General features: G+C 35.7%; 2 protein-coding genes across 4 annotated transcripts; both read left to right on the forward strand.

The window, feature by feature from the left end:
- Positions 1-24275: 24275 nt before the first annotated feature.
- Positions 24276-83534, forward strand: LOC115417438 (regulator of G-protein signaling 8-like). Of its 3 annotated transcripts, XM_030131360.1 has the most exons (6): positions 49072-49079; positions 60861-60866; positions 69762-69872; positions 71779-71840; positions 79875-80041; positions 82284-83534. In XM_030131360.1, the coding sequence occupies exons 3-6, from the start codon at positions 69772-69774 to the stop codon at positions 82476-82478; spliced, it is 525 nt and encodes a 174-aa protein (XP_029987220.1). In that variant the 5' UTR covers positions 49072-49079; positions 60861-60866; positions 69762-69771; the 3' UTR covers positions 82479-83534. The 3 variants fall into 3 exon arrangements, with proteins under 3 accessions (XP_029987221.1, XP_029987219.1, XP_029987220.1); XM_030131361.1 differs by lacking the exons at positions 49072-49079; positions 60861-60866 and adding an exon at positions 24276-24484 and having other exon boundaries at positions 69759-69872; XM_030131359.1 differs by lacking the exons at positions 49072-49079; positions 60861-60866 and adding an exon at positions 24277-24484.
- A 36834-nt stretch (positions 83535-120368) lies between these two features.
- rgs16 (regulator of G protein signaling 16) lies at positions 120369-121883 on the forward strand. Its single transcript, XM_030131356.1, has 5 exons — positions 120369-120509; positions 120724-120807; positions 120908-120969; positions 121076-121242; positions 121377-121883. Exons 1-5 carry the CDS (start codon positions 120466-120468, stop codon positions 121590-121592), a joined length of 573 nt encoding a protein of 190 aa, XP_029987216.1. The 5' UTR covers positions 120369-120465; the 3' UTR covers positions 121593-121883.
- The last annotated feature ends 19915 nt before the right edge of the window (positions 121884-141798 follow it).

Consider the following 141798-nt stretch of genomic DNA (forward strand, 5'->3'; position numbering starts at 1 on the left):
ATTGAATAACAGGATGAAAATGCGTACATATAGCACACCAAATGCCATAAGAACTGATGTGACATATAACACGATTTCATGAGATCAGTTTGCTTTTTATGTCATAGCCACTATGTATTAGAAAAATATGGATAAACACACTCACGCCTTCATAAATCACTATTGCCCCTTTTCAACTGCATCGTACCAGCTTGGTTCGACTCTACAGGGTTAGTAAAGTGCCATTGCTTTTCCACTGCAATTACCATCAGTTCGGTGCGAATGGGATGGGTGTGGTCAGTGGAGTCGAAACTGTCGTGACGTTGTTTTTAGGTGACATAAGTCTCACTCGGTATAGTAAACAGTAACGACAATGGATGACATCGAGGTGACGCTGTCCCTTATGAAACAAAAATATATGGCAATATACTGAAAAATATAATGCATTATATTAAAAAATACATTTCCATATATGGGAAAGTAGTGCATATATTTTCCAATATACTGCAATATATGCTTTAATCATATATTGATACATATAAAACATAGATTGCAATGAAGACAAAAACTGCCCTATATTTTTATTTATAGTTCTATTGAAACTCAATTCTTTCCATTGACACAAGTTTACATAAAGCAGATATTTATCAACACTTACATTACTTGGTATGCATAATAACATATTTCATGAAAGTATGCATCGTGATATACATGAAAAAAGTGTTAACTGATAAAAGATGCCTTCTTAGTCATTTTGACAACATAGGATGAAAAAGATGTACATACTGTACATATACATGCGTATATTTTGAAGTGTATTACTAAATATATAATTACAAATATTTAGTAATACACTAGACAATTTATATGTATATATGCATACATACATTATGAAGTGTATTACTAAATATATAATGACCTATATTTCCATATATAAGTAAATATATTGTCATATATGTTTCAATATATGGAAAGCGGCAATTCCTTATGTATTTTTCAATATATTGTAATATAATACAAAATATATTGACACAATATATTATTCTGTATATTTTAAATATAAATATATATTATACAGTAATATATTTTTCAGTCAGTAATATACTGACTGTCAGTATATAGAGAAATATATTTTCTTTGCATAAGGGGTACTTGTTGCTCGGTCTGTGGCTTTTTGTCACAGAAAAAGTGAAACGAGAGAGCCAGAAATGGATACAAGCAGCGAAAAGAAACACGCTTGAACAGGAAAGGAGAATAACGGAAGCCATACGGAAGTATGAAGCTGAAGACCAGCAGATAAGAGCTGCCAAGAGATGATGTCACAAGCAGATAGAGACAAAAAGTCACCCGCACGCTGTTTGGTTGACCGATCCATGTGACTACACGTTTCCATACCATTTATATACATGCACGTGGTACAGTTGACAGTTGACAAATGCTCCGACTAAACATAGCTTGTTGTTTGTTTGCTTGGTTACTTAATTTTCTCGACAATAAACTCAACCAGGATGAACAGGTTTTTTTTTCCAGTCTGTTTCTCATGTATAGAAGTTGTGGTTATGAGCTGATATGACTCATGGTAATCCATATGGACATGAATATTAAAACGGACATCCATGGTCAAACATACATACGTGGTATTATTGGATATCTATTATTGGACCTGCATGCACATCTATCCGATCACGCAGCTAACATACAGGTGACACAAAGTGGTAGAGAAAACTGTAGTTGTCTATTTCTATCACTCTGGTCATGTTCACACAAATGAACCGCTCTGCATAGCGATTACAACCGAGCTAAGACCACCTCTTCCAAGTGATCTCAGCTTGGATGTTTTGTACCGGAACAGAGCGTGATCACTGCTTTCACATAGGCCCAATCGAACCAAGCCAAAGACTTGTTCCGGAACAACGGCGCCAAATGATCCAGTTGTGAAAACCCCCTTAGATTTTTCTTTGGTACTTTTCTCCGATTTTGTTTGTCAAACTTCTTATTCAAAGGAAATCTATCTTGAAGCATATAGTCATGCGGATTGGTCAACCAATCAGTGTGTGGCTGATCTTCTGTCTCTATCCACTTGTGGCTACGTCTGATGGTAAGCTAATGCCTTATATACAACAGACGTCACATTGAACAGTGCGGTCTATGCGGACCAGAGAGAAGCAGGGAAAAGCGTTTTTTGTCGATATAGGCTATCTGAAGATCTTCTCTGCTATCATTCTTGTGGGTGTACGGTATTTGCATTAGACACTCACACCTTGTCGAACACTCCCTCTGACCAATCAGTGGCTGGCAGTGAAATTTCAGTGCCGATAGAACCTCGCTGGAGGTGGTACGAAAAAAAAGTACAGTTACCAGGAACAACCAAGGTTATAATAGTTCTGGATTCTTCATTATAATTTAGTTTTATTTAGTTTTGATTTTTTTTTTCTCTAATTCAGTTAGTTTTAATAAGTTTTTAGAGCAGGTTTGCTAGTTTTGATTAGTTTTCGTTATTTTCTAAACGCTTAGTTTTAGTTTAGTTTTTTTAAAATCTTTTCTCTTCTTCTCCGTCGTTCTCAAATAAATCCCAGACAGGACTTTGCTTTCTCCCAACTTTAGTCTCCATGTTTCCAGGTAGAGTGGGGACGAGAAGATGCCTAAACGACAATTGACAAGAAGTGACGGACTGTTAAATATCATACGGTGCCAGCAGCTAAAATTGCTTGAGGGAAATCAATCGATTTTATATCAATTTATTCATCAATGTTCAATCAATGTTCAATATATTCAACATTGACAAAGACGAAAACAAAGGGAATTTTATCCAGAATTTTTATATATTTTAGTTAGTTTTGTAAACACACAATACAGTTTAAGTTAGTTATCGTTTTTTTTTCTTTTAATTATAGTTTTTATTTATTTCAGTTTACGAAAATGTTTTTACAATTCTAGTTTTCGTCATTTCATTAGTTTTCGTTAACGATAATAGCCTTGGGTACAACCCCAGTGGAAAAGCGCTAAAACCGTGCAGAGTCGAGTCGAGTTGTGCTGGAACAGTTCAGTGGAAAAAGCGCATATGAGGATGTTCTCGAGAAGCAAAACCTTGCCCAGAATTTTTGTCTCTCAAGCAGAATAGCATTGAAAGATGAACAAAAAACAGAAAGAGATACACCATATAACAAGATTTGCTTTGTTTTTTCTACTACGCCACAACAGGACAGAAAACACGTTACATACTTTGCTTTCAAGAAACATGTTTCCAGGAAATATCTAGCTAGTGCCATAACTGATATTTGTGTTAAGCCTATACAGTATTTCCATGAAGGTGCATCTATACATACGCAGGTGATTCATTACCCTGACACTCCGACTCTGTAGGTGTATCACATTAGCCCAAAAAAAATTTGTATTCTCATTTCTAAACAACATACAGCCATCTCATTATGCATGCATAGTCATGTCTGACCTACATCTCCTAATTAACAGACTATACTAATTAAGTTTCATTGACAGATAACAGGAGGAGCTATTAATAAAAATGAAGTGACACTGTAAGTATGTGTTGCACATGCTAATTGATCCTATTGTGTTCATGGCATGTCCACCCCTCCTGTCTGGATGGTCATTAGAATTGTTATTCCATGTAATTGAATATATACAGGGTGGGGAAGCAAAATTTACAATGAACATTGAGTTGTTTTTTCTCAGCAGGCACTACGTCAATTGTTTCGAAACCAAACATATATTGATGTCATAATCATACTTAACACTATTATCCATACCTTTTCAGAAACTTTTGCCCATATGAGTAATCAGGAAAGCAAACGTCAAAGAGTGTGTGATTTGCTGAATGCACTCGTCACACCAAAGGAGATTTCAAAAATAGTTGGAGTGTCCATAAAGACTGTTTATAATGGAAAGAAGAGAATGACTATGAGCAAAACTATTAGGAGAAAGTCTGGAAGATACTATTAAAGAAGAATGGGAGAAGTTGTCACCTGAATATTTGAGGAACACTTGCACAAGTTTCAGGAAGCGTGTGAAGGCAGTTATTGAGAAAGAAGGAGGACACATAGAATAAAAACATTTTCTATTATGTACATTTTCTTGTGGCAAATAAATTCTCATGACTTTCAATAAACTAATTGGTCATACACTGTCTTTCAATCCCTGCCTCAAAATATTGTAAATTTTGCTTCCCCACCCTGTATGTAAAGAGGAAACATGTCTGCCTTTAAAATCTAAGGCAGGAATATTAATGCGTAATTGCAATTTTGTGTTTTCAAGCATTGATTAAAACATAAAAAATATATGAAAGGGAAAATATGTGTCCTTAACCTTAAGTAGTAACAGTCAAGTGGTTGAAGGTTAATATAGAGGGGGGAAATTATGCAACAGATACTTTCTATTGAAGTTTGTGCATTTTTGTACATTGTGCTTTTGTGTTCCTGAGGCTAAAACATGAGCAGATGGTACTATCAAATTTAAAAGTGTAAGACTCTGAAGTTAACAGTGCAGCTTTTTGTGGCGTCTGTGAGTCGGTTTTGTTGTGATTTTTTTCCCATCCTCATCTGTCTTCATTTCATCTATTTTTGCCACTTCACAACTCTACAGTTCCTGAACAGTTTGTTTTGGTGCACGTTTCACTGCACGCCTTCCACACTTTTTCCTCAACTATTTGTCTTTGTAAAACTTTAAGAAAAAAAAAGGCACACTTGATATCAAGTCATGCAAAAACTGAATTCTTCTTGACTAGTTTCTGCAAGGACAAGTGGAGAGAACGGTGGGATTTTGATGAATAGATACTCAAATATGTTTTATTGGATGAGGTTCAAGTTAATAATATTGATGCATTTTGACAATTTCTTGCTGGTGATTAGTTGATAAGGACAAGAAATGGTCCAGAAATTACAGCTATATTTCTACAATTCTGACAAAGCACAATTGTTGCTTGTAGGTGTTTCCATTAAAAAGTGTTTTTGGCTTCTGATGCGTGATTCTAGTAAAGTCCTGTCTCACAACATGTCGTAATTCTTGTAAAATACTGTATAGTTCTTGGAAAATGCTCATTTAAACCATAAAGACCCAGTGCTACTTTTTTTCTCTATTTTTAAACATTCTTAAGTGTTTTATCACCATTTACTCCAATATTATCCTCTGTATTTTGCATTTTTAAGTGGAAATCAGGTATTTTCCTATATTTAATTTGCTGATCATGTAGATGTTGATAAAAGTTCAGATTAAAGTTGAGAGTTATTATATCCAAAACAGAGAAAACTCAAGAAAAAGATCCATTTTGCTGCAAAATATAACATTTACTGGACATGCAGTAAGTGTGTCCATCCACTGTCATTGATCCAACTCCATGGGTTTTACTGGTCAATCAATGTTGTAGAAGATGATGGTGTTTCCACGGTAACTACAGAGCCTCTGAACGTCCAAATGGGTCATATCTGATGACAATGAAAAGAGAAAAGATGACAAACTGTATTTTACACCAATTATTCACATATACTGATTAGATTAATGGATCAGCGGGTATTAAATATTTTATATCAGTCAGTGATTTTGGTCGCTGGTGGATGTTTGGGTCTTTATGGGTTAAGTAAGATGGACGCACTGAGATTTATGCAAAACCCCCACGATGTTGGCACTGTAGTGCTGGTTCATCTACTGCTATTGCAGTGACTATCTTAAACAAAATAAGAAGGGAATGTATAATCGTCCCAAGGCAAAGTCCTTATTTATGGCAGTGGTCACACAGAAGGTTTATCTGGGAGAGAACTGTATATCAGGAATTCACCAACGAGTTGTGGATCCAGAATTTCCGAATGACCCGGACAATGTTTAATGAACTGTGTGATGTTATTAAACCTCTCGTGGCACCGGACTTGTCATACCCTCGGAAAGCAGTTCCTACACTAAAGCGAGTGTCTATTGTCCGATACAAACTACTGACCTGTTCTGAGTACAGGGTCATAGGTGAAACGTTTGGCTTGAGCAAAACCACCAAGCACAGATGTGTGAAAATGCGCAAAATGTGTTTCTTCTTCTATATCAAAATGTCTCAAAAATCACCTCATGAGAGTGTAAAAAATTTTTTTGTTTTGTAATCGTTTACAGTTTTTGCAACATTTCGGTGTTTCCATTACCAGTTTTCTATTGCGCAATTTACATTTTGTGCATTTCTGACAGTACTGGAAACCCAGCTACTAAGGGTTTGCACAATTTTCTTCCTCCCTGGCACAGCTGAAGCTCCTGCAAAGTGTAATTCAAGGATTCAGTGCTTATCAACGTCTTATTCAGTTTTCATATAAATCAACACCCCTGTATTTACAACTTAATTCATGGTGACAACACTTTGTCAATGAGAGCGCTCTTGTAAGATACAACAAAAAAGAGCTCAATTCAACCATTATCTTACATTCATACTGTCAGTTAAATCTAGGTTCCACAGGAGAATTTACTTTATAGTCGATGAAGTGTTGAAAAAGAAACAGTCATATTATTATCTTTTTTCCTTATATTGCTGCCCTAAAGACAAAAAATACAGTCAAATCATGAATAAGTCATGTTAAATATATAAATTAGAGTAAAAGAGTTCCTTTATCAATACCTTTTCGCTAAATTTTTGTCAGGAATATGCAAATGTTTAAACAAAAGCGATATTCTGAGGAAAAAAACAGACGGAAAATATGAAATAGAAATGTTTGCATGGCTTCAAACATTACTACGGATGCATTTGTTTTACATCTTTGTTTTGGTTTTTTTTGTTTTTATCTTGGTAAAGTTAAAACAGAAATTAATACTTTTGTAGTGTAAATGAAGCTTGATTTTAATTTTTAAAATTTCACATCTTGGTCTCAGATCACCCACCCCCCTCCTCTCCCTTCTGCACCAATCTTTTGATTGTAGCACTTTCTGTTGTACCTCCTACACAAAACAGATATTTGGCTGCTTTTTTTTTTCTTCTAAGCTGAAATGATACAATTGCAGATTTTCTGTTTTTTTCCATTCCCATTATTAGGATATGAAATAACACAAAACAAAAAGTCATTATAGTATTTGTTCAATTGAATTATATGAGTTCACCCACTTATATCCAGAGACTTCCTTTTAACCCATAAAGACCCAAACAGCCAAAACGACCAAAAATTATCTACTGAGCTAAAATGTTTAATAACTTCTGATCCACTAATCCTATCAACACATGTAAATAATTCAGGTAAAATGCAGTTATTCATCTTTTCATGGTCATCAGATATGACCCATTTGGACGTTCAGAGGCTCCGTAGTAAATGAGGAAACACCGTCATCTTCTACAACACTGATTCATCAGTAAAACCCATGGATTGTGATAAATGATAGTGGATGGAGACACTTGGTTTTACGCTCTGCTTTTTCTTGGGTTTTCTCTCAACGTTATGTCATGTAACCCTCAACTTTAATCATCTACAATAATCAGTAAATGAAACCGAGGGAAATACCTGATTTTAACTGGAAAAAAAATGCAAAATGAAGAGGATAATATTATAAGAAATGGTGATAAATCACTTCAGAAAAGTTAAATACAGAGGAAAAACTAACAATTTGAGAACTGCCACACAAGTAGTAGTGGGTCTTTATGGGTTAATGTATTTACTGTTATGGGCAGAGGTAACTCAAGGTATTTCCCATAAAACAGCTTGAGTCTTAGTCATCTCTAAGTCTACAGGTGTGTGTTTTAATTGTTTTATTGATGCCCTGTGCTGACATTATTAAGACTACATTATCTTTCAACCTAGATAGAATTTTTGTTGTGAAGAGAAATGACGACATTTCCTAGAACTCCCACTGACAAACATTTTAATTACTTATAGAAATTGTTGGTATCTTTCATTAGTGAGAGAAAAACATTTCAAAATGAGGATTTTTTTTTTTTGTCTTGTAACATGTAAAATTTCCAAAAGAATTATTGTAAAAATATATTAGTGTCTGGAAGGTGGTCATGTTTTTCTTACAGGATGACCTATATATTTAGTAGATTACTTCTATTTTTGAGGTGTCTAGTGCAGCAGCAGGAGCTTTTCCCAGAAATTTGTTGAGGCTGAAAAACACAGTAATTGGTGTCATTAAAGTTCGCTGCAGCCCGTTAAGGTGCATCAGTTATCAGTCCTTGAATTTGTGCACGATAGTTTACTAGTAGGGCCTGCAGAGTTGACTAAATGAGACAGATCCATTTTAATTATACCAGTAAAACCTCTTCTTTTCCTGCTTTTACATTGTCTAGTGTGTTTGGGGTAATTATTATCATTCCTCAGTCTTTGCCAAGTTGAACTTACTGCATCTGTGGGTGATGATAAAGTATATTTATTTATTTATTATAGTATTGTTATCTATTCTATTTTAGCTGACTTACTGTTTAGTGCTGGTCTTGTGTGCATTTTTACCTCCGCCAAGGAGGTTATGTTTTTGCCAGGGTTTGTTTGTTTGTCTGTCTGTCTGTTCGTTAGTGTGCAACATAACTCAAAAAGTTATGGACAGATTTTGATGAAATTTTCAGGGTTTGTTGGAAATGGGATAAGGAAGAAATAATTAAATTTTGGTGGTGATCAGGGGTGGGGGGGCCCACGGGGGGGCCCATTTCCAACAAACCCTGAAAATTTCATCAAAATCTGTCCATAACTTTTTGAGTTTTGTTGCACACTAACGGACAGACAAACAGACAGACAGACAAACAAACAAACCCTGGCAAAAACATAACCTCCTTGGCGTGGGGGGGCCCACGGGGGGGACCACTGATCAGCCTTGGTGGAGGTCTGCGCTCTCCGAGTGCTTCTAGTTTTAGTGTACCATGGGAATGATAATACAGTTCTGAACTTAGTTTTTTTTTGTACAACTAATATCTGGGGCAACTCATGCATTAACAGTCTATTCACAGCATGTACTCAATAACATGTTTTTTTATTTCATTTTTCTATCCATGGAGGTCTCATTGAGATGCATCTCCTCTTCCAGGGAGTTATGATCAAAATATCAATGACAGTTTTGTGTCTAAAACACACTAAGGGCCAGATCTACTAAGATCCCAATTTGCGTGTACTAATTTGCATGCACAGGTGAATTACTGAGATTGCTTGTGCAAATGACAACAGGTGCAAAGTCTTGGAGACCGTCCTACTTAAATGAGGATTTTGCATGTGCTACTGGTTGTTGTCATGTTGAGACAATATGCTGTAAAAACTGCTCTGGGATACACCAGCACTAATAACAACAGTGACTGGAATGATCCAGATGCATGGAAATGTAACATTGGAGGAGTTTTGTCATAGAAGGTATTGAATGACTCATTCATTAAATTATTTTTCATTTTAGAGGTGGGGGGCCGTGGGGGTTGTTGGATTGAATGACTGTCAGGCGCACATAATTTTGTCACACTGTAGCCAAATGTTGGTGCATATTTTTAATCACAATCATCAGATCAAGTGGAAAAGAGTTGTGTAAAGTGTGTAAGTGTGTGTGTGTGTGTGTGTGTGTGTGTGTGTGGGGGGGGGGGGGGGGCATACGTCTGAATAATTTTTTCTTCCTTCCGAAAATTTCATTCTTTCCAAAAATGTTCACACAAGGGTGAAAAATGCATTCTCTGCATCTTGTTTCATCGTTTCAGTGTCTCCTTCTTGCGACAATAACCGCAGCCATGTGTGCGTAATTTCGCATCCAAACTGTTTGCTCCTCCCTTTGAGACATGGTAAATATAGACACAGTTTCCATGAGCAAAATTGCTTTGCATGTGCTAAATTAATATACTTACATTTTCTCCTCCCAGCACACACACACAATTGCGTGTAAACACCCCATATTGCATATTCATTGCAGCAAATGTACTAACTGGGATTCAGATGTGCTATTTTGCATCTTTGAAAGATGCAACCCTTACTGCGCGCTGTTAGTAAATCAGTTTGTACATTTTTTTGTGTGTGTAGTGAGTTTGCACATGTTTTTATACACGCAAACCTTTAGTAGATCCAGCCTTAAATATATTAAAACAACATCAATAAGACACTAAAATACCTATTAAAAAGAGGTAAAGTAAGTGAGAAAGAGACCACACCAGAGACATCAGTAACTCAGAACCCTCCACAGATGCTCATGTAAATCAGCATTGTGTCTTGTTCGGAAGGGAGTGCTTCAAGATGAGTGGTGCTTTGCAATTCATTTCATGCCCATGGTGCATAAATAGAAGCGTTTTTCCAAGCTCTGAACTCACCCTGGGAACATTCAGAAGAATTCAACCAGTCAATCTGATGCTACAGATAATACGCTAGTATAAGAAACTGGAGATATAAAAAAGGTAGTTTAACTAACAGTGTTTAGGCAGTAAAAAGCAATATGCATTTTTCTCCCCTGATTCATAGACAACCGTGCTGGAGATTCATGTAAAATATTGTAGTGAGTGCGTGAAGTAGTATTAATCACAAAGCAAAGTGTAGCATGATACACAGAGTCCAGACTCTTAAGTAGGGATGAAATGAAGTGCTATGCATGTGAATCACATCATGATAATCTAATACCGATAAAAATGAACAGTGAAGTCTCAGTCTGACCTCAAAAGGAAAAAAAAAAAAAAAAGCAGTTTTCATTTCAGTCTTTTCAACAGATTCTCAGAATGTACACCTAAAGCCAGTTTCTCATCATGCCACGTCTTTGTAAGAAGCACGTCTTTATGTGTGTACCATTTCATGAAAAGCAAAGTGTGTTTTTAATTTGGATTTATTGGGTTCTGATGTCAAAGGCAGGCTCACCACTTGCAGATTACTGTTGAAAGACAAAATATGTTCCTTATTGTAGCTGTCATGCATAATATCCATCCATCTTTTCAGTTGTCGCTCCTTTGAAAGATTTATACAGTGCAACATGAGAGTCCTGGATTTCTGACTAAAACACCATTAAAACTTTGATTTATTATCTCCAGAGCAGCCTCTATTATCCTCTACAAGGAAATAGGCTGAATCAACATGCAGAAGAAACAAAGAAAAAACTGTTGCATGTCCCACCAAATTACAGAGATATGGACTAATATTATAGCAGGACCTCTGCATTTGCTGAAACAAGGTATATCATTTGCAGGACCAATGAGTAAAAAGAATCTTGCACATGCTCTATGGTTCAATTTGAGGAGATTGTGTCATACAAGTGCAAGTAAGCAACATTTATTACATTTCTTAAATCATTTTTGAAAACAAAATAGGCTGTGAAATAGATCCTTATGGGATTCCTTTATCTGATATAAATGCAGCACTGCCTAAAGCATGATTTTACACAGCATGGCAGTGATCACAAATCATTCTGACAGAACAGACGACATTTAGAGTTACGTCAAGCATATTTTGGAAATACACCATTGATCAAAAGCAAAGACCCCATTTATTAGCCATGTGTTCATATCTGTCATTGATTTTTTTTTTTTTTTTTTTTTTTTTTTTTGCGATGGCTGAAACGTAAAGTAAAAAAAAAAAGCTAAGCAGTCACATTTCCATTAACTGTAGTGGAGTAAACAGATTAGGCTGCATTGTTTTATGTGAAAATGGTGGTGGAAGCTAAGTTTCCTCATGCAACGGAGTATAAACAGATGTCCAGGTAGATTGTACCGTTCTTTTGCTGATTTTCCAATTAGAATTGCTGTTGTATTTTGTCATGAACGAGACTGAGAAACAAGCTGGTAGTCTCCTCATCACTCCACACTACCTGTTAGGACCTGTTGTCATGTTTCACATTTTATGAGAAAATCCTACAAGCCATGGAGAATTTATTCTAAAAAGTATGTTTCCTTTCGCCATTCTTCATTATCTGTCATTTTATTCCATACATATTTTTTGAAAAAGACTAACATCACTGCAAACATGTATTATGATGTTTACAAAATATGCATATAATAGACAACGACAATATCTTCAAATTAATGGTTGTGCCAGTTAGCGATGTCAGAATACAATCTAAAGATTGGTATCAGCAGCCAATCTGGCATTTTTTAGAACATTGTATTGGATCAGATTTAGTCAGGAGACCGGCCCAGTTCTGGGGGGGAGGACGAATGTCCTGCGCACTCAAATTAAAGTTTCCGAAGGTAGGGAAAAGGAAAATTAGCGGCACAACAGGAGGCTTACAGGAATTAGTAAAGAGACTTCCACTTTAAGGTCCAGTAGTGATGCACGAGTCAGGTTTTTCTCAACCCGTGGGGCATTTGTGGAATTATTTGACCCAACCCAACCCCACAAATAAACTGACATTCTTTTGACCCAACCCAACCCACGAGTACCTGCTGATCCGTGCATCACTAATGTATGGCACGGAACGCACTCCCATATAGTACATGGACGAACCTGTCCATAGATGCGCTACAGCAGGGGCAAACATGCAGCCCACAGACCAAAACTGGCCTGCCAAAGGTTCTAATTTGGCCCACTGTATGAATTTGGAAAGTGCAAAAATTATACTAAAGTTATTAAGGGTCAAAGGTGTCATACGTTCAGGTTCCATATTCAGCCCAATGATGATCTCAAATAAAATAATAGTGTAATAACATATAATTATTTCAGCTTCTCCATAGACATGGAGAAGCTGCGTTCAGCTTCTATGCTCCACACGTCTGGAACAAACTTCCAGAAAACCTCAGATCAGCTGAAACACTCAGTTTATTTAAATCCAGGTTAAAGACTCACCTGTTCTCAGCTGCATTTGAATAGAGTTTTTATTCATCAGTTTTAAGCCAAAAGTTTTTATCTGTTTAATCTGCTTGTCTCTTTTATCTGTTTATCTGTTTTCTGATTTTTGTTTGTTTGTTTTTCTCATGCCTTCTGCTGTCATGCTTTTAATGTTTTATGTAAAGCACTTTGAATTGTCTTGTACATGAAATATGCCCTATAAATAAAGCTGCCTTGCCTTGCCTTGCCTAATGACTCCAAATTAAAATCGAAATTTCATTGTAAAAAGTTGGTATGGGATCGGTATTAGATCACTATCAGCAAAACTAATCCTAAAAAAAATCAGATCGGAAGCAAATAAATCCAGATTGGGACATCACTAGTGCTAATTATGATTAACGTAGAAAAAAAACCTTGTATCAAATTTAATAAATGCATCTGGAAAATCATTGGCTGTTTTATGACATAACCATATAACACAGAATGCGCTCTAAACCTCCTGCCAAAGTCTATCTCCATCTAACTGTGATCAATCCATGTGTGGGAAAACACAGATTACTCAAACACTCACTGTATAATTTTGACACATGGGCCTTCCCTCCTCATATCATCCCACTGTGCCCTATAGACAGACAGAATACCCTTCATATGGGTCACAGGGATTCTGCCGCCTTCTGTGGGAGGCTAGACTGATGGTTATTTGTGAATGTCACATGACAGGCATGTGGGAAAGCACAAATGAATCAGTGATATTTGAGGAAAGCCAACAGAATGAAGCTGTGACACTGGTGTTTCTGCTCAACATATAACCCATTCGGTCGAGGCTTCGGTCCAAGCGAAAATCACCCTCTGGCCTCCATGTGCTCTGAACGAGGCTATGGATGGTATTTGTCCAATCTGTTTCATTATGTAAACTGTGCCTACAGCCCACACTTCCTCAAACCCTCACGCATAGATTAGTTTTGATTACGATCACGACAGATTCCAGGGGTCTCCCATCAAATCTTAGGCCCAGTTCATCACAAGCTCTAGATCCAGGTTTATCACATGCAATGACAGCAAATCACAGACCACAACATTAAACTCTGCAGCAGTGTTGTACAAGTTACTTCCACACTGTAACACGTACATTACAGATTACTTGTTACTGTTATTTAAAAGTAATTTCTTACCTTAAAATATTACTGTCTCAGAATTGTAATGCGTTACATGACTCCTGTATTACTTTTGAGTTTCATACAGACTCTAGTGAAAAATGGTGCATACCCAGTAGAACCCAATACCCCCCCAATACAAGAGAGAAGACAGCCTTGGTACGCATATGTTTATGCCACGAAGTACATGCAGACAGATAGCTTAGCATTTAATGCTACAGTCTACAACAGTGTTTTTCAGCCTTGGGGTTGGTACCCCACGTGGGGTCACCTGAAATTTCCAGTAACTGATAAAAATAAAAAACTTACTAATAAAAAATATATGGTAAGTTGACAGAGAAGATCCCAATACATAAAACACATGACAAACTCTGAAGCTAAAACTGAAGCACTGTGGTACTGTTTATCTGTCAAATGTTCATTGTGGTCCGTTTCAGATGCTGAAGCTCTTTCATAATTCATAGTTTGAGTTATTGTTTGTTCAGTATTAATTGTCAGCCTTGTAAATCCAAGCTGGACTGACTGTACATATCCTGACCAAGGAAAATAAAATTCTCACTTTCTGCAGTAATCTACACCTGGCTTTTCTGCCTCCGTCCATAATAATATACATTATATAGACTAAATGTCGTCTAAAATTCACATTTATTTGCAAAATAGTATAGCAAACTGTTACATGATCAAAAACAAACTAATTTTTAGCAAAGGATCCGTTTTGAATGTCTGGGGTCACCAGAAATTTGTGATGTTAAAATGGGGTCAGGAGCCAAAAAAGGTTGGGAACTACTGGTCTATGATGTTCGAATCACAGCTGAACACTAGCATTTATTTCAACATTTTACATCTTCAAACAGGGGGCGTAGCACCGAAGACGCCGGTAGATAAATCCACTATTGATAAAGAATTCTAATTACGTAGTCATAGAAACGTTAGCTTACCTTGTCATTGCTGATCACAGGGATGCTAACTAGCTAACATGCTAACTAGCTTCTGTAAAGCAGGGTTAGGGTTAGTAATGAACATACGTTCATGTGGCCAGTGTACTGTCTTCTGCTATATTCACCCACTGGCTGAACACCAACAGGAAATAGAACTTTACTGTTGCATTTTTGATTCCTAAAGGTCTTGCAGTTTTGAAGAGTTCTTGCAGACAAAGACAAAAAAAAAAAAAAAGCCTTTAAGTATATATGCTGTGTATGGGAAATATTTGCATAGAGTTTTAATATATTTAAATTTTACTTTCATATGTTCATATTGGCAACCTATATTTACTTTTTCAAGTTTTAAAGTATGTTTGTGTTTTTTATTGTAATAAACAGTATATATTTTTTCAGTTCAGATTTGATGATTTTTGTGTATTTTTGGGCTCAGTATGTTAATAAAGTAGGTGAAATTGAAAAAAAAAAAAAAAATCAGATCACATGGTGAATGTGTGCTGAACCCCCCCCCCCAAAAAAAAACTTGAGTTTGTAACTTTCTTTCTTTCTTTCTTTCTTTTATTAATATTTTTTTACGTGACATATAGAGGCAAAATCAAAAGTTGCACAAAATGGGCTCAGACCCTTAGCAATTTTATGAAACCCAGGTCTAAATTGGACGTCAAAGTTCATATGAAAATCCTCCTGCTCTAGTCATCTTCTCACAACAGACTTATAAAACAACTTCCCCAACATTTCTACGTGTCACACATGTGAAATTGAACATGTGAATGCATGCTCTCAGCCCGCGACATAACTCAGCCCGCCTACCTTCTCACCTCCTCCACCACCAGACCACTCATCATTTCCCTCTAAACATGCAGTTCACCATGCATCTCCATCTGTCATCATCACCTGAATAAAACCCCTGAATTCATTAACCATGTCTCTGTGCTGTGTTTAAGTTCTGTTTTACCAAAATGCAACAGTAACAGAACTTGAGTTTCCCTGAATATCTTCTATTTTATGTAGATTAAATTAAATTGCAGTTTTAAGGGTGTTGGGCTTAAGATATGATGTTGATAACATTACAGGATGCAGGACTTTTGTCATCAGGTTCCATTTTTTACACAGGTAAATTGGTTTCACATCTTATTTAACATGAGCTACAAAAAACAGTCGTGGAAAAAAATTATTAGACCATCAAAAGTCATCAAAAACAATGGTTATGCAATCAAGTACTAACTCCTGTGTGTCATGTGACTAAAACAGACAGAAAAGAGAACACAGAATGCCTAAAAGCACTGTTTTTGTCAGTACAATGCCATAGATATTGATGTAAGAACTGAAGTGATTTTGGTTATTATCAAGAAAACATGGAAAATGGCTAGATATCAGCTCTGAAATTAAACTCTAATGAGCTATTTTTGCTGTTATCATTATATTTATCCAAACAAATGTACCTTTAGTTGTACCAGGCATTAAAATGAACAAGAAATTGAGGAAAACAAGGGTGTCCTAAAAAAATTTTCTGTGACTGTATATGGAAGACGTGGATCAAGGAACTGCAGTGACACATATTGGGTCCTGAACTGCTGTTTTTAAGCCAGTAGTTTGCATGTGCATGTTGACTTATTGGGTCTAGATGTGAACATCTTTCAACAAAAAGAGGGTGGAGCTGCAGAACTGAGCTAGCACTATATGTGAGGGGTTATGGGCGAGCTAATGCTAAACGCTAGCTCACCTGAATAATCAAACAGTAAACATCATCAAGTTTAACATATAGTATAGTATGGTTAAGCAGCGTAATGAATTAACCAGAATTCAAATGGAGCTATGTGTAAGAGGGGGTGGGGGGTTAATGCATGACATGGCAGACATCTGAGTTGCCCATCCACCCGAAAATCTTATTAGTGGGGGACAGGGGTGCCGCTACCAATTGTAGACCTCATAAAAGCATAAACTTGTGGACCCTTCTTAAATTCACTATCTTCTCAATCTCTCAGACCAGGGGATGGGGGGTGGGGGTGCAGTCCGTACATAACGTCACTTATCCTAGGATGAAACGAAACTGAAACATAAGATGCTTTCAGTGTCCGACTCCTGACTTTTATGCCTCTGTTATATGATCTTACACGAAATTTTCACAACTTCTAACCTTTATCCACCAGACCCCCTACACCCCACATAGCAAAATCATTATGGCTTAAATCCGGCCCAAAACTGGCATACCATTTTGGCAAAGTTCTGGGCGGATATATGGGCCTTAAATGGCCCAAAATAGGCGAGCCACCCTGTATTCTGACTGTTGTTGAATCCTTTTGGGTGTTACAGTATTACATCCATATCCTCCTGAGACCCAGCAATGCATTTTTGTCCTCTTTAAGCTTAACCCTTTCATGCATGAATTATGAGAACGTTAATCAAGATTTTTTTTCTTGAGTGTTTTTATTCCTCTTTAGGCATAAAAAAATATGTGATTGATTTTTCTTTTCTTTTCTTTTTTTTTTTTTTACGAACCTATTTTTCATGGAGTTACAAAAATGTCCACTCAGCTGGACACCACGCGTTTAATTTTTGAAGCTCAGAAACATGCATTTACTGACATACTGTGTCAAAACTATGAAATAAAAGCATTTTTAACCTCCTGAGACCCTGCAATGCATTTTTGTCCTTTGTAGGAGACAAACGTTTGACAGTTTTACTTAAAAAAGGCTGTCCATTGTAAAGGACATTCCATTAAAAAAAAAAAAAAAAAATAATAATAATAATAACAATAATTTTAAAAAAGTGTCTCAGAAAACAAACAAACAAAAACTGTTGTATTATGTAGTTTCCAGTCAAGACAATTGTTTAATGGAAAAAAGCTAAAAATTTCACTTTCCTGGGTCTCAGGAGGTTAATGCTGCTAATCTCATGTTTTCTCACATTTGAACTTACTATAATACTAGTTATTACTCACTCAGATAATACGTAAAAAAAGAAAAAAAAATTTGTTAAAAAAACAAAAACAAAAAAAAAAAGAACTCTGTTAATTACAGTCTAATAACAATTGACAACTGATTTAGATAAAAACACCGGAAAGTTACAGTAATGGTATGAATGTCAGTGTATTGAATGATGCACAAGTGTCTAATATGTTGGCTGATATGGAACTAAAACAACAAAACACATGAATATACAAGAGAAAAGCTGTAGAATAACTGTCCACTGTAGTGACCACTATGTATGAAAGGGTTAACTTAAAAAAACAGTGGTGCCAGGCAAAACAAACCCTGTCCCTTGCACATATTTTACCCATTATAAGTAAATGGGAAAATTTATTTAAAAAATTGAATTTTCACCTACTGTTCCCAAAATGTAATGAGATGCATTTTGGGTCACTGGCAAACTATAAACCAAATTTGGTATGAATTCAACCAATAGTTTTGCTGCTACAGACAAGTGAAATTTTGCCCATTATAAGTAAATGGGGTGGTGGTGGTGGGGTTTAATAAAAATTCATTAAAAAAATGTAAACTTTGACCTACTTTTCCCAAAATATAATGAGATCTATTCTGGGTCAGGGGCAATCTCTAAACCAAATCTGGCATGAATTCAACCAGTAGTTTTGCTGCTAGAGTGTTAACAAACAAACAAACACACAGACTGAACGAAACACAATACCCCTTGCCTCCCCCTTTCCCCAGGACATTCCATAAAAAAAAAAAAAAGATGTCTGTGTGGTTTACGACTGTGTAAACACCACAGAGGAGATGCATAAGAGCGAATGAATTAAAGTAAGGGTCGGCTGTGTTTAACTCCCAAAAATCATACAAAACATGACAGTATACTCGTGTGCACAACAAAAGCGCTAGGTCAGAAAAAGTGGTGAAGTGGCTCAACACCTACAGCGGGCCCATTCTCTAGATCTGAATGAATGACTTTGAAAATGTGTGAAGTACCCAGCAGAGGTGTGAGACTGTACAGCAGACAATGTGACAGACATTAGAGGAATAAAAATTTAGCCTTCATATTTCCGATTTGTCAGAGACAAAGGCAGCGTACGACCAGGAAGTGACACATTCAGCTCTCAAACTGCCACGTCATGAAGGTCATTTATCCACGGTCCACTATGTGGCTGAATGTTTTCTATTATTCTCCCTTTATCACTGGCTTCCTCGGCATTTGACAAGAGCTTCCACACAGTCAGAGTTTCCTTGTAATGTTGTTTGCTGGATGACATCCTTAATTGACAGGGAAGAGGATTGTGTAAATGGTTAATTCTAACTCATGAGAGCGTGTTTTCTTTTTTCAACTGTACAGGTTCAACATCAAAGGTGTTTGCTTTTTTACATTAAGGCTGAGTCAGAGGTTTCATTTGTCATAATTGCCAGGTGCTACTGTAAAATCCAAAATGCTTTTCAACAGATGACATGCGTTCTTCTGTCTGTTTTCCAGGAGCATGCTGATGTGTACCCAGATGGACAAAACGGAGCAGTATCACCGGTAACAGTGGAGGCAGTGTTGAGATTTGAACAGCAGAATTTTGATAAATAGTGGCTTTCAAAGAGCGACTGTGTGAGTTAGTGAAAATCTACCAACATATTTATGACAGCTACCCTTCTCAGTATTAACATTAGTATCCAGATTAGTTAAACCTCATCTGTTGTCGCCATGTTTGTTATTATTGACTTGATTCTTCTCAAAAAACTTCATGGTATTTGGCTAGTATGGTAATTAACCCTGTAAAGCCTGAACCATTAAATCACTGACAGAAAATTCCTGTTCTTTGAAACTGGAGTCTTTAGTGGTCCTTCTGAACAGCCAAAAAAATGCTTTTCAAATCCAATTTCAATGTATAAGTTTCAAATTTGTATCATATTTGATACATCAGGTCTCAATGCTCAAATATTATTATTTTTGAACAAACAAAAACATAATATAACACAAACACGTCTAACAAATTGGTAATTCCTTTTCAAAATTGACCAAGTTCTGCCTCCTTCCTCATTAACCCTTTCATGCATTGTGGTCACTACAGTGGACAGTTATTCTACAGCTGTTCTCTTGTATATTCATAGGTTTTGTTGTTTTAGTTCCATATGAGCCAACACAGTGGACACTTATGCAGCATCGCATAATAAACTGCAATTCATACCATTACTGTAACTTTGCTGTTCTTGATAAACCTGATCTGCAGTAACATGTTTAAGTTTAAATCAGTTGTTATTTGTTAGACAAAAAGAGTTGTTTTTTGCATATTATATGAGGTAATAACTAGCATTAGAGTATGGTAAAATGTGAGAAAACATCAAATTAGCAGCCTTAAAAATGTTTTTATTTCATTGTTTTCATTTTACTTTCTGATATTGGGTTTAAAATACATATTTCTTTTCTTAAAAAATTAAATGCATGGACATTTTTGTAACTCCATGAAAAAAAAAAAAAAAAAACTCGATCGCAATTTTTTTTATGCCAAAGGAGGTATAAAAACACTCCAGAAAAAAAAAATCTTGACTAAGGTTCTCATAATTCATGCATGAAAGGGTTAATGACAGTCTTGTAGTGTCACTAGAAAGGCCTCTGGGGAACAAATTCCTCCCCCCTGGTGGATTATCTGTGTACTGCATGTATCTAATTGTAGACATCAGGTTTTTCAAGAAAAAAAATATCACACTGATCATGTAGAGGGCTTCAAAACCCATGTATCAAAAATGATACATTTGGCGTTATAGGGTAAAGTGTAACCTCACTCCACTCTGATCTTAAATCCACCCACTACAAGATTATTAAAAATGCAAAAAAAAAGTTGTCAAGAGGTTGAGAGGGGGAGGTACAAAGCATTGGGAGACATCCACTGAATGAGTCACATGATGCATGTACAGAACCATCTGATGGACTGAACAGGTTTTTATAGTGCTTTCCCATTCAACCAACGCCCTCAGACACTCCTCAAATCTGCAACAGTATCCTGACAAAAAGAACAACTCTGCATCCTGTGTTTTAGCATGATTTTATAGTTTTATTATGTCAGATTCAGACAGACAGTTCATCAATTAAAGGGGTCATATTTTGCTAAACCCACTTTTATTAGTCTTTGGGTCATTTATTTGTGTATTTGGGGACACTTATAGCTCAAAAAGCTTGAATTTGAACCCTCCAGGTGCTGCAAAGCTATCTTTATATTCATTTTGGCAAAAAATGAGTGGATTTCTACAACCCGTTTCAATTCCTTCTTAATTTGTTACATTTATAACTAGTTACATCACGACATTTGCACATATAAGGTCAAGACTTCTGATGAACATTTCTCAGAGTACGACATAATTTTTTATCAGCAGCAGTTATAGTCCATACTGAAAATATGTCCAAAGTTTGAGCTGATTGTCTAAAATGTTCAGTTGTTGGTTGTATTAACAAACACAAGTGGCTGAATGGGACAGAGCAGCAACCAGGAGGGGGTGGGGTCATGTGCATTTAAAGGGCCAGCGCTCAAAATGATCTTTCTAGTGTCATGACTCAGAAATAGGGTGGAAGATGGACCTGTGGAGTTGAATTAACTAGCAGTATTGTACCTGTGGTGCCATTGTACAATAGCAGGAGAGGCTAAGATCGCCCAGCATACCTCACAACATTTGAATATGGACATAAAATTGTGCCTAGTAGGTAGTCAGGTAATGTTTCCATTAATTTGGCGGCAATCGGGCCCGTGAAGGCTGGGGAAAACCCGTACAAACACCTTCCTGTCCTGCAACATCGATCGGACACAGAACATGCATCATATAGTAGGATGAAGAATTCAGACCCAAACATAGCATTTACAGTTTATGTAGACCACATTGAAATGTTTTAAAATGCATAATTCCATTTAAAAAAAGCAAAATATCACTCCTTTAAGACAGCTGTAGTATTATGTATCTTTGCTGCCCTTGTGCAGAGTCTGGTGGAGAATAGAACAATAAAATGCACTGCAATCACATTGGAATGTACTGTAAAATTAACACTACATTACATCTATATATTTTTTACTGTGTGTAAGTCCCTTCAGAAATGGACCAAATCTGAATCTTAGTCCAGATTTATACAGGGTGGGGAAGCAAAATTTACAATGAACATTTAGTTGTTTTTTCTCAGCAGGCACTAGGTCAATTGTTTTGAAACCAAACATATATTGATGTCATAATCATACCTAACACTATTATCCATACCTTTTCAGAAACTTTTGCCCATATGAGTAATCAGGAAAGCAAACGTCAAAGAGTGTGTGATTTGCTGAATGCACTCGTCACACCAAAGGAGATTTCCAAAAATAGTTGGAGTGTCCATAAAGACTGTTTATAATGTAAAGAAGAGAATGACTATGAGCAAAACTATTAGGAGAAAGTCTGGAAGATACTATTAAAGAAGAATGGGAGAAGTTGTCACCCGAATATTTGAGGAACACTTGCGCAAGTTTCAGGAAGCGTGTGAAGGCAGTTACTGAGAAAGAAGGAGGACACACAGAATAAAAAAAATTTCTATTATGTCAATTTTCTTGTGCCAAATAAATTCTCATGACTTTCAATAAACTAATTGGTCATACACTGTCTTTCAATCCCTGCCTCAAAATATTGTAAATTTTGCTTCCCCACCCTGTAGTTTTTGCAGAATCCTTCACCGTAAACAGTTTTGTTGTTGTGCTGTTTACAGCCATGTTGAACATTGCATCCCATCCTTCACTTTTCTGATTGTGTGTATGCATGCATGTGTGTGGGTGTATGTATGTGTGCACGTGTTGAGTGTGTGTGCATGTGTGTGTGTGTGTGTGTGTGTGAGAGAGACTGCAGGAGGAGACAGAAGGGCAGAGTCTTAGAACATGTGTGTGTAGGCAGTGCCTTTGCATGGGTTTTTTTTGTGTGTATGTGTGTGTGATTTTTTTTTTTTTTTTTTTATGTAACGGTCGGTTGTCTATTCAGTGGCAAGTATTATCTGTTCACTGCCAGGCTGCCTCCTCCACACTCTGAGCTCCTTGCAGATCAAATCTTCCTCCACAGTTTGCTGTAAGATTAATATTTTTCATTTCCTCTTTTTGTCAGAATGCTCTAATCCTTATCACAAACCGTTCTGTTGTGCACAGTGCACCTGCTACATCTGTGCATTCTGAAGTCTTTCTTAACCAAATGTTCTAATTCACTTCATGATAAATACACACTGCAGGGACGTTTAAGTGAGAAGCTTTGTTCATTTGTCCTCCATGTAAATGTTATACATGTACCTTTTGTTTCCCTTTCGGTGGTAATTTCCATGTGTATGCAGTTTGTTATGTAATATTGCCTGAAAGCAGATACACGCTTGAAACGCTAATCATGTCGGTATGCACAGGCTAATCAGAATGTCAGTTTTATATTGATTGCATGAACATTATAGAAAATGTATTTTGCATGCATGTCAACATAGATGATATTTTATTAGATTTACATTCTAATAAAGATGCCTTAAGGCTCCTGCAAATATTAACATTTTATACTGTATAACTGTAACTACTCATTCCTAAAGCCTGTACATATATGAAGTCTAATAAGTCTGAGAAAAACCAACACTATAAAAAAAAGCAAAAACCTGCAAACACTGAGATATGCAAAAAACACTTATGTAATAACTTTATAGAATGCAACAAACTTGCACAAAATCGTACGATATCATAATTTGTGATCAATTTTACAAAATAAATCTTGTAAAAATGATGATATATTGCAATAAGTAACACTACTACTACTAATAATAATAATAAAAATAATGATGAATTTAATTATTTTTGATTTCTCGTTTTTTACGCCATTATATTTAACCCTGATATTAAACCTACGCATAAAAGTACTTACAAGATCATCGTATTATCTTATTTATTTCGCAAATAAAGACAAACATAGGGACTTTATGTCAAAAGCCAAAGAGGAAAAATAATTTGCAATTTATTTTCAGTCAGCAACTGCAACGTTTTTTTTGACAGCGCTCCATGAAACTCTAGTATTTTGTAATTGCCAGCACAATATGCAATGTTTTATTGCAAACAGTGAGGAAAGGTTGCAAAAATGTCAAATTATGACAAAATACAGGTGTTATTATATAATGAAAGGACAAGTTATTACATTTTGTCAAGCTCTTGCATAATGCTGTTTTTACATAATGTATTCATTGCTGCGTTACTTGATGAATTACCCTTTTCACTTACACAAATAAACATTTAATCAATAACAAATCAAATCAGTACTTAAATAACAAGAAACACCAAGGTTTTGTGCATATTTGATACTATTGTGGTCCGAGGTTTGGGAATAAAGATTAATAAATCTTTCCACACAACTGAAATCTTAAGCCCTTGTGACTTTGTTGCTGTTGACACACAACCCACACACTCATTTACGTTTCCATCTCTCATCTCACTGTATAGCACTTCACCACTTCACAGATGTGCTCGGGTTGTCCTTGGAGATTTCCCTGTGCAAACAAAGCTCTCTTCCCCCTCCATCGCTCTCGCTGATTCCACCCCCTCTGCCTCTCCCTCTCTCCAGCTCGGCTCCTCTACACCCCCCCACCTCCATGATTTCACACCAATGAGCATACCGCGTGGAGCTCCCACTCGCTGGCATCAGAAACACTAGATATCTTCAGTCCTGAGCTACACAGATTCATACAAATATACACGAGCACTGACTAGACGGTGGCTGTGACCTGCCAAAACTCCTTTGGGAACAGGCGGTGATAGAAGAGAAGGAGTCCTGCCACTCTCACACACACCGGACTCAAGGTAAAGGATCCATATTCACTTATTGGATGACACTGTTATGTAATTCTGCTGTGGACACGCTGCTCAGGGCATTACGTGGCTCTTTGTCGTTCCTAATGGTTGACAGAGCTGATTATTATCTCCAGCTTTAAATAGAGGCTTACTGTTAAATTAGGGAAACACTGTTAATGAAGTGATGTGACGTCTTTGTGGTTGATGCTGGACGCAGTACTGAAACTATTGCAAAAGAGAAATACAATGCAAGTGTTTGTGTACACTTTTTTTGCCTGGACGTCTCAATATTTGTGTATTATGCATGCTTTTGGCACAGTTTCCTCCTGCAAAACGCTATTGAAAATTTCCCTCCTCCCCCCTGCCCTCCCTCCCACCTTGCTCCTCTTGATGCTGATAGCTGTGAGGGTTGTTCAGTCCAGTAAATGTCACTCATCATGGCTATCAAAGATGGAGTGGGGGCTTTGAAGCCCACACAAGTGTCACCTCTAGCTGAGGTTTATCCAAACCCTTTCATTAGTCACATATTTCCATATTGACCCCTACTCTTGTGCATATCCCTCCACTCTCCACTCAGTGACTATAACACACAAACAACTATTACACACATATGGTCAGTTCAGTGCATTGCACACAGCTCCTGGTTTTCATCTATACATGCCATCTTTGTGGTGTAGTCACTAAATACAACATTATCCTCAATATACATTTTTGGAACTGGACTTTTTTTTGCCAGACACCTTCAGATACCACCTCCCTTATGCAAATGTGTTTTTAATACTAAGGATTTTTGCATAATGTGAGAGAGAATGTTTTGGTTTGAGTTTTCTCAGTCATTTTTTCAAGTGCTTCAGGGTTTGCATTTATTTGTTTGAATAATAAATAAGATGATAAGCCAATTAAAAAAAAAATAGCAAAGCAACCCATATAGTTTTTTTTGCATGGCAATATTTTAGTATTGATGTCAATAATGGGCTTAGCTGAAACCTAAGAGACTGAGACTAAGAAGTGTGACCCGTCCCCGATAATATTTGGCAATATACTTCTTTACCATATTAGTTTGGTTAAGTGTTGTGGTGTTCCACTCAATTGTCACTAGATATTGTAATTATTTTTAATTTTATTTTATTTTATTTTATTTTATTTTATTCTATTCATACTTTCATTCATTTATCCATTTATGTATTTATAGAAGGGGCATTGCACATTATTGGACACAGTATAGAATATCATGTTGGTGTAAGCTAGGTTCTAATAGTTCTGGATTTTTCATTATAGTTTAGTTTTATTTAGTTTTGACTTTTTTTTTTCTCTAATTCACTTAGTTTTAATTTGTTTTTAGAGCAGGTTTGCTAGTTTTTATTAGTTTTCGTTATTTTCTAAGTGCTTAGTTTTAGTTTAGTTTTTTTTATATCTTTTCTCTTCTTCGCCGTCGTATTCAAATAAATCCCAGACAGGACTCTGCTGCTTTCTCCCAACTTTAGTCTCCATGTTTCCAGGTAGAGTGGGGACCAGAAGACGACACTAAACCACAAGTGACAAGCAGTGATGGACCATTAAATATGGTGCCGCTAGCTAAAATTGCTTGAGGGAAATAAATCGCTTTCGTATCAATCCGACATTGACAAAAACGAAGGGAATTTTATCTGAAATTTTTATACGTTTTAGTTAGTTTTGTAAACACACAATACAGATTTAGTTAGTTTTCGTTTTTTTCTTTTAATTATAGTTTCTATTTATTTCACTTAACGAAACGTTTTTTTCAATTCTAGTTTTCATCATTTTGTTAGTTTTTGTTAACGATAATAACCTTGGGCGTAAGTGATAAATTGCATCTTTAGTCCCTTGGCAGGTTACAAACAATAAAGCAATCCACTCACAATTAATATGGTATAAAATGCATGTTTTAAGGTGCAACAGCTGAACTGCTCTTATTATGTATATGTATAATATATGGAATGAGACAAAAACACAAACAGACTTATATTCAATGACAGAATGGTAAATGTTATCATTCATGTTTCTGCAAAGTACTAATATCCCTTTTACAGCTTTGGAAATAATTGGCAAAATAACAATTTTCTATAGAAATTCTGAATTTGTGTCCTTCAAATGACCTTTTAATACTTTGGTTTGAGAACATTTCTGGTACAAATGTTCTTATACCATGTCAACACTGATACGAATATTTCCCAAATAGGTATTTTCCCCCCTCCATTGAAAAAATAGGACCATGAGTCTTGCAGTCCAACAGCATATTTCAAGATATTTATTGACATTCATTTGACCTTTCAAGAATTGGTTCATTCTTTTTTCACTACTGTGTAAACTCTAAAGTGGGTAAATTCTAGATAACGACATAGCCTGTGGAATTATAAGCAAGGATTCAGATGTAGATACAAAAATCTAGGATATCCGGACTTTTAGTGGTCGAATTTTAAACTTGATTTTATGGTCATTTTAAGCTAGTAAAATGTAAATGTGGTCCCTTTTCTCAATAGCATCTTTTCTTCCTTATAGAGGAAAGGGACCACATTTTACTAGCTTAACCCTTTCATGCACGAATTATGAGAACCTTAATAAAAAAAAATTTCCTGAGTGTTTTTATTCCTCTTTAGGCATGAAAAAAAAACAACGCGACTGAAAATTCTCTTCTGAAAAATAAATAAAATTTAAAAAATAAATAAATATATATATTTTTTAATTTTAAAAAATACATTAAAAAAATAATAATAAAAAAAAAAAAATATGAACCTATTTTTCATGAAGTTGCAAAAATGTCCACTCAGCTGGACACCACACGTTTAATTTTTGATATACAGAACCATGTATTTACAGATAAATTGTGTGAAAACTATGGGGAGGGCTTGTGATTCTGGGGGTTTATGCTCAGGAGAGATCTACATAATGTTACCAGTTCATGTCAGAAAGATATGTAGTGTCATAAAACTTTAATAAAGATATGAGTAAAAAAAAAAAAAAAAACAACAGCAAAAAAAAAAAAAAAAAAAACAATGAAAAGAACAGAAAAATCCATGAATATACAAGAGAACAGCTGTAGAATAGCTGTCCACTGTAGTGACCAGTATGCATGAAAGGGTTAAAATGACAATAAAACCAAGTTTAAAATGCAACCACTAAAAGTCCGGATAGCCAAAATCTGAAGTCTGGGTTTGACCTCTCAGGGTCACTCAAGGTCAAAGGCCATGGCATCAAATGAAAGCCCATATGTGACTTCTTATTATATCAATATCTTCAACTGTTTTCAAGTTATAGCACTTTGAAATGCGTCCTATTATAAACCAATGGAGATTTTTGAAATGTTCAAAATCAATATTTCCCAGTTCTTTGAACAAACTTGGTAGGCCTTACCCCAAAGAAGTTCCACAACAGATATCGAGTCATTCCGACTGACGGTTTCAGAGAAGAAGATTCGGGAAAAATTATTTATGGACGATGGACAGATGACGGACCACAACTGATACCAATAGTCCCTTCGAGCCATTGGACTAACAAGAAAGAAAAACAAAAAAAAAATTCTGTCCACACAACATTCATTCTATAATACTTATGTACATATTAGAACACAAAAACAACTACAAACCAGAGTGTTCTCAAAGGATTTGGAAAGTATCTGGAAAGCGTTTTACTGTTTTAAAAACAATTTTACTGCAAAATATGTGCATTTGTGTGGGTGGGTGGTGGATATTTACTTGTTCATAAAATCATGTTTTTGTCTTCACTCAGGGAAATATACTTTATTTCTTTATTAAATATGTAAAAGAAATATTTCATCTGTGCGTTAGATTTTTTTTTCTACTCATGTTTGCAAACAAGAAAACGTTACAGCTTCACAAAATGTATCTATGCTTATTTCTAAAGCTGTATATACAATGTCAGCTATTGGACGATCCACTATTTTTTTTTTTTTTTACCTTTCCTTAACAGGCAGGATGTGTTTGGGGTGGATGGCGGATTTACAAAATCCAGGAGCTTGACAATGGGGACTAGAGTCTGCATCCTAGTTCCGGATTTAGGTGTAGGCATTAAAAGGTTATGCTGTGTTTCAAATATGAATACATACATTTCCATCACATTTGTGCAGACATTCACTGAATTAAACTAAGCCCCTTTATCTTTTCAAGTGCTGCTGGTTTTACATATAAGCAGAAAAAATTTGGTTATACTGTTGTGTCAACAATATAAGAGACACAGTTCTAAAACTCTACAATGTATGTGTATAGAAGTGTTGATATGACATGTGATTTTAGTTTGAGGATGTTCAGAGGGTTTGCAGAAACATACATCAGCAATAGTGTTTGTTTTGGTGAATCGACTGTAATTAACAGCTATTAGTTTTAGAAAGATCTGGTTAAAAAGTCAAATACCAATTGAAATAGTGACCTGATAAAGTCTGCACATCTTTAATACATCCCATGCTAAAGAAAACACCATGTCATATTTCATCCATTTCATTGTTTTTGTTTTTCATTTCATGTAAGTGGCTTCAATTTGTACGTAATATTTAGTATTTATTCCAGCATTCAGATTGTTTTTATTGTTGGTGTGAATATGTTGTGTTTGTTAAAGTTGACCCAGGAACCTTCAGCCTGTATCTTTTCAGTCTGACTGTATAAATTAATTACTTAATTAGTGAAGTTTATATTATAAATTGTCGTTTTGTGAGTGATTGGATTTATGGTTTGGATGGATCTGTGGACTGTGTTTGTTCTTCAGACTGAAATAAAACAATAAAAACAAACAAAAAATAATAATAATAATAATAATAATTCTATCGATCTGTGGAACATTGGAGCAAAGTTCAAAGTATCACCAAAGTTAGTGGGACGTGCAGTATCTCCTTATAAATACAACTCTTTGTACACAGTGTTGGATGACAGTGTTGTGAAATTTCACCCAATGCAGTGCTTATGAATTTTAAAAGCAAATCATTCTACTGATGATTCATCCTTTGAGTTACATAAGTTACACACAAGGTTTTAGAGCAAACATTTTAATAGGAATAAGTTAATTTGCATGAAAACTAAGACTAATTTATGGAAAAAGTGTTTATAACCAGGTCTGTGTATTATTGAAGAAAAGCAGAAGACTGGAAAAACTGCTTTGGATATTTTTATTCAAGTAAAATCTATTATTTCTTTTTACAAACAGGCAACATGGCTATTCAGGGGTTTATGCATTGAATTCTAGTTTATTTATTGTTTTTACATTTATATTTGTATTTATTTACTTAGCACAATAAAAACAGTGCAGGGAGGGAACGAAGCCCAAAGGACTTGTACAGAGTTCCACTCCCATCATCTACTATAAATAGAAAATAAAATGTACAAACATAAGAAAACAATAATTAAACAACAAATAACAGTATAGAAAACACTGAAAAAGTCAGGACAGGAGATGTTTTTTCAGTGAGTTTTTGAAAGATGTAAATGACAATATAGACTTCAGAGACATTTCTAGATTGTTCCACAATTTAGGACCTCTAAATAAAATATTAAATTGATGACCAGATGTTCGACAGAAGGGTAAATGAAGATTGTCACTATGTCTAGTTGAGTATAAATGTAAATCGGAAGAAAAACTAAAAAAATTATGAAAAGTATCCGGATGATCTTGCTTATTATTGATAAACTTGTGCACAAATAAACATGAGTGATAAACACTGAGTTCATGAACGGGTAGTATTGAATATTTCCTAAAAATTGGTGCAGATGGTTCATATATCTACTAGACAGTGAGATTGCTCTCAGGAATCTCTTCTGGATTATCAAGAGTTTGCTAAGATAAGTTGGATAAGTTCCTGACCAGACAATATTGCAGTAATTCATATATGGAAACAGAAAATTATAATACAAAGTCAAGTGAGCAGAGTGATGAATCAGGGGACAAACTTTTCTCAGTATACCAAGCATCTTCATTGATCTTTTGCATACATGATTGATATGGCTATTCCAATTAAGACCTTCATCCAGAACAACACCCAAAAATGTGGTGTGAGGTACTTGATGGATTTCAGTTCCGTTAATTAATATTTTAGCTTCTTCTTTTGTGTAAGATTTATTTTTGTTGCAGAAGATCATGAAGTTACTTTTTTTTTACATTGAGTGTTAATTTATTAATCTGGAACCAATTAGAAACAGTTTGTAATTCATTATTTACCGATGTAATAAGGGACTTAAAGTCATCATGAGCGGCTGTAAGACAAGTGTCATCAGCAAATAATGAGGGAAGAAGATTATTGCAAGACACAGGCATTTATTGCTATTTTATCTGTTGCACTTTAGTCAGGGCATCCTGAACCAAGTTTGTTGTATCTTGTAATTTGTATTTATTTATTTAGTTACAGGACAGTGTGAATTGGCATTAGTTACAAAGAATGAGATGCATGCACCAGATTTAGCAAAGAAGCTAATTTCCATCTGTTGTCCTGAATGACGAATATAACAAACATCATTGCTATTCTATTCTATTCTATTCTATTCTATTCTATTCTATTCTATTCTATATACTGCTACAATGTGCAGCACCATTGTCATTACATGTGGTGATGCACTTTAGCTGTAAAAAAAAAAATATAAGTTGCTGTGTGTTTATTGCTTGCGCCTGACACTACAGCTGCAAATCCCACTGAAGAGAAATGCTTTTAGCAGGCAGAGAGACAGGCCTAGGAGCGGAGCTGATTTCTGCAATGCAAAATAAATCCCTGGAACAAACTGATTACATAAATGGCAAAAGGCGGGATGAGCGATAAAAAGACATGCGCTCACTCTGTAGTGCTTGAGCGGTTAAACCTCTAAGTGTGTAGGTTTCCAGACCAACAGGCCCGGATTAAAAAGGAAGTATTATTCACCTGGCTCTCACGGTTTGTTAGGTAAGGTGGTGCACAAAGGCTGCCTGGTTAAAGGTTTGCATTCAGCATCAGAATGTTTGCAAACAGCTAAAAAAAAAAAAAAAAAATCATGATTGCTACTACTTTATGTAACTCAATCTTTTTAACACAAAGTCCTAAATCTGAAAGCTGATAAATCCTTACTGTTAAAGCCCTCATGTTACCCAAATATGAGGTTCAGCTAAAAAACAAAAGAAGAAAAATTAAAAAAAAAAAAAAAAGAAAAAAAGCCCACTCATTCTAGTCACATCCCATCAAATTTGCATATAGCCTTCAGATGACATGTTCTAATTTTATCTCCAAGCAAACTGCTATCCCAAAGCTAATGCAAGTGAGTGGTGTGCCCTTATCATTCTGAACACCCCTGGCACTCATGTGCTTTTAATAGTCCACGTCCTGCCAGTGACAGGCAGATTTACATGAGTGTACTCTGGCATCCGGCAGCTTTGAAGGCAAATAACTTGGCCATAGATACGAAAGCTTTCCTCATTTATAGCCAAGGCGAGACAGAGTGGCAAGAGATTTGAGTCAGCTGTAAGATTTGTCAAAGACAGATGACAGCTAATTTTATATTTAATGGAAGAGGTCTGCCATGTGGGGATGGGAGCTGTGAAGAAATGGGTTTGAAACACACTGTACCCACTGTTCTGTGCTGAACTGAAGCTTTTAATTTTTCTGTTTATGATTGATTTTAGTTGCTAAGAATGGCTATGTAATAAATGTAACAACGGCATACAGCACAGTCAGTACACAAATTATTCAGAGAATTTATGGTGGCAAAAATACTGATACCAGACTCACTACAAATAAAAAATGCTGCTTTAAATCTTCGCTTAAGAAATGCACCATCAGCAAACTGGACTGAAAATATAATCCATAAAAGTATTGTACAGTAAAATGATTGGTGTTTTACCATAATGGGATGTTTTTGGGTTCATTTTACTGTTGCAGATGTTAAAGGTTGAGCTCATTTGAAAAAGTTTATATACTGCTGGGAGTTTAACCTTCCTCTTGTGTTAGCTTTCTGTTACTATCTCTTATGTTAATGGGTCGGTTTTCACCCATGTCTTAAATCAGATGTAATATCTTCCTAGATATGTAGTTGTGCACTTGGTTTTGTATTCATTTTGTATTATCTTTGGATGTTGTTTTGTTTGGTTTGTCTGACTTTATACTGTATGACTTTATAGCTAGTTGAGTATAGCTAACCATTAACCCTTTCATGCATGAGTTATGAGAACCTTAGTTGAGGTGTTTGTTTTTGTTTGGTTTTTTTTTTTTGAGTGCTTTTATTACTCCTTAGACATGAAAAAAACAATGAGATTAAAGTTTTTTTTCATAGATTTACAAAAATGTCCACTCAGCTACACCATGAATTTTATTCTTGAAGCAAAGAAACATGTATTTAAAACCCAGTATCATAAAGCAATATGAAAACAATGAAATGAAACCATGTTTAATGCTGCTAATCTGATGTTTTCTCACATTTTAACATATTCTAATACAGTCTACTCTCGTTAAACCGCCCGCCGTTATACCGCCATTTCCGCTTATCGCCATCCGCCAGCCCAGTTCCATGCACAAACAACACTTATACCATTGATTTCCCGACCGTTATACCGCGCGCGGCGCGGCACCTCCAAGGTGCGGCTCCCAGTGTTGTCTTTTCCGTGGAAACCGGGTCGAAATGGCTCTTTGAGTGTTAAAGCTTGCCGATCCCTGCCTTACAACATAACAGAATCAAGATTTATTTAGAAACGCAATTAGAACGGGTTAACGGAGGCAGCATAGACATCATATAGTAAAGACATGCACATTATGGACGCAACCCGTTGTAACGCCATTTTCGCTATACCGCCAATTTGGCCGTGAACGGAAGTTGGCGGTATAACGAGAGTAGACTGTACTAGTTATTTCTCACTTCATGGAGATAATATGCAAAAAATAACAATTAACAATTGATTTCCACTCAAGAACCAATCAAGAACAGCAAAGTTACAGTACTGGTATGAATTGCAGTTTATAAAATGATGCATAAGCATCCACTGTGTTGGCTGATAACAAAAAAAAGCAAAAAAAAAACTCTTTTTGTCTAACAAATAACTGATTTACACTTAAACATGTTACTGCAGATCAGGTTTATCAAGAACAGCAAAGTTACAGTAATGGTATGAATTGCAGTTTATTATGCGATGCTGCATAAGTGTCCACTGTGTTGGCTCATATGGAACTAAAACAACTAAACCCATGAATATACAAGAGAACAGCTGGAGAATAACTGTCCACTGTAGTGACCACTGTGCATGAAAGGGTTAAGGCTATTATTATTTAGAAGGGGGCAGGAAATATACGATTTTCTTCATCCTGCTCCTTTTAGAGCATGGGTGTGTAAATGTTTGTTCACATGATGATTACAATGGGTTACAAAAAAATGGTTTTTGCAAGTTGTCTAGGTTTTTTCAACCGAATTCGGACCATTTTGTACCGCTAAATCCAAAAATGACATCTGTTTTTCTCAATCTGGTCAGGTTTTTTTGATTTTGAAAAATTTCATCTTCTCACAAAATTGATTACATTTTTGTGACTTTATCAGTTGATTTTTTTATATAGTTCTCACCCAAAATAGGTTTTAAGAGAAAAAAAAATCATTTTCTAACAGGATTCCTGTTAGGTATAATGGTGTATTCACCGCAGATGTAGCAGAATACGCCAGGCTTATTTTTGTAAGATCTTCTAGTCGAAGCCATTTCACTCACCTGTTATATTAAAAAAAAATAATCATAAATTGGCAAAAGTAAAATCTTCAGAACTTGTTTATTGCAAGAAATATGAAAGAATTTTGTATCATATGATGTGAAAATGTCCATAAATGTAAGCAAAAATGTTAAAAAGCCTATGTGTAGCATAGTTCAGAAAGTTGACCTGATTGAGCAAAATTAATGTGATTTTTGGATTCAGCACACCAAAATTATCCTAAATCAGCTCAAAAAACTTAAACAATAAATTTGTTGTTGACCGGTGTTATTCACCTCCTAAGAACCAGCAATGGGTTTTCTGTCCACATTTGTGGACAAGAGTTTCACAACTTAATACAAAAAAAAAAAAAAAGAAAGAAAAGAAAACTGTCCACCACAAAGGACATTCCATAAAAATTTTAAAAACTACATCTGAAAACACTGTTGCATCATGATGTTTCCAATATAGGCACTTATTTAATAAAAAACAAAAAACCTTGTACTTTGCTATCATTTCCTGGGTCTCAGGAGGTTAAATGTCTGCTGATGAAATGCACAACGAATGGAAGAAATTAAATGAAAGATACACTAAAAACAATTAGCTATCATCCAATTTGTTTCTCATCACTTAGTTACCTTGTTAAGCTTCCTTATCCATGAAAATATTGGTTTTAATTTATTTTATTTTTTTTAATTATCTTTTTATTTGAAAGGCAAATGTCCATCACATATTAATTACATAATAATTCAAAAAAAAAAAAAAAGAAAACAATAGGATGGATATGGGAAGTTTAGATCATTATATCCATATTGCCCTTCTATAATTTTTTTTTTTATGTACTCTTAATTTTAGTTGAAACATTAATACAACAAAACAGAACAGGGGAGCGCACCACCTCATACAATCATAACCTCACATAAAATAATAATAATAATAATAATAATAATAATAATAATAATAATAATGGATTGGATTTATATAGCGCCTTTCTAGACACCCAAAGCGCTTTACATTATTGACCCATAAAAGCAGGTAGATTAACACAAAGCACGAATATAATCAAATGAAATCTGATCTGGTTGGTTTTATGTACTCAGTCCCTTTAGACCAGATATTATAAAATTTTTCTTTTTCAACTCTGAGGGAAAACGATATCTTCTCCATAACATAATTCTCATAGACAGTTCCAATCCATTCATCAATGGTGGGCAGTTTCTACTTTTAACCATTTCCTCGTAACTGATTTCTTACTGGCTGCTAACAATATAGCCAATAATTTTTTGTCTTTAATGTTCCATGACTCAAACGATAAATTACCCAAATACAGGGTGACACAAAAAAAACGGGAACTTTTTAACAATCCAATAAAACCAGGAGTGATGGAAGAAAAATATTTTATTCATAGTAATTGAAACCTTAAAACATGCCATTTAAGAAACAATGATGGAATTTTCGTTCTTTAAAAATGACAGGGTGACCCAAAAAAATGGGAATTTTTGAAGTGCGTATTGGCAGACATGAGCAAGTGGCAGCACTGTGAGACAGTGACCTTGAGCAAGTAAACACACCCCCATTTTAGGAACCACTGGCGGCTGTGCGAGAATTGTTCGGTAACCGTGTGATCTCAAGATTCGGTAACATTCCCTGGCCCCGATTTGTCCGTTTGTGATTTTTTCTTGTGGGGCTATCTCAAGAGTAAAGTGTACACGACTCGACCAAGAACTCTGGAGGAGTTAAAACAGAGAATTCAGGATGAAATTCACAGTATCCCAGCTGAGATGTTGCAGCGGTCAATGAGGAATCTCAACAGCAGATTTCAAGAATGCATTCGTACAGGAGGACGCCATCTACAGGAAGTAATTTTACAAAAATGAAATTTCCATCATTGTTTCTTAAATGGCATGTTTTAAGGTTTCAATTATGAATAAAATATTTTTCTTCCATCACTCTTGGTTTTATTGGATTGTTAAAAAGTTCCCGTTTTTTTGTGTCACCCTGTACTTTTAACCATTTCCTCGTAACTGATTTCTTACGGGCTGCCAAGAATATAGCCAATAATTTTTTGTCTTTAATGTTCTATGACTCAAACGATAAATTACCCAAATACATGGTCTCACATTTAAATAAAATGTTTACATTAAATACATTTTGTATATGTTTGTGAATCTCTTCCCAGTAAGGTCTTATAACCAGACAGTCCCAAAAAGTATGGAAGTGGTTGGCTCCATTAGACCCACAAAGTCTCCAACAAGCGTCCCCGCTACCTTGGTGTCGCTTCTGAATGGGTGTGACAAAAAATCTTATGATGTTTTTCCAGCAGAACTCGCGCCATGTGTTTGACCCAGTTGAGAACCATTGTAGTTGGCATATTTTCTCCCAGTTCTCCTGTGTAATCTTTACCTTCATTTCCTTTTCCCACTTATTCTTTATGTATTCTGTATTCTCTTGTTTAGATAATTGTATGGCATTATATAATTTGGAAATAATTTTGGTGTTTGCTCCGGGTTTAGTTAATGACATAAACACCTCTATGAACCCTCTCTCACCTTTTTGTAATACCTCTTTAAAATTTGGTTTTTATGTTTTTGGTGTGAGCCTCTGGGCCTTTTTTTTGTCAGTATACCCCTCGATGTGCACCCTGTAAGTCATCAACTCTATACTGAACTGGCCTCACATGTGTGGACATGCCTGTATTTGCTTGTTTTTTTGTGCAGGTATACTGGAAAACAAGGCAAAGTGAGAATCCCCAGAAGCTCACATGATTGGGAGAGGAATAAGAGCCAAAACTGTCAGTGTGTTGGCTGACAGTGCACTTATGATTTCAGTTTTGGTTCTAATTATTGCTGTATAATCTTGTATTTATAACTGGTTCCAAAGCGACTCTAACAACACAAAGGTCCTAATTTCAACTACAGCATTTCATAATCGAGTGAATTTTTTTGATTTTAATTATTTTGTTGAAATAGAGGTTCCTAACAAAATGAAAAAGCCTTGATGCAATACAGACATTTTACGTGGTTCATTTATGTATTTAAAACCTAAAATGGGTCGGTGCTGACCCTAACACAACACGAAAGTTAATCGCCATTATCTACTGCACATCAGTACTTCTTTATGTGTGAACTACATGTTTATAAAATTAACTTTTTTTCCCTTTTTTTTTTGAGATTTTCTCTTAGAGGCTCCATTAAAATATTTCATACCCCTTGGGATCCATTTTTACGGTATTTCAATTCTTTAAATTTCCCTCGGAATATAGATGATTAAACATCATTGAGAAAGAGGGGAAAAGGAGAGGAAAAGAGGGGAATGAGAGATTATGTGTAGTCTTTTCCTTTGTTCTCTTATTTCTGTGTACTATACTAACTTTTTACTTTTACGATTTGAGTTCCTTTATCATTATTTATGGTTTCCGTTTTTGATTTTCTTTTACGTTTTTCCTTATTTTTTATTCATTGATTGATTGATTTTTTTTTTTTTTTTTGGCCTGTGGGTTGGGTGGGTGGGAAGGGATGGGTGTTGACAGTCAGATATGTCATTCTTGATTGTGCATTGACTGTTACGAATTGATATGTCTGTCGTATTCATTGAAAATGTTCAATAAATATAGTTGTAAAAAAAAAAAAAACTTTTTGTAAGATCAGAAAAAAATGTTTATAGCAATGCATTTCCTGGCAAATCCAGTTTGTAAAATTAGCCTTGGAAGACAAAGAATGAACAAAAGAGTAAAATTAACAGTATTTTTTTTTCTGTGTGATTTATTGAAGTTGAGATATATAGTTACATATTATAGAAATACTTGTGTACAAATAAAAGGTTTAAAGGTTAACCCATAGGGAAATTCAATCTCTGCATCTTATCCATGCTAATATGCACAGCACTTAGCATTAGCATTATCAATTAGCATGTTGGTAGAAGTGAGATGCTATTGAAGATGCTCAGGGACCAACTCCAAATCATCAGTAGGCCTACTGTGGTAAAGGCTACTGACAGGAGAATTAACATATGTAGACCTGGTTTTGGGGGAATACGTCACAACAGTATGTAAGTATAAAACTCTACTACAGGGGTGTCAAACTCATTGTAGTTCAGGGGCCACATTCAGGCTAATTTAACCTCAAGTGGGCCGGACCAAAAACAATAATAGCATAATAACTTATAAATAATGACAACTATTTTTTCTCTTTGTTTTAGTGCAAAAGAAACAAAAAAAAAAAATTCAAAACCATTAAATTTTGAAAATATTTACATTTACAACCTATCCAAACAAACAAGATGTGAATTGCCTGAAAAAACTGAATTTTGGTTTTTTTTTAATTTTTTTTTTTTTTTTTTTTTTTTTTTTATTTATCTTTTTATGAGCTATGTAACAGAACATACAAAGGAGCAGAATTACAATGCATTCATTATACATTGTCTTTTTATATCATTTTTCCCCATTCCCAATCCAACCCCAAGGCCCTCCGAGAAGGGGCAACAGCAGAAATAAGAACATCACAACAGTCTCTGAGCCGTAGAAAATCAAATAAGTGCAAGCAGTATCAAATCTGTGGTGTACAAGAATATTAACTGAGCTAATGGAAACAAAAGAAAATTTGAAAGAAAAAAAAAAAAAAAAAGATACCTGTGTTTACTTTTAAATATTAGACATTACCTAGATGTATCAAATGTAACAATAATTTTGTAGACAGAACAAATTACAACAAAAAACAACAATACCTAAACAATAATAAAATAGAGTAGGGTGGAGGTGTGAGAGATCAATCTGAAGGCAGTGTTTGTAAGGACTGAAAGTAATCTAAAAAAGATTGCCATTTATTAAAGAATTTAGTTGAGGAGCCTTGTAGTGAGAGTCTAATCTTTTCTAATTTAAGAAAAAACATAACATCTCTAAGCCAAAATGAAATAGACGAGGGTTTAGGAGACTTCCACAAAAATAAGATGCGTTGTCTTGCAAGGAGGGATGTAAAAGCTATTATATCAGACTATTTGGTTAAAACAGGTGTCAACAAGGAGCCCAAATATCGCTATAAAAGGGCACATATTGATATTTTTCTTAAGAATATTAGTCATGATCATAAAGTAATCACCCCAAAATTTCAGTAACTTAGGACAGGAAAAGAACATATGGGTTAAGTTGCAGGGAGAGCCCCGACACTTGTCACATTGGCCCACAATATTTGGATAGATGACAGAGAGTCAAGATTTTGATAAATGGATTCTATGCAACACTTTAAACTGAATAAATTGTAATCTAGCACACGGTGTGCTGGACCGTATACTAAGGATAGCTTTATCCCATAGCTGGTCTGTGAGATTTAAGCCTAACTCACCTTCCCAAGAAATTCGAGCTAAAACTGAAATTTCTTAAGAAAATGAAGTGTAATTTAACAATATTATGCCTCAACTTATGCATGTGCACTATGGATCAGTTCTACAAAGGCACAAAACACTTAGTAACGACCAGAATACATATATAGGTCCAGAGGATGGCTTCATCAGTTCTTAACAATGACTCCCATCCTTTTACGAGGTGAATTTCAGCTCCTTTCCTCTGGACGGAGGTTCTTAGTCCCAAGGTGCAGGACACAGCGTTATAAAAATAGCTTTGTTCCTGTCGCCGTCACTGAGCTCAATAAGAAATAGTGACATTGCACTTTACTAACTTATTTAGTTATTTATTCCATTTCTTTGCTCTATTTATTATTATTGTGACTTCAAATTTTTTAAAATTTTTTAATTGTATGTTCTTATTCTGGTTTTTATCCTGGATTGTTTTTTATGTTTTCTGATTTTTATTGTGTTTTATTGCATCTTGTTTTTATTTATTTGATCTTACCTATTTTATTTACTTCTCCATGCTGCTATAGCGATGAATGGTGGAACACTGAGCACTTTTTGTCCTGTCTTTTTGTCCTGTCTGTAAGCGTGATCAAGTGCCTGTCTTGCATGTTTAATGTACAGGGTGGGGAAGTAAAATTTACAATATTTTGAGGCAGGGATTGAAAGACAGTGTATGACCAATTAGTTTATTGAAAGTCATGAGAATTTATTTGCCACAAGAAAATTGACATAATAGAAAACGTTTTTATTCTATGTGTCCTCCTTCTTTCTCAATAACTGCCTTCACACGCTTCCTGAAACTTGCGCAAGTGTTCCTCAAATATTCGGGTGACAACTTCTCCCATTCTTCTTTAACAGTATCTTCCGGACTTTCTCGTAATAGTTTTGCTCATAGTCATTCTCTTCTTTCCATTATAAACAGTCTTTATGGACACTCCAACTATTTTTGAAATCTCCTTTGGTGTGACGAGTGCATTCAGCAAATCACACACTCTTTGACGTTTGCTTTCCTGATTACTCATATGGGCAAAAGTTTTTAAAAAGGTATGGATAATAGTGTTAGGTATGATTATGACATCAATATATGTTTGGTTTCAAAACAATTGACGTAGTGCCTGCTGAGAAAAAACAACTAAATGTTCATTGTAAATTTTGCTTCCCCACCCTGTATGTGTTGTTGTAATGCCAATGCAATCACCTAGACTGCAAAACAAATCTACCTACGGGTATAAATAAAGTAACCTTGAGCTTGAGAATATTGTTAAGATTGCATTTAATTTTCTCAAGACATTTCAGGTTATTCTCATTTTACTGTTAAGGATAATTTGTTCATGTAAATATTTTCATAATTGTTTTTTTTATGTTATTTTCTGCACTATAACAAGGAGAAAATTTTGAAGTTGTCATTATTCATCAGCATAACATGTTTTTTTTTTCCACATTAAACCAACAAAATTTGGAGTCACTATTTATAGGTGATTATGTTATTATTTTCCTTGAGATCACAATGATCTGGATGTGGAACCTGAACTAAAACTAGTTCAACACTCTTGGTTGATTATATCTTCAGTGTAATTTTTTACACTATCCAAGTTCATCCCGCGGGCCAGATCGGACCATTTGGCGGGCCGGATTTGGCCCGTGGGCCGCATGTTTGACACCCCTGCTCTACTATCTACCACTATGTACAAACCCAGTGATTTATACGGCAAGAGAGTCAGCATGGACTGGACAATGAGAACAACAGCTGAACAAAGACAGAACATAATCCAGTGGACTTTTGTTGACACAGATGGATAATTTATACTTCGAAGACAACCTGATAGGCTGTTACTGTCACCATCACATGAAGGTTAAGGACACTTACAGCCACTTCTTCACAAGAACACCTTAACATCCAAAAGAAAACATGAAGATCACATGGATGAATTCAACCATAATGAACCATTCACACTTAACCCTTTATAGGACACTCATAGTAATACTCTGAAATGAAAAACTTTTTATTGTTATGTAGAAAATCAAGGTAAATGAAGATACCATATTTGGTTCTTTAAGTGGCAATAAATAAATGAAATAAAAATACAAGACATAAATATAAAAAATACAAGAAAAACCCTTGTAAGGTGAAAGGAACATGTATTTTCGAACATTAGACCAACATAGGTGCTGATCCAGACCCCTGTCCACATTCTCCCTTTGAACATCACTCCTTACATTAGTACCATTACTTCATGGTAACTAACAAAGCAGGTCCACTCACTGTTCATGCACAGGTGGACCTTACAGACCCTGGAGACCACATTGGACCTGAGATTGTTGACTCACTTGTCCTCGCTTCAACTGTTGCTGTCACTAGTCACTTTTCCACTGGACATCTGCGCAAAACTTTACTGATATTTACTAAATGTTGAAAAAACAGAAGTGAGTAATGTCGGTTTTTCCATTAAATCACAAATGATTTGTTTATTTATTATCGCAAGATGACATGAGAAGTCATGCCACACACGGCAACGAAAGTAAATATTGTGTTGATTTGCAGATATATTAATTATTATTATTATATATTACCCAGTATCATGTACTAAATTTAAAAAATGATTTAGTAAAAATGATTTAATAGTTTAGAATTTTTCATTATAGTTTAGTTTTATGTAGTTTTGACTTTTTTTTTCTCTAATTCAGTTAGTTTTAATTAGTTTTCAGAGCAGGTTTGCTAGTTTTTATTAGTTTTCGTTATTTTCTAAATGCTTAGTTTTAGTTTAGTTTTAGTTTTTTTTAATATCTTTTATCTTCTTCACCGTCGTATTCAAATAAATCCTAGACAGGACTCTGCTGCTTTCTCCAAACTTTAGTCTCCAAGTTTCCAGGTAGAGTGGGGACGAAAAGCCGACTCTAAACGACAAGTGACGAGACCATTAAGTATCATATGGTGCCAGCAGCTAAAATTGCTTGAGGGAGATAAATCGATTTCATATCAATTCGACACTGACAAAGACGAAAACGAAGGGAATTTGATCCATAATTTTTGTACATTTTAGTTAGTTTTGTAAGCACACAATACAGTTTCAGTTAGTTATCATTTTTTTCTTTTAATTATAGTTTATTTATTTCAGTTAACGAAAATGTTTTTACAATTCCAGTTTTCGTCATTTCGTTAGTTTTCGTTAACGATAATAACCTTGGTCCACACATACCACAACATGTTTCTTTTAAAACTCTTCTTCTTCTTCGCTTGTTGTAACATCCATCAACATCCATTTTTTAATTCATGTGACTAGTTGCAGAAAAAGGTCTTTCCATTGCAGTTTTGCGTGATATACCATTTGCGCTATGCCTCAAAAAAAAAAAAAAAAAAAAAAAAAACACCTCTTACCAGCACAAAAACTTTTAATCAAAAAACGAGAGTTTTGATAAATTTTTCTGTGCAAGTTATATTCCCGCAGTTTGACAGTTAATGGAAAAGTGTGTCTTGTCATGCATGCAAAAACTACCAAAAAGAGTCACTTGCCCAATAAACAGTTAACCTCCTAAACCTGAGCTATGGGTTTTCTGTCCAGATTTGTGGACAAGAGTTTCACAACTTTATAGAAAAAAAAAAAAAAAAAAAATTAAAAAAAAAAGAAAAAGAAAAGAAAACTGTCCACCACAAAGGACATTCCATAAAAACTGTAAAAACTGCATCTGAAAAAACAGTTGCATCATGATGTTTCCAATATAAGCACTTACTTAATAAAAAACAAAAAAAGCTTGTACTTTGCTGACATTTCCTGGGTCTCAGGAGGTTAAAGCAGGCCTGAAGAAGTCCCAGAGACAAACAGAGACCACCGTTAATTGAACAGGTTACATCTTTATTATCAGCTGCCTGTGAAGAGGTCCTCATATCCACTGGTCAAACAAGGTCAATAATGACAATTTACGGATAAGGACACAATAAATATGTTAAATTCTAACAATATGAGGATGGATAAAGCACATAAGGACACAAAGGAAAAGGTGAAGACCCCACAGCAGGTATTAGAAGAATACAAAGGCTTGTCAGTGGCAGCCTAAGAAGAGGTGTCAGGCGTAAGTAAGATATGAGATGACCTGGATGCCAAGTTGATTGCAGCCACTCAAGACAATGTGTGTAATTCTATCAGACACACTGCAGTGCATTTCAGCAGCATTACAGAGATGACTATCAGTGCAGACTCCCGACTGTAACATAAATAATGAACAACTCTGCAGTCTATGGCTATGAAATAATTAAGACCGTAACATGTTTAAACCCTAAAATAGCTGGACTTCCATAACTGTGTTTGTAGGCGCTAGCATGACACAAAAAGTCACCAGTAAACACAACGAAAACCACAAAATAGTGTTGGGTTTGGTGAACAGTAAAAAAAAAAAAAAATTCAATTCAAGTACACAACCTGGTAAAATGTCCAGCATATGGGTCAATGTATAATTGAGGGATTTTTGAGTTACCGTTACAGTGTGACAGTTGACAGGTATATTTGACATTTTTGCAGTTTTCAGGCCTAAAATCAACAGAACCATAACACCACATGGGATTTTTACAGAAAGATTCTACTAAATATCATATATACAACTGAGTAAAACTGAAAGTTATTTATTACAGTTGTTCTTTTTTCTATTATTTTTTTTTATTTTTTCCTCTCAAGTTTTGTAATATGTTTGTGTCTGAAATAAACTAAGCTAAAATTAAACACTGTTGACATAAGAGTGTGATAAATACACACTTGACTCCCACACTACTTTATATTAAATAGCAAAGAAACAGGAGAAAGAGCATATCTCGGAGTCTTGCCAGTGTTTTCTTCAAGAGGAAATGACATCATGGGGAACAGGTCATGTGATTTGGAATTAAAACGCTTCCTTGAGAGCTGTTTTTGTAATGGGTAACTTAGCTGAAAGTGAATCCTCGGACACAGATACAATTTGTTATTTTCCATATAAAATTTACATATTGCCAAAAAAGAAATACCTCTCTTGATTATCTCAACTTAATTAAAAAAAAAAAAAAACACAAAGCAATTTTTGAATAAGCTCATTTTATTATTGTTTAGCTAATTAGAAGGTGGTTGTTATTAAATTTGAACAGTTATTTAGTTGACATTTTAGTATACCCAGTCATTTAATAATTCATTAATAATTTATTAGTAATTTATGAGTAAGAGATTGGTTCCGTAATTAAATAATTATGGAATTTTTAAGACATCATCATAATGAACATGAAAAACTTTTTTTTTTTTATTACTTTTAATAAACATATATGTAAGATATTTCCAGTGGACTTCAAAGTCCCTTAATTATATATTGACCCCTATAATATTGTACCAGCCCCCCTTTAGCTTTGATTAAAGGACCCATTCACGGAAAAATATTAGTCGCCCCTCTTTTGACTTCTGGTTAAATAATTTAACCTCAAGTTTGGCTCTTAAGAAACTGACATATAAGGTTAAAAAGAGAACTTTGGAATTCTATAACATTTGGAAGATGTTTTTGGATTTAATTAAGAGTGGTGATAATGAAGGGGTGGTGATTAAGTGACAAATTAGGACATTTTGTTTGATGTGGGAATGTACATGTATAGTATGATTTCAACTCTATACCTAAATTTTATTTATTACATTATTTAATCAGCTGTTTCTATGTAATGCTGTCAGATTAATGTTTGTCACATCTTTTTGAGATTTATTTTATTTATTTTCATTTTATGTATTTATTTTGCTTTATTTATATATATATTTATTTTTTCTCTGCCATGTTCAAGATGTTTATGATGTTCAAAGTTTTGTATAATGAAAAATAAACAAATGTTTATAAAAAAAAAAAAAGGACCCATTCACTATACAAGTATCATTTAAGTCACACACCGTTTACTCAATGCCACAATAGTCACATTTATTACCATCTATAGTCACATTCATTTTTCGCCAACATGCTTCAGTCATGACAAAATGGTCAAACCACTTCTTAAAATCTCCTACATCACATCCCAAAGATTTTCCATGTGGTTCCGGTCTGGACTCTGTGGTGGCCAGTCCATGTGTGAAAATGAAGTCTGGATGATTCCTCACAAACTGATGCACCATTAATTATTTGTTTCTACTTGAAACCTATTCATCACTGCAGTAATTATCCAATAGAATGATGTCATCTGTGTGCTCAGTTAAATCCAGGTGGAGTGCTTTATTTTTGGCTGGGTCGTCGATAATCCATGTGATGATAATTAATGGGGTTATATATAGCACTGACGTTATAAACGCTCAACAGCAGGGGGAGGTTGAATACCAGAATAAGTTACCATAGATGAAAATCACAAAAGTCATGATAACAGTTTCCTAACATCTTCTGTAGCTTTTTTCCACATCTCTAATGTTCTAAACTTAGCATTATTAATACGGGCTGATGACCATTTCAGATAGATCACCTTGAGGAGGGCTTGTAGCCAATGTTTTATTAATAACTGGTGGGTTGAGAGCCACCTCAAAACTCTAATTTTGCAAACCGGAGATCTTGGCGTACATTAACACGTGATCAAATGGCGTTGAATACCAAGCGAAAGGATGAAAATGCTTACATATATCACGCCAAATGCCATAAGAACTGGCATGACATACAACACGATTTCATGAGATCAGTCTGTGTTTGGAATCATCCAGAACTGTCAGAGTTTAGTCTGAACTGCCAACATAGCAAAGATAATAAACTCATGTAATAACTTTATATCTTCATAAGTCTCATAATCAAGTAGAAGAAATGCTTCCATTTCAGCATCAAACTCCATTCTTTTCATTTACAGCTGTGTCCAGTGGTGAAAACAACAACAGCACTTCTACATTTTATCACTTTTTCACTTTCTTTGACTCTAAAAGTTCTTTCTTAGGTGGTTTTAATCCAATCTTGCCTGATATATTTGGCAAAATCCCTGCGGTGTTAGTTTTCTTCACCATGGGACACAAAACAAAGTGACTCATTACTCCCTGGAGTGGTCATATAAATCACATAAACATAATTAAACTGTTGGTGTGACTCAATCCAAGTATATACTGTATCTCTACAATCCAATACACTGACAATTTTAGCACAATTTCACTCTTTATTTTAGACAATGATACTTGTTGGTCATTTTAACCCTTAGGGGTCCAAAGTCACGGCTCCGTGACTAAATCACATGACATTCTCAACACGTCGTAGCATCGGAAGGCACTCCCCCACTTTTTATTTGATGTTTGTTTTATTTGATATTTGATTTTGAGTAAATACAACCGGACATATGACATTTTGAAACCAGAGCAAACAAGCGATATAGCATTACTATATGATATAAACGTTCCATTTCTGACCATATCTTCGTCATTTTTTTTCTATTTTCAAAACGGAAAAACTGTCCGAATCTGCGGATTCTAATCCACAGACTGCATTAGCATTACAGGTAAGAGTGAGAATGACCCCCACCTGAATGGGGGGGCAAGAAAACCAGAGAAAACACCTATGTAAAGATATGCTTTTATGTCAAATATTTGAGTATAGTTTTAATTTATTACAAGTTTGATTTTATATACCTAATATTTGGAACCAATATTCACTTTTAAAGTCTTTGAAAAGGTTCGTTAAACATCTTTGTGTTATTTATGCAATAAATCCAGATTTTATATATTTTGTGTGTTTTTTGTCCTTTTGTGTTGATATCGTAGGTTAAAGTGAAAAAATAATAGACAGATAAGATAGATGAAGTTGTGCTGAAAAAAAAGATGCCAAACATGGGTATAGTAAACATTTCTTTATATAGTTTATAAAGGTAAACTCAAAAGTACTCAAAAACAGCCAAAATAAGTTCAGACCCCTAAGGGTTAAAGTAGAAATACTCCATGTTGCTCATTTAAATACATTCATTTACAGATATATTTAAATTGAAGGCTGATATTGTTTTGTTTTTTTTTACTTTAAATGCAAAAAAAAGTCTCTAAAAATGTTTCTATGTAGTATGGTTTATTATCAGAAAAAAAAAGTACCACCAACAGTACATCATTATAAATACTGTACCATTTATGGCCAGTGCCTTTTCCATGTTGTCACACTCTGACGGAGAACGTACATAATGGAATGTACCGTGCCCCTGTAAGGCCCACGCTATTCTTTTGGAGATTAAATTATAAACTGGTGAAGCCTGTGAACTGGATTAATATGATACAAAGTAAATAGAAAGGAGAGCGCTGGGCACAATGTGAGAGTGACATTAATCTAACAGAACATGAGGGTACCTTTCTGAAGAGAAAGCAGATGAAAATAGCATCAAGCTGTTAGGTGCTGAAAAGCCCCTGGACAGCTTTATCCCTGTTTGACCTATAAGTCTGTTGATGTGAACAGTGTACTCAGGTGTCATCGCAGAACACCACAAAGGAGAAGAGGGGAGCAGAATTATACTGTAGAGTATGATTCATAGTGAGGAAAATGATTCACATCCTGAAGTTCTAAATCCATTACTCAGACTGCTGTTCTTCTATTAGAGCTGATTTATTTATATTTTTGCTATATTTAGTTGAGGGCTTAATGGAAAAAAAAAAAATCTAATTAAAAAATTCTTACAGACAATGAACAGATGAGGTGTTTTAGAATTACTCACCACATTTCTCTGCTCTGTGCTCTTTACCGGAAGTATTTGAGTATCTGAGCTGTCTTTGACAAACAGTCATGTGTTTAATGTAAACACCTACTGGGAAAGGCCCGCAGGAAACGACACGATGGTGGTATAGCAGGTACAAACATAACACGCTGTTGGGCATTGTGGGATTTCTGATTCATTATACAGATTGCATTAAGTCAAGTGGCACTTCTGGGATATTAGATACAAAGGTGGAAGGAAGTAGTTGCTGGTAAAAGAGGACAGATTGAATATCTATTCTAGAACCACAATAAAAGCACAAGTCTAAAGATACACTGCAAATTACCCTTCAAAAGATCAATGAAAGGTTTAAAATAATAAATGAAATTACTGAAATCAGGCAAAAACACCAGACTTAATACTATAAATACAACTTAACAATATTTTAAAAATATAATTTTACCAAGAGATGACCCACTGCTACTTTTGTGGTAGTTCCTAAATAAATTTCTCTCTAGATTTCACCTTTTTTAAAGTGATTTATCACTATTTATTATAATATTATACTCTATATTTGTTTTTTTTTTCTGTGAAAATCACATATTTTCCTATATTTAATTCACTGATCATGTAGATGTTCATAAAAACTCAAATTAAAGTTGATGGTTATTATATCAGAAATCAGATTGTATCAGATTTTCTCCACAAAATACAGTCACGGAAAAAATTATTAGACCACCCCTCGTTTTCTTCAGTTTCTTGTTCATTTTAATGCCTGGTACAACTAAAGGTACATTTGTTTGGACGAATATAATGATAAGAACAAAAATATCCCATAAGAGTTTAACTTAGGAGCTGATATCGAACCATTTTCCATGTTTTTCTTAATTATAACCCAAATCAGTTAATCAATAGCTATGGCATTGTACTGCCAAAAACAGTGCTTTGAGGCATTCCATGTTTTCTTTTCTGTCTGTTTTAGTCACATGACACACACAGGAGTTAGTACTTGATTGCATAACCATTGTTTGTGATGACTTTTAATGGTCTAACAATTTTTTTTCTGCGACTGTATATCATTAACTGAACATAAAACAAGTATCTCCATTCACTGTTATTTATCAAACTCCATGGGTTTTACTGGTGAATCAGTGTTGTAGAAGATGATGGTGTTTCCATGGTAACTATAGAGCCTCTGAACGTCCAAATGGGTCATATCTGATGACCATAAAAAGACGGCAAACTGTATTTTACACAAATTATTGACATGGATTGATAGGGTTAGTGGATCAGCAGTTATTAAACATTTTATATCAGTACATGATTTTGGTCGCCGGTGGATGTTTGGGTCTTTATGGGTTAAAACCACCATAAACATTGACTTATATTAATAAAGCTTGGGAGGTGTGTGTTCTTTGTTCATTTTTGTTCAACATCATTTCTAAGCAGACGAGATGCTTCAGTGTGGCGTTAATGTAATACACATCTACATCTGGCTGCTCTCTCCTCTAGGTCCAAATTGTATGTATTTATCTATTTATTTATTAAATAAGAAAAAAAAATCATGCAAGTAACACCATTGTGCAGGAGAGGATAGAAGCCAAAAAAGGGTTACATAAATACCTCCCCAGAAATAAACAATACACAGAAAAAAAAAGAATAAAAATAAGATATAACTGAAATAATAATCAAAAGTAAAAAATACAAATACAAATCAATTTTTTCATAAATTAGAGTCCTTTTCAGATGCTTTTTAAATAACGATAAGGAAGCTGTTAATTGAAGTTCAGGACGTTGATAAATTAAGAGACTAAACACAAATATAGATGGTGTTTTGTGAAAAAGCAGAGTAGAGCAGTGAAGTCACATCCCAGTCGCATTTACAGAATCAGATCAGCGACTGGTAATCACAGCTGTCAATCACATATTTAACCTCCTACCTGTCTGAAAACAGCCTGTAAACACAAGTAAGAAGTAGATGCACAAGTCTTGATTTACAATATGATGAAAGGGAACGTATCCAGTGACAATGGAAAGTCCTGCAATAATAAAGCACTGTAGCTTTAATGGGAAGTATTTGGATACTTCCCCCTCTGCAGTGCAGCACAATATGAAAAATAAACAGTTTTTGTACCGTTTGCTGTGGATTATGTTATCGAGCTGTCTATAAACTGCCACTTGGGGATCTGAAATAACAAGTCAGAGAGATAAGCTTGTGTTTGTAGTTGCAGGCTGTGCAGTCTGGTGACGGTAGGATGTGTACTACTGAAACATACCTGAACCAACAAAGTACAACAGACAGAAATAAACCCAAGTTCTCCACAGTTCCTCCTCCTGTTGGTGCTAAAGGTGGTAACACATCAGGTGACCTGACACACACTCCTGTGAGCGGTGAGGCTTCTGTTGTCGGAGCTCTAGTCTATGCTGACTGACACATATACAAACAACACAAATGTAAGAGCACGATTTGGTCTTGCACTTGCTGACTCAAATCTCCAGTCAGACAACTCGGCTGTAAAGAAGAGAAGGACATTCTTGAACATGACACCCACCATCTGAGTCACAGTGCATCTTAATTAGTCTGGAAACTTTTAAGTATGTATATGTGAATGATAACACGGAGAGACACCATGTACTCCACAGGTGTCAAACATGCGGTCCGGGGGCCAAATCCGGCCGCCTAAAGGGTCTAGTCTGGCCCTCGGGATGAATTTGTGAAATGCAAAAATTACACTAATATATTAACAATCCTTTTAGTTCAGGTTCCACATTCAGACCAATTCAATCTCAAGTGGGTCAGACCAGTAAAATACGATCATAATAATAACATATAAATAACACTGGTCAACAACAAATTTATTGTTAAGTTTTTTGAGCTGATTTAGGATAATTTTGGTGTGCTGAACCCAAAAATCACATTAATTTTGCTCAGTCAGGTCAACTTTCTGAACTATGCAACATATTGGCTTTTGAACATTTTTGCTTACATTTATGGGCATTTTCACATCATATGATACAAAATTCTTTCATATTTCTTGCAATAAATGAGTTCTGAAGATTTTACTTTTGCCAATTTATGATTGTTTTTTTTTAATATTACAGGTGAATGAAATGGCTTCAACTAGAAGATCTTGCAAAAATAAGCCTGATGTATTCTGCTACAGTTTGTAACACTTAATAAATACATCCTGTTAGAAAATGATTTTTTTTCTCTTAAAACCTATTTTGGGTGAGAACTATATAAAAAAAATCAACTGATAAAGTCACAAAAATGTAATCAATTTTGTGAGAAGATCAAATTTTTCTAAATCAAATTAGCAAAAAAAACTTGACCTGATTGAGAAAAACAGATGTCATTTTTGGATATAGCGGTGCAAAATGGTCCTAATTCAGTTGAAAAAACCTAGACAACTTGCAAAAAACATTTTTTTGTAACCCAGTGTAATGATAACTCAAATTTTTTCTCTTTGTAGGTAAATATTTTCATGTATTTACACTAAAACAAAGTTTAATTTCACAAAAAATGTGAATAACCTGAACAAATATGAGCAACCTGAAATGTCTTAAGAGAAGTAAGTATAATTTTAACAATATTCTGCCTGTTATTAAATGTTTTGTGTATTTGTAGATCCACTGTGATCTGCAAGTTATAATGTACATGTGGAAATGATAAACTGAGGCAGAATATTGTTAAAATTATACTTATTTTTTCACTTTGTTCATGCTATTCACATCTTTTGAAAGGATAGTTTTTAGATGTAAACCTTTCCATAATCTAATTTTACTTTTTTCACTCTAAAACATAGAGAAAAGTTGACATAATTTATATATATTATGTTATTATTTTACTGGTTCGTCCCACTTCAGGTCAAATTTAGCTGAATCTGGCCCCTGAACTAAAATGAGTTTCACACCCCTGATGTACTCCGTCCGCTGCTTAGTCATCATTTACCTGTAAACAGTAATCTTTGGCTATTGCCCCGCCCCCCAAAGGATATGCAAGGGGTATAGTTTTTGATTCAGTTTGTTTCTTTGTTTGTTAACACTCCAGCAGCAAAAATATTGGTTGAATTCATACCAGATTGGGTTTATAGATTACCAGTGACCCAGAATAGATGTCATTACATTTTAGGAAAGGTAGGTCAAAGTTCAAATTTTTTATGATTTTTTTTAAAGTCTTCCTAAAGAATTGGGAAATTTTTTATTTTTATTTTTTAAATTTATAATGGGACTCATTTCAAAGTGCTATAACTTGAAAGCAGTTGAAAATATCTATATAACTACTATTGGCAATAGATAGGAAGTCACATATGGGCTTTCATTTGGTGCCATGACCTTTGACCTTGAGTGACACTGAAGGGTCAAACTTGTATACCAATTAATGTCTTTAACCCTTTCATGCATGAATTATGAGAACCTTAATCAAGATTTTTTTTTTTTCCTGAGTGTTTTTATTCCTCTTTAGGCATGAAAAAAAAACAATGTCACTGAATTTTTTTTTTTTTTTAATCAACCTGTTTTTCATGGAGTTACAAAAATGTCCACTCAGCTACACCATGAATTTTATTCTTGAAGCAAGAAACATGTATTTAAAACCCAATATCATAAAGTGATGTGAAAACAGTGAAATGAAACCATGTTTAATGCTGCTAATCTGATGTTTTCTCACATTTTAACATATTCTAATACTAGTTATTACTCACTTCATGGAGATAATATGTGACAAATAAATATTAACAATTGATTTCCACTCAAGAACAGCAAAGTTACAATAATTGTATGAATTGGAGTTTATAAGATGATGCATAAGTGTCCACTGTGTTGGTTGATATGGAACTAAAACAACAAAACCCATGAATATACAAGATTAAAGATGAAGAGTAACTGTCCACTGTAGTGACCACTATGCATGAAAGGGTTAAATATGGACTACTATTTTTTGAATTTATTTTCATTTGTTCGTCTGTCAGTGGTATCATATCTCTGTTACTTGTACTTATTTTACTGGAATTAACTGAAATAATGTAAATATACTTTATAAGAGTCCAATGATTAAAAAAAAAAAAAAAAAAGACTACGTGGGTCATTTCTAATGTGGTTTTGTGACATTTACCAGCTCACTGCTTCTGTCCTGTTGTGAGTTGAACATACACAGTCAAGCAAACAAGTGGCAGGTACTTCATGGTGCATTCAGGCACACTACGTAAACTTTCTTATCTCTCTGACTGTCTTGTCCGTCTTTCTTATGTCTTTCCTATCTATCTATCTATCTATCTATCTATCTATCTATCTGAGTTAAAGTAGCATCTAAGATAAAATTTCACAAAAGCAAAACTTATGTCATTGCAATAAAAAAAATCCATCCATCCATCCATCCATCCATCCATCCATCCATCCATCCATCCATCCTCAGACAGCATTAGCACTTTGAGTTGAGTGTAAACACATCTGGCTCCATTGTTTGTTTTTAACATGTCATACGCTAATTTTAATGTTAAACACAGACATGCTGGAGAGCATCTTTAATCAACACACATTAGCATTAAATTCCAGTCATAACCGACTTATTATTTATTATTAATAAAAAAAAAAAAAAAGGTTGTTTTGTGCCATTTACCAGCTCACTGCTTCTGTCCTGTTGTTGTGAGTTGAACATGCAGTCAACCAAACAAGTGGCAGGAACTTCATGGTGAATTCAGGCACACTACGTAAACTTTCTAATCTGTCTGTCTGTCTAAATCACTTCATGTTACATTTCTCTATTTTCCTTTTCATCTGTTGCATCCATAATTTATTTATTTTTCTTTTAGCATTTTTAATAATTACAGCAAGAATTTATAACAATATTTCATTCTACATAGGTAGATTTTATTCAGTTTATTTTAAAAAATAAAGAAAATAAATAAAGAAAATGCAACTCTGCAACTCCCCAAGTGACCCTGTGATAATTTTCAATTTTCTCTTAACAAGAACACTGAATCAAACCAACTGTTCATACCCTTGGTGGGTAAAAATATGATTGTCAGATGTAATTTTCATCTATCAGTCCCCTCAGCCAGCAAGTCAAAAATAATTGGTTTGGGCATTTTTTAGCCAACAGTTCTTTTAGTAGCAGCATTGGAAGGAAGAAAAAAAAAACAACACTCAAATGGTGAAGCTGAGCTGCTTGTGTAAAAATGAACACATTAGTATAGTGTTGGTTAGAAATGAATACAAACTTATTTTCGTTTTTTCGTTATTGAAGATCTTAAAAGCATTTTTGTTATTTTGATCAAATCATTTTCTGCTGTAAACAATAATATTTGACTTTGGAATTTGGAAGAAATGCTGTAAATATGTAAAAATGTTCATTGGAAACAAAATAGTTTCAAAATCTTTCTCTTCATTTTTTCCCAGAGCTGTCTAGTTCACTGACCTACTAAGATGTTTAATTCTGTCATCTCTGAGTGCGAATTCAGTGATTCTCAACCACTTCCAGCAATTCAGATGCATCGTCACTGACCCGAGAGGTTTGATGACTGCTCAGTTAACATGTCACTGATTTCTGACCCTGTCTTCAAGGAAAACAAGTTACAAAAATAAGCATTACAGTTTCTCAGTATAAATAGATGCGGAAATGTCAAAATGTGACTGACAGCTCTGCAATATTTTAGTAGTAGTATTAATGAACAGAAATGTTGTGTCTCGATTTTAACCAAGTCTTTGTATCATACTTTTCATACATTTTTCCAGTAATAGCGGGTTTTATAGGATATTTTCAGGTCTATGTAGCACGATACAGTGCTATATAAAGACATAATGACGTATTTCAGTACATGATCCAGATTTAAACAGAAAAATACGATATGCCAGAATCGGGTGCGCCACAGAATATATAATAAAGGGAGTTGATATGTTGCTATTTTTAGTTGCACTCAGCAGGAACGAGAGCAGAGAGCTGTGACCTGTACTTAAAATGTTCTTCTTTTAGCTTGAGACACGACCTGAAGTACTTGGATTCTGTGTTAACCGTAACGTCAGCGATAACGTCACCGCAAACATACATATATGTCTGAATCCAAGCGTACACAATCAATCAATGAAGCGTTAGGTGTACGATAAAAATGTTAATTATTGTAGGTAACTCATTTTTCAGATGGGTAGTTTTTTGTTTACCTGCTTTTATATATATATATATATATATATATATATATATATATATACATATATATATATATATATACATACACATATATATATATATATACACACACACACAAGACAGTATGAATCTTTACCAGAGAAAACTGTTAATTTACACTGAGTAAAGTAGTGGAAAGGAACCAAAACATGTGGAAAAGGAAAGAAAATTATTACAATAAATGCTATTATTCCTTAAATTTGTAGCTAGTTTCAACAAAATAGTCATTTAATTTGTCATTTGTGCTTCATTTATTCATTTTCAAGCAAAATGTGTTTCATAATCACTTTGCAGTGTGTCAGTTAATACAACACGTTGCTATAGAACTGCAGGGTGTCTCTTGTCAGCATCCAGAAATGAGGACATGAGGGGGAAATCTGAAAACCTGCATTGCACCAAGTTAGGTAACCTTAAGATGCTCAAACACACACACACACACTCACACACACACACACACACATATACACGTAACTTCCATGATCTACATTTTAACTTGTTAATCCACCCAACCCAACAGGCATTGTAGATACAGGAGGTCCAGCGGATGTTGCTTGTACTTTGAGATTCATGAGGCGTACTTGTGAATATCTGAGACGTTAGAGTGCTGTTGCTGTTTTTAGCCTCCTTCCTCCAGGAGTTGGCCTTGCTGCATGGCTGAATAGAACATGCACCGCTTCCTCCTGACTACATGGATTTGTCAGGGATTTTTATAAATAGCTCAACAGCAGCACGTGTCTGCGCCATACTCCAGACGAAGAATGCAGCTCGCAACAGCCAGACAGATACAGATTTGTCACAACAGGACAGAGGATGTGTACAGAGACAGAGGGGGAATGGGTAACGGGAGGGAAAGACAGAAGTCACGGTTATTATATTGACAGCTTGGCACGTTGTGGATCTGTCAATACGTCCACGTCTTACCACATTAACTTCACACGATGACCTTTAGCTACAGAAAGAGGCACATGCTGACACACATAATAAGTCGGTTATGGCTGGATTTTAATCCTAATGTGTGGTGATTAAAGATGCTCTCCAGCATGTCTGTGTTTAACATTAAAATTAGCGTATTACATGTTAAAAACAAACAATGGAGCCAGATGTGTTTACGCTCAACTCAAAGTCCTAATGCTGTCAGATGGATGGATGGATTTTTTTATTGCAATGACTTGTAAGTTTTGCTTTTGTGAAATTTTATCTTAGATACTACTGGAACTCTAGATAGATAGATAGAGATAGATAGAGAGAGAGATAGATAGATACTTACTTCATTAATCCCAAGGGAAATTCAAGTATTCAGTAGCTTTGCGTGCAGCACAAGAGGACAAAAAACAGACAAAAACAGGTGGTTTAGTAACCAGGTTGACATTAAGGTTAGTATATATCAGTGGTTTTCAACCTTGGAGTCGGGACCCCATATGGGGTTGCCTGGAATTCAAATAGGGTAACCTAAAATTTCTAGTAAATGATTAAAAAAAAAAAAAATTACTAATAAACAATATATGGTGAGTTGACAGAGACAATCCCAATCCACAAAAGATATGACAAACTGTGAGTCTGAAACTGAAGCACTGTGGTTCTGTTTGTCTTTCAAATGTTCATTGTGGTCAGTTTCAGATGCTGCAGCTCTTTCATAATTCATAGTTTGAGTTCTTGTTTGTTCAGTATTAATTGTCAGCCTTGTAAATCCAAGCTGGACTGACTGTACATATCCTGACCAAGGAAAATCAAATTCTCACTTTGTGCAGTAATCTACACCTGGCTTTTCTTCCTCTGTCCATAATAATATACATTATATAGACTAAATGTCGTCTAAAATTAACATTTATTTGCAACATAGTATAGCAAACTATTACATGATCACAAACAAATTAATTTTAAAGTCTCCATTTTGAATGTCTGGGGTCGCCAGAAATTTGCCATGTTAAAATGGGGTCACGAGCCGAAAAACGGTGGGGAACCACTGGTATATATACTCTAAAAAAAAAAAAAAAACTTGCTAAAGAACCTCCTGTACAATACTGTGATGATGCATTTGCAATCAGTGTGAAATCAACCTGTTATCTATTTAAGGCATCTGTATTACTTATACAATGTATGAACGGGGCGACTTCCATAACTGCACTATTTAAAGGTTATATGTAAAGTACAGTGAGTTTCTTTACACAGTGCCCTCGTAACAGCAAATCATAGAAATCTGAAACAGAATCAGCTATATTGGTCAAGTTTGAACACAAAAACAAGGAAGGTGACTCCAGCTCTGGCTATTATATAGGACAATTCAATAAGATAACACTATTGTTCACACAGGCATTTTTAATCCAACTGATTTAGGGTTGCTACAAACTGACTGCACTTCATGTATTTAATTGCATTTTAATTGTATTTTAATTGCATTTTAATACTGTATTTCATTCTGTATTTTTAATTGCTTTTAACTGTATCTTGCACTGTAAAACACTTTGTGACCTCCTGTCTGTGAAAAGTGCTCTATGAATAAAACTTACTTGCAATAGCGCAGTCCAGTGTAGGTGTAAGTGTACATGAGGTGTATTCTGTCGCACATCATTAACCTATAAACACCTAAACAGCCACCATCGACCAAAACCATCTACAGATATAAACTGTTTAATCCCTGTTGATCCACTAAACCTATAAATACATGTAACTAATTGGTGTAAAATGCAGTTTGTCATCTTTTCATGGTCATCAGATATGACCCATTTGGACGTTCAGAGGCTCCGCAGTTACCATGGAAACGCTGTCATCTTCTACAACATTGGTTCACCAGTAAAACCCATGGAGTTGGATCAATGACAGTGGATGGACACACTGGGTTTATGTTTAGTTAATGATATCTTTGCTGAAAAAAAAAAATCACATTCTCTTCAAATACCTGATTTTCACTAAGAAATGGAAAATACAGAGGATAATATTATAATAAATGGTAATAAATCCCTTAAAAAAGGTTAAATAAAGAGAAAAATTAAGTTGGGAACTGCCATAAAAGTAACACTGGGTCTTTAAGGGTTAAACTATATGAAGAAAAAGTTCATAAAACTTCATCTGATGTTTTCTGTTTCCCTAAAAGGGTTGCCTCAACTTTCTACATGAAACTTTTAAAGCTGCATCCTGGATTTTTATTTCTTTTTTTGCCTCAAATCCGGCTGATACGGTTATGATAAGCGGTGTCTCTTCAGTGGATGAACATGAGAAAACCCTTAAAATGTCAAATTCTGCCAGGTAAAAGTCATTAGGGTGAACAAATACTGAATAATATGTCTCTTTTAGTGGAAGACAACACTGGAAATAATTGAAAGACTGGGTGATTCTGAATTCGGTGCCATTTGGGGTCTATGGTTGCTGGGAAAAAAAAACATAAATGACTGTTTTTGAACACTGCATTTGGTGAAGGACTATTTAAACGTCTGTGAAAACATGTTTTCCCACCTTAGGCATTAAATGTCATTCAGTATTATGATTGTGTTTGTCATATATGGTGTATTAACCCTTTCATGCACGAATTATGAGAACCTTAATCAAAATTTTTTCCTGAGTGTTTTTATTCCTCTTTAGGCATGAAAAAAAAACAATGCGATTGAAAATTTTCTTCTGAAAAATAAATTTAAAAATAAATAAAATAAAAATAATTTAAAAAATTTAAAAAATACATAAAAAAAAATCTTATGAACCTATTTTTCATGAAGTTGCAAAAATGTCCACTCAGCTGGACACCACATGTTTAATTTTTGACGCACAGAAACATGTATTTACTGATAAATTGTGTGAAAACTATGGGAAGGGCTTGTGATTCTGGTGGTTTATGCTCAGGAGAGATCTACATAATGTTACCAATTCATGTCAAAAAAGATATGTAGTGTCTTAAAACTTTAATAAAGATATGTGCAAAAAAAAAAAAAAAAAAAAAAAAAAAAAAAAAAAAAAAGAACAACAAAATCCATGAATATACAAGGGAACAGCTGTAGAATAGCTGTCCACTGTAGTGACCAGTGTGCATGAAAGGGTTAAAATCAACCCCATAACAGGACATTTTGACTTCAGTGTGAATATTATCCTAAAACATATTCAAACTAATTCTCTCTTTGTCTTGGTGAACACCTGTCCCTTGTGTAAAATAACTCATCGTAAGTGTATTTTATTTCATTCTAACTAATTTTTATTTGAGTGAATATTACGATATGGTATTTGATGTACAATTAGTCTTCATAAATCATGAAAAAAGACTTTTACCTTCAAATTAGATAAGGCTCCCATATATATTCTACTTGTCCCCAAAGTGCTGTTTACATTTTAACAAACATTTATCTTCTATTAGTTGTTATTATCGATAAAAATATAAAAATGTATCAAGTAACAGGGTTGAGCACAATGTAACGGGGTTGAATGAAATCCAACATTTAAGCAAATTAAAATGAACTTTATTGAATTATGAATTAATGAATGAATAAAAAAACGTACATTGCTGTATTCTCTAAACAAAAACTTCAGTAAACTCCTCTAAAATCTTGAACTAATAAAACTTTTCCAGCGTGCACGCTACCTCCTGAGATATTCTTCCATTTTCTCAGGATCTGAATTATTCTCGCCCTGTACTCCCTTTGCCTTTCTGCATTGGACTTTCCCATATCTGAAAATAATGAACATGAACTAACATAACAGAGTAAGAACAGTCCAACCTTCAACTCCGTAATAAAGATTCAAACCCGTAACAGCATTTTTTGTTACGGGGTTGAATGTTACGGGGTTGAAGATTTTAGCTGAAAGTAGCCACAAATCTCCATTAGCTGGGATATGGGACACCACATGGCATGAGGAAAACAAGAATGTAATATACAAAAGGTACTGAATTCAGAGAATCACCTGACTGTTGTATTTGCTGTGCATATTTGTGCCCAACTATTAGTTTAACCTGTTTAACCCTGACCATATTTTCAGGGGAAAAATGCCTAAAAAGACATACCCAAAGTAAATGAAGAATTACTTATAATACTTATAATAATAAGGTTCATATGGATGTTCTTGGTGTCTATGGACATTTAGAGACCTCACAGAATCTATTCCCATTGTCTAAAATATTGTATCTATTACTATGACTGAGTAAATTGCAACAAACTAAAAGAGAAATTAGAATTTTTTATCCTCGCCTGTTTTTTTTCGGCTGGATTGATGATGATACGCATAAATTAATTGTTTGTGTCGGAAATTTTTAATAGCGTATACTTCACCCCACAAAGATTAAAAATCATGTTTGAACATTAACATTTGCACTAAAATACACTTTTGACGTACTTTTATTAACATTAGGGTCTAAACTTAGAGCAAAAGTTGAAAAAAACATCCATTGTCCTGATTTATTATATTTTTATAGTAGATGAATATTAATATAATTTTTCGGCCCGCGGGCAGCTGATAGGGCTAAAGGGGTTATTAATCACCACTCTGTCAGTTGCTGAACATATTCATTCTACAAGGACAAGAAAGTCCACAAATTGATATTCTTTGCCATGTTTTGATAGTCTTATGCAGAAATCTGGTGTTAAAAGTGACTCCAACTAGTGATCTTCAGTTACTTCAGTATAAGGTCAAGGTCAAGTTTATTTATATCGCACATTTACAACATTGTAAAGTGCCCAAAGTGCTGTATAAAGATATAGGTAAAAAATACAAGACATGATAAAAGTGATAAAAATGTATAGAGATATAAAACTGATGAAAGCAAAAACAAAGCAATAGGATAAATAGCATTTAAAACATAATCAGAAGATAAAACAAATAAAAGTCACACACTTGTATTAAAAGCCAATGCAAATAGGTGCATTTTTAAAAACAGATATAGAGTATAAACATAGTCTGCTGCTGATAAAATGTCCCTTCACATTATTGTTCATTTGTTCCTGAAGTTAAGTATTCATTTACAAATGAAGTGTATGTTGAGTCAAACAGATGACACACAAACTGCCCTTCCAGCTCAGTGCCTCCGATTTAAACCTAATATTTAATGGGTAGCATGAGTATTTCTGGAGCAGACTACGTCACATCTACCACTCTGACGAGTTATAAACCTCTCTGTTCAGGGGAATTTATAGAAATGTATTAATCCATGACGACCCAGTGCTACTTTTGTGTCAGTTCCCAAATGAATTTTTCCTGTATTTCTACCTTCCTTAACTGATTTATCACCATTCTTTTTTTATAATATAATCCTCTGTCATTTTCATTTTTTGGTATAAATCATGTATTTTCCTATATTTAATTCACAGATCATGTAGATGTTCATGAAAACTCTGAGTAAATTCACAGTTAATTATATCAAAACAGAGAAAAATGAAGAAAAAGTTACTTTTTCAGTAAAGCTATTGCTAGCTGAATGTAAAAACAGGGGTGTCCATCCGCTGTCATTGATCCAACTCCATGGGTTTTACTGGTGAATCAATGTTGTAGAAGATGACGGTGTTTCCACACTCATTATGGCATTTCTGAACATCCAAATGGGTCATATCTGACGACCATGAAAAGATGACAAACTGCATTTTACACCAATTATTTACATGTATTGATAGGATCAGTGGATCAATAGGTATTAAACGGTTTATATTTGGGTGCTTCTAAAAACATGATATAGGGGCTGAAAATTCAAACCAGATGTAGACTAATGTTATAAAGCAAGTTTGGAAGCACTTTGGGTCTATTTTAAAAATAAATATTTACTGAGAAAAAAGAGAAACTATTTTTCAGATAAAACACATTTTTCTATTCTTTTTCTATTATTTTTATACAAAAATCGGCATGTAACACTAAAAAGGACACGAAAATTACACGCTACTATCTTTTTATTCTCTCACAGGTACATTTTGGGAATGGAATTAAATATGTAAGGCAGAGTGTTTCACAAAAAATGACCACTGTTGCAAAATCACTTGTGAGTTATGTGTTTAAATGGGCAGGTTCTGCATGTAACATGAGTGGACACAATGGGTTACACACGAAACCTGGAATGAGACTGAGATTTATGAAAAACCCACAGTCTGGATAAGAAAAACCTCTACTATCATCAAATTTAACACAGCGTCTTTATTTATAGCGGTATATACAGTAAGACCATTTCAAGCCATGTTTTCCATATCAAATGCACTGACACCTAGGTAGCTTTTCATGCACCAATTTTGGTCCCAATATTTCAGTAAAAATTCATGAATTCTGGGATGGCTCAGAGCAAGAGTAATTTTTTTTTTTTTGCATTTATCTGAGGTCATCATTAGGTACATCCTGGGGGGAAATATGTCTAAATTTCTCTTTTATTATTGGGTCTAAAAAGCTGGAAAAGTGCCAGATACCAAAATAAACCCAGTTTCATAGAAGCACCCGATTAGATTATTTATTTATTTATTTATTTATTTATTTATTAAGGCTTTGGCTCTACAGTGGCCTTGAAGGTCAAAACACAACATTTCACGAAACATCATTCCATTAAACAATACATTTATTGTATTGTGACGCTCAAGGCTACCGCAAACTCCTTTTAATCACAAAAAATGCTAGAATGCACGTATTTTTCAGTTCAGACTTTAGTGCTGTATCAGACCATTTACAGCCATGTTTTCCTGTTGAAATGCACTGACACCTAGGTGCTTTTCATGTTCCAATTTTGGTCCAAATATTTTATTAAAAATTCATGAATTTTGGGATGGCTCAGAGCAAGAGTATATTTTTTTTTTGCTTTTATCTGAGGTTCAACATTAGGTACATCCTGGGGGGAAATATGTCTAAATTTCTCTTTTATTATTGGGTCTAAAAAGCTGGTAAAGTGCCAGATACCGAAATTAACCCAGTTCCATAGAAGCACCCATCTGTAGATGTTTTGTCACCGGTGGCTGTTTGGGTCTCTATAGGTTAACAGGGGAGCAAAGTTTCTGAAAGAACATTGAGGTGATTGTGTGTGGTAGATTATATCAACATTTTTGTAAACACAAGTGGTCCTCTATTAAAGAAAAACTGATACTGACGTGTGTGAAACTGTCAGACATTCTCATTTCAAGCGGCATATATTAGTCAAAACCAGACCGAAATGAAAATGCTCTCTCTTTATTTCACGTACATACTCACAAATATTACCTTAAAACATCTCTCAGCAGGTAGTGGAAGGACACAGTGTGATATTTCAAAGAGCCGTGGCAGTCATGTGGTGGATGAAGCCCATTAATTTCAACAAATGGCTTTCAGTTGGATAATGAATAGTACATTTTCTACAATGTTCCCAATTCAAGGTCCAAAGATCAAAACAATCCACCACACCATCTCACACACCAAAAGAAATTTCCCATTTCTTTTTATGGAGAACAAAAAGGCACTATATGGGGAAACATTTAAAAAAAAAAAAAAAGACAATTATTTCAGTTATTCTACAGCTTCATATCTGTTTTTATATACAAGATTCATATCATGCATGTCTATCCAGGTAGCTTCTGTATTTTTCTGTCATGAGGCTTACGTTTATGGAAGCTTTTTTTTAAATGTAGAAAGTGCAATATATATATATATATATATATATATATATATATATATATGTTAAAAAAAAAAAAAAGCATTAATACCAATGCTTTTTCATTATCTCATCCTGAATTAGCCATACTTTTACAGAAATGGTTTCGCCTTTGATGGAGCATCTTTACTGCCATGTCCCATCTGGAGAGACCCATGTGTCCCAGAGGCAAAACACTGACAAATAGTACATGACAGCAGCAATGTACAAATGAAAAGGGACAGACTGTGCTGAAAGATATGTTGTTTTTTCCTTTTTTTTTTTTTTTTTTTCCAAGGGAGATGAACTCATAGTATAAAACTATAGTTTTATGTGATCTTCTTAAATGAATAATTGTTTGTTTTTCAAGACTCTAACCTTGTAATGTATATATTGTGTTTGCATTTGACAGTTTCTGAGCATTATAATCACATACAGTTGCATGCAAAAATTGGGATACCTCTTGAAAAATAGCAGAATATGGCGATTTTTTCTTTTCTTTTTTTTTTTTTTTTTTTTTTCATAAGCTGAAGGACTCCCAGGCTTAACCCTCAAAAAACTCAACAGCTGCTGGTGACCAAACGCATCTTCTGATCTAAAACATTAAATAACTTTTGAACCACTGACCAAATCAATAGGATTGCTGAATGTAATAAATGTTGATAATTCAAAGGGTAGGCCAAATAAGATTTTAGCTTCAGCTAATTCCCTTTTTGGTAGCAACACCAAGATAGATGTTTTAGTTTTTTGTTTCTTTTCGGGGGGGTTTTATAGTATTTTTTCTCCTGTTTTGCTATCGCATTGGTGCTACATCGATGAACCCTGTACTGTACTGACTGTTGTTTCATGACCAAAATAAACAAACTAACTAATACATGTAAAATAATTCCAGTAAAATGCAGTTTCTGAGCTTTTCATCAATGTCCAGACGATGTTCAGAAGCTCCATACTGAATGTGGAAACACCATCAACTTCTGAGACATCAATTCACCAGTAAAACCATGTAGTTTGACAAACGATAGTGGATATAGATGCTTGTTTTTATGTATTTTGCTGAAAATGTCACTTTATCTTTAGTTTTCACTGTTGTGATATAATAGCTTTTAATTCACTGAGCTTTTATGAACATCTACATGGTAAATTAGTTAAATATAGACAAATACCTGACTTCTGCTAACAAATGTACAGGATAAAATTGTAAATAGTGATGAATCACTTAGGAAAGATTAGAATTACAGAAGAAATCATTTGGACATTTCCACAAGAGTAGTTCTGGGTCTTTAAGAGTTAAACTTCACTGAATATTTGTGGGTAGATCTTAAAAGAGTTGTACATGCAAGGTAGCCCGAGAATATAGTAGAACTAAATGTATTCTGGTGGATGCACTGGGAAAAAAAATCTAAATCAAGTGTATTTTTCTCCTTTCTAGTCAAAATATTTCATCACACTTAAAATATGACAGAATCACCTAAAGAGTAACTTTTGAGTTGAAAATCTTGTTTCAAATAATCTTACTGAGAATTTTCACTTGTTCCTTTGGCAGATTTTTTTTTCCTTGAATTAAGCAAAAATAATCTTGAATTAAGCAAAAAAAAAATCTGTCAGTGAGAACAAGTCAAAATTACCTTGGTAAGATTACTTGAAATAAGATTTTCAAGATCTATTGTCTCAAAATAAGTTCTTATATCTCACTGATATATCACTCTTTAGGTGATTATGTCTTATTTTAAGTGTGATGAGATATTTTGACTAGAAATGAGAAAAATACACTTGGTAAGATTTTGATTTTTTCCAGTGTGAATGGGGTAAATTGTCAAAAACAAGATTTAAAAGACTTTTACAAAATGTGCTTACATGCAAGTATTGACAGTGTTGGATTCCCAAACTTTTGCACATGCTAGTTTTTGTTAAGTATATGAAATAAAAAGTAACTATACATTAATGCTGCCGTCATATTGTGATTTTACAGGGTGGGGAAGCAAAATTTACAATATTTTGAGGCAGGGATTGAAAGACAGTGTATGACCAATTAGTTTATTGAAAGTCATGAGAATTTATTTGCCACAAGAAAATTGACATAATAGAAAATGTTTTTATTCTATGTGTCCTCCTTCTTTCTCAATAACTGCCTTCACACGCTTCCTGAAACTTGCGCAAGTGTACCTCAAATATTCAGGTGACAGCTTCTCCCATTCTTCTTTAATAGTATCTTCCAGACTTTCTGGTAATAGTTTTGCTCATAGTCATTCTCTTCTTTCCATTATAAACAGTCTTTATGGACACTCCAACTATTTTTGAAATCTCCTTTGGTGTGACGAGTGCATTCAGCAAATCACACACTCTTTGACGTTTGCTTTCCTGATTACTCATATGGGCAAAAGTTTCTGAAAAGGTATGGATAATAGTGTTAGGTATGATTATGACATCAATATATGTTTGGTTTCAAAACAATTGACGTAGTGTCTGCTGAGAAAAAACAACTCAATGTTCATTGTAAATTTTGCTGCCCCACCCTGTATTAGCTCTTTTCAATTAAAAAAAAAATCACCAAATTGTGCTGTTTTTCAAGAACTGCCCATCATTTTGAATGCAATTGTACATTATGCTTGATTATCTGTTGTCAGTAAGAATAAACATAACACTGGCAGGTTACAATACATTAGATAATAAGATAATGTCATTAAAACAGCCTTAGTAACTCAGTCCAAGTCATGTGACATAATGTACATTTCCATAAAGATCAGCATTGATTAAAGCTCCCTATTGAATGAGGCAGAGTCGTACTGAAGCAGCCTTTTACATATGGAGTTACACCTGTTGTCTACATCCAGTCTAGTCCAGTCCAGTCAGTTGATCTGACCTATATGCATCTCGTGTCTTATCGGCAGTTTATTCAAAAGGTGATCCTCCCAACAACATTTAGCAACGTACAGAGAGGAGATCCAAAGTTGAAGGCTTAATTCTTTAACCCCTAAGACATTATTTCAATGAAAAAAACACAAGGAAAACTATAAAAAATAAAAAAATAAAAAACAGCCCAAACCCTCTATTTTTATACTGGGTTGGTCTAACTCACTGCTCTGTGTTTTGCCCCCTATTCCACAGGTGGCAGGGGCTGTACTGAGCATGCTCAGATGCGTATGGAAGGAACAAGGTCTATTCTATCAGCGTGTCATGAAATGCTTCCTATTGAGGAAACGGTTGAATTTTTATGAATATTTAAAATAAATCACACATTCACAACGATCACCACAGACACATCAGGGGTTAAAGGGTTAATGCAAAATATAACCTCAGATAAGTATTGTTGGCAGAGTATGGAGAAGCAGTGATGTTACTTTGGGTTTTGTCTGTTCAACTTCATTTGATTAGTAAATACAGTTGCGGAAAAAATTATCAGACCGCCCCTTGTTTTCTTCAATTTCTTGTTCATTTTAATGCCTGGTTACAGCTAAACCTACATGTGTTTGGACAAATATAATGATAACAACAAAAATAGCTCATAAGAGTTTAATTTCAGAGCTGATATCTAGCCATTTTCCATGTTTTCTTGATAATAACCAAAATCACTTCAGTTCTTACATTAATACCTATGGCACTGTACTGACAAAAACAGTGCTTTTAGGCATTCCATGTTTTCTTTTCTGTCAGTTTTAGTCACATGATACACACAGGAGTTAATACTTGATTGCATAACCATTGTTTCAGATGACTTTTGATGGTCTAATAATTTTTTTCCCGTGGCTGTATACATCCATTCCTGTGTCACTGCCATAACTATAGTCCTTTAAGAGCATATAGATGAACATCTGTGTAGGTTCTCATTTGCCCAGACAAATAGATGAACACTAGTTTGTCAACCAATGTGAGAAAAAATTCTAAAATGTTTAACCCTTTCATGCACACTGGTCACTACAGTGTACAGCTATTCTTCAGCTGTTCTCTTGTATATTCATGAATTTTGTTGTTCTTTTCGTTGTTTTTGTTTTGGTTTTTTTTACACATATCTTTATTAAAGTTTTAAGACACTACATATCTTTTCTGACATGAATTGGTAACATTATGTAGATCTCTCCTGAACATAAATCCCCAGAATCACAAACCCTCCCCATAGTTTTCACACAGTTCATCAGTAAAAACATGTTTCTGTGTGTCAAAAATTAAATGTGTGGTGTCCAGCTGAGTGGACATTTTTTCAACTTCATGAAAAATAGGTTCATAAGAATTTTTTTTTTTTTTTTTTTTTTTTTAATTTTTCAGAAGAAAATTTTAAATCACATTGTTTTTTTCATGCCTAAAGAGGACTAAAAACACTCAGGAAAAAATTTTGATTAAGGTTCTCATAATTCGTGCATGAAAGGGTTAATATTTGGATCAGCATTATAATTATTTCTAGAAGCCAAATAAGCCAAACCAATTTAAATCATGGATCAGTTATTAATGACTTCATCATTAACATGTTCCCTCCAGCGAAAAAAAATAAAATAAATAAAAATAATAATAATAATAATAATAATAATAATAACAGTAGGCCATTCTATATGCAAACACTTAACCCACTTTTCCACTGAGCAGAAACCATGCTGTAAACATTATTTCCACATGCCGGTGAAGTGAAACATAAATGTCCTTCCACCAAAAATAAAAATGCTTAACTCATAAAAACAGAAGTCAGCGAATATATATATATCAACAAATCAGTTACTGATGCACAATCCTAGTGTAATGACAGTGTTCCACAAAGAAAACCAGGAAAAGATTTCACCATAAGTCACAGAACAAAAGTAAATAATTAAATGAATCTAGATATATTTCAGTTTATAAGGACCCATGATCCCCTAACCCCCAGACCAGTGTTTTTCAACCTTGGAGTCGGGACCCAACGTGGGGTCACCTGGAATTCAAATGGGGTCGCCTGAAATTTCTAGTAATTGATAAAAATAATAATTTAAAAAAATAGTAATAAAAAATATATGGTGAGTTGACACAGACAAACACAATCCATAAAAGACATGACAAACTCTGAAGCTGAAACTGAAGCACTGTGGTACTGTTTATCTGTCAAATGTTCATTGTGGTCAGTTTCAGATGCTGCAGCTCTTTCATAATTCATAGTTTGAGTTCTTGTTTGTTCAGTATTAATTGTCAGCCTTGTAAATCCAAGATGGACTGACTGTACGTATACTGACCAAGGAAAATAAAATTCTCACTTTGTGCAGTAATCTACACCTGGATTTACTGCCTCCATCTGTAATAATATACATTATATAGCCTAAATGTCATCTAAAATTAATGTTTATTTACAACATAGTAGAGCAAACTATTCCATGATCAAAAACAAATTAATTTTAGCAAAAAAAAAAAAAAAGTCTCAGTTTTGAATGTCTGGGGTCACCAGAAATTTGTGATGTTAAAATGGGGTCACAAGCCAAAAAAGGTTGGGAACCACCGCCTTAGATCTAAACTTTGTGGTAAATCTTGATCCAATACAATAATACATAGTTGGCTAATTTCAATACCTATGAGGAAAAACAAAATATAGTACTAAATTGAATAAATCACACAAAACTTGTCAATTTCAGCATGTAGTTGCAGCTCAGAGATTGTTTTTTCCACTGCGAAAATTGTAAAATGAAGGCAGAAGAAGGGAGGGAAATGTGGACTGAAATAGTCACAAAATGGTGTGATTGTTCCATATCCTGTGAGCCAGACCAGCATGCAAATGAAGCTGCTGGTGACAGTTTTTACAGTTTCAATCTGCTTTAATTACAGTTTTTCCTTTTCCCCCCATCATTCAGTGCATATTTTCTCTTGATGGCTCCCGCTCTGTCCTAACAACTCACTGTTCAAATACGTACTGTCCTGAAACTGAACTGAAAAAGGACATGCACCCTATGTCATCTACTGTAATTGAAATACACAATAGAAAGAAGAGAACATTAAGACTGATGTGTTTTTCTGCAGGATCTGCACCATGAAGACCAGACTAGGCTGCCTGTCCAACAAATCTGACTCCTACAGCGACTTCTCAGAGTTCCTGCCTCCAGCCCATGAAACCACTGCCAGGTGTCTGAAGTAAGTCTGGCAAAAAATAAATAAATTAAAGAAAAATATCCAATATTTAAACATGTAAAAATGTAAAAGTGTTGAATTTTCTTCTTGAGGTCACACCATCCAGGGAGAAAGGGAGAATTTTATTTTCCTTGGTCAAAATATGTACAGTCAGTCCAGCTTGGATTTACAAGGCGGACAATTAAAACGGAACAAACAATAACTCAAACTATGAATTACACTGGTCAACAACTAATTCATTAAGTTTTTTGAGCTGATTTAGGATCATTTTGGTGTGCTGAATCCAAAAATCACATTAATTTTGCTCAATCAGGTCAACTTTCTGAACTATGCTGCATATTGGCTTTTTAACATTTTTGCTTACATTTATGGGCATTTTCACATCATATGATACAAAATTCTTTCATATTTCTTGCAATAAACGAGTTCTGAAGATTTTACTTTTGCCAATTTATGATTGTTTTTTTTTAATATTACAGGTGAATGAAATGGCTTCGACTAGAAGATATTGCAAAAATAAGCCTGACGTATTCTGCTAAATCTGTGGTGAATACACCATTGTACCTAACAGGAACCCTGTTAGAAAATGATTTTTTTTCTCTTAAAACCTATTTAGGGTGAGAACTACAGGGTTGGGAAGCAAAATTTACAATATTTTGAGGCAGGGATTGAAAGACAGTGTATGACCAGTTAGTTTATTGAAAGTCATGAGAATTTAAATCTTCAAATCATATTTTACTGCATTTCTAACGGTCTTGTTGTCTACCTCAAGTTCAATTGCCATTTTTCTCATGGATTTGGTTGGATCCTTTAGGATTTTGGATTTGAGAGCTTTAATAAAAGCTTTGGTACGTTTTTTGTTGCTTCCTCCACTTCCAGACTTTCTCGTAATAGTTTTGCTCATAGTCATTCTCTTCTTTACATTATAAACAGTCTTTATGGACACTCCAACTATTTTTGAAATCTCCTTTGGTGTGACGAGTGCATTCAGCAAATCACACACTCTTTGACGTTTGCTTTCCTGATTACTCATATGGGCAAAAGTTTCTGAAAAGGTATGATTATGACATCAATATATGTTTGGTTTCAAAACAATTGAAGTAGTGCCCGCTGAGAAAAAACTAAATGTTTATTGTAAATTTTGCTTCCCCACCCTGTATACTAAAAAAATCAACTGATAAAGTCACAAAAATGTAATCAATTTTGTGAGAAGATCAAATTTTTCAAAATCAAATTAGCAAAAAAAACCTGACCTGATTGAGAAAAACAGATGTCATTTTTGGATTTAGCGGTGCAAAATGGCCCTAATTCAGTTGAAAAAACCTAGACAACTTGCAAAAAACATTTTTTTGTAACCCAGTGTTATGAAAGAGCTGCAGCATCTGAAACCGACCACAATGAACATTTGACAGATAAACAGAACCACAGTGCTTCAGTTTCAGCTTCACAGTGTCATGTCTTTTATGGATTGTGATCGTCTTTCTCAACTCAACATATATTTTTCATTAGTAAGGTTTTTTTTTTTATTATTTTTATTAATTACTAGAAATTTCAGGCAACCCCATTTGAATTCCAGGCCCAAGGCTGAAAAACATTAACATATAGTATGCACCACAGGAGACACTTTCCTCCTCTTTCTCTAAAAAAAGAGTTGTTATCCATGTTTTCACTACTTGAAAGAGCACATTAAATGTAAAAGAAGGTCTTGGTCTTGCTTCTGTCGTCATTCTGAGAATGTACCCAGACATTACAATTACTTTACAGCCTGAAACGGAAGAACCGCTGTAAGCACAAGATAAATCATACATTAAAGCCAGCTGCCTTTCAATAATACATACAGTAGCATCTTGTGTTAAAAATGCATGAAAGCACAGTGGCATCTTGCTTCCTCTGGTTTTCCCTCCCCCAGACTTTCAACGGATGAAGTCGTCCGATGGTCTGAATCGTTTGATCACCTCCTGTCTCACAAATGTAAGTGCACATTTCTGTTTTGTTTTTTGTTTTTTTTTTTGGCAAAAAGTCCCTACTGCAAAAGTCAGTAAATCACAAGCTTGTATTAAAATAACTAAAAATAAAATGTTCTTGTGTCTTAGTTTGTATTTTTCACCCATCTCAACAAAGTCCCTCTGAGCAGTTCTTATGTAAGATGTTCATTTCTGTGTGATGAGGACTCCTTACTGCATAATGAGTCATATACTTGCCGTTACTGTGACCTTCCCTTTAGACCAAACACATCCATCCTCCCAGACAGGTCAGGCTTTTTTATTTTCTGACTGTTAACAAGCTATTTGACATGTAACATCACTGACATCAAACTCACTCAACTAATAATAGAGATGGGGAAACACGGCTGCACAGCACACCCTAGCAACAGAATTTACAGATCCACTTTTACTATTGTGTCAGTTCCCAAATTAATTTCTCTCTCTATTTAACCTTTCTTAAGTGATTTATCACCATTTATTACAATATTATCCTCTGTATTTTGTATTTTTCAGTGTAAATCAGATATTTCCACTTTGTTTTATTTACTGATCATGTAGATGTTCACGTAAATTCAAAGGTTATTATTTTACAACAGAAAAGACTGAAGAAAAAGTGACTTTTTCAGTTCTCATATCAATGACTGAACATAAAAAGAAGATGACGGCGTTTCCACGGTAACTATGCAGCCTCTGAACGTCCAAATGGGTCATATCTGATGCATGAAAAGATGACAAACTGTATTTTATACCAATTATTTACATGTATCGATAGGATTAGTGGATCTGAAATTATTAAACGTTTTAGATCAGTAGATGATTTTGGTTTTAGTCTTCATGGGTTAAAACCACCATGAACACTGACTATTATATTATTAAAGCTTGGGCAGTGTGTGTTCTTTGTTGACTAAAATATAACATGGTTTCTAAGCAGACAAGATGCCTCGGTGTGGCAGAGACCTTCAGTCATACAACTACCTTCAACTTTATTTAATTAAAAAAGGATGATTTGAAAATAAACTGTTTAAAAGCTATTTGCTATTTTGAAGCTGGAGATTTGACTAACTTACTGACAAGATATAACCGCAAGCTTCATTGAGCATTTGTGGGACAAAATCAACATAGCTTATTATTACCCATTTAACCCCTAACGTGTCTGTGGTGAGTGTTCTATATGTTCTCCAAGTCTGATTTATTTTGAATATTCATAAAAATTCAACCGTTTGCTCAATAAGAAAAATTTCAAAATATGCTGATTAAATAGACCTTGTTCTTTCCATAGACATCTGAGCATGCTCAGTGCACCCCCTGTCCCCTTTGGGGGGGCAGTGATTGAGACTGACTTGCTATATAGATAGACAATTTGGTCGGTCTTTGTTTTTGTTTTTTTAACACTGTTTTCCTTTTGGTTTTTTGTTTTTACTGTTGTTTGCAGTGTTGTGGTGATTTTCCTTTATTTCTATTTACTGTGTTTTTACCGAGTTTTAACCGTGTAACTGCTTTTTTTTTTTTTTTTTTTTTTTTTTTTTTTTTTTTTTTTTTAGTTTAACCAGGTGTCAAAAAGCAATTTGACTGATTTAGAATTCAATGTCTTCTAGGGAAACAAAATTGTAGATGTAATATTTTGCTATTTTATTTCATGTTACATCTTGGTTCCCCCCCAAAAAAACAAAAAAACCCAAAACAAAACAAAATAAAATAATAATAATTATATATATATATATATATATATATATATATATATATATATATATATATATATATACACACATATACACACACATATACATACACATACATATATTAGTTCAAGAGGAACTATTATGTTCTTTAAAGACTTTCAGTGTTTTGTCAAAACTGTTACCACAAAAGCCAGTAAAAACAAGAAAAGCACTTGGAGAGCACAGACCTCCACCAAGGCAGATCAGTGGGCCCCCCTGCCTGATCACCACCAAAACTGAATCATTTCTTCCTTGTGCCAGAATCAACATTTCCTGAAAATTTCATGAAAATCCGTCCATAACGTTTTGAGTTATCTTGCTAACAAACAAACAAACAAACAAACACACACACACAAAGCAAAACAATCACAATACCTCCTAGCCGAGGTAACAAAACCCCTTAGACTGATAAGGCCCCAATTTCATTTGAGTGATGGAGGAATTAAATAAAGTGGTGATACTGGTCATTTTTCTGAGTAAACGCCAGCTGAGGTTTGGATTTTGACATACTAATCACTATTATTCCAAATGTTACAATATGAGTTCAGTATAGGTAAACGCAATTTTAATTTCATCTGAGGGCCACACAAATTAGTATTGAGACAAATCTGGCATTTTCTAATAATATGTGGGATAAACGGGGTCTATGTAAATCAGACTATTCATTTTCATTTTTATAATCTCACTTTACTCATCTGTTAAGTTTAACCCTCAAAGGTCCAGAGCAGTGTTTCAGACCTCTGCCTGTCATGTATTTATTCAGTTTTTTCTATAATTTAGTATCAGTCCAATAAATAAAGTCCACATTTTACATATTGCTTGTCTGAGAAAGTCTCGTTTTAGTGACATTTCTCAAAACAAAACTACATAAATAAATAAATAAATAAATAAATAAATAAATACAATGTTTTTACTATGAACGCTGACAAAACAACAAAGATTTTTTTTTTTTTTGTAAAAAGTGTTATATTGTTCAGTGACCAAATGCAAACAGTGACACAAATATATTTTCATCAATTATACACATTCATTAAAGAGCTTCTGAAAATACAAATAGGGATGGGAATTGATAAGACTAACGATTCCAATTCTATTATCAAATTTGCTTATTGATCTGATTCGTTATCAATTCTCTTATCGATTCTCATTGGGTGTCTTTTATATTTCTATCTCTGCACAGAAAATATAACATATACAATCAGGGGCGCTGCTACCATTTGTGGGCCCCATGAAAGGTAAACGTATCTTGACGATCTGTTGGAACGGGAGAGTAAGTATGTGGGGGTGCAGTCCATACATAACATCACTTACACTAGCATGAAAACAAAACTAGTTCTTAACATGCTTTTCACGTCCAACTCCTGACTTCTATGCCTCTAATACAGCAGATCTTACATGAAATTTTCACAACTTCTAGTCTGTATCCACTGGGCCCCCTCCACTGCTCTATGGGCCCCCCACAAAAGCTGGGCCCCATGAATTTGTCATGTTTACCCCCCTTATCGGTGCCCCAGTATATAGTATGCACAAATAATAACAGATGACGGTGGGCCCGGTTCCAGATAGTCATATATGAGGTGGCAATCAGGAATGTTAAGGGGGCACATGCCGATGATGGAAGCGGCGGGGATGGGGGGGGCGCTCAATGACAGTGGATGGAAATGCTTGTTTTATATTCAGCTAATGATATATTTTACTGAAAATGTGACTTTTTTTTGGCAATTTTCTGTTTTTTTATATAATAACCCTCAATGTTAATCTGAGCTTTTATGAACATCTTCATAATCAGTAAATATAGGAAAATACCTGATTTTCACTGAAAAAATGCAAAATAAAGAAGATAATGTGACAATAAATGGTAATAAATTACTTTAGAAAGAATATAGAGAAAAAATTCATTTAAGAATTGCCATCAAAGTAGCACTGGGTCTTCATAGGTTAACTCAGGTAATTCTCCACTGACAAAATAGCTTTTCTGATTCTGTTTGCTTAAGTGAGCAAATTTAATTCATGCATCCATTTGTTCTTCTCCAAATATGGGTAGAAATTACAAGAAAATGCAATTTTGGACATTGCAAAGTGAAAGTGAAACTTAAGACACTTTACTAACTCCTCTGTCTCCCACTATTGTGCACCTCATTTTCCTTTTCCCTACCTTCAGAAACTTTTATTTGAGGAGGCAGGATGTTTGTGTGTCCCCCACCCCCACCTCCCACAGAACCAGGCAAATGAGGCAAAAAGCAGATAAACACTACTTTACAAATGGCATCAATATGATCTGAGCTTCAGCAGTTATTTGTATTTCTCAATTTTTGTCATCTTCAGCAGTTTGTTTCTGGTGTGGGTCAGAGCTTTAGATTTGTTTTGCACAACAAGGGAACAACACATTTCATATGAGCCCGTAGCCTCTGATTTCATTAATCATATCGAACACAGGGTTAACACAGAGGTTAGAGAGAGTCACGCTGCCCTGAGAAAAGGGTGCAAACATCCTGTGCTCTCACAAACACTTTCTGTTTTGTTCAGATGGACATTATGACATAACACACAGGCTTGGCACATAACCATTAGGAAGTTAATGGCACATACAGAAAACATAAAGTTTGTTACAGCACCGGGAATAGATCCGTCCCCAGGCAACAACAGCGTGATACACCTGTGTATCCTGTTTCAATTGATCAAGCATTAGAGTGGAGAACTGAAACATCGACTTAACACACAGCCATGATAGAGACTACATTATATAAGGAATGGCCGATGCAGACCCGGTACATAAAGTACACTTGAAAAGATATACCATTCGCAATGGCCTAATTTGTTTTAAAGGAACGAATATCCCATTTAGTGCACTACACTTGGTCTGATTACATGTTTCCTGTGTGTTTTGACCTGTGCATGCCAGACATTAGCCTAGACACGATGTTACATGCATGTCTCATGTTATATACAGTATGTGTCTCATTATTTGCACGACATTCCGTACAGCTGAGAAAGAACAGTGCGTTTCTTTTGAACATATTGTATCACAGTCAAGGTAAGATCATAGCTTCTATTACAGCTGCACTCGTTACATGATGTGACAAACTGGCATATTTTCAGCTACCTTTTCTTTTTATAATAGTATAAATGTTCATCTCTCTGCACCAAATCATAGCTCCTCAATCTCCAATAATTACCTTAGCCTGGCCTGCACTGCATTGTCCTTATTCATAGCTAATGCTAATTGTTGCAGTGTATTAAACCCATAAAGACCCAGTGCTACTTTTGTGTCAGTTCCCAAATACATTTCTCTCTAGATTTTACTGATTTATCACCATTATCCTCTGTATTTTATGTTTTTTTAAAGTGAAAATCACATATTTTCCTACATTTAATTTACTGATCATGTAGCTCACAGGTGTGAAACATGCGGCCCGGGGGCCAAATCCGGCCCGCGGGATGAATTTGCAAAGTGCAGATGATATTAACAGTCAAGGGCGTCAAACTCGAAAATAATAACATAATAACCTTGAAATAATGACTCCAAATTTTCTTCTTGGTTTAATGTGAAAAAAATAATATGACATGTCTAAAATAATGGCAACACCAATTTTTTCCCTTTGAGTTACTACAAAGAACATTAAATTCTGATATCCTTTAATAATAAAATGCCAATAACCTGAACAAATATGAACAACCTGAACTGTCTAAAGAAAAATAAGCGCAATTTTAACAATATTCTGCCTATTTTGCGTCTTGGTAGATCTGATCTGTAATGCACATGCAATTACATGCAATCATAAGTTGAGGCATAATATTGATCAAATTTTTCTTCAGAAATTTCAGTTTTTTCAGGTTATTCGGATCTTTTTTGTTTGGATAGTTTGTAAAATGTACATGTTATCATAATTTAATGTTATTTTTTGCATATAAAAAATTTGGAGTTGTCATTATTTATAGGCTATTATGTTCTTATTTGACTGGTCCGGCCCACTGGAGATCATATTGGGGTGAATGTGGCCCCTGAACTAAAATGAGTTTGACACCCCTGATGTAGATGATCATTAAAACTCTGATTAAAGTTGAAGGTTATTATATAAAAAGCAGAGAAAATTGAAGAAATAGTGTCTTTTTCAGTCCAATCTCTCATTTACTGAACATAAACCCAGTGTCTCCTATTACTTTCTTTATCATTGTAAAAGTCCTCATAAAGTCATGTTCATCTGTGATTTGTTCCTCCTTCACCTGAGTCTCTCTCTTCTCAGCCAAGACTTCATGTTCTTTTTTTGTCTCCGTCTCCAAATAATCATTTGGCTTTCTTTTCGCCACCATAATTGAAAATATAAAAACCTCAAAATGTACAAGTTCATGTTTTTGACAGTTTAAAGCTGCATCACACAAAGGAAAATGCGGGGAATTGCACTACTGCTATTGTACCTTTTAACATAACCTATTCAATGAATGCAGTATTTGTTTAAAAATGTAACTGTTGTATATTTGCATGAGTAGTTATTAAAAATTAACAGTAAGAACAGTGTACTGATCTTCCGTTTGTTTCCAAAAACAGCCTATGAGTTGTATTCTGACGCAAATGACAAGACTGTAATTTGTTCCAAAAATTTATTTAAACAAAAAAGGTTAATTTACATCATGTCAGACGATAGAAAAAACTATATACTCATATGCTCTGTAAGCTCTCTTTTTTCCTTAGTGCTGAGAGGTCGTACGACACGCATAAACAGGGAAGGTGCATGAAATAGCAACGAAGAAAATCAGAAATTAGAACTTCACACAAATAAAATTATAAACATTAATTCTTATTAGCCATCATCTTTTGACTCTTACAAACAATTCACAAATATTAAGGATTAATATTCCTTTCTGCCCTGTCTTGTTTCCAGTCTAAACAACCATATCATCTGCATATATAGATATATATACGTGCATGCCTCATTGGCTGCACCATTATATAATATAATACAATAGTTATCATGTCAGTTGTCTTTTTATATGCATCCACAGTGCATCTCTATGAAATGGTGTGACCCCAATATGAATAAAATGTATTGTCTTGGGAATGGGTTGACCAAATGTGAAATTTGGCATAAAGGTTCACATGGACGTAAGTATGAACTGGTACCAAAGGTTACATTAGATTTTGGAGTTCCAACAGTTTCATTAAAAAAACTAAATAGAATAGTTTGTCATTAATTGCGTGAACAGTTGATGATACAAGGAGAGTAGATGCATACCGTGGCATGGATGGGTCACCAGCTCAATTTCCTTGACTGGTGGAGAGTTGTTGGCTGATGTGCCCTTGAGCAAGGCACTTAACACCCCCCCCCCCCCCCCCCCCCATGGGTGCCTGATTTGGCAAGTCCAGTGTTCCTAGTATGCAGTGCCTGATGCATGCATGCATGATCTAGTGATGGGTTAAAGGCAGAACACACATTTCAGTGTGTGATGCATGTTTATGTTTACATGTGTCAACCCCCACTGACAAAAAAAATAAAGATTCTTCTTACATTTTGAGTTTATTAGACCACAAATCACCAATTAGACTGTTAGGCGCTTTTGCAGCTCTTATTAATGGTTTCTCATCATGAAATTCAAAGAAATCATCATTATGAATTATTGGTATTTATCTTTATTAATTGCACTATGTAGCTGACTATGTCCTTGGTTTTAAGTGGCAATGGGACAAGTTGTAGAAGAGTCCTTGTCTGATTTCTCTTTTGCTGGAGCCGTTTCAGGACTTTATCCACTGTTTGTGACTGTGTGTTGTCCTGTGCCTTTGGACAGTAATGAATCCCTTCCTCGTGCTGCGTGAGTGTGCATGTATGAGTAATGTTGTTTCATATGCACAGATGATCCGTCCCCTCTGTTTTATTAGGTAAATGACAAAAAAGGTGAACATAACATGTCAACGTGACACAGACCTGTAGAAAAACAGACCCTTCTTTGAACATCGGAGGGCATTAATTGATCACTTATCTTGACAAATGACGACAGAAAAAAAAATCTCTTGTATGACCTTTTTTTTTTTTTTTTCCTCTATTTGTTTGTGTTGAGCCGTTTCCCGCTCTGAGAACAAAATGTGTACCGACCGGAAAAATATCAACAAAGAATGACGGTATTATCAAGTATATCACATGACGAGCTTCTCTAGGCTGAAAGAAAATACATCACCATAGGGAAGGGAGTCCTCAGCTGTTGTTCCCAAATAGATGATGTGTTACAATATCAATCATGTTTTAAAGTGTTTTGTTGTTTTACGCCTCCTCCCTTTTAGCTGATACATCTGATACATTTGTCATTTCCAGATGGCCTCGCTGCTTTCAGGACCTTTCTCAAGACGGAGTTCAGCGATGAGAATATTGAGTTTTGGATGGCCTGTGAAGACTACAAGAAAATCAAAAGCTCAGCCAAGCTTGTGTCAAAAGCGAACAAGATATTCAGGGAGTTCATTGATGTTCAGGCACCAAGAGAGGTGTGTGTGTTGTTTTGAATATATTTTCCCTAAAAGCTGATCTTTTCTTTCTTCAGTGCTTTATTTTTACATCTAACCTTGTTATTATAATCAAATAAAATATCTGCTTTCAACTTTATGAATTTCTGCACCTATGTTACTTCCACTGTTGGGTCCGAGTTTGATGATAATAAGTTATTTAGAGGACCATATTGTTATCATAAAGTAAAAACATTTCACCGGTGAAGTTTGTTTTCTGCAGTAGGACCTGATGCAGAACCTGGCAAGGATTAACCCATGAAGACCCAGTGCTACTTTTGTGGCAGTTTCCAAATGATTTTTTCTCTATATTTAACATTTCCTGATTTGATTGGTGATTTATCACTATTTATTACAAAATAATCCTCAGTATTTTACATTTTTCCTTGTGTGTATATATATATATATATATATATATATTTTTTTTTTTTAAGTTATACATTTACATAAACATGTACTTAGACATAAGGTACCACACAGACACAATACAGAAAAAAAAATTATACAACAAACCTACAAAACTATTAAACAAAAGAGAACCCCCCCCTCCCCAAAAAAAACAACAAAAAAAAAAAACACAACAAAAACAACAACATAAATAATATTATCAACTCCTCTTTACAATGTTCAGGGTTAATATAATGTATGCTAACACCAAATTTCTCCATCAAAAGGACATAGGAGACAGCAGAACACTCTTGTTAATAAAACAAATTAATTTGTCCACAAACAGAAAACTTAATCTTTTCCAACTTTGAAAAGTCAAAAAAAAAAAAAAGTATTTAACATTTTTCATTATATCAAAAACTGAAAAAAAATGAAGAAAAAAAATGACTTTTTCAGTCCAATCTGTCATTAACTGAACATAAACCCAGTGTCTCCATCCACTGTCATTGATCAAACTCCACGGGTTTTACTGGTGAATCGATGCTGTAGAAGATGACGATGTTTCCATGGTAACTACGGAGCCTCTGAACGTCCAAATGGGTCATATCTGATGACCATGAAAAGATGAATATGTCTATTTTACATCATTTATTTACATATATTGATATGATTACTGGATCAGCAGGTATTAAACAGTTTAGATCAGTAGATGGTTTGGGTCTTTAAGGGTTAAATCCAATGTTTACAAGACCTAAAATTACTGTAAAAATGGTGTTCAGCATTAAAACAAAACACCTTAGATGTGTCAACACCAACACCAGTGGCAAAGACAAGGTTATCGTTAATGACAACTAATGAAATGACGAAAACTAGAATTGTAAAAACATTTTCGTTAACTGAAATAAATAAAAACTATAATGAAAAAAAATAAACGATAACTAACTGAAACTGTATTGTGTGCTTACAAAACTAACTAAAACTTATAAAAAATTATGGATAAAATTCCCTTCATTTTCGTTTTTGTCAATGTCGGATTTATACAAAATCGATTTATTTCCCTCAAGCAATTTTAGCTGCTGGCATCATATGATATTTAACGATTTGTCACTTCTCGTCACTTGTCGTTTAGGTGTCTTCTCATCCCCACTCTACCTGAAAACATGGAGACTAAAGTTGGGAGAAAGCAGCAGAGTCCTGTCTGGGATTTTGTTGAATTCGACAGTGAAGAAGATAGAAGATATCATAAAACTAAAATAAAACTAAGCATTTAGAAAATAACGAAAACTAATAAAAACTAGCAAACCTGCTCTAAAAACTAATTAAAACTAACTGAATTAGAGAAAAAAAAAAGTCAAAACTAAATACAGCTATAATGAAAAATCTAAAACTATTATAACCTTGGTACTGTATGTTAATGTTTTTGGTTTGCATATGAAAAAAATGCATCACTTGAGCGATGCATTTACAAGAAATGGGTTAAAATCGATAAACAAGTCCAGTGAAAGCACTCATTTGAATATTTATCATTTTTCACATTGTTCAAAAATCAAATATCAAATTAATCTCTTTAATTCAACATATTGGCACTACATTTAGATTTGCATAAATTCATGCACACCTACACAGAAGCTCTGCAGTATTGGAGACATACTTATTCGAGTCAGAACTAGGTTAAAATATGCAGAACGCAACTTCCAGCAATATTTATATCTATTTTTCATATTGATGCTTACCGTAATTTAACAACCAGCGTTGCTATGTGTGAGTATCAAATGAAGTGAAAAAAATAACCTTCCCCTTTAAGGACATGCTCTCTTTGTTCTCCTTATCCCGGCAGGTAAATATTGACTACCGCACCAGGGAAAGGACCAAGCAGAACCTGGAGGACCCCTCCCCGACCAGCCTCAATGAGATCCAGGCTAAAGTGTACAGCCTCATGGAGAAGGACTCCTACCCACGGTTCCTCAGGTCCAAGATGTACCAAGATATAGTGAACAGGACGCATGCACAAGGCCAGAGGAGGTCGGTATGACCAGAACTGATGACGGCGCCTACAGACATGGAACTGGACCGCTACCATATCCATCGACCCTCTGACGTCATTTCCGAATACTGTGATGAAGAAGGATGTGGTGACACGCCTGACTGTTTCTGTTGTCTTCACCAGCTCCATGCATGACATCCCTCTAAATAATACTCATCTTGGTGGACTGCACTAATGTGAAGGCGAATGGATGAGGAGAAGCTCATCGTGTTTTACCTCTATGTAGTGCTGGGTGATGTATCTGAAAATATCACAGTAAAAATCATCATATCATGCAATAACAATATTTATCATCTAAAATCTCACTGATAATGCAAGGCTATAAAATCACAAGCAATTCTTGATTTTGTAAAAAATATTTTTATATCTGAGGTTGTTTATCTGAGGTATGAATGCAACGACAAACAGAAAGCTGTGGATGAAAGCTTTTGATTTAGGTATTTTGTTGTGGTGCACTTTATTTTCCTCAGGAATAACAATTCAGGCACTGCTCTTTTTTTTTTTTTGGACAGAAGTATTTTAATTTACTTTGAGGTGGGCTTGTAGTATTCATTAAAAAAAAAAAAAGAAAGCTAAATATTGTTATTGTTCTGTCTATCACCCAGCACTAGTTCTATTTATCTTTGTGAAATAGAAACTGTCGTATGCAGGTATTTAGACCTGTCTGTCGCTGTTTGTGTGTTTACAACGAACAACAAACTAAGTGAAGACTTATTATCTGAAACTGTGCCAAATTAGATTGCACTTAGATGTTGCTATAGTGACATAACCCTGTGTATTGTTAACTCTTGCGGGTATGTTGTGTGACATTAAATGTGGTGTACAAAGCAGGGTTTAGTTTTATTTTGCTTTCACTTCATTCAGCTCAGTTTAGAACGTTTAAAGTTTTGTAATTCTTGCTTACTTAGATACGCTACATCACTGTCTTTAAATTCTCTTTTCTATCATTTCAGTCTTATGATTTTAGGATTATTTCACGTGAAAGTTAATGAATTTAAATAGCATTTTATTTTAGTCTTTCTGTCTGTGTCACTGCAAAATGTAAATTCATTCATTCAATCATTGCAAAGAAATGGATGCTTCTATGAAACCGGTCCCTAAAATAGGACATTGGGCTAAAAATTCAAACATAGATGTAGACTAATGTTATGAATCAAGTTTGGAAGCACTTAGGGTCTATTTTAAAAATAAATATTTACTGAGATAAAAGAGAAACTATTTTTCAGATAAAAACACATTTTTATATTATTTTTATACAAAAATCTGCATGTAACACGGTAAAAAGGACACGAAAATTACACGCTACTATTTTTTTGAATATCTTTTTATTCTCTCACAGGTACATTTGGGGAATTGAACTAATTACGCAAGGCAGAGTGTTTTAAAAAAAAAAAATCACCGCCGTTGCAATATCACTTGCGATTTATTTGTGTTTAAATGGGCAGGTTCCGCATGTAACGCCAGTGGACACGATGGGTAACACATGAAGTCTGGAATGAGACAGATTCATGAAAAACCTGCATGCCTGGATTAGGAAAAACCACTAAGATCCTCAAATTTAACACAGTGTCTTTATTTATAGTGCTATATAAGACCATTTCAAGTGATGTTTTCATGATAAAATACACTGACACGTTGGTAGCTTTTCCTATCCCAATTTTGGTCCTATTTTTGCCCGAATATTTTATTTAAAATGCTTTACTTTTGGGATGGCTCAGAGCAACAGTACAATTTATTTTCTTGCATTTATCTGAGGTCATCATTAGGTACATCCTGGGAGGAAATATGTCTAAATTTGTCTTTTATTATTGGGTCTAAAAAGCTGGAAAAGTACCAGGTACCAAAAAATAAACCAAGTTTCATAGAAGCACCCAATTCATTTTTTTTTTTTTTTAAGGTTTTTGGCTCTACGGTGGCTTTGAAGGTCAAAACAACACTTCATAAAACATAATTTCTTTTAATACATTTGTTGCATTGTTACACTCAAGGCTACCGCAGACTCCTTTTAATCACAGTAATTGCTTGAATGCATGTGCGTTTCTGTTCAGACTTCAATTTTGATTATACAACCACAGCTTACGTGACCATTATGACCTGTTACCTGCTTGTAATGAATTGAAAGTGATGACTTAATCCCACAGAACCTATTCTGAGTTGATGTGTGATGCGAATCTCCTAAATTATTTTCAGCATGATGCAATACTCAGAGTAACTATTAGCCTATATGACATGCAGCATGTGATGAAAATGACTGGAAAACAACGGATACCATGCATATTCTGTATATTTATATGATAATGTCAGTAATAGTAACACGTGTGTTTTGGAATATACTCCCTCTGCATTGGCACTCCTTTTATAAATCACTTGATTAATAACTTTCAGAGTTGAATATTTTCTCTAGTGCATGTGTACTGTGTAGCCCAAACTTGCAGTAAATGCAGCACACTGGCTGAACAGCATATCACCCTGTATGGTATGTTACTGTGCTCCACTTGAATGTAATATTCCCCCTTATATTTTGTGATTAAAAAGGAATCTGCATCTATATTTTGTGCACTCGCTCACTTCACTTTCATGAAACCAAAAGGGTATTAGAGATATGAAAATGCAGACATCCACTGATTAGACAGACGGATTGACCTCAATTCAAATGCCATTTGGTAAAGGCAATATAAACAGAGAAAAAAAAGCCTCAGAAATATTGAAATCCCTGCCCTGAATCTGTCGTGATTCATCCTTCTGTCAAGTCCTCTTCAAGAGACTAGATTTATAATAGAAAATTCTAAAGAAAGTCCATTTAAAACAATTCAAACAGAAGAAAAGTTTGCATCTTAACATTTCGTCAGAGGTCAGATGTCGCAGTTTGTTTATGAGCTGTGAGTCATACAAAGCATAACTATAGCAGTGTGGAGGCGTCCATTTTTATGCATTTGCTTACGTTCAGAGTGACCAGTAACTAAAAACAGACCTATAATAAAACATTTATGATATAGTTTCTGCACAGCGGCACCAGCCAAGAAAAGAAAAACAGCACTCTATGGTAGTATCTGGGGCACTGTGGGATGCATCGCACTCCGTAACATTACGCTTTCATTAAATTTCTCGCTTTCGTTTGACGTGTTAGCCACTCGGGGGCTGAGGAGCAGGGTGAATGTGGGACAGCACCCTGCCTGGTAGACACAACACAGACCTATCTGGGCCAGTAGGCAGACACGTCTCACTGTGGATTATAAACCAAGTATCAAGTAACCGTGGAATAATGACGCTGACTTGAGAGAATTACGGCATTGTCATTCGATGTCGATTGGGATCAGCGTTTTCTTTGTGGCTTGTGGTTTCTGTGTTTTGAAAAATGGGTTAACATTGGGAAAAGACAAAGAATATGTAAACTATGTACAGTATTGTGCAAAAATACCAGGTCGACATCATGCTTGTTGTTTTAGTAAAGTTATAATGATTACACATATATGTTTCTCAGTTTCTGCAGTAAGATAGAATCTGGATATATGGGAAGTATGTACAGCATTAACCCATGAAGAGCCAAACAGACACTGGGGACCAAAACCATCTACTGATCTAAAATGCTTAATACAGTGGTTCCCAACTTTTTTTTGTTTCATGACCCCATTTTAACATCATAAATTTCTGGCGACCCCAGACATTCAAAACAGAGACTTTTTTTTTTTGCTAAAATTAATTTGTTTTTGATCATGTAATAGTTTGCTATACTATGTTGCAAAGAAACGTTAATTTTAGACAACATTTAGTCTATATAATGTATATTATTATGGACGGAGGCAGAAAAGCCAGGTGTAGATTACTGCACAAAGTGAGAATTTGATTTTCCTTGGTCAGGATATGTACAGTCAGTCCAGCTTGGATTTACAAGGCTGACAATTAATACTGAACAAACAAGAACTCAAACTATGAATTATGAAAGAGCTGCAGCATCTGAAACCGAGCACAATGAACATTTGCCAGATAAACAGTACCACAGTGCTTCAGTTTCAGCTTCAGAGTTTGTCATGTCTTTTATGGATTGGGATTGTCTCTCTCATCTCACCATATATTTTTATTAGTAATTTATAAAAAAAAATTAAAAATTCATCATTTACTAAAAATTCCAGGCGACCCTATTTGAATTCCAGGCGACCCCAACCTTGGGTTCCTGACCCCACGGTTGAAAAACACTGGTTTAATACCTGTTGATCCACTAATCCTATCAATCCATGTCAATAATTGGTGTAAAATACAGTTTTTCATCTTTAAATGGTTATCAGATATGACCCATTTGAATGTTCAGAGGCTCTGTAGTTACCGTGAAAACACTGTCATCTTCTACAACATTGATTCACCAGTAAAACCCATGGAGTTGGATCAATGACAGTGGATGGACACACTGGGTTTATGTTCAGTTATTGATAGATTGCACCGAAAAAGACACTCTTCAGTTTTCTCTGTTTCTGATATAATAACCCTCAACTTTCATCTGAGCTTTAATGAACATCTACATGATCAGTGATTTAAATACAATGAAAATACATGATTTTCACTGAATTAAAAACCTCAGACCAGGCCAGGAATCTGGGTGTCGTCATGAATTCAGACCTGAATTTTAAAAACCACATACAAACAATTACAAAGTCAGCTTACTATTATCTCAGGAATATTTCTATGATTAAAGGACTGATGTCGCAGCAGGACCTTGGAAAACTTGTCCATGCATTTATCTTTAGTTGAGTTGACTACTGTAAAAGTATCTTCCTGGTCTGCCTAAAAAGTCTATCCGACGACTGCAGCTGATCCAGAATGTCCTCACTAAGACCAAGAGTGGACCACATCAGTCCAGTTCTGAGGTCTCTACACTGGCTCCCTGTCTCTCAGAGAATAGACCTAAAATTCTCTTATTAGCGTATGAAGCACTGAATGGTTTAGGCCCAAAATACATCAGAGACTTTGTAGTCCAGTATGAACCATCCAGACCATTCAGGTGGTCTGGTGCAGGTCTGCTCTGTGTTCCAAAAGTCAGAACTAAACATGGAGAATCAGCGTTCAGTTTCTATGCTCTGTATATCTGGAACAAACTACCAGAAAATATCAGGTCTGCTGAGAGTCTGAGTTCTTTTAAGTCAAGGTTAAAGACTCACCTGTTCACTGCTGCCTTTGACTAAAAGACTTTTTACTTTCTAAATTTTACATTCTCTTTTGAAACTCTGCACTGCAACTCTTACTTTAATATGTGTGTGTTTTTGGGTTTTATGTGTTGTTTTCTTACATGCTGTTTTTAATTACCTTTTACATGTTTCTTTTTCCCTTGTCATTGTATTTCAATGTCCTGTGTGAAGCACCTTGTATTGCCTTGTTGCTAAAATGTGCTATACAAATAAAATTGCCTTGCCTTGAAAACAAGGCAAAATACAGAAGATAATATTATAATAAATGGTGATAAATCTCTTGAGAAAGAAATTAATTTGGGAAATGGCAGAAAAAGTATCACAGGGTCTTTATGGGTTAAAAACAAATGTTCCCTATAACCCCCCCAAAACAAAACAAAACAAAAAAAAAGAAAAATCACCTTTAGTGACAGTATTCAATGTACACTTACTGTGTCTTTTGTTCAGACAATATCAGATGTATTGCATTAATTTATATTGTTTTATACCAGGTTTCTTTCAACACATCACATGTCTCTAATTCTTTGTGCTGCTTCTTGTCATGGGGTCAAAGGTCACACTAAATAGTGACTTCAACTGACTTTTTTTTTTTTTTTTACTTTTTTTGCATGTCTGTCTTTTAAGGCTGCACATATATTCACTGTGTTTTCTTGTTGTACCTGAAGAAAAGAGAATGAGAAATAAATATGTACGTTCATTTCAACCCTGAAAAAACAACAAACCTAGACTAAACTTCTGCACAGTACTGTATTTCCACAATGTCCACAGGGAGTGCAAAAACAGTGTATTCTAGTATCGTTTATTGAGACTAACTCATTTGCTCATTCAAATAAATTAATATATTACACAGAATGTTATCATCCTACTGTATAATGCACGTTCTGTGTTCGTCCGTCCGATGTCCGATCAATGTTGCAGCACAGGAGGACGTTTGTAGGGGTTTTCCTCAGCCTTCACAGACGCAATCGCCGCCAAACTCACCAAATGAATAGAAACATTACCTGACTATCTATTAGGCACAATTTTATGTCCGTATTCAAATGTTGTGAGGTACGCTGGGCAATTTTAGCCTCTCATGCTATCGTATAATGGCACTACGGGTACAATACCGCTAGTTCAAATAAACAATAGCTATTCAGTCATGCATGCACTTACTTTATGGGAAAAAGCAAAAATGTAAAGAGTTGATATTTTTGAGTAAGAAACAATTACACTCACAGTTAAAGGAATAATTCATTTAATGGGGTGATTTTATGGATCTTCATAAAGTTTAAATTCCTCTTAAACCAACTCAGCCCTGAATCCATTTTTGATATTCAAAAAATGGTATGCAAAGCAATTTTGGATACAATTGTTAAGCTCTAATAAGTAATAGGTAAATAATTTATTTTTGATTCTACATTAAATTATCATTAATTTGGTGGGTTAAGTTTTCTATTTTTCTGGATTATTTTCACTTTTTTTATGTTTTGCTTGTTTGTTTGGTTGCATGCATTGTTGTTGTTTTTTTTCCTTTTCCTATACTGAATGCTGGGTAGCTGAATTACTTATGTAGGACAGGCATTAATATAAGCATTCTGCTTCTGCCTGTGCCTTTTCAGACATTAACCTGTTGGTAATGTTTGTAGTGTTGTTGTTGACACAGGTTGTATTATTATGTGATGACTGAATAAAGAATGTCATCATCATCATCATCATTATCAATCTGCATAGGTCTTAGGCTGCAGATGCCCACACAAGTGCATCCCATCTCTAGAATGTATGAGTCAGTTGACACACTGAAGTCATAAACATGCAAATTACCAACGCTGACATATCTTACATCCATATGGAATTTAATTGCAAATCGTTTTTGGTTTTGCAACAACAGGAGGTTCCACCCACATTAAAGTTTTACTGCAAACATAATCTGTGTCTTGATTCTGTTGCAAGGAGACAATTTCTCATTGAAGGATGTGGAACATGCCTTTCCTCAATGGGCAGGATGTAGGTGGTGTGGGAGGTGAGGACACAAACCCAGTATTGGTGGGAGGAGGTTGGATCCCAGCTCTAGTGGGTGTTCAGGAAATAAAACTTGCGATAACATCCTTGGAGGAATCATCAGCACTAGTGTATTAACCAGTTTAGCTTTCTGTGATTTAATCTGTGCTGTTCAGTTGCTGTTGAGAAAACCAGCTGACATGATAAATGGAGGTGGAAGATCCTTCAGTAGAATGAATGATGTCGAATCAATTTGCATGTACACTCTTCAGCAACATTTCTGCCACTATGAGATTATATTTATTAAAAGTATTTAGAAAAAAACAGAAAAACAACAGTGATGTCACCTTTTTTTGCATGAACATTTTGTACTCAAAGGTTCCCAGAGGGTGCAAGAAGTATGTGTTTTGTATAATAGTCCAGTAAGAGTACATGCATGCATACATACATATATACACACACATACATGTATACATACATGAATACAAACATACACACACATACACACACACATAAATACATATATACACACATACATACATAAATACATATATACTCACATACATACATAAATACACATATGCATACACACACATACATAAATACATACACACATAAGTATATACATACATACATACACACTCTCACACACACATACATACATACATGTATCCACAGTCACCAGCTGAAGCTGAACCAATTATTTTGCTTTCCTTTCTCTACTCAAGCTGATAGACATACAATTAACCCCTGCAGTTTAAGAAAAGTTTGGTTCGATGTGTATCTGTCTATTCAAGTGCTATTATCCAGTAATACTGGACAAAGAAGTTGCAGTTAAATACTACAAATGAGACAAGAGCACACAATATGTAAACAAAACTATGGCTGACAGACAATAACATAGTCAATCCAATGTGAATGTTCACTGATAACCTATATTTAAGATAAGTCTATTGCATCCACATGCTATCATTGCTAACTTAACAAATGTAATGCTACAATCATTGCAGAGATGTTTCCCCATACAGGCTTGCAAGTCAGAACAGATGTACTAAATGTGGTCCAAAGAGGTAAAGTAATCAAAATGTATCTGTGTTTGGTATAACCATCTTTAAAGTAGTGTCCAATTGCTAAAGCTGTTAAAGCTGCAGCTCTTTGAATGCTGTAGTATTAGTTCCTTTTTGCAGTCTTTTTTTCTCCATGCAACTCTCTCTCTCTCTGGTCTGTAAATCAATAGTAAACACAATACCCATGGTGCAGTGTTGCTATGACTATGGATCATGGACAGAGTAGGAAGGACTCCTCCTGTTTGACTCACAAACAACAGCCGCAGATTGGAAAAACAACAACAAAACATTAGCCTGCTTCAAAATATAATGTGGGTGAAAAATATGTTAGTAAGAGCATGAATGAAGAAAGACAATGAGGGTTGGAATAAGAGGAAAAAGTAAAAGTAAAAAGACTGTTTTATTTAGATGGAGTCCTAAGGATTTCAATAAATGTGCCCAACTGAGAATCAATATATTTTATCTTATCTTATCTCATCTCTGACTAAACTATTTGTGAAAACAGTTGTTACAATCTACCAACCTCTGTGACAAACTTTAATAAATGCAACTTGCATATTTTGACTCCACCTGATAATCTATAAAATGAATAATGTGATAATTTTGTGAGACAAGTGACACATTTCAGTGTCACAACCAAAGAGAAATCTCCAGGGTGAAAGGTGAAGCCAGTGTGGAAGCATCAAAACCTGTGGTATCTTGAATATCCATGTGGTCTGGATCCAAAACAAAGTCAGTCCCCATAGACTCCCATGTTAAATGGTCCAACTTTACTGCTGATGTTTACAGCCTGATGCAAAAAAAAAAAAAAACATATTTGCTCTACATGATAAATTTCACCTTCCATAATAACTCTACTGCAACTCTAGGCCAATGCCAAAAAAATATGGGATTGTATTTCAGAAAATAATTGTATTGCAATTATTATTATGATTTGTAATTGGGTACTTCTATGAAACTGGGTTCATTTTGGAATCTGGCACTTTGTCAGCTTTTTTAGACCCAATAATAAAAGAAAAACGTAGACATATTTCCCCCCAGGATGTACCTAATGATGACCTCAGATAAATGCAAGAAAAAAATAATACTCTTGCCCTGAGCCATCCCAAAATTAATGCTTTTTTAGTGAAATATTGGGGCCAAAAATAGGACCAAAATTGGGACAGGAAAAGCTACCTAGGTGCATTTGATCTGGAAAACATGGCTGTAAATGGTCTTATATACACCGCTATAAATAAATACACTGTGTTAAATTTGATGATCCTGGTGGTTTTTCTAATCCAGACATTTGGGTTTTTCATGAATCAGCAGTTTCACTCCGGGTTTCATGTGTAACCCGTTGTGTCCACTGGCATTACGTGCAGAACCTGCCCATTTAAACATAAATAAATCACAACTGATTTTGCAACAGTGATCATTTTTGTGAAACACTCTGCCTTGTGTATTTACTTTGATTCCCACAATGTACTGTACCTGTGAGAGAATAAAAAGATATTTTAAAAAATAGCGTGTAATTTTCGTGTCTTTTTTACTGTTACATGCAGATTTTTGTATAAACATAATATAAAAATGTGTACTATCTAAAAAACAGTTTCTCTTTTATCTCAGTGAATATTTATTTCTAAAATAGACCCAAAGTGCTTCCAAACTTGCTTCATAACATTAGTCGATATCTATGTTTGAATTTTTAGCCCCCGTGTCCTGTTTTTTAGGGACTAGTTTCATATTAGCGCCCAATAATGTTTGATCCTGTCTGATTATTTTACAAATCTAAAAAGTCACAATTTGTTATAAAACTGTCAGATCACATAAATGCAAAGACTACAAATATAAAACCTGCTGGTGTGTTGTCATCATAACTGTCTTTCTCCATGATCTGCTTAGCATTGCAGAAGATGCGTCTGCAATTACTCATAACATTTCAACATGTGTTTGCACTCAGCTAAGCATCATTATAACAATACTCTATCCCTGTATATCCGTCTTTATATCATCATGTCCCTACTTAACCCAGTTTCCAAATGATTGGATTGTTCACTTAAGTGCCTCTTGTTCAGTCACAAACAATATTCTTGGTGAATAACAGGACCTGCCACCTCCTGATATTGACATTACTGTTTGTTTGTGGCGATCTCCAAGGCAGCAGGTACATTCACACTGTGTATGTATGAACGCTAACACGAGTCAAATATCAGCGCTGTTGTTGTCTGTTTTGGAGGCTAATTGTAAAGGCACAAGAGAAAAAAAAAAAACATCCATTCACTCAGTATGGAGCTAATCATCAGTGATTTCTTCAGGGTACAGTCTGTCATTATCTACTCAATGGTCTTACGCAGTGTTTTTCAACCTTGGGGTCGGGACCCTATCTGGGGTTGCCTGGAATTCAAAATGGGTTGCCTGAAAATTTCTAGTTATTGCTAAAAAAAAAAAAAAAATATATATATATATATATATATATATATATATATATATATATACACAATATATGGTGAGTTGAGAGAGACAATCCCAATACATAAAAGACATGACAAACTGAAGCACTGTGGTACTGTTTATCTTTCAAATGTTCATTGTGGTCGGTTTCAGATGCTGCAGCTCTTTCATAATTCAGAGTTTCAATTATTGTTGGTTCAGTATTAATTGTCAGCCTTGTAAATAAAAGCTGGACTGACTGTACATATCCTGACCAAGGAAAATAAAATTCTCCTTTTGTGCAGTAATCTACACCTGGCTTTTCTGCCTCTGTTCATAATAATATACATTATATAGACTAAATGTTGTCTAAAATTAACGTTTATTTACAACATAGTATCGCTAACTATTGCATGATCAAAAACAAGTTAATTTTAGAAAAAAAAAAAAAAAAGTCTCAGTTTTGAATGTCTGGGGTCACCAAATTTGTGATGTTAAAATGGGGTCACGAGCCAAAAAAAAGGTTGGGAACCACTGATCTTACGCATGTCCTCCAACGTCCTCTGCATTGACTGTATACCTGAGGACTTTACCACTGCTGGAGCAAAGCATCACACAGAGGAATCATGCATCTCAAAGCAAATAGTCTGCAAAGTTTAAGATGTTAATGCACTTCCAACAACTAGACAGTCCTCAAAGATGTGCAAGACATGAGTAAGAGGCGCCAGAGTGTAGAGACAATTATAGAAAAAGGTCATATCTCAGAATACTTCTGGTTTTAAAAAGACAATGTAATTATACCCTGAAACCATAGGCAGCCACAATACAGTATCTGCAGACGCAGATGTGCTAGAAATAACTTGAGTACAGCATTAATAAAATTGTCGACATCACTGTCTGTAATGTCTGATGCAATGTGTGCAATGCATGCAAACCTGGCAACCCACAAGAACACAGCAGTGAAGAACATACTACTGCAAGAGCTCATAAGGAGAGATGTTATCCAGATGTTATTAAATTAGTGCTTCAAATGATTAAAAATTTGAATCAGATTAATCACAGGGTTGCTGTGGATTAATTTTGATTAATCACAATAAATATCATTCATTTTCAATCTGTATTAATCACGCTTCATTTTGCACGAGCAAACAGACTCAACAAAGAAGGGAATATAAATGCAGGTAAGGTAGAAGATCCTGGAAAAACGGGTTGAGCAAGCTACATTTTGAAAATACACAACTCAAAAGTCCAAACCCCTTTCTTCAGACTTCCCCCCCAAAGCCACTCCTCCAGAGTACCGGATTGTACTCACAGAGGGGGGAGGGACGAATGGCAATTGAGTTTGTTAGACATATCACCATTCAATTATTTTGATGGGCCGGTTAAAATGATTGGATGGTGTTTTTTCAGTCCTGTCCATTCCACAGGTGACTAAAACTTCTTATTTTTGTGTTAGAGCATTTAATTATTTGGTTGCAATCGGAGTGTGAAGGGGATTTTAAGCAATACAGTAAAAAATGCTCCAGGAAAACATCTCCCACCCCACCTTTAACATGTTTATTAAACACTTTCAACAGTTTCAGCAAAACAACTTGAAACAACTGTTCCGTCTTGAGTTTTTTTTGTACTAAAATTTCCAGTCGAGAGAGCCAACGTGCTGTTTAGTGTCTTTATTGGTTGGTTCTGCTGCCTGTCACTACTGGATCAACTGCCCATTAGTGCATGTGCGACAGTAACTCTACTTGGACAAACTGCCCGAAATGCGTTGCCAGAGACATTCAGAGTCATTTCGTGCTGCACATGAGTTAATTGTGTTAAAATTTTTGATCTCATTAATCATGATGCATTAATCCATGTTAACACATTCATTTTGACAGCCCCATATAGAGGGTATGCATGTGATGTCACCGCTAGTGGAAGTCACCACGGTTCCATCCACTGAGTGGCCGAAAGAGGGAGATGAGTAGCGGCTTGGCTTGAATACTGTGAAAACTTTAGAACAGTTTAAAAAATGGGGAAGAGCTGTTGTGCCATTGATTGCACAAATAGGTTTAAAAAGCACTGGGAGCTATCGTTTTAGCGGCTACCTAAAGCCAAAGACAGAAGAAGCAGATGGATCGCTGCAACTCGTAGAAAGAAGTGGAATCCAGGCAACCAAACCTGGATTTGTGTCAGGTAACGTTAATTTATGTTGTATTCTTGTGTAAAATTATACCTTAAAGTACATATTGTTTTGGCTAATGTTACTTCTTAGTAAAGCTTTTAATGTTAGCATCTGTCATTTAGTTCTGTATTTCATAACTGAAACGTTTTTGTCTACAATTGTGTGATTATGAACCTCGTGTTCTACATGATTTGTAAACGAGCTTAAACTGAGGCTAACCTAGTTTTCCAAATAAGGGGGTACTCTAGTACAAAGCTGTTGTAGCTGTGTTCTATCAAGTATTTGATGTGAACTCTACTTAAATCTCCACAGTACCAGTAGATCATCCACTCACTTGGGTCAATACTAAGGGTTCAACTCCAGTAAATCAGTAGTGAACTGTGAGCACTGCTGCTGGGCCTTTACTTTGGCAATCACCACCAAGAAAATACGTCTGCACTGACATAAAACCTCAAAACAATAGTATGTTGAATTAAAGCACTCACCAGCTGTAATCCTCTAATTAACGATAAAGAGGATGTCAACAACTCTTTGTCTTTTGTATGCTTTCAGCCTTTGCATTGAGTATTTTCCCGGCGCTGAAATCAGGTTCATATAAATGTCAGGATACGTGATTTCCGTCCACATATCAATGTTTGTAGACCACTTGTTGTTTGGTAGCTTGTATGGATCCATGTCCAGTCCAATTGTCTTTAATTTCATGTTATATTCCACATTTTTCCCAATCTCGTTGTAGTTACTACTATGTGCCGTCATGTTGAGCCGGTTTGTTTTTGCCACTCAGTCTGATTTAGAGGGGCGTGGCCCAGGGGCAAAGTGACGTATGTGCATTCCCTCTATTCAATATGTCTTCAAGGACTCTAGAAGGATGCCTCTTACCCGAACTAAAACATAATGAACAAGATGCTGTAAAACATGAATTCAAGGAGTCCAGTGGGAAGATATCTGTGAATCAGAAAATCACTGGCAACCACAATGTCAAACTTTGTCTATCCTTAATGGACTAGAGCTTCCTATGCATCTATTAGAGGTTAGTGTTAGGCTCAGGCTAGACATCAATAAGTGATGATAAATAAAACTTTTATGTATGGTATGCATGATTTTCAGATGATTGAGTCAGATGTTGAGATTTTGCTGAACATTTGAGAGTCTTGACTGAAGATGCAAAAATAATCTATGAAATGTTCTATTTGAAAGAACGATTCTGAAATTAGTTCTATGCCCTGCGATCATTGTAGAGCAGCCTTCAGACGAAATAAGTACAAAGTAAAAGCAATAAATAGCACTAATGCATATTCCTAATGTCAGTTTATTCAGTCTAAGATGACAGAAAGTTACCTCAGTCAATGCACTAATTTTACTAAAGTTTGTTTCAAAATGACTTTACCTTTTATAGACACATGAAATGACATTTTAGAGAATTTTTAAGTGTCATAGAGAATGATGTGGAAAACAAGGCGTAAATAAGTCCCGCATTTGATTCAAGCTAACACAGTGCACTTATTCACTTATTTATTTTTTCTGTGATAGTAGATACATACTTGGGTTCATGGCATGGTAGATGGACTTAGATAGCACCATGTTGGTACTCACTGTGCTCTTATAATGTGTCACATCCACTCATTCATACACGCATTCACACATACAGTACATTAACACCCTGGTGGTCCAGCCTCTGGGGCCAATATGGGCTCAGTCTTTTGCCCAAGGACATCCTGACTTTCCCAATCTGGGTTTTTTTGCTTCCAATCCCATCCGATTTTTTTTTTAGGATTAGTTTTGCTGATCCAATGCTGACTATTTTACAATGAAATTTTGATTATAATTTGGAGTCATTATTTATAGGTTATTTTTGCTATTATTTTACTTGAGGTCACAATTGGGCTGAATGTGGAACCTGAACTAAACCAAGTATGACACCTTTGACTCTTCATAACTAGTATAATTTTTGCACTTTCCAAATTCAGGTCAAATAACTGCACAAAAGCCCTGCGGATTGAAAAAAAAAAACAACAACAACTCGCGCATCACTACTAGATCATAAAGTGGAAGTGAAACTTCTAGACGCTTTACTAATTCCTTTAAACCTCCCACTTTTGTGCAGCTAATTTTCTTTCTTTCTTTTTTTTGGGACATTCTGTATATACCCACGTGGACAAAATTGTTGGTACCCCTCTGTTAATGACAGAAAAACCCACAATGGTCACAGAAATAACTTGAATTTGACAAAGTAATAATAAATAAAAAATTTATGAAAATTAGCCAATGAAAATCAGACATTGCTTTTGAATTGTAGTTCAACAGAATTATTTTAAAAAACAAATTCACGAAACGGGCCTGGACAAAAATGATGGTACCCCTAGAAAAGACTGAAAATAATTTGACCATAAGGACATGATCAAATAAGGTGTGTCCTCTAATTAACATCACAGGTGTCTTCAAACTTTTAATCAGTCAGTCGGCCTATTTAAAGGGCGACAAGTTGTCACTGTGCTGTTTGGTGACATGGTGTGTACCACATTTAACATGGACCAGAAGAAGTGAAGGAGAGTTGTCTCAGGAGATTAGAAAGAAAACTAGAAGCACTCGGAGAGCGCAGACCTCCGCCAAGGCTGATCAGTGCCCCCCCCCCACGCCAAGGAGGTTATGTTTTTGCCAGGGTTTGTTTGTTTGTTTGTCTGTTTGTCCGTTTGTGTGCAACAGAACTCAAAAAGTTATGGACAGATTTTGATGAAATTTTCAGGGTTTGTTGGAAATGGGCCCCCCCACCCCCGATCACCACCAAAATTTAATCATTTCTTCCTTATCCCATTTCCAACAAACCCTGAAAATTTCATCAAAATCTGTCCATAACTTTTTGAGTTATGTTGCACACTAACGGACAGACAAACAGACAGAAACAAACAAACAAACAAACCCTGGCAAAAACATAACCTCCTTGGCGGAGGTAATTAAAGACAAGCATGTTAAAGGTAAAGGCTATAAGACCATCTCCAAGCAACTTGATGTTCCTGTGACAACAGTTGCACATATTATTCAGAAATTTAAGATCCACAAGACTGTAGCCAACCTCCCTGGACGTGGCCGTAGGAGGACAATTGATGACAAATTGAAGAGACGGAGAATACGACTGGTAACAAAAGAGCCCAGAACAACCTCCAAAGTAATTCAAGGTGAACTCCAAGGTCAAGGTACATCAGTATCAGATCGCACCATCCGTCGATGTTTGACCCAAAGTGGACTTTATGGGAGACAACCAAAGAGGACACCACTGTTGAAAACAAACCATAAAAAAGCCAGACTGGAATTTGCCAAACTGCATGTTGACAAGCCACAAAGCTTCTGGGAAAATGTGCTATGGACAGACGAGACAAAACTGGAACTTTTTGGCAAGGCACATCAGCTCTATGTTCACAGATACAAAAATGAAGCATACATGGAAAAGAACACTGTCCCTACTGTGAAACATGGAGGAGGCTTGGTTATGTTCTGGGGCTGCTTTGCTGCATCTGCCACAGGTTGTCTTGAATCTGTGCAGGGTACAATGAAATCTCAAGACTATCAAGGTATTCTAGAGAGAAATGTGCTGCCCAGTGTCAGAAAGCTTGGTCTCAGTCGCAGGTCATGGGTCTTGCAACAGGATAATGACCCGAAACACACAGCTAAAAACACCCAAGAATGGCTAAGAGCAAAACATTGGACTGTTCTGAAGTGGCCTTCTATGAGCCCTGATCTAAATCCTATTGAGCATCTATGGAAGGAGCTGAAACATGCCATCTGGAGAAGGCACCCTTCAAACCTGAGACAACTGGAGCAAATTGGTCATGAGGAGTGGGCCAAAATACCCACTGAGAGGTGCAGAAGTCTCATTGAAAGTTACAGAAATCGTTTGATTGCAGTGATTGCCTCAAAAGGTTGTGCAGCAAAATATTAAATTAAGGGTACCATCATTTTTTTCCAGACCCGTTTCGTGAGTTTGTTTTTTAAAATAATTCTATGGAACTACAATTCAAAAGCAATGTCTGATTTTCATTGGTTAATTTTCATAATTTTTTCATTTATTATTACTTTTGTCAGATTCAAGTTATTTCTGTGACCATTGTGGGTTTTTCTGTCATTAACAGAGGGGTATCAACAATTTCGTCCACGTGGGTATAAGGTTGTTTGGTGGTTTTGATTGTTTGGTTGGCACAAAGTCATCACATGCAGCATATGCCATAGCCATATGTTTATGTTTATGCATTTGGCAGACGCTTTTTTCCAAAGCGACTTACAGGGGAAAACCAATTAAATCACTCAATCAATCAAATTTTATTTATATAGCGCCAGATCACAAAAAAAGTTATCTCTTGACATTTTATATATAGAGTTGGTCAAAACCAGACTCCAAGCCAATTTACAGAAACCCAACAGAATCCTCCAGGAGCAAACACTTGTGACTGGTGACAGTGGCGAGGAAAAACTTCCCTTTAACAGCAGAAACCTGGAGCAGACCCAGACTCCTGGAGGATGGCTGTCTGCCTTGACCAGTTGGGGTTAAAGAGAGAGTAGAGAAGGAGAAAAAGAGAGAGCGATAGAGATAGAGACTGGGGGAGAGGGGGAGAAGGGGGGAGTAGGGGGAGACACATGGAGGCGGTTGAGGATAAGTGAGTGGTGATGATGAGGGCAGGGAAGAGGCCGGACCACCGCAGCAGGTCCAGAGATAATCCTGGAAGAATCTGTGGTTGTCCTGGGAAAAACCTTATTAGAATATTTAAAATGGAATGTTTGAAAGTGCTAGGATAGGAGGTGCTCTCAGAAGAGCTGGGTCTTCAGGAGCTTCTTGAAGATAGGCAGGGATGACTCTGTTCTTGTAGCACTTGGTAGAGCATTCCACCAACGTGGAACGACCCATGAAAAGAGCCTGGATTGTCTTGTACAAGGTCTGGGGACCACCAGACTATGTTCCCCAGATGAGCGGAGTGGTCCTGGGGCAACATAAGCTTTTATTAGTGCACCTAAGTAGGTAGGAGCAGACCCACTGAGAATTTTGTAGGCTAGGATTAAAGATTTGAATTTGATGCGGGCAGCTATGGGTAGCCAGTGTCACTCAATGAGTAAGGGGGTGACATGTGCCCTTTTAGGCTGATTGAAGACCAGACGCGCTGCTGCATTCTGGACCATCTGTAGTGGTTTGACAACACAAGCTGGGAGGCCCATTAGAAGAGCATTGCAGTAGTCAAGACGGGAGATAACCATAGTCTGCACCAGGAGCTGGGTGGCCTGTTCGGTTAGGTATGGCCTGATCTTTCTTAGGTTGAACAGAGTGAAACGGCATGATCGGGTGACAGAAGCAACGTGATCCGTGAAGGTCAACTGATTATCAATCATGACTCCCAAGTTACGTACTACACTGGTAGGAGCCAGAGGTATGGAGTCAGTAGTGATGGAAATGTCCTGCTGTATGGTTGGCTTAGCTGGGAAGACCAGCAGTTCAGTTTTGGACAGGTTCAGCTGAAGGTGACGTGCTTTCATCCATGCAGATATGTCAGAGACAATCTGACATATAAATACTAAGGAACTGATCATAGCACTGTTTAATATAACCAGTAACTCCCCAATGTTGAGTAGGAAAGAAATAGTAGAAATATTGCCACAAAAGCAACGCTGAGTGGCAACCTGGTCTGTCTCCATTTGACAGATGCTTGTAATTGTAATTTTCCGCCCCTAAGGTTCAGAGTGAATGCACAATGGTCTGGTGGAGCACAGTACAAAGCTGCCCTTAGCAACAAAGAGCAATTATGTACCACATGTTTCAACAACTGTCATAACTTTAAAAAGAATGGAAGTATTCAGCAACTAAACCAACACTCACATAACTTATGAGTATGAAGTAACCTGTGATATAACACAAAAAATAGTAATTAACACTTCCGAAAAAAAAAAAAAAAAAAATCCTCTAGAGTTTAAGTGATTGCATGAGCTTTCAGGCAGTTTGCATATTGTAGGTTTAGGTGACCTCTGTCTAAACAGGCCCACGGGAGCAGTTATGGATCACAATGTTGCTGAGAGGGAAGCACACTCCAGTGGTTATTGTTTCACAACCACAGTGAGCATCTGGTTGAGGCTTCAGCGGGCAGCTCCGCTCTGCCCAGGGGATGAGCAGACAGATGAGCATCCTGAGGCGACCGCGCACACACACTGTTGGAAAAACTCCCACAGAGACCGAAAAAGAGACAAATGTTGAGACGCAAAGGGAAGAAACAACAGCTGTCAAAGCATACGTCTCTGCAGTTTTGGTTTGATAAGAGATTTATAGGAGATGTGTTTTACCTGTGGATTAAGATGTTTAAGTGTTCATTGTTTTGCAGAATCGTAAAGTTATTATTAGCTTTTTTTTATTGGCTTGAATAAGAGTAAGAGCTTTTTTTACTCTCAAGGTCAACATTACATAAGCATTATCCAAATTAAACAGTGTTTGATGGGATAGATGGAGAAAATGATGTGCTTTTTAATTTCGAGAACGCATCCATTAAAAACATAAAAACAGGGATTGAACCTTATTTGATGGTGTTATTGTGTTATGAAATGACATATTAGAGTATTGAAACTCAGCACTGTGTCCCTAAAATTACTTTCATATATAACTAAATTGCCCCTTAGCTATAGTTATATACATAAATGTAATTTCTGGGATACACAGTTGCCTGATGCATCTTCTGTGTATTTGGAAGAACAGGGTGAGGTCAAGGGCATGACAAATGGACAGCCCACTACTTTTTGATTCATAACTTTTGAACCAGACAAATATTACACATAATTGTAAAGGTCTAAATGTCATCTTAAACATACTACAAAAGGCAAAATTTTGTTTAAAATACTTTTAAATGAAAAATATCAAAAAATACTGCATCACGGATGGACAAAAAATTAATGTTTATTTTTTGCAAGAATTATAAAGTTCTCAAAAGTGAAGTTCCGCTGACATTTTCATCCTAAAATGTATTCAGTGTATGTTTTAAACTCTCTATTTTACAACCTAATAATTGGTTAGAGCAAAAAAATATTTTATGATACTTAATAGTAAGAGTTTTGACAAATGGCAGCATCACAGATGGACAACAAAAGTAAATATCAAATTAAACATTTTTTATTTCAGTTACACTGGTCAACAACAAATTTATTGTTTAAGTTTTTTGAGCTGATTTAGGATAATTTTGGTGTGCTGAATTCAAAAATCACATTAATTTTGCTCAATCAGGTCAACTTTCTGAACTATGCTACATATTGGTTTTTTAACATTTTTCCTTACATTTATGGGCATTTTCACATCATATGATACAAAATTCTATCATATTTCTTGCAATAAACGAGTTCTGAAGATTTTACTTTTGCCAATTTATGATTGTTTTTTTTAATATTACTGGTGAATGAAATTGCTTCGACTAGAAGATCTTGCAAAAATAAGCCTGACGTATTCTGCTACATCTGCAGTGAATACACCATTGTACCTAACAGGAATCCTGTTAGAAAATGATTTTTTTTTCTCTTAAAACCTATTTTGGGTGAGAACGAAATAAAAAAAAAAATCAACTGATAAAGTCACAAAAATGTAATCAATTTTGTGAGAAGATCTAATTTTTCAAAATCAAATTAGCAAAAAAAACCTGACCTGATTGAGAAAAACAGATGTCATTTTTGGATTTAGTGGTGCAAAATGGTCCTAATTCAGTTGAAAAAACCTAGACAACTTGCAAAAAACATTTTTTTGTAACCCAGTGTTATAAAGTTCTCAAAAGTGAAGTTCCGCTGACATTTTCATCCTAAAATGTATTCAGTGTATATTTTAAACTCTCTATTTTACAACCTAATAATTGGTTAGAGCAGAAAAATATTTTATCATACTTAATAAATAGTAAGAGTTTTGACAAATGGCAGCATCACGGATGGACAACAAAAGTAAATATCAAACATTTTTTTATTTCAATTATCAATACCATATACATTTTTTTTTTTTTTTTTTTTTTTTTTACAATAGTTACAACAAGCTAGAGGTGGTGTCTGGGGAGAGGGAAGTATGGGCATCCCTGCTTAGACTGTTGCCCCTGTGACCCGGCCCCAGATAAGTGGAAGACAATGGATGGATGGATGGATGGATATTTACAACATACAAATAATATTAACATCATATTCAAATGTATTTTGCATAGATATATGCATTTATTAATTCTAAACACTGTGTTTAGAATATGACATAAATAATATAATCGTCAAAAATAAATGTATATGGAATAAATGTAGTTTATTTATGAGTTTATAAAATGAACCCAGAATGACAGCAGAAAACTTCCACTTTCCAAATATTCACACTCATTGACCTCCTAAAATGTGTTTTTCACAAATTTTTTTCTGTTTTCATTGTACATTTTCCTGAAAATATAATTACCTAACCAAAAATGTGAGTTTGGTGTAGCTTATTGTAATTAAGTTTTTTTGACCAGATGTTAGCCTTCCCTTGACTTCACCCAACAGTAGGTAGTCAGACACTTCATCATACAATATTATAATGTGATCAGTTAAAATCATTTGTCCGTTTTGCTTGCATTTCACAATTATACCATTTATTACCTCCGCCAAGGAGGTTATGTTTTTGCCAGGGTTTGTTTGTCTGTCTGTTTGTCTGTCCGTTAGTGTGCAACATAACTCAAAAAGTTATGGACAGATTTTGATGAAATTTTCAGGGTTTGTTTGGAAATGGGATAAGGAAGAAATGATTAAATTTTGGTGGTGATCGGGGTTGGGGGGGCCCACGGGGGGGCCCATTTCCAACAAACCCTGAAAATTTCATCAAAATCTGTCCATAACTTTTTGAGTTATGTTGCACACTAACGGACAGACAGACAAACAAACAAACCCTGGCAAAAACATAACCTCCTTGGCGTGGGGGGGCCCACGGGGGGGGCCACTGATCAGCCTTGGTGGAGGTCTGCGCTCTCCGAGTGCTTTTCTAGTTATTAATTGTGTCCAGGTCCAAATAAACAAGGGCTTTTCCTAGCAGTTCATATTTCCTTCGGATGCTTCCATTCATTTGCCATTAAAGGGGTTTCCAGCTCCCCTCTACTGCTCTTTACTGACTCACCGTTCAGAAAGACCTTGAGAACACCAAACAAACAAGCAAACCAATGCACTGTCGGGAAACATTACAGACACTTCCGCTGGCATTGAACTGAGATTTGGACGATGAGGATTTTTTTTTCTACTTATTTCCCCCAACACATACTGTCAATCTGTTTGTTTGTGTTCACTGGCTGTAAGTCACAGGGGCCACAAACCCACGGTTGTTCCTCAGAATTCAATGCTTTTACTGTGATTTCATCAAGTCTCATAACACCTACAGAAAAATGTGGAAACACCTATTATGTAGTTTTATTCTGCACATTATTGGTGTGACAGACTCCAGGTAGCTCACATATAAAACAACTTGTTCTGTTAAGTTAGTATGTGTCATTGGAACAGCTGCTCTGTGTGTTTGTTTTGCAGCCTAATGTGTACAATGTGTATTGTGGCGGTGATTTGCGATCAGCATTCACAAAGCAAAGCAAATTTAACAGCTGGTTAATGGTTCAGGAGGAAACAAAGGGGTGAATCCTCCTTGTAGAAGCTTGTTGAGAGCTGAATTGTTCTCCAGAGCACAATAGCAATAACTTTGGAGTCATCATCAGTGGAAACTCGAGGAGAAAAAAAAAAAAAAAAAAATCACTGTTTGGAACGCTGTAGGAAAGTCTATCTGATCCTGATTTTAGTCATGACTCATAGTGATTGAATCATTAGAACTATGCCTTATTGCAATGACTTATGAGTTTTGCTTTTAGACAGACAGACAGACAGACAAATGTACCTTTAGTTGTACTAAAGTGTCCCAAGTGAGATGTCAAGAAAGTAGATGGTTAGTTGTGGTTGAAAATTATTATTTAGTCAGAGCATGAAAAAATTTTAGAAATTTAAAGATACAGCATTTAAAATCATAGTCATGGATAAAAATTCAAAAAAAAAAAAGTCAATGTTGAGAGAAATTAAGTAAAAACCATCTCTGAGGCATTTTATAATACAGTCTGGGAAAAAATTATTAGACCATCAAAAGTCGTCAAAAACAATAGTTAGGCAATCAAGTACTAACTCCTGTGTGTATCATGTGACTAAAACAGAAAAGAAAACATGGAATGCCTAAAAGCACTATTTTTGTCAGTACAATGCCATAGATATTGATGTAAGAACTCAAGTGATTTTGGTTATTATCAAGAAAACATGGAAAATGGATAGATATCAGCTCTGAAATGAAACTCTTATGAGCTATTTTTGTTGTTATCATTATATTTGTCCAAACAAATGTACCTTTAGTTGTACCAGGCATTGAAATGAACAAGAAATGGAAGAAAACAAGGGGTGGTCTAATAATTTTTTCCGCAAAGAAAGAGAGACAGACAGATAGAGGTCAAAACACAGTAATGTTCCATCAGAGAGCGAACTTTAATTAATTACCATTCCAACATTTATGTCAATATAAAGTAGCTCCTTGTTTTGGATAATCCCTTATGGTCCAACCAAAGCAAAAATTTATTTAAAAGTAAAAATGTGGGTCATTTAGCAACACTAATCTGTCAAATTGTCTCTAAAATGTCCTGTGTTTTGACCCATAGATAGACAGACAGATAGTATACAATACAATTCTATCTCAGAAATCCATTATGCAAAGAGTGAAACTGTGAGGTACGCATGGACCGCACCCACACCCCCATCCCTCTTTCTCTCTGCGAGAACTACGACATATCGCGAGATGGGTAGACAGGACTTTACTAGAATCACGCATCAGAAGCCAAACACTCTTCAATAGAAATACCTACTGCTTTTATTTTTTGCAGAAAACTAATGAAAACCCAGCTACTGAGAGATGTTTCTAATATTTTGGCCGCCTATTTAATGCTCTACTTAAGCATACTGGCAAACATGCGTTACTGTAACATGCACAGTTCAATAAACAGCCTGAAATTTGCCTCTAAAAATAAAGCTTCTTAATCTCTGAAAAACCCAAACATCCATTAAAATCTGTCCAATAACTTCTGCTGTATAATCCACTAAGCTGTCTTTACATCAGCATGTTCCAGTATAACATTTGTTGGTGGCACAGCTAGATTTTTACCCTTTGTAGGACGCCCTTTATCCCTTCTGACATGAGTGTGGTACACATGCAGATACTCTAATTCTAGATGAAAACACGACTAAAAGGAATTACCACACCTCCGTCTCCTTGGCCTACTTTTCATGCTAATAGCAGAAGTAATGTCAGGTGGATAACTGATTTCCATCACGGTGTAAATTACAGCCAAATAATTTAATATCATCCCCAGCTTGTGGTCTTTTTCCCGTGGTTCTTTATTTTGGTGTTAGGTGAGGACTCGTATAATACATCTGGTGTATTCATATCAGTATCAGCACCTCATAGAGGGTCATATAAGAGGGTCCCCTGAAGTGGCTTATCCAAATCCCTGCTACTACTGTACACACACTGAGATGAAGATGAGCTCCCTATCCAGCACAGCCCAGGCCCAGCGTTGGCCCGAGATGAAAAGGGGCTTTCAATTACAGGTGGCATGAGGTAAAAAGGGCGAAAGTCCGGATGCAGATAATACTAAGAGCTGCAGATTGAGTTAAAGTCAGGTCGAAAAGCTGATGTGTCCCAGACTCACATCAGCCGTCGACTTCTAGCAGAGGTGACAAGGCAAACTAGGTCGAAATGTGACTCTTCACTTCAGTCTCACTCAAAGGTAAATGTCATGTCTGGCTTATCAGGATCTGAGTGTGATCTGTGTTCAGCTGCTATTTAATACTGTGTTAAATTCAAGATAACGGCTCTAGTTTTTTTTTTGTTTTTTTTTAAATACGCTGCCTTATTTTCTCTCATTAATAATTGGGTTGAAAAAAAGGCAGTAAATACGATGCAGTTGTCAGAGCTGATATGTGCAGAACCTGTTTTAATGATTTTGAGACACCGGTACCATTCATAGAGGATGTGAATCTTCAGTAATTCTAGGAAATACAACCAACAACCAACTATTCGGAAACAACCAAAAGTTTGTGTACATCTGTGAACCCCCAGGAGCAGTTCTAACCCCATGACCCGAATAAATAGAGCCACATTTCAACCCCATCAACAACATGATACTATCACTGCTCTCATAATAAATCAAACTTTGAGTAAACAAGCACTTAAATGATTTGTAGTACTGAGAATAATCCAAAACAGGCAAAGATCTGCCCTACTAGGGCTGGGTGATATGGAAAAAAGTCTTATCACAATAATGTTTTCATATCAGACGACATCAATATGTATCATGATATAAATCAAATCACTATTTTTTTTTAAGCTTGAATTTTCCGTTTCTCATAAGTTAATTGTGAAGACATCAGAAGATTAAATTTTGATTTAAATATGATTTATTTTCTGTCAGAGGTTGAACATGACAGATATGCTGAGGAACATTATACAACTGTTTCTGATAAATAAAATGGGTATGTATATTTAAAACTAAACTAAAACTCTGACCAGCAGGAAAAAGCTTTCAAATTTAAAAGAGAACACAAACAAAACAGACCAAACAATGCCGGGGGTAGGGATGTCCCGATCCGATCTAAAGATTGGTATCAGCTGGCGATTTGATATTTTTTACAAGATCGGATCATATTTAGTCACAAGATTGGGCTGATCTGAGCCCAGTTCAGGGGGGCGGGGGTGAACAAACATCCTGCCCCCTCAAATTAAAGTTTACGAAGGTAATGAAAAGGAAAATGAGTTGCGTAACAGTGGGAGGAATTAGTAAAGTGTCTATAACTTTCACTTTCACTCTGCACATACTCATCCTGAGGTAGGCCTGCGTACAGTAGTGATGTGCTAGTCAGGTGTTTTTCAGCTCGTGGGGCTTTTGTGGAATTATTTGACTCAACCCAACCCACCCTGCAAGTTACCCGCTGATGCACGCATCACTAACGTACGGCGCAGAATGCACCCCCATATAATACCTGGACGGACCTGTCCATAGACACACTCAGTGGTAATTGTACAGCCCGCAGGCCAAAACTGGCCCGACAAAGGTTCTAATTTGTCCCACAGTGTGAATTTGGAAAGTGTAAAAATAATACTAAAGTTATTAAGAGTCAAAGGTGTCGTACTTGTTTTAGTTCAGGTTCCACATTCAGCCCAATTGTGATCTCATGTAAAATAATAGCAAAATAACCTATAAATAATGACTCCAAATTTAAATCAAAATTTCATTGTAAAAACTCTGTATCAGATCAGTAGCGGCAAAACTAATCCTAAAAAAAAAAAACAAAACCTTGACCGGATCAATAGCAAAAAAATCTATATCGGGACATCACTAGCCGAGGGTACAGGGTGAGTCAGAAAAAACGCTCTTTCCATTTAAAGAAATTGTACTGCTAAAACGGAAACACTGATTTTCCTTTTGACCATACAGTCATATTGATGTGGTTATTGAGCATGTCTGGTGATGTAGTCATAGATTTATTGCATTGCATAAGAGAGAGAAGGTCCATTGTTTATTGGGCGCTGAAATACCTGCCAACACAATGTATGCCACAGTGAACAAACTTGAAATTGACAACAATTACAGGAGTCGGGGCTTTGCTTTCACACTCAGGACATAGGCCTACATGACAGTGCCCAGGGAGTTTTCATCATGGCAAGACCACAGTTTACGGATGTGCAGAGAGCTTTCATGGTGACAAAATTCTGCGAAACTGGTAGCGTCCAAGAAACCATCCGGCAGTTTCAAGACCGCTTCCCTTTTTCTTGTGGGGGTATCTTAAAAACCGTGTGTATCAGACTGTTCCACAAACTCTTCAGGAACTCCGAAATCGCATCACGGCTGAAATCCAAGCCCTACGACGAACATGAATGGCGAGAAGAGCTGTGTTAGAGATGCGACAACGAGCACAGATTTGCATCAATCTGAATGGTAGCCAGGTTGAAGGTCGTGCCGGACGACTTCGTTGAGACAAAACATTTTGATGGCGAGTAAACATGCTGTAATGGTTGACAATTTCAATTTCATTCACGGTGGCATAAACTGTGTTGGCAGATATTTTGGTGCACAATAAACAATGGACATTCCCTCTGTTATGCTATGCCATAAATCAATGATTCAATCGCCAGACATGCTCAATAACCACATCAATATGACTGTATAATCAAAAGAAAAATTAGCATTTCCATTTCAGTGGTACAATTTCTTTAAATGAAAAGAGCGTTTTTTCTGACTCACCCTGTATATTCGTGGGGTTGTGTTTCGTAAATGCCGTAACTGTGATAACTGGCATAAACTGAAAATGAAACAACATGCTTTGAACATCCGACTCCTGACTTTTATCCCCCACCCTACTTTTCAGTAACCTGGTCGCCCGAGTTCTTAGTCATATTTTCTCCTGAGGGAACACTCATTATCTCCCACGTCAGCACAAACATTAGCGTGTGTGCTGTGGCTGCTCTTACGCCTGTGCTGTGTGCGTTAACCTAATTTGACTTGGCTCTAGTGTGACTGGTTCGGTGCAGCGCTGCTTAATTATGATTGGCTGTTCTTATGTCTGTCAAAACATGGACGAATGAATTCTATCGAAATTGTATCGAGCATGTCTCATATTTTTATCAAGGAAAAGTTATATCGTGTAAATATATCGTTATCATTTTATTGCCCAGCCCTATGTCCTACCAAATTTTCCAGGTTTTCCTTTAAAACATAAGCGGAAGTGCCCATTCAAAGGCTCCTGGCTCCTTTTCATTGACAGGTCTAGGTCTTTTTCATCATCTTCGTACATCAAATCCAGTTTTATCTGTCATTGAGCGATTCAGGAAGTAGTATCACATCCTGTACTGGATTGGATTATACATGTAAAAGAGATTACCATGTCTGACATTGAACATGAAACACTAATGGTGTCTACAGCACACAATCACTTCCCATCTCTACGAACAGCCTTAAGCCAATCTTGATTAAATTCTTCTCAAAAACTGATCACGGGTTAAAGACACTAAAGGAATTTCCAAGAAAACCTCTAAACAAGCCTTCGTTGGTCCTCAGACAGGGAGTCTGATAGATATGAGAGATAATAAGTTAAAGATGTATCCTAAAATGCGTATCCCTGGTGAAGAATGCATAACTGTCCTGTGTATAATGACTGGGTTTGTTCAATATGGTGAGACTTCGCATCACCCATGTGCACACTGATAATGGTACACTATTTAGTTTCTGAGAAATAATGGGGTACAGAATTTTTCACAGCTTTATCCGACATCTACACTTTGTTTATCCTTGAGAATTACTACTGTTACAAGCTCGAAAAGATTAACCTTATAACTGCAGAGACATTATTCCAGGTAAACGTGCTGCTGAGAATTTGCGTCTCTTTCAGGTTCATAATAGCTGCTGTAAGTATGTGCTGGTGTTCCTTTTCTTCAGTGGTTTTGCTTTACTGTGTGTTTTAGGGTCAAAACAGGTGGAATAATAGAAAAAAGACAAAGAGAGGAATTGAAGTTTGACAGGTTTTTACTAAAAAATGCACTCAGAATGTACATCAATAAGAGATTTAGGCTGTTGAATATGAACTGTGAACTGGAGCATATTGAACAACAAGGATTTGAATTTTGGTTCAGTAGTTTTTGTTTTGGGGCTGTTTCCTTCTTTCCTTGTGTTAAATGTTAATGTTTTATTCTCTATGATTTTTATGTCATTTTATGCCTTTGTAAAGCTATAAGTAAATAAATTTGCCTTGCCTTGTTTTTTTCAAAATCAGTCCAACTGCTTTTTGACACCTGGTTGAACTCCAAAAAGCAGTTACACAACCCGGAAGTCAAAACTCGGTAAAATCACAGTAAAAAAACAAACAAAGAGAAAACAGAAAACTCACCACAACACTGCAAACAACAGTAAAAACAAAAAAACACAAGGAAAACTTTTTTTTTTTTTTTTTTTTTTTTTTTAAAAAGGCCCAAATCCTGTTTTTATAGCGAGTCAGTCTCACTCACTGCCCCCCCTCCCCAGTTACAAAGGTGATGGGGGGGTGCACTGAGCATGCCCAAATGTCTATGGAAAGAACAAGGTCTTTCCATAGTTTTTACTAAATAAGGCACTCAGAATGTACACCAATAAGAGATGTAGGATGTTGAACATGAACAAGTATTTGAATTTTGGCTATTTAGATTTTTTTTTATTAACTCTTTCATGCATAAATCATGAGAACCTTAGTCAATATTTTTTTGAGTGTTTTTATTCCTCCTTGGGCATTAAAAAAAAAAATTGCGATTCAGTTTTGTTTTGTTTTTTCTCTCTCTCTCTCTCTCTCTCATGGAGTTGCAAAAATGTCCATGCATTTAATTTTTCAAGTAAAGAAACATGTGTTTAAAACCCAATATCAGAAAGTGAGATAAAAAAAATAATTAAATAAAAACATTTTAATGCTGCTAATCTGGTGTTTTCTCACATTTTAACATATTCTAATGCTAGTTATTTCTCACGTCATGGAGATAATATGCAAACAAAAAAACTTTGTCTCACAAATAATTAATTTACACTAATGCATGTTACTGCAGATCAGGTTTATCAAGACGAGCAAAGTTACAGAAATGATATGAATTACACTGTATGGGATGATGCATAAGTGTCCACTGTGTTGGCTGATATGAAACTGAAACAACAAAATCTATGAATATACAAGAGAACAGCTGTAGAATAACTGTCCACTGTAGTGACCAGTATGCATGAAAGGGTTAATCAGTCCGGCTGTGTTTTGACACCTGCATGAACTCCAAAAAGTTGTCACATGGTCAAAACTCAGTAAAAACAGAGTAAAAAAAAAAAAATAAAGGAAAATCTCCAGAATACTGCAAACAATAGTGAAAACAAAAAACAAGGAAAATGGTGTAAAAATTTTTATACAGCGAGTCGGTCTCTGTGTTTTGACTCCCATTACACAGGCCAGCAGGAGGTGCACTGAACATGCTCTGGTGTCGATGGAAAGAAAAAAGCCTATTCTATCAGCATGTTAAAAGTTTTCTTATTGAGCAAACTGTTGAATTTCTCTGAAGATAGATTGAGAACTCTCACCACAGACACGTCAGGGGTTAAAGGGTTAAATGTGAGATGTGATGAATTCGTGTCAGAACCAGGAAGCATTGTCCTAAAATGTAGATTTCATTCTTAAAAAAAAGTAAACTGACTTACCTCACCATAGTGCTGCAGTAAAACCAGTGAATGATGTTATTTTTAGTGTGATTGATGAAGATTGTGTGAGCATCTGTTTTTACATCAGCCAGTTTCAAGGACAGTGAATCCCCAGCCTCTTGAAAAGCCTTTTGCTCAACAATACGACACTTTTTATTCATCTCATTTCCGGTTGTCCTTGGTGGTTGCGGTGATAGAAGTGTGCTGACATCACATATGAGTGTATATGTGTGGGTGGCCAGGTTCCCCCAGGCTTCTCAGACAAAGCTTTACTTTCCCAGCAACGAATGGCACAATTAAATCCTCTGCTGTGCGATGATTCTCGACAGGTTAGGTAATTCCCTGTGCAGTTGTCTTGTTTCTCAGCTGGGGCTGTCCACTTCATATTAGCTGACTCAACGTGGTGTGGGTACACCATGAACCCTTGTAAAATGTTTGTGTTTCACAGGTGGTGCCCTTTGTATTGTTTTACTGTTTAGCCCAAGGGGGATGTTACCGGTCTAGATGAAAGCATTAAAGCGTCTTCAGGCTTATTTGATGAATCTTTTCCTAAAATGATTTGTTTTGTCAGTGGTTCCTAAACATATGACTTGGATGGATGGATGGATGGATGGATGGATGGATGGATGGATGGATGGATGGAGATGATGACAACGATGATAAACTTTATTTCAAACATAAGTAGAAATATGAAGGTGAAGACAAATGACAGTAGATGGAGACTAGGGATGTACTGATACCACTTTTTTCCAGACCGAGTACAAGTACTTACATTTGAGTACTTGCCGATACCGAGTACCGATATAACTGCTTAACAATCCCATTATAGTTCTTAGTTTTGTAAATGTGCTTTATTGTCGTTGTCATTAGTCTGACTGGAACAAAGTGCTGCTACTAACATTTAATGTGTTGGAATGAGCGTTTCTCAATTAATCCACCAGGGGGTGCCGCTCTGAATTAACCATACTGGACAAATATCATGAAGAAAAGTAAAATTTTTTGAAAAGAAGAAAAAAAGTCAGTAATAATAAACATGGAGACGACAGAGGCAACACTACAGTGGATGCTAATGTTGATACTGAGGAAGGTAGTTGTCATAAATCTGTCAGTAGTTTTTCTCTAACTCACACAGTCGCTCTTTGAACAGATCCTCTACCTCCACGGTTCCCGGTGGTATTCTCCATCTGGGTACACATCCGCAAGCACCTGAAAATCGGATGGAATGTACGCAGAGGACAGACAGAACGCTCTGTCCGTATCTGTGTCTTTAACGATACTTTGTCACCATCATTTATTTAGAAAAATCTCCACACTGCTGACATTACTGCTCCACCACGTACCTGCTGCACTCAACTGTGAATGTCACGCTGCTGTAAGTGGTATCGGTGTGGTTGTATCTGAGTACTTTTACAAGTACAAATACACACACTGAGTATCAGACCTGATACCTGATACTGGTATTTGTGTCAGTGCATCCCTATTGGAGACACTTGGTTTATGTCATATTTTACTGAAAAAGTAATTTTTTCTTCACTTTTCTCTGTTTCTGATATAATAACCTTCAATCTTAACCTTCGCTTTTATGAACATCTACACGATCAGTGTATTAAAGGTAGAAAATACCTAATTATCACTGAAAACAAACACAAAATACAGAGGATAATATTAGAATAAATGGTGATACGTCACTCAATGAAGGCTAGATATAAAGAAATATTAATTCGGGAACTGCTACAAAAGTAGCTCTGGGTCTTTATGGGTTAATATAGACTACATGCTACAATATTTCTAGATCATCTGCCATTTAACCTAAAAGGTCAAATATTCACTGTAATGTAATATATATATATATACATATATACACACATATATACATATACACATATATATACACATATATATACATATACATATATATACATATACATATACATATATATATATATATATATATACATACATACATACATACATACACACACATATACAGAGGCGATTTCTCATAGACTGCAAGGGAAGCTTGGCTTCCCCTAAAATTCTGAAAATTAAATGGTTAAATATGTACGGTTGTGTTGACATTTCATTGACTACAAATGTGTTAGAACACGTTCATCTCAAAGACAAGTTTGTTCAGAATCAGCTTTATCACAAATCAACAAACTCGATATTGTTCACTTCTCATACATTCCCGTTGCGCTGTTTTCTCATTCGATCTCTGCTCAGTGCATTTGCCCGTAGACACTCAGCGTCCATGCACTTCAGTGGGACTAAGTGAACAGTTTTTTTCATTGCATCAAAACTGGACAGTAATTGGATAAATGCCACGATGTTGTCCCGCCACCGGACGCTCGGCGTCTCTGGGGGTGAATGGAAATGTGGGCGGAGCTTGGCTGGGCTGGACGCCGGGCTTCCACGTGCTGATTGGAGGATCAGTCAAAAGGCTGAATCCCGTTTGACTGACAGCTATTTTGAGATCTACTCCTTCACTGACAGAGTTCAGTTTAATACCATCACACATTCTGCTGTGAAATCGAGAGAGAAACCACTACGAAATTACTTGTTCATTTCTTGCACTGTAAATAAAACACTCATTGTACTTCCTTGTTTCAATTTAACATAATTTCAGCGTTTTCTAGTTTACTTGGTACGATAAGGTCACTGACCATTTTCTTAAAATGGAACGGAGGGCCGAACTTATGTTTAAATAACTTGACTTTTTTTTTTTTGATGTAAGCTGACAATGAGCTTCCCCTCTCTGAAAGACGAGCAGCCGCCACTGATATTATACTAGGTCAGCTGTAAAGGGTTTTAACCACTCCTGGTGTTTCTCAACTGTGTGTTTCAGAAACTACAATTATAGGATGGTAGTTCAGACAGGGATAGGGATCAAATATGGTCTCTAGAACTTCCAATTGTTCAGTCTGTCCTACCCTGACAGTGTTTGATAACTGTTCATTCATGCAGCCTGGTCTACGCTCTACACACATATGGTCATCAACCTACACATCTGTGAAAAGAAATCATCTCCTCCACCTCCCTAGTGTCCACCTACATTAAGTGAGAAATTATTCCACTGCGTATATGTCTGACTTTACTTATTCATATTAATGTAAAACTTGTGGATCTCAGATACTGCTAGGGGGTTTGTGAGCTCAGGGACCTCCTGCGTCATGCTTGCGCAGATGTTTCAGAGCATCACCCTGGCAAATCCAACCACACATTGATTTGTTATAACTGTGTAGGGTGACCACCCTGAACATTCTGGTTGCGTTCAACCACTGACACATGGTTAAGATAAGGACACAAATCAGGGTTTAGTTTAACCTCCAGAGACCCAGGAAGTAAATGTTTGGACTTTTTTACATTAAATAATTGCCTTGATTTGGAAATAGCATGATGCAACAGTTGTCTGGGTTTTTTTAAAGATACATTTTGTTTTGGGTTTTTTTTTTTGGCATTTGTTTGTTTTTGTTTTTAATGGAATGTCCTTTGCAATGGACAGTGGAAATAAACCTGTGAAACTCTTGTCCACTACAGAGGACTGGGTCTCAGGAAAAATCCACTATCACTACCACCTCCTGACTACTATGGAAAGGCAGAAAAAAACAAAAAAAAAAAAAAAAGGGGAGGGGGGTCTTTCATTGAGATACATGTCCATGGTTTGCAGAACTATACAATGGTAACAGTGTATTTTGGTGACTTTATTGTTCAGCCACTGACACATGGTTAAGATAAGGGCAGAAATCAGGGTTTAGTTTAACCTCCTGAGACCCAGTAAGTAAATGTTTGGACTTTTTTTTACATTAAATAATAGCATTGACTGGAAACAGCATGATGCAACAGCTGTTGTTTGTCTATTTTTTTTTTGTTTTTGTTTTTTAAGATACATTTTGGGGTTTTTGTCTTTTTTTTTTTTTAGTTTTTTTGGTTTGTTTTCTGTTTGTTTTTGATGGAACGTCCTTTGCAATGGACAGCATTTTTTTTTTGGCAATGGCTACTGCCACAGTACTGTGGCACAAAATATCGGTTTGTCTATTGCCACAGGCCAATCACAGATACTGTTCCATGAACTCATTAACCTCTTGTTGCCACAGTACTGTGGTCATATGGCGTATACTTCAGTGCATTCTTTTGTGCATTTTGCAACCACAGTACTCTGGCAACTGATGGAAGAAACAAATTAGTGGTAGTATATAATATAGAATAAGAATTATTGTTCTAAATACTCTGTATGTTGTTTTATGGTGTTCTTTGCTCTGGAGGCTGTAGAAGGTGGGTGGAGCTACATGTTAGATATGTGTGGTGTGTGACTTCAGTTCTGTATCAGTTCAGTGTATTGAGTGCTGTGGTCCTGTGGAATTCTCCACTCTGAACGTTGTCCCAGTGGCTGATTTATATCAGTGTAGCCCCCCCGCCCCGTTAGAAAATCTTTAGGAAAAAAAAAGAAAAAAAAAAAAAAAAAGGAAATGCTACTCTGACCGAGAATTGAACCTGAGTCTTTCACATTGCAGTCTGTTATGTTACCAAGTGAACTAAATTTAAGCTGTGACTTAAGTTGACCTATTCACTATATGATTGCCTTGGTACTTTTCAGGACATAAGTTGCCGGTCTAGATATGATATAACGAGGGCGCCGATTGGCTCTGTGGTAACAGACAAACAGATATTTTGTGCCACAGTACTGTCTCAATAGCCACTTCATTTATGTTTTTTATTATTATTATTATTATTTTTATTTATTTATTTATTTTTTTTAAATAAACGTGAAACTCTTGTCCACTACAGAGATTTGGGTCTCAGGGAAAAAAAAAAAAAAAAACCTTTGTAAAAATAATGGGATGCAAACTCTACTCTCTTGCGTCTATCCATTTTTAACTCCACCACCTCCTCACTATTGAGGAAAGGCTGAAAAAAAGTAGCAAATCTTTCATTGAGATACATGTCCATGGTTTGTGGAAGCGTACAATAATAACAGTGCATTGTCGTGACTTTATTGTGGATTAATCTGGTTCTCTTAAATAAAATGACTCATTCTTCACAGAACCACACGGAAATGTTGACAGTAAACCTTTTCATTTAGAAGTGAGTTGAGCTACTGGAGTGTTGTGAACAGCTGTTTTCATTGATCATGCAGTTCTGTTCGGTTATTCTCTGAAAACACCCGCAGCTTTGGGTTTATGTAACGCCAAGGGCTCAGTACAATGCTTACACTGTCATTTGGGATGTCGTGGTCGGAGATCTCTAATGCTCCAATTCCCGCATTGGTTCCAGAAGCACTAATTCTTGTAAATAAACAACAAATAAGTATGATGTTGCTTAATTCAAGTGCTTTTTAAAAATATCAGCTACAGATGATCGAGATACGTGGTCATCACTGGTGTTCTTTCATCATGTGAACTCTTAGATTCTCCAAGATTCCCCTTTAATCTGAGTTATAAAACAAACAAATCAAGATAAGCGACCTGCAGTTCACCATATGGGAAACGTCCGACTGCACCTTTATTGTGTTGAGCAGCTGGCTCTGCGTTCACCCTCCTTACAGTAATGTAATCAACTAGAATAAATATGTTTCCTTCCCATCACCTTTATCAGGTTCATGAAGAGTTTAAGCACGAGAAAGGTGGTTTATCCGGATGCCGGTATCTTGTGTTTTTTTTCTTCTTGTGCAAATCAGGACTTTGAACAGGGACATAAGGGCTGTAGAGACTGTTTGACAACACTGTTTAACACTGAATGTCATTTGCAGATTGGCTTTTTGTTTATTATTATGCCATAACCCCAATGACTGATAAATATAACTGACGGGGGAAATCTAAAAATAGCAACTATGTTTGCACAGCCATTATTTCTGTTTGCATAATGTCACTTATTTTGTCTCTTAAATCCTCCACAGGGACTATGGATGTAAAGTTGTAATTTGTGTGTTACACAAATGTGTGTTACATGAATGTTTACATGTTTTCATCATCAGTATGCATCGTTTCTTCCAATTGTAATATGTAGCACTTAAATATGTAGGGCTTTGTGATGGAGTCTGTGCTTTGCGCGCGTATCCTGTCATTTGTCGACGTTAGCAGAAAGGCATAAATGTCAACCTATGGATTTTTATGGAGTATCCATCTGGAGTTCAATACACAGAAATTCTGTCATTCATTCATTTATTCCAAGCGAGTAAGCATTTACAACACAAATGACCTGTGTGCAACAAATACAATCAACAGGATACACGCAGGTACGTATTTCAAACATATTCATTTATGCTTAAAAAGGAAAGGGAAGAAGAAAACTTATTTCATCCCACCCCCAGTTCTCATCAATAACTTAACATATTTTCAAGTACTCATTCCTGTCTTTAAACTTCAAACCAAGACAATGAACAAATAGGCCTTTACCAAATTATAATAAACTCATTCAACAGTATTTACATTACTTAACCAAAATATGTGTGAAAAATTCAAAGTACATTACCACCGGTACTAGTTAATGGGTAGTTTACATTATAATAATAATAATAATTACATACCAGCAATGGTTAAAAAAACAAAAACCTACAATACCACTAATGGTAAAGAACAGCATATACCAGCAATGGTAAGAAACAAGAAGGTCATTACAGATGCAGACAGCTGGACAACTGTAGAGACTGTAGAGTACATGACAATTAATTCACAAAACAAATTAAAAACAAAACAAATGTATAATTCATGTAGACATTTTGAGGATCTTTCTTATTGCACTTTAAATAAAGTACATTTACAAGGTTTTACACACTAATGATTCAAAGGTTTTATGTGTCAGTCAGTCTTTTTCATTCCTTTTCTAAACTGCTTAGTCTTATGGAGGGTCCCGGGGGCATTAGAACCTATCCCAGCTATCAACCAGTGAAGGTGGGGTACACCCTGTCCATTGTTAGTGAGTCTTTTTCCCTTTTCTGACGCTCAGATTTATGTGTACACAGAATTCAAACAGTTAATTTCAGTTTTCAGATCTGTCTCTAGAGAGTACTATGAGGTGCTGTCCAGATGAACAAAAACAGGACAAAACACCATCTCAGTTACAGGCAATAAGAGCTGGAATAGTCTTCCAATGACTTTTCTACATTCAAAAAAGTGCTAAAAAAAAAAAAAAAAGGTTAAAATCTAATCAAACCTGTTAACGCCTGTGATGTCTGATTAGCGTGTCATTTCCATCTAAATAGTTTTTCTTCTTGGCAGTTTTATACTGTATTTATTGTATTAATGTCTTGTATGATGTACACTTTTATATAATAATGTGTTGTATATACTGTCTTGTCTTGTTTGTATGTTTAGTCTGTCTTTAAATGTTAAGGACTACAGATGGAAAAAAGCTTCTGGTTATTCACACAAAGTCATGTTTTTTATTTATACTGAGTGTTCATTAATATGCACTGTCCTCATAAAATAAACAAATAACAAAAGAAAAAAAAATATTTATATAAAAACATCCCAAGATAAAAAGAAAAACAAAATGTTTGAGGGCATGTTCCATTGTAAGGTTAATATAAACAAATCCTCCTTGAGCGAACACTGAGTGACTGTGTACACCATAGATAGTGGTTTGTTTTCTATGGAAGACAAGTGACAACGGAAAACACTGAAGGATTCACTGTAAAGTACTTTCAGGGACATGCAGGAATAGCTGCAGCTTTGTCATTTGCCAGTAATTTCCCAGATACATCCTTGCATATCCCTCTCTCTCTCCCTCTCTCCCTCTCTCTCTCTCATTGGCTAAGGGCACTGATGACACATCAGAGGCAGGGGAGGTGGGACTATATAAACTCTGGCGGAGCTGCTTTCAGACATACAGACAATCTCTCTCCGCTCTGAGCTCCTCTAAACGGACTAAATCATCTCCTCGACACCACCCTGCCAGCACCAACCTGCTGCTATGTGCAAAGGATTAGCATCGCTGCCTACCTGCTGCTTGGAAAGGTACATCTCACCTCATGCAATCACTCACAATGCTGATTTTTGGGCATTTGGGTTAAACAATAATCACCACTGCTAGTTTGTCTTTGTGCAGATGTGGATGAGAGGATGGCTAGATTTAGACTTTGCGGTGCATGGATTGATATTGTGACTTGTTAAAGACTTGTTGATTCATATGCATGAAGTTGATATTAAATTCAATATCTTATCCTCACAGGGCTAAGGAGTTGAAGGCGAGGCTGGGAAGCATTTTGCAAAAACCCGACTGGAGTTTACCCTGCTGTAAAATCGGAAAACACAGGTAAGTTGCTCACATAACACTGAACCGTTACACTGTTAATAATAATGTACATTAACCTCGATTTTTGTTTATATCTAATCAATGCTTCTTCTATTTTCAGGCCAACTCTTGAAGAATGCCTTAAATGGAAAGAATCCTTTGAAAAACTCCTGTCCAGTAAATGTAAGTCGTCACTTCCAGTCATTATCTACAATAGACAGCCTGATGAATGCAGCCCCTGCAGCGTCATTACCAGCCATAACTAATCAAATTTCTCCTGTTCCCTCAGATGGACTGTGTGCCTTCACAGCCTTCCTGGTATCCGAGTTTAGTGAGGAGAACATTGCATTCTACTTTGCCTGTGAAGAATACAAGAATACTAAGTCTCCTGCCAAATTATCCGCCAAAGCCCAGAAGATCTATGATGAATTCATTGGCAGTGATGCTCCTCGGGAGGTAAAGAAACATAAAACATTGATATTAAGCTTTTACGAATACCCATACTGAGAATATTCATTGTTTCGGTGTACTATAGGGGACAAAAAAGCACCTTAATAATCTAGTCATGTGTCTTCTCTGTGTCTTTGCAGATTAATATTGACCATGAAACTCGTGATATCACCAAAGCCAACATGCTGGTGCCGTCACCCTCTTGCTTTGACATGGCCCAGCATAAAATCTACATGCTCATGGCCAAAGACTGCTACCCCCGCTTTCTGCGCTCTCCAGCCTACGGGGACTTAGTCTGCCAAGCCAAGCCAAGCACCAAGGCCACTAAGCAGCAGCAGCAGGAGAAGAAGGTGTGAAAACTCTGCAGCCAAAAGCGGGATTGTTAGCGATCGCCTTAAAGGTTGAGAAGGCAAAAAGAGCACAACATTAGGTGCTGCATCATGAAGCCGGACAGGGTTGCAAATGAAGGCACGGTCATGGTAGAGCTGGTGGAACGTTCAAGGGTCTGTAGACAGGAATTCCTTGAAGATGAATATGGAGAATGCAGAAGGAAAAAAGAAAACAAGTTGGAGGTTGATGCCTTAAGTGGATATTTTGTGAATACACATGGACTTTTGATTAGAAAATATCAAAACGTGAATATTTAAGAGACTGAGTGACAAACAGGGGGACAGGAGGGAAAAGCACTTTTCTTTGCCTCTAGGCAAATGTTTGTTGTTGGTCGTGTTGTACAATGTCCTTTTGGTTAAAGTCATTCACTGTTTGTGAGCAGGCATGTATGTTTCTTAATGAATTTGTATTTATTTGTATTTATTTGTCTATAATGTATTTGCTGTATTTTTTACAAAAGGAAAAAAAATGAAAGCCTTGTGCAATATAATATATTACAATATTATTTATATCACTGTTTTCTTTTTTACATACCAGCAAATAAACTAAATGATTTGAAAAATAAAGTGCGGTAAAAATCCATTATGTGTCTGGCTCAGGTCATTTGGTGCATTTCATCCCCTCTCCTGCACTTCTATTTTTTTTTTTTTTTTTTTTTTTTTTTAAATTGTATTTAACTTTTATTTACCCAGGCAAGCAATTAAGAACATATTTATTATTTACAAATGCAGCCTGATCACAGAGCAATGGCTCCTTGAGGGGAAGGGGGGGGCTAGAAGTAAAAACAAGGTTAAGCAATAACAGAAACAAACAGTAAATAAATAAGTGCATTACTACAATAACAGTGAGACGTGTGAGAGACAAATACTCAACAGGTGCAACAGTCAACTAAAATTTGTTCCAGGTTTTGCTTAAAAACAGTGAAAGATGTGAGGACAGTGAGTTTGAGGATGTTTTGTCGAGCGTTCCAGTTGTTAGCTGCAGCAAATCTACTACTAATCTCTACTGTAATAAAGGCTTGAATACCCCCCCCGAAATATTATTTATGTATGATAATTGAGAATTGCTAAGCAGATGTTTAAAAATGAGTACTGATGACCAAAACATTTGGCTTTATTCTGGCATTTAGCCTCCACCAAGGGTATTCTAAGTACCTCATTTATCCACGTGATACAGATAAATATCAAATGTAAACATATGGTCGATAGAAATTAACAGGTAGTTGCGCAGATCCCCAGAGTCTGCATGTTTAATCATTCACGTTACCTGATGTAAAAGTGCCTATGACATATTTGCTCTCTATTACGAGGCATCCTGCAGCCGGTGTTGTGCAGGACTGTTATTCACCTAGGAAACAGCAACACTCACTCATAAAACACTCGCACAAAAACAGCGTCTGCCTCCTCTGAGCTTTTGTTCTATATATCGAGTGAATGCGAGGTTGCTCTCTAGCGAACAGGAAATGATGAAGTGACAGCTATAACGCAATAGGTAGCGCTATAAAACTCAGTTATCACCGTAGCAACTGTTTGCACTAACCTTCATCTTCGGATAATAAATAACAGAATCTGATATCACATTGGCGAGCAGATAAAAAGTAAAGATGAATAATACAAAAATCCTCCAAAGCTTGTAGTTAGGTAATAATACCACTGATGATAGAGATCATGTCAGTTATCTAATTTCTCCTTATTAACATGTTAAACATTGCCATTATGATTGCTTGACAAGATGCATTTCACCAGGAGGCAGAGTACAAAATGTGGCTGGATGTCCGTTTTGTGTATTCAGATGTCATCAGTGTAAAGTGGAGCCAGTGTCAGGAGAGGAACAGCTGGTACAAAGACCTACTGCATATCAACATGTCATCCCACGGCCTCCTTCTCCATAGTAACCCACTGGCATTTTAATGGGGATTTAAGCATTTGATGACCATCTGCAATAGCCACGGAGTGTTTGTTTTATCACAGAATAGCATCCAGATTATAAAACTGAACTACAGAGGAGGAAAAAAAAAAAAAGATAGCTAACTAGAAAGGTCATTTTATTTCTCATTTTAGCCACAAGTGGAAGCAAAACAACATGTGCACAGCTGTTGTATCTATAGTTCAAGGCCCTGCACACTCATAAAAAAAACTCCATCCAGCACGAAATAGCAGCAGGAGATATTGTTAGAGAGATTTCATGGAGAATATATAAATGCATTACTATTTATTACCTCTGCCAAGGAGGTTATGTTTGTGTCGGTGTTGGTTTGTCTGTTTGTCTGTCCATGTGCAAGATAACTCAAAAAGTTATGGACGGATTTGGCTGAAGTTTTCAGGAAATGTTGATACTGGCACAAGGAACAAATGATTAAATTTTGGTGGTGATCAGGCGTGGGGGGGCCACGGATCTGCCTTGGCGGAGGTCTGCACTGTCTTTTCTAGAAAAGCACTTGTAGAACGCAGACCTCCGCCAAGGCAGATCAGTGCCCCCCGCCCCCCACCCCCGATCACCACCAAAATTTAATAATTTGTTCCTTGTGCCAGTATCAACATTTCCTGAAAGTTTCAGCCAAATCCGGGGCACTGATCTGCCACAGCAGAGGTCTGCGCTCTCCGAGTGCTTCTAGTTAGTATTATTTTAATGTTTAAACACCTAGAACTTTTTTGTAACATCATCCAAGCAATGTTTTCCTCCACATTTAAACATTTATTATCATATCACTGTGTATACTGTGTATGTGAACTAATGCTATGTAATGTATGTGTGAACTAATGCTATGTAATGTGTGGGTGTAGCCATAATTTTTTAAAATATTTCTAATTTTATGAATGCTGGTATTTTATATCTTACCCAGGGACAGCAGCTGAAAAATAGCTTTTTTGCTAATACCGGCACATTTACAGAAATGTTCATTAATGTGTACTGTCCCTGCTAAATAAGCAAATAAATAAATAAAATAAAATAAATGCTATCCCTGTGCATTTTGACATTTTTTGTTAAGTCTGGTAATTTTCTATATGTATTTACTGATTGTGTAGTTCAGTGGTTCCCAGCCTTTTTTGGCTCATGACCCCATTTTAACATCACACATTTTTGCTAAATTAATTCGTTTTTGATCATGTATTAGTTTGCTATAGTATGTAGCAAATAAACATTAATTTTAGACAGCATGTATATTATTATGGACGGAGGCAGAAAAGCCAGGTGTAGATTACTGCACTTTTCCTTGGTCAGGATATGTACAGTCAGTCCAGCTTGGATTTACAAGGCTGACAATTAATACTGAACAAACAAGAACTCAAACTATGAATTATGAAAGAGCTCCAGCATCTGAAACCGACCACAATGAACATTTGACAGATAAACAGTACCACAGTGCTTCAGTTTCAGCTTCACAGCTTGTCATGTCTTATGTATTGGGATTGTCTCTGTCAACTCACCATATATTGTTTATTAGTTGTTTTTTTGTTTTGTTTTTTCATTTTTAATTTTTCAATTACTACAAATTTCAGGCAACCCCACATGGGGTCTCCAAGGTTGAAAAACACTGGTGCTGATGTTCATAAAAACTCAGAGTGAATTCAAAAGTCTTAATATATACAGAGTATCTGCAGGTTTGAGGATGCCACATTTATGTTTCAATCCAGCTAATGTTCCATTTCCTTTTGTCCATGACTAATGTTATTGCTACTGATGTTGAGGCTGCTAAAGCTCATACCTGAACCCCTTCCACTCATATATGATTGTTGGTGGCTCCACTCATTCTTGTCTCCATCATGATAAAATGCTAAACAATAATTACAAATTTGACAAATGCTTTTAAAAGATTTCCTAAGCAAACATTAAATTATCATTTATTGTGTTTATGGAATTTTTAAGACCTTTGTGTGCCAGATTTTGGGATTCATTTTCAGTTTTAAAGGTAGCGAAGACCGTAACCCGTAAGGACCCAGTGTGACATTTGTGTCAGTTCCCAAATGAATTTTTCTCTCTATTTGACAATTTTTAAGTGGTTTATCACTATTTATTATGATATTATCTTATGTATTTTGTGTGTGTGTGTGTGTGTGTGTGGGGGGGGGGGGGGGTATCAGCAGAAATCTGGTATTTTACTGTATTTAATTCACTGATCAGGTCGATGCTCATTAAATCTCAGAGTAAAGTTGAGGGTCATTGTATCAGAAAGAGGGTAAACTGAAGAAAAAGTGTCTTTTTCAGTCCAATCTCTCATTAACTGAACAGAAACCCAGTGTGTCCATCCACTGTCATTGATCCAACGCAATGGGTTTTACTGGTGAATCAATGTTGTAGAAGATGACTGTGTTTCCACAGTAACTATGTAGCCTCTGAACATCCAAATGGGTCATATCTGATGACCACAAAAAGATGAAAAACTGTATTTTACACCAATTGTTGACATGGATTGATATGATTAGTTGCTCAACGGGTATTAAATTGTTCTATCAGTAGATGGTTTTGGTAGGTGGTGGGTGTTCGGGACTTTATAGGTTAATGTAGACCAATCTAATTTAAGACTTTTAGGATCTGCAGATATCCTGTTTTAGTATTGTATCATTAACTTGATGCAAAAACTAACATCTACAGCCACTGTCATTTCTCAAAAAAAAAAAAAAAAAAAAAAACTTACTAGTGAATATCTGTTAACTATGGAAGTCTATGAATATCCAACTGGGTCATATCTGATACGACTAAAAAGCTGAGAAACTGCATTTTACCTGAATTATTTAATTGTCTTGATTGAATAAGTGGTTTTAAGGTTATGAAACACTTTAAATGAGTAGATGCTTTTCGTCACCGGCAGCTGTTTAGGTCTTTGAGAGTGAAGATCCATAAAGTTCTGAACAGTATGTTGCCACATTTTTAGAAGCAATGACAATTTATTTATATATTTAACCATCTTTTCAACATCATATGGACAGAAAGCGGAGTGTAAAGATTACTACTGAAGCATAGCAACCGGATGTGAAACAGGAAACCAGTTGCACATTAATCATTCCTATGTTGCAGATTGAAGAGTGTTTGCTTCTGCATGACACATCAGCCTGTCATCCAGGAGCTAATTTATGGTCAGCATTAGTCAAATGAAAAACTCATGGGAAGTAATACTCAGTGCTCTGGTAAAACATGTAGCAGTGTTACATAACTGAAACATAAAATACACGTCTTCTGTTACAGTTATTAAGAAATATAGAATTAAATTAGCTTCCAATGCAAATGTTGGGGATTATAAAGCTGGTTACATCCATGTATTCTTTTCAGTATGAAGCTTATATGTAGAATATACCACTGATTTTCTTTGCTTTTTTGCATCTTTACATGAATGGCTTAGACCAGTTGACCACACCAATCCCTAACACAATTATAGTACTTACAGTGTTTAGATTTTAAATATAAAATTGTTACCTGTTTTATTTACATCAATCAGTGGAAATGGTAAATTTGTTGAATTAAGTGTTGACATGCAAAAGTTCGGTGGTGATAAATGTACACCAACATAGTCATGCATTCTAACTTTCATAATTAACACAAAAACATGCTGCAGAATAATGTGAAATGAGAATTATTACTAAAGTGCACACTCCAATCACTTAAGCAGCGAAGAAAATATATGAAAAGATCAAATGTGTTCCAATAGTTGGCAGTTCTTCAGTATAGATCCAACATGTCTTCAATATGGACGCTACATTTTTAAATCAATCAGTAAACCTGACTCTGAGCATGTATTTCCCAGCTGCCCCTCTGGTTGTCACGTACTGATGAAACATGTTTAAAAGAAATCAATGATGAGTGTTGACAGGAGACAAGATGCAAGTAATGGTATTCGGTGTCAAAGTCTGAAACTTTTAATGGCCAACAATACACACTGACCTTTTGGTTTTGTTTTTTTTTGTTCGTTTTTTTCCAGGGACATTTTGTTGGTTAACAGATTTTTTTAAAGCATTAAGCCATAAAAGGAACAGATTATAACTATAATAACTGTGTTTTGTCTCGGCTATATTGTAAATTATGTTGCTTCCTCATATATTTCAGAGTTTTAATAAAGGTTATAATAATAACAACAACAACACTGATAAAAATAATATATGATAATAATAATATATGATAATAATATATATATTTTTTTTTTTTCTCATTTTCTTTCAGTGGTGAGTTCCAAGTTTTCCCTCTTCTTCTCTTTTTTTGGAAGAGAGGATAAATGGAATTTGTGGTGTCCAGACAATTCAACAGTAAAATGTCCTTTCAGAATTCCAACATCTGAAACTGGCTACAGACCATCAATGTGGACAACGTTTTGTTGGAACAGCTTTCTGTTGCAGAAACAACCCCCATGGAATGTTCCAGCCTGGAGTAAAGGGCTTTACTGGGATTAAAGAGACCCCACTGCCACCTTTAGCCTGTTTGACCCATCGTGGTTATCTTTACAACTGATACTGATAATGGTCCAATAGATAAATAGTGTTTACTCTGAATGGAAATGAGGTGATCTTTCGAGAAAGAGACATAATCATCAACCTCCAGTAACTACTATGATTTACAGAATGTTAATACTTCAGGACTTTGTATTAAGAAAAACATCAATCTGTTGTTCTAGTAATGTTTGTTTTAAGGGTCACAGTTCTGTTGCAAATGTGATGGACATTATTTAATATCAAGTGCTCATGCCTGTTTATGTCAGTTGTACATTATGTGTAGGTACTGTCCATTACACCTGTGTAATATAATCATGGAGTTACACTGACATCTGGTGGTTTTGAAATATAACTAACATTTAATAAACAACTTTGGCTCATACAGCTCTGGAAAAAATTAAGACACCACTGCAATTTCCTCTGAATTCAGCCTGTCTGCATGTATGACAGCCATTCCATTCCTGTGTCTGTTGAATTCCAACACAGCTTAATCTACTGAATAAACACCTGATCCATGTGTTATTTAAGAAGCAGAAGTATAAAAACCACTACTGAGGCCGTCACTATCTTCTTACAGTAGGCAAAAACAGTGCTATCGGTACCGTAAAAGTAACTGGAATCCAAAAATAACTATTGAAAACTACTGGACTTCTGTTCTGACAATGTCCCCAAACTCTGAGGACTGGTTCTTCTATCAGGACAATGCTCCTGGCCTCAGCTAGATCAATAAAGGTGTGGATGACGGACCACCAGATGAAGACCCTGTCATGGCCAGCCCAATCTCCAGACCTGAACCCACTTTGAAAACTTCTGGAGCACAGGTGTCAAACATGCGGCCCGGGGGCCAAATCCGGCCTGCCAAAGGGTCCAATCCGGCCAGCGGGATGAATTTGTGAAATGCACAAATTACACTGAAGAAATTAACAGACACTGGTGTCAAAGTCATTTTAATTCAGGTTCCACATACAGTCCAATTAGATTTGTAGTGGGTCAGAACCAGTTAAATATTATCATAATAACCTATAAATAATGACAACCTCAAATTCTGTTTTTTTTGGTGTAAAAAAAGTAAAATTACATGAAAATATTTATAAAATGTGAATAACCTGAACAAATATGAACAAACGGAAATGTCTTAAGAAAAGTAAATGCAATTTGACCAATATTCTGCCTGTTACTAAACGTTTTGTGTGATTCTAATGCACATGTGTAAATTATAAACTGATAAAACGAGGCAGAATATTGTTAAAATTACACTTGTTTTTCTTAAGACAATTCAAGTTGTTCATGTTTTTCAGGTTTTTAAGAAAACTTTGTAGATGTAAACCTGATCATAATATAATTTTACTTTTTTCATTGTTACCATTTTACTGATCCAGCCCACTGGAGATCAAATTGGGCTGAATGCGGCCCCTGAACTAAAATGAGTTTGACACCCCTGTTCTGGAAGAAGATAGATGGTTACAAGCCATGGAACATTGCTGAACTTCTTGAATTTCTATGTCAGGAGCTGCACAAAGTCATCCAACAGCAATGGAGGAGAGAGAAGACACATGAAAGCTGTCATTGAACCTCAGGCTTATTCCACCAAATACTGATGTCTGAACTTTTCAAGTTACAACATTAAATGGTAAATGGACTGAACTTATTCAGTGCATTTTATACGCCTTCATGGCATGGCCTCACATTCACCTATTCTCTCACACACACACAAGTAGGCGTATGCAAGGCCATGCAAGGCTGCCCAACTGGACTGGTTCAGTGCCTTGCCCAAGGACATGTGGACAGTCAGAGCCAGGATTAGAACTGCCAGCCCTCTGGTCATTGGACGACCCACCCTAACAACTGAGCCACAGCCTCCCCTTAGTTTTGTGTTGTTTAGAAATCAATATGAACTTGTTTTCTTTGCATTATTGGAGGTCTGAAAACATTGCATCTTTTTGTTATTTTGACTATGTGTCAGGTTCTGCAAATACATTCTTTAAAAAAAAATATTTTTGGGGGTCAATTTGAGAGAAATGTTGTCGGTAGTTTAGAGAATAAAACAAAAATGTTCATTTTACTCAAACACATACTTATAAATGGTAAAAGGGAAAGTGATAATTTTGCAATGGTCTCTTATTTGTTTCCACAGCTGTATTACATTTAGGAAATATTTTACATTTTTTTAATATTGACCATAAGCTCAAGTTAAGTCTATCATAAGTAAGATTAAATTAATTTAAGACAAATAGATTGTCATTTTAATTCAATCCTGTAGCCTGTACCTCTGTTGTACACCACTAGGGGGCAGTAACAGGCTGTACCTAAACTGTACACAGTCTTGAGTGTCCTGTCTGCTCTGTTTTCCATCTCAGTAAATGTCATTAGAAGACAACATAAATGTGCAGTTTGAGGCGGTGTTACATAATGTAAACTCCTACCGAGGTGTATGGTCTTGATAGGTTCTGTGATCTTATTTTCACCGCCTTATTTTCTGTTACATAACTGGTTTAGGACTGAACGAGGACACCAGATAGATCCTGTGACAGTGGCGTCCCTTATACAGTGTGTCTTCATTTTGGTTCATCTGCCATTGGTTTGTCTCTTGATGCTGGTTTCTGCTCATATTCTTTGTAAAGAGTCTATTTACAGAACAGGATTTTTACAGCAGGAGTTAAAGAAAGAGTGAGTGAGTGAGTGAGTGAGTGAGTGAGTGAGTGAGTGAGTGAGTGGAAGCCAGCAGGGTTTTTTTTCTTTTGTTTTACCATATCAGATGCATTTTGGGTAGATTTGGGTAGTATTACTAGTATTACTAGTATTATTAGTTATTATTATTCGTATTATTAGTTTTATTCAACACTATTGATTTACAGTTTTAATACATTATTTTCTGACTTCATAAAGAGGAGGAAAAAAATTGATACTCTTTCCTTAATAAAACTAAAGAAACATACAACAAATATATTACAAGATACAAACAGATTACACAAGACAGGTGTAATCTCAGGTAATCTCAGTTTTGTAATATGTGTTTTTGATATTCTCATTTAGTAAAACTTCAATTGACTGAAGTAATTCAGCTCTAATTTCCGGTGTCATTTTGTTACCATGTAAACTAGACAACACAGTGATGCAGTGTTTAGTTCCATCTCCTCAGAGAACGAAGGTCCTGGGATGAACCCGGCACCAGACAGCTGGAGACCTTTCCCCCAGAATCCTGATGAAGCCCCGCCATGTTTAAGTAGCATTTGTGAGAAAGATTTATTCTCAAATAGCTAAATTTAAACAGATAGAACACATCGTTACAGACAGGAATGTGCTGTTAGATTCTGTTCCCTTGTGTTAATGGAAAAAGGAAGCACATCCATCCTGTTGTGTTAAAAGCAACAAGACTATAATAACGACTTAATAATAATGGATTGGATTTATAATAGCGCTTTTCTAGACACCCAAAGTGCTTTACATTATTGACCCATTATTCATTCGCTCTCACATTCTCCCTCTGGTGGTGGTAAACTACATCTGTATCCACAGTTGCCCTGGGACAGACTGACAGAAGCATGGCTGCCATTTTGTGCCTACAGCCCCTCTGACCACCACCAAACATTCATACACCAGTGTGAGTGGCACTGGAGGCAGGGAGGGTGAAGTGTCTTGCCCAAGGACACCACGAACTGACTAGGACAGAGCGGGATTTGAACCGCCAACCCTTCGGTTATTGGACGACCCGCTCTACCACTTGAGCCACAGCCGACCCCAATTGATATTGGGTGTATGTTCCTATATTAACACAGACAAGTTACATTCGCTATAGCACACAAAAATAGGAATTCAAACCACTCTTATTCAACTTAGAAATAGGGATGTAATGATAATGATATGTGATATATGGATGTAATGATACACTCAACTCATGATTCGATACAGTTTCCGATACTGGGTAAACGATACCATTTTCTCACGACTTTAACAGAATGAGCGTGCAGACAAATTATGACTGAAAAAGATTCCTTTAATTATTTCTAAGACAAAAAACACATTTCTGAGGTAGGGTGTAAGTGCAAAACACAAACTATGCAATGAATTCATATAAAAATAATAATTATATATAAATAGACATATTTTTTTATTTTTATTTATTCCAGATATATTCTTCTTTTTATTATTTTATTTATGTTGGGGCAGCCATGGCTTCGAAGGTAGAGAGGTTTGTCCAGGAACTGAGGGGTTGGTGGTTCGCATCCCGCTCAGTCATGTGCCACAAGACACTTCACCCCCCCTTGCCTCCAGTGTCACTTACACTGGTGTGTCAATGTTTGGTGCGAATTGGCAGCCACGCTTCCGTCAGTCTACCCCAGGGCAGCTGTGGCTACATATGTAGTTTACCACCACCAGAGGGAGAATTAGTAATGTAAAGCACTTTAGGTGCCTTGAAAAGCCCTATAGAAATCTAATCCATTATTATACATATCAGTATTCACCTTTGATCAGGATGAGTGCAGGAGTCCCAGTTACAGTTCATCTACCAAGAATAAATCACATTGTCACAATCATTTCGTAAGAAGAGGTAAAATATTACATAAAAATTGTATCTCAACTTTATGGGAAAGGCTGCATCTAAAATCATATCTGCCCTAATATAGGTTCTTAATGAAAAAGTAGAGTGGGTGTCAGTGTAACTGTTGGGGTGATATTATAATGTTGATAAAGACATTAAAAACACACACATCACACACTGCTCATGTTTAATTCAGTTAGGGAATAAACTGATCTTGATCAGAGTTGAATTCCAATCATGATGCAGCAGCTGTGTTCTGTTCAGTGGGAGGAGTTCTGCTCATACCACAATATGTGACAGAGGAAATAATGGTTTTACTGACGTCTGAAATTTCTAACTGGAACCGTAAAATAAAAACTAAGTATGATCTCCATGTCCTAAAAGTTCCTTACAGCCCCTTATGTTACTGAAGAGGACGTACTTCACTAGCCTTGATGGTTTTAGCATATAAACCTAAAATAGGTGCCAAGAACACACAGTGTTCTGGTTGTTTCTATAAGGGATGAGACAAGACCCCCTTGGTGGCCATTTAGACTAGAGAAAATCTAAAGTAGATGACCCAATGTGCACATTCCTCTGGACGTCCCCCAAGACTGGACATGTGCTGCGTACGTCCCCAACGCTGAGGCACCTCTGTGTGGCCTGGACCTCTAGGGGGCAGTATTTTTGTCCCTCTTGTTTTATGCTTAATTGTTCAATATTAAAGATATTTTCAACAAAGAAAAACTAAGGGATGTGGATGCAGGAGAAGTTCCACAGGAGAGGAGAACAGTCATGAGTGAATAACTGAGTGGGTGAGAGAGGAAAGCAGAAGGAACCAGCTCCATCAGCATATTACACTGCAAGCGTGGGAAATCTCCTGGTGTAGGTCCCAAGTGAAAAGAGAAAACTGTGCTATCTAGTGACTCTGGGTTCCTCAAGCTTCACATCCTCTGTCCTCTCGGGATCAAGCGAAGAAAAAAAAAAAAAGCTTCACACAGGAGTAGCAGTTTTTGTCAGATACTGCATGATGGAAATAGTTCTACTGCAAATAACTGTTATGTCTTTGTGATATGAGGGAACTGAAATTACATTAGCACAGTTGTAATTTTCCATCTAAACTTTCCCAATCATTTAAGACCAGTGGTTCTCAAACTTTTTACAGTGGAAATATACTTTTTTTTACTCAAGTACCCTCAACTCTCACTTCAGTATTTTTGATTGAAAAAAAATTTGGCAAAATTCGTTCGATGCAAAAAGTGTCTATTTATATTCTCAAAACTTTGTAAACAAACATATTTAACTGTAATATATAAAATAAGTACATCTTGTGTGCAAAATATAAATTGAGAAGTGCCCTCTTTCATTGATAAGAAAAATAAATTGGTCATTAATTAATAAATGAACCACAAAAAAGTAGTTACTCTGCTACTCAAATAAACTACTTTGAATAATATAAAATACAAATGTTCTTAAAATGTTACCAAAGCTTAAACAAGATGATTGACAATAAAACTATTATATGAATATATTTATTGTTTTATATTTCAGCATCAATTCTTATTATTTATTTTGTATTTGGTACATGATGACTTATTTAATGTACTTTACGCCCTGGGCCACTTCCAAGTACCCCTGGAGGTATGTGTACCCCACTTTGGGAACCCCCAGTTTAGACTGAAACTTAAATAGGGACTAATTTCATCTGATATAATTCTTTTTGGTCTGTTGCAAACTATCAAACGTAAAAGAAAATGAAGCAACAAGCAAAGATGTAATGAGCAACTTGTGCATATTTATATAGTGATAATAATGAATTACCTCACTAAAGTCTTTCACACACTCACACATAAAATGTCAACAAATGTGGCAATCCATTTCATCAACATGAGGTAATTGAGCTTACTTTGGACGGGAACTGTTGCTGCATATAAAGGAGTACACTAAGGTTTGGATGATGATGCAGCCATTTTTTCTGGGCCTGACCTCAGTGCTTTTCTTTAGCCTTTCTCACCATGCGTTTAGTTCAGACAAGCTTCCACTTTCATTTCAGAAGGAATCCTTTTAACTTTGATTGAAGTCTGTTTGCGTGCATGGTCACCACTTTGAACTTTTCTGCACATCTGCCAGATCGGTTCACATGTGCTTTACCCGAATGTGCATGTTGACATATTTCTGTTGTACATGCTTCAGTGATGAAGACCAGATGTTTGCACAGTCACAGAGCCTGCATTGCAACATATTTTGGGTCAGAGGTGTTAAAAATAATACAGAGAGTTAATCAGTTTAACAAATTACGCTGAAGTGTGAAAGGTTTTGTCTTTTTTCAGAATATATTGCTCTGTTTTCTTCTGAGTTTTTCATTCCCTCTAGATCTAAAGCTCCAAGCCTCTAATTAAAATTTCAACCAGACCAGGAAGTCCTGCTATAACATATGTGATTTTTCATTTCAGGACAAGACAGCGTCTATCCTCACAGAGTTTAAGTGGGGCCAAGACATTAAACACAACGAATCTATCTTTTGTTTAACACAAAAAAGACAAACTTATGTAACGTGGCAAAGGTCAGCAGTCTGGAAAATGATGACAGTAAATGACTGCAAACAGAGACAGTTCAAAGTGACTGACAGGAGATTTCAAAGCTGCTCAGAGGAAGTCACTTAACAGTGGACAAACAGTTTGGTTTAGTCTGTTGTATTAAACCTGTGCCCATCATCTGTGCTTTTATGTGCACTTTTTTTTGCTTTTTCTGTTAATCCACTGTAGCGTCATGGAAGTTGACGTTTGCCATGGGTAGGTTGGTAGTTCCAGTTCTACCATGACTGGTAAAAGTTCAAGTCACCAACTGAAATGCTACTCAAGTTAAATTCTTTAAGTATCTAGTGTTTACTGTACTTACATATATCAAGTAACCTACAATTAAATAAGTAATAAAAGCAAAAGTAGAAGTAAATGTTCATAACCACCAAAGGTGTCAGAATTTGGAATATTATGAAGTTTATCCAGGATTTTAAAAAACGATAAAGTAAAAGACAGTTAAAATATTGAAAATGATGCCAACACCACACACTTCAAAAACCTAAACAGGAGTAGGATACTAGCCTAGCCAGCCATCCATCTTTCTCAATGAGAAATCCATCTGCATTTGCAGGGCTTGAATCCACGTATGAATGCAGGACTAAGGGTGAAGACACACCAAGCCAACTGCCGACTGTCGCCAGAAAAGGTAGCCCGACTATCAGTCTGCTCCTGTCTACCCGACACAGTCAACAAAGTGTGAAGAACACACCAAATCAACTACTGACTTGAGCGTATGTTCTGCACTTGTGAGAGGTGCAAAACCAGAAAATGACAGAACATCTCTCTAAACACAGAGTTCACTGTTGTCAGTCATTGTTGTCAGCAGAGAGTGTTGAGTAGTCAAGAAGGGTTGTTGTTGTACTTGGACAGATGGCTAATAATTAGATACTGGCATTGTCAGCTCCCAGATTTCTTGTTGTGGAAGAAGAAAGCTGTTGAAGGTGAAAACTAAGGAGAAATCGCAGTATGCTAACAATGCTAATAGTGCTCACTTCATGGAATGAATGAAGTCCATAGTCAGCACTGACTGACACTCATTCAGATACGATATGAGCGGTGAATGGACTATTATACCAGACAATAATAGTGTAAAGTAATGTGGCATAGCTGTATTTACATGGAAACTTCTCCTTCACTGATTCAGTCAAGGGATATCCCTCCACCAATCAGATTGGTCCGACTGAACGACGGGTAGTGGTCGATTATACATGTCGAGTAGGCCAAAAAAAACTGGTGACGGCATTAACAACTGCCGATCGCACAAAACACACCAACCAAACTCATGTCACTGACCTCGCCACACTGCCCGATAACGTCTGACCGCTGAAAATCAGGTCCGTGTCTCTTCGCCTTAACAGGTGCCAAATAAACCAATCACAGATGAGACAGACGTGACGCTTTTGTCGGAGAAACTTAATACAGGGTGTAATCTGTTAAAAAAAAAAAAAAAATTCAGTTTTAGAATTATGTAAGTTGGTGTTTTTCAATGTGAAAACCAGGCTTATAGTTTCCAGTGTTCATTAGTTTGTTTTTGTTTTTCTAGCCTTTCAGTTTGTTTCTTGAGTTCACTTCTCTTGTGCAAAAGTTTACATGTGCGATAGATGAAAAGGAAATATGAAAGACTGCATGACATTCAAGATTCAAGAATGTTTGTCATTATGTTTACACAAATAAATTTGGACTGGTAATTCTCAGCTAAGAACGTGCAAACTTAAATATTCAAATATATTAAACGAAACAGTGTAAAACTATGGAAACACACTATAAGAATATGTACAACATATGCAAGAAAAAGAAATGTAAAAACAATATGTACAATGCGATATACGATATGTGCAAATGAAGACGACACCAGTGTTTACTCAAGGTTTCATATTGTGCAAAATTTTATTTCAGTGTGCGTTTTTTCCCAACAGGGTAGTGAATTTGAGGCATTTGTTGAAATAACTGGAAAAGCCTATCCACAAACTCTCTGCTCTGATACTAACTTGTGCACAGTGGTGTTTTAATATTAAAATCAACAAGCAAACCTGCCCCAATTACATTTTTCTGATCTAAATTTCAACCCAAGCTAAAAAAAAAAAAAAAAAAAAAAAAAAAAAAAAAAAACTCAGAAAAACAAATCCCTTGTCTGTGTGACGCTCTATGTGACACGTACATTACCAACACACACAGTACGTTAACATACACACAGGCCTACATCATATAGAGATGAGACAGTCTCCAGATAATATCTCTTCTTGAAGTGTTCTTTAGTGCATTAACCTCTCCACCCTCCACTGTTATGGAAAGAGAAATGTTATGTGTATGAGCTCCATAAGCACCACGAGATTCCCACCATGTGACTAAACACTGGCTGTGCAGAGGTTCAGCTGGTGTAAACGTCTGAGGAGGCTCCGATTATCAGAGTCTCCTGAACTCCTTACACCTAAAGACTGGAACATTGCATCTTTTAATCAGAATATAATCGGTTCAACACATGTTACTTCAGTGTGGAGTTGTGCTGAAGGGTTGGCAGGTTACTGTTGCTAATGTAAAATTGGACTGTTCTAGCTGTTTTAGGATATAGTTTAACCCATAAACACCCAAAATCATCTACTGACATAAAGTGTTTAATAACTTCTGAACCACTAAACCTGTTAATACGCTGAAATAATTGTTGTAAAATGTAGTTTGGCATCTTTTAGTGGTCATCAGATATGATCCATTTGGATGTTCGGAGGCTCCGTAGTGAATGTGGAAACACCGTCATTTTCTACAACATTGGCACTGAAAAAAAAAATCTAAATATTACCAAGTGTATTTTTCTAATTTCTAGTAAAAATATCTCATCACACTTAAAATAAGACATAATCACCCAAAGACTAATTTTTCAATGAGATAAGAACTTATTTTTAAGACAATAGATCTTGAAAATCTTATTTCAAGAAATGTTACCAAGATAATTTTCACTTGTTCCATTGGCAGATTTTTATGCTTAATTCAAGAAAAAAAAAAAAAAGGAAAATTATCTTGGTAAGATTACTTTAAGATTTTCAAGATCTAATGTCTAAAAATAAGCTATTATATCTCACTGAAAAGTTACTATTTGCGTGATTATGTCTTATTTTAAGTGTGATGACATATTTTGCCTAGAAATGAGAAAAATACACTTGGTAAGATTTAGATTTTTTCCAGTGGATTCACCAGTAAAACCCATGGAGTGTAATCAATGAAAGTGGATTGACACACTTGGTTCATGAAAGAGCAAAAAAAAAAGCAAAATACAGAGAATAATATTATAATACATGGTGATAATTCACTTGAGAAAAGTTAAATGTGAAGAAAAAATGTTTTGGAACTGCCGCAAAAGTAGCACTGGGTCTTTATGGGTTAATATACACATATACAGGGTGGGGAAGCAAAATTTACAATATTTTGAGGCAGGGATTGAAAGAGTGTATGACCAATTAATTTATTCAAAGTCATGAGAATTTATTTGCCACAAGAAAACTGACATAATAGAAAATGTTTTTATTCTATGTGTCCTCCTCCTTTCTCAGTAACTGCCTTCACACACTTCCTGAAACTTGTGCAAGTGTTCCTCAAATATTCGGGTGACAACTTCTCCCATTCTTCTTTAATAGTATCTTCCAGACTTTCTCGTAATAGTTTTGCTCATAGTCATTCTCTTCTTTACATTATAAACAGTCTTTATGGACACTCCAACTATTTTTGAAATCTCCTTTGGTGTGACGAGTGCATTCAGCAAATCACACACTCTTTGACGTTTGCTTTCCTGATTACTCATATGGGCAAAAGTTTCTGAAAAGGTATGGATAATAGTGTTAGGTATGATTATGACATCAATATATGTTTGGTTTCAAAACAATTGACGTTGTGCCTGCTGAGAAAAAAAACAACTAAATGTTCATTGTAAATTTTGCTTCCCCACCCTGTATAATCTAATAATATACATTTAGTTCTAAGTTTATTTGAAGTTTTCAAAAAATAAAAATAAAAATTACTCAACGTACTTCATTATTATTGGATCAGCTGAATGTTAATAAGTCTCTGACCTGTAAAAAAATTTAAAGTTTTTTGTTTTCTAATTTTATTGTGAACCAGACAGACATCATGAAATTGCAGTTTAATACATCTTCTTGAAAATCTGCCGTAAACATTCAGAATAGGAAAAAATGTTTAAATTATGTATTTTTGGTTGGTGTCGGAAATATAACAGCAATGAATATGGGTTAGGGGCCACCAGGGAGTTTTATAATTTTAGGATAGGCTAAGATTTTATTGATCCCACCATGGGGGAAATTTCAGTGGACAGCAACAACATACACACCAGTGCAAAAGAAAGACAGGTAGAAAAACCCACAAGTAAGTGTGAAATATAAAGGAAAAATAAGAAATTTGGTATTTATATACATAGAGATTTAGAATTAAACATTCTTAAAATTGAAATTTAGATGGCATTTACATATTTACATTGTGGTTGCACATGTACATGGTGTGATACAGGGGTAAGACAAATATTTCCATTATTTTAATCATTTGCCTCAGGCCCCAGCAGATTTTACCATCATTACTGCAGCTGCATACGGTGAAGCTCCGCAAACCTCCAAACTGTTGCTTTTTTCCTACATCCTGGCTTAGTTTCAGTGGTATGTTGTGCTTGGCTGGTGGTTACGTCACTACTTTTAAGGTGCCCAGATCTAAGAAAACCAAACACACTTAGACTACAGGGATAAATTAAAGGGTTTGTGATAATTACTGTTGTTCTAAGGCTTTTTTCCCCCCCTAAAGTTTATCTGATCTGATAAAAATGTGGAAGTTCTTAGCTGTCAAAATACACAAGCATAACCTTGGAGCTTGGACGCTATGTTTCTTGTGCTTCACTCTCCACCTCACGTATTTCCATGTGTTTTATGTAGCTCTAATTCTTCAGTTGCCATTGAAACTGTCAGACATGGCTGGAGTGAAACCAAACTGCAAACATATGAAAGCGCAAGTGGAATATTTGCTAAAGAGGTATTGGGTTTACTGTGACACACTAGATTATATTTGGGTGGTGTACTCAGTGTTACATAAAAATCAGGTCTGCAACAGATCCATTGTTAACATTTGGTGCTGAACTCTCCAACGGAAAATCTATTTTCTCACTAAATAAAGAATACGATTTATTTCTCTAAGACAGGAATGATAACGAATACATCATTATTTATCCTCCAGATTCCCCCCTCTCGGTATTCAAGCCACGATTTGGTAACAGTCAAATCCATCATAATTCAAGAGAAAACAGTCTTTGTGGCTCTTCTCTGCCCTCCCTATAAGCGCCAGGTTCACCGGAAAAGCCCTTGCAAACAAACATCATAAGTAAAACAATTAATGGTGCTGTGGGAAAAGCAATTTAATTTCCTCTCGCGGGTCTGTGTGGACAGAACACTGAGAAACTGGACACCTCTTTAATCACCCAGCCCGATGCCAGAGGTTCAGCTCACCGAGAGAACACGAGGTTTCTGCAGCACATCTGAAACTCAGTCCCAGTTTAGGATCGAATCTGGCATTTGTAATGTAACAAATCAAGGCTGACTATGTGAAAAGAGTCACTTTGGATATCATGCACAGATCACAGCTTTAATTCAGTCTAGCCATGATAACCATGGTGACCTCAGTCCCTCCCTTTCTGTCATCATACCAACAAAAAAAAAAAAAAAAAAAAAAAAAAAAAAGTCTATGAAGGCTGCTGTGGTTATCTCAGTATATGGGATAGTTATATCATATCCTTTGCACTAGGAAATTAACTGAAGGACTTTGTGTTCTTTGTTATAATCAGCTTTACAACATCTGCTCTATGCTTGGCCATGCTAAAAGAGAGCATAGCCACTTTATCAGTCTTTTAATCCAGCGGTTTGAAAGCAGTACAATGGATAAAATGTCCTCAAAGCTTAACCCATAAAGACCCAAACAGCCACCAGTCAAAACCATCTACTGATCTAAACTGTTTAATAACTTCTGAACCACTAAACCTATTAATATGTTGAAATAATTGGTGTAAAACGCAGTTCATCTTTTCATGGTCATCCGATACAACCCATTTGGACGTTCAGAGGCTCCGAAACACTCATCTTCTACAGAATTGATTCACCCTTGGAGTTGGATCAATGACAGTGGGTGAACACACTTGGTTTATGCTCAGTTAATGATTTCTCACACTGAAAAAGTCATTTTTTTCTTATGTTGTTTATCAGAAAAGAAATGATGAGAGGATGATGAAGAAGACACCGCTGAAAAAAGTCCAACATCATGCAGGCACCATGGTCTGCCTGGTGAACTATCAGCCAATATGAAGTCCTCTGATCTATACGTGACATACCCTTATATAGCCTAGGTCTGTTGTTTACGTCCCTGAACATCTGGTATCCCTAAGGAGATATAGATTCTTCACAGCTATAAGCCCCTCACCCACATTCCAAACTCCATGAACTCGTTGACTCAAAAGAACTTAAAAAAACTTACACTTCAGAACTCATCAACCCAAATACATATAAAGCGCTTCAGATACTTCAATAATAACCCTCAACTTTAATCTGAGTTTTTAAAAACCTCTACATGATCAGTGAATTAAATATAAGAAAATACATGATTTTCACTGTAAAAATGCACA

This window comes from Sphaeramia orbicularis, chromosome 4, assembly GCF_902148855.1.
Source record: "Sphaeramia orbicularis chromosome 4, fSphaOr1.1, whole genome shotgun sequence".
Lineage (NCBI taxonomy): Eukaryota > Metazoa > Chordata > Actinopteri > Kurtiformes > Apogonidae > Sphaeramia > Sphaeramia orbicularis.

Coding starts and splice junctions, on each gene's coding strand:
- LOC115417438 (XM_030131361.1), top strand. CDS start 69,772: ATGAAGACCAGACTAGGCTGCCTGTCCAACAAATCTGACTCCTACAGC. Junction 69,873..71,778: donor ACCACTGCCAGGTGTCTGAA/GTAAGTCTGGCA, acceptor TCCCTCCCCCAG/ACTTTCAACGGATGAAGTCG. Junction 71,841..79,874: donor TCACCTCCTGTCTCACAAAT/GTAAGTGCACAT, acceptor TGTCATTTCCAG/ATGGCCTCGCTGCTTTCAGG.
- rgs16 (XM_030131356.1), top strand. CDS start 120,466: ATGTGCAAAGGATTAGCATCGCTGCCTACCTGCTGCTTGGAAAG. Junction 120,970..121,075: donor AAAACTCCTGTCCAGTAAAT/GTAAGTCGTCAC, acceptor CTGTTCCCTCAG/ATGGACTGTGTGCCTTCACA. Junction 121,243..121,376: donor GCAGTGATGCTCCTCGGGAG/GTAAAGAAACAT, acceptor GTGTCTTTGCAG/ATTAATATTGACCATGAAAC.